General features: G+C 48.8%; 1 protein-coding gene and 1 long non-coding RNA gene across 2 annotated transcripts; both read right to left on the reverse strand.

Moving 5' to 3' along the window:
• Positions 1 to 1,650: 1,650 nt before the first annotated feature.
• LOC144151794 (uncharacterized) lies at positions 1,651 to 75,386 on the reverse strand. The gene is made up of 5 exons (XR_013318971.1): positions 75,181 to 75,386; positions 49,120 to 49,283; positions 30,882 to 30,971; positions 30,075 to 30,207; positions 1,651 to 1,716 (listed from the first exon to the last, which is right to left on the reverse strand). It is a non-coding gene; the product is annotated as an uncharacterized LOC144151794 (long non-coding RNA).
• A 6,691-nt stretch (positions 75,387 to 82,077) lies between these two features.
• Positions 82,078 to 82,925, reverse strand: LOC144153539 (uncharacterized). The gene has a single exon (XM_077685167.1). The coding sequence runs from the start codon at positions 82,918 to 82,920 to the stop codon at positions 82,078 to 82,080; it is 843 nt and encodes a 280-aa protein (XP_077541293.1). The 5' UTR covers positions 82,921 to 82,925.
• Between the last annotated feature and the right edge of the window lie 61,254 nt (positions 82,926 to 144,179).

Raw genomic sequence — 144,179 nt, forward strand, 5'->3', positions numbered from 1 at the left:
TCTTGTTGCTCGCCTACCTATCCCTGTATCACCCCCTTTCTCCTCTCTAATCTTTATATCCCCCTCCTCCCTCTCCCCACCGCACTGGGTTGTATGCAGGTGAGCCCCCAGTTGGGCTCCAAATATCCCCAGTGCACTTCCTTTTCCTATTCACCCGAACCACCTAAGAAGAAAGAAGAGCAACCCCGCCGGAAGGGCGCCGGAAATCTTTCCGGCGCGCGTCGGATGCCCTACAGAATACGGCCCCAGCTTTTTTCCTTGCCCGCTCGATCCTAGTTTCTTCCTTTCATGACGCTCTCTCCCCCTCTCTCTGTCTTTCGAAGCGGGGCTATGAATCAGCTTCTTTCTTTGCTAGGGTGCCTACATTCACGCGCGTCCGCCGCAACGTTCGAGACACGTATACGTTGGCATCGCCATTCTAGGTCACCCGCTGGCCGCTGCAGCAAGTCGCTGTAGCAAGGCCGCGCTGTAATTTTCGCCGCAATGTGGTTTACGCGCGAAGTTTAAATGATCGTATCTATTTGGAATTGCTGAATCTTGTCGGAAACGAAAAAACCTATATGTTGAGCACTTTGACTCAATAGCGACCGCACAGGTCCGTTCAAAAGGTGTCTCCACCCTGTACGGGAAGGTTCGTTTTTTTTTTCATCTCCGCCTAGTACTATCGCTCGTTTCGATTAGCCTTGGCAGTTTCACACACGCTTTTTCCCCTGTAAATTTGCTCGACCACGTGGACCTTATCTCAAGCGCGAGGCACTTGGCTGGCGGGCTAGCTAGGACGCCGTGGAGGAGAGGGGGCACACCATAGGCGTTTCTTTTTTTTGAACTTGGTATTTCAGATAAAGGTTCACAATCACACGAGAACTTGCTAAATAAATATAGTAGTTGAAATAAGTTCTTAGGCCACCTGCTACGTGAGACTGTCTACTAGGCCGGCATTTACCCGCACCCCGGTTGTACGACACCCCGGTCATACGACGCTTTCTCGCGGTCCCTTGAGAGTCCTATTATCGGGGTTCCACTGTACTTTGAATACGAACAATGGAGCGCGTGGCTTTCATCACATGTCGCACATCATGGCGACGGGCCGGGTATGCACAGTGGAACAAGGTACGGAAGTTCGTGACCAACCTTGATATGAAAATACCATCGTATTTTCATTGTTCGTTGGGCACTCAGCACGTAATAAAAAAAATGAAGGAATATAGCTGCGTGCGCCGTCCCCAACTCCGTGCAGCGACAAAGTTAGATAACAATCCCGTAAGCGGGCACCAAAAGCGGCAGGAAGTTGCAAAATGCTCACACACCAAACGATTGTCTTTTCATACCAAGGTTGGCTACGAACTCTCGTACCACGTTCCCACTGTCTATATGCGCCCCGTCGCCGGGATGCGCGGAATGTACGCGCTCCGTTGTTCGTATTTCAATTTATCACGATAGTACCGGCGGTACCACTTCTCAAAAATGTACCAATGTAAATCGTATTAGCAGATGTGTCTTTACGAGTAACAAAATGCTGACAGCTGCCGGTAAAATAATTTATTGTTACTCTGTGACATCGTTCGCTTACCGTTTGAGCGCAACAATAAAGAAAGCGCATGATTCACGTGCAATATATTTTTAAGGGCGTGATTTGATCCAAATACTTACGTTTGTACTTCAAGCTTCTTGACTCTAAAATAGGCTCAATCGTGGAGTTGTAGCCGGGAGGTGGACCTTTAATGAGCAAAAATAAATAACATATCTTGTTCGAGAAAAACCGCTTTAGAAGTAATTAAGACGACAGTTATGTAGGGCAAGTTGGCAAGCAGACACCCGTTCTAAGAACTGCAAAAGTAAGGCTGGAAACGTAAACTGAAGTGCCCAGAAACGTTCTGTAGCTTGCCCCAAATTGTTTTCAGCTTCATGAGTCACGTTCCTCGATACCAACACCGGTAAGCAGCCGTTAGAAGTCATTTAATCTAAGGACTAACCTAACAAGAACGATATACGTTTGTTGGTCAATAGCAACTGATCCTGATAAATGTAGCGGCCCATGTTCTAATGCACACGACGGTAAGCGTGTGTTTTTTAGGTGACATATTTGATAAGAAAGCTGTGCAGATTGATCTGGTGCCGGTTAGTATACCTATTCTTTATAACGTAACACGTACAACACCTTCACCCTTCCTTAATACACTTTTATTATTATACCACTTTGTAACAAATACATCACCACGCAAAACTTTGCACACGCATTTCTTGCCAGTATGGTGTTCTTAATCGGCATTTCGAATACGTCGAAAGGCAGCAAACACATCCCGAGGTTCTCGGCTAAGTTCTTATTTATAGTTATTCGGTAAAGATATTTAGTGTCTAAAACTAAATGGCGTGTAAATAGAAGCTAAAAACAGCCGAAGGAATAACTAAATCACTCATATCAAACAAAACATTCTTTCTGTACAAATAAATCTTGCTACTTGTTGTATGGCGAACACTTTACACAGGATGGGAATGAATTTAACATCTTGGCCCACAAACAGATTTTTTTGAAAAGCCCTTTTACTCCTTCCACGCTCCCCCAATGTGGCTTCCCTGTGCTTTAGACACATGACCGGTTATTTTCGGTGCGACGGGTGCTGTAAAGTGCAACGTTGGCAAAACGTGTTCCGCCACGGCGCTGAGTTTTCTATGACGGCCGCGAGCGCCGCATACTCCGGCGATATCTTGAGCGTCAGTAACCTTGCCACCCAGGCACAGACCACTCTCAAATTCAGTTGTGGTCGGGTGACCCCATTAAGCTTGGGGCTCCACCTTACTACATGTGTCCGAAATGGCCGCCCCACTCACTCCCATTGTACAACGGGCGATGCGTTTGGAACTGAAAAATAGAGGAGGCGATGGCTCCAATCAACTTTGTTCATTGAAGAATCCTGCGTCGTCCTTGCCTACGTGGCAATATATAGCCGACACAGGCAGAATCAAGGTTGTAGGCTATAGCTAGGGCTCCGGGTTACCGAACTAATTCGAAAAGATCCCAAAAACACTGGCTGGCGAAATTTTAAACAATTCGGATTTATACGATAAACACCGATTTTAGAGCACACGGAGGCAAAAAATGATCATCGAAGTTCCGGCTTCAGGATATCCGGTAAGTTATCGGCAGCACTGGTCATTCGCACTTTTTTGGCGATAACCACGAATGATCACCGTTCCCACAAGGACAGTCATTTGTCCTCTTTCAGTACCAGCGTACTTGTCCAAACGAGGCTTATCTATCCTGTTATAAGACAGCTCATGAAAAATCTTGCATAGTTCCAGAGCTATCAAAAAAATCGCGCCAATCCACCCCGTGAATGTGGTTGGAAAGCAAAGCTGTAAACGGCACCCATAACGATTACCCATGCGACGTCACTTAAATTCCCTCACATCGCTCTACAAATAGCAAAACCAGAGAGAAGTGAAATGCAATGAAAAACACCATTTATTACTTCAAAGAGATATTCTTGTTAAGGTTAAATCAATGCATGAAGCATGAAGGGTGTTTGGTTGAGGTAGAACAAGAGTGGAAACTTTTTTTATAAAATTAAAGCAAGCTCCAACCCGGTGTTGTACGATCTGTTTTCTCCGTCCCTGCGCCGCGGACGGCGTAGACGAGATGTGTGGCAGAGATGGAGGAGGAGGAAGAAATGCTTCTGTTCGGATTTCTGAACGGCCCAGAGTGCAGCCCTGGGGAGTAATTCCTTCTTCTGTGGGGCCCATATGCCGTCCACGTGGCCTGTGTTCTGTCCACCCGCCGAAGCTGTGTAGGTAGAGAGGGCCTGGGCAGCAGCATCTCCCATTGCTCTTGTTGGGTAGTTGACGGAAAGAGAGGAAGGTGCTCAGGGCTAAAGTCGCACCCCTGCGCATTTACCTCCCGTGCTATGGAGCTGCACGAGGACAGTCACCCGCTTGTCACGTTCAGGGAGATAACCCAGCATTATCGCCTTCTGAGACAGAGAGTACCTTCGCCTGATTACAGGGCGGAGTGTTCCTACTTCTGAGCAAAATCTACATTCAGCGTCGTAGCGATTCGGATGCATTAAGTGAAGACGCGTAGGCTGTGGGAAGGAGCCCCGATTGTATGAGCCGTAGGGTAGTTTGTTGTTCTCTGGAAAGTTCAGGGTAAGGCGAAGGTACTCTCTGTCTCAGAAGGCGATAATGCTGGGTTATCTCCCTGAACGTGACAAGCGGGTGACTGTCCTCGTGCAGCTCCATAGCACGGGAGGTAAATGCGCAGGCTTGTTGGGTTGGCGTATTTGTTGCCTCCATTGAAGCGGGAGGGGGTGTCCATATGAGCTGAATGAAACCGTTTGGGGTGTGGTTTTTTAGCACGCGCAGTCCAGGTCAGGACACCCAACTCTACTGGTAATTCCAGTAGGCTTGCTGGGAATCGATGACTACCCTCCGAACCCCTGGTTGAGCGAGAGCCCAGGTAATGGCTACCTCTTCTGCTGCCGTCATTTCTTGGGTCCTAAGCGAGGCACACGCAAGGAGGTTGGTTCTGGAGGTAGCCACGATGATGGCGTATTGCTGCCCTCGATTTTTGGAGGCGTCTTTGTAGACAACTGCATGATTCCCACCGAGAGGGGTGTTTAGCGCTTGAGCCCGTGCTTTTCGGTGACCCTCGTCATGTGAGGGGTTCATATTTCTAAGCAAAGGGAGCATCTTTAGTTTTAGACGCCAAGAGTCTGGGAGTACGTCAAGCGGAGTGACAATCTGGGCTGCCCAGGAAATCTGGTGAAGCATGCGGTTACCCATCGCAGTTCTGAGTCGGACGTTCTGGTTAGAAATATGGCCTTCTATCAGCTCTTCCACCGTGTTGTGGAGCCCCGTGCTAAGCAGCCTCTGTGTGGATGCACTCATGAGGAGACCAATGGCCTGCTCGACCGCCTTTCTAATCATTATATAAAGCATCTCTATGTCTTTCTTGTCGAGAAGAAGACAGGGGGTTGACGTAAGTAACTCTCGAGAGGACAAGAGCTTCAATTAATCGAAAGGCACCGGGTTCCTTTAGGCCTCGCTTCTTGGTGGCAGCTCGCCTGATCATGTGTATGATTTGCTTAATGCTGTTTTTGAGGCGCTGCAAAGAGACGTCAGTCTTGGTGTTAGCCTCGAGATGTAGGCCCAGGATCTTTATTCTGGGGCTTAGAGTGATGGCCTGGCCATCAAGGAGTATTTTAATGTTTTCCTTGGTTTGGCGTGAGGGCGGACGACAAAGAGCTGTGATTGTTTACGTGAACACTGGAGGCCACAGGCTTTAGCACACTGGCGTACTAGAAGTGAGATGCCATGCATTGGTGTGAGCTTCCTTTAATTTTTGTAGCTCTTAACACATGAGCAAGGTGCGCACAGGGTCGCTAGACGGGCGTGAGTGGTCGCGTGACGCTTTCACGTGGCCTTCAGCGAGAACGCAGGGGGTAAACACGTAGATGTGCGGTGAGTACACCACCTGTCCTCCCAGTCTTCGCGTGGGATCGTAGCTAAATCAGTAAGACAACGGGCTCTCGCTTTGTTAGTATATTAGTTCCAGGTTCGATTCCTGGCGGTACCAGTAAATTGTTTTATTGTTCGCTGGAGTTTTCTGGTGACACCAACGGTCGCAAAAGAACCCTTGGGGGGTAGAGGTGAAAAGCTTTGCTTTAAAAGCTTTGCTTTAAGATACGTAACAACGTTGAATTCCCCGTGTTTCGGAGAGTTCACACTGAGCAGTGGCCAGGGCTTTTTTGCGGCGCGCTGAGGCTTCTCGCTCTACCTATTTCTAGCGGAAACACTGAAAAGGAATTTTCTATGGGGATTATCATTAATCTAAAGCAGCGCCTCCATCAGTAACACAAATCTTGTAAGGTGTGCTAGCGTGTAATGCAGCAAGCCTTAAGGTTGTAATAGGAGAAACGTACATGGTTTGTTTTTAACTATTCGTGCTTGTTTACATATGCGTGTGTCTGCCTTTGAAGCTTATCAGAGAAACATTTTCTCTGACCGTTTTGAGGTATTCGTGTTAAAATATGATTTCGAGTAGTTAAAATAGAGCTGAATAGGATAAGGCTTTTGGAGAATTGGATATTTTCAAGATATAAACTCCAAAAAAAAACAAAATTTCACTAAAAAAATAAACTCCGAAAACATACTCCCAATTTTACCTAACAAACTCCGAAAACCCGTCGCCCTAGCTGTAGTCTGCAGCTTCGTACCCACGCTCAGTGCAGCTACTTTTTACTGACCCATGCTGGAACCCTGCCTCAGGAAAACCTGAAGGCCAATTAAAACTGCGGGTGATATTCCTGATCTACGCTAAGTTTTTAATCTTGTTCTTGTGCTATGACACACGCGCTGACCGCGTGTCATAGCACGAGCGCCGAATGTTTCTGTGCGCACCAATTGCGTCTTCGGGTTTGTTTTTTCTGACCGATGCCATGGAACCAAACGTGCTGCATATTTCTTGTATTGTGTTCTTTCTATTTTACGCGCCCCATGATGGGCGCGGAACCTATTTAACGCGTTAGCAAAGTGTTAGCAGCTGTAGGAGCTTTTTGCAGACAATATCCGGGAGGGTGCGTGTTCCATGGCCGCCAGCCGGGTTCGTGCTTTCGACAACTTAGCCAATTAACAATTTTCCTTGAAAAGCACCTCAATTTGGGCACGCTGTCGTACCTACAGAGGGTGTGCATTTCACTCAGCCTGAATGGGCAAAGGGTGAGCACTACAGACCGAGGAAAAACTGTGTTTGATTCCTCCGTCATAAGAATCGGTAAATGTGCAGCCAAATCTGCCGCGAAAGGAGGGGGATTTGCGGGTCAGCGGCTGTCTTGTGAGTGCGCTTGGCGGGCGACTTCCTGCTAGCTGGTCGCTTCGGCGAAGGTGCGACCACTTCGGTCCTGTTCCGTGGCATGTACGGCAGACAAATGCGTTGCGACGAGCTCAGCTTTAGGAACCCGAGAGGCGGAGTTCATAGATTGGACCGTGAACGCGGGAACGCGTTCCGCTTCCCGCTGGCGTTTCTCTTCGAACCAAATTAGTCACGTTCGCGGCATTCGCCTGTCGGCGTCGTTTGCTGTTTGCGGCCATACACACTAAACTTTTTTACACCCTTTTAGCCAAAAAAGGTGTAGTATAAGTGGAAAAAGGGTGGTGTTGGGAGGCCTTTACACCCTTTTTCTTGAATCTCAACACCGTTTTCCTGGTTCTACACTTTTTGCGCAAAAAAAAGGGTGTTGATCAACTTCAACACCCTTGGTTTCTCTTAGGGTGTTGAAAGGGTGTGGAAAAGGCGTTCAGCTGTGCATGGAATACGGCCACGCTTATATGCATAATAGCACTGTAATAAAGAATACATCCCATGATATACTCCCCTACTCGCATGAAATTTTCAAGCGCAAAAAAAATAATTGCTCGTATACAATGATCGCTTGTTTCCATATGCGGTGCACCTCATTCCCCAAGTTTAGCTGTGACACGTGAAACACTAATTTGAACCTTCAAAATTAAAAAGACTGCAGTCGTGTGGCGAAAGGGGTGTTTACCGACTGCAATACGCTTGGCTATCTGTAGGTTGTTGAAACGGTGTGAAATAGGTCTTCAGTTTCAAAAAAGAACAGCGGAGCTGGGGACGACCTAGTTTATTCAGGTGTTGCTAAGTTTTGTTATGTTTGCTAAGCTTTGCAGTGTTCTTGCTAAGCTAGGATGACCGTTGAGGGGTGAGGCCAAGTTTAAGCGGATTTTACAAGGCTGTTCCAGTGTGTCCCCCCCCCCACCAATGCCAGGGGATCGAAGGTGGAAACAAGGTAGGTCGGACCCCAGCTATGCTGTTTGCGCCCATGTTTTTGCCTTTTAATATTCATCAAAGATTAGCACCTTTGAAATGGTACAGTAAGAGATGCGCATAAGCATACGTCCCTTGTGCTCACACTCTAACAAGCTCGAAAGCCGACTTCACTGTTATAATACCCTATCTGCGGTGGTTCACCCTTTATATGTGGCGCAGTTCTTTTTCTTTGTGTTTTTTGCTAACGCCATCGAAACTAACTGAAGCTTAAAGAGCTTCACTTGCAATAAATTATGCCAATTCTTTCTGCTTTAAACATCGTGAGGTACAAAACACCCCCCGCTTGTAGAAAATGTTCAGTCCACCTGTATAAACAGGTAAAAATGCCTTCAAAGTTGGAGGTCTCTTCACCTTTTTTTTAGTTGGCGGTCTTTTCTTACACCCTTTTTCTTACTACCTTTTTTCTTTACGCCTTTTTTCGTAGTTTCGACCAACCTAATTTATAGCTTAACACTCCTCTGGGAAAAAGGGTGTTGAAATAATGAACACCCTTTTTGAAGGGTGTTGAGGTGGCGGGGAAGATTTGTTTGGTATTTAATATAATTCTATAACTTATGAAACACAAAAACTACCCCGTAATTAAAAAGGTTTTGCAAATCCGCGTGTTGATTTTTATATTCTCATAGTAAAGCCGACTTCGAAAATTAGCGCTAAAATGTGTTTTTTGCAACAAGCCCACCGACTCCATCGGGGGCTTTCCTCTGCTGGATATAAAAGCAAGAACAGCACATGTATTAATAAGTAAGTATGCACTCCCATTTACCGCTTGCGTCGCGTTGGTTTTCTTGCTCAATTCATTTGTGTTCCAACTGTAACTTGTGCGTATTGACTGTTTGTGTTGAATTAAGCGCGCTCCGCCGATTCACATTGCCACTGCGCATGTCATCACCTTAAAAAAAGGTGTGAGGCTCAACACCCTTTCTTAGGGTGTTGAGCATTCTCAACACCCTTTTATAAAGGTGTTGAGCTCAACACTCTTTTTTCTTCCGTACACCCTTTTTTGTCAAAACACCTTTCAAGGGTGTTAGCCATGGGACAAGATTTTAACACCCTTTTCGGCCAAAAAGGGTGTAAAAAAGTTTAGTCTGTAGAGTTTGATACTAAAATACGGTATAGGGGACACTGGCGCTGCAATCGTTCAACGACCATGGGGCTGATTGTGTGACGTGGACTCGTGATATTTGAACTCGGCTTAACTTGAGGCTTGGTGGTTGTATGTGATCTTGGCTTGGGATTTTACCGCGCCATCAGTTTCGGTTTCGGCGTCGAAAGCGTAGAGCGCTAGTTCCGGCGCAGAATTGCTGTTAGCGCCAGATTCCAGTGGCTGCAATTATCAAATACGGCTCGGCTGGTGTGAAGTGGATGTGGAAAGCAGTAGCGTCACCGTGCAGCCCCTACACTAGGACTAGTTATGTTCTACGGCATTTCTGAGAATGGGCGCGAACTCGCGATCCCGCATAAGGTAGACGCTGTTCCATCCTGGTCCCGTTCATGACACGATTGCGAGAACCATACGAGCATGGTAGCGGCTAAGCTAAATGAAAAAAATTCCCGCGCCTTCCCGCAAGGGGAACACGAGTAAATGCAGAGCATTAGGGGTCGTTAACGCCGCGTAAAGTCGCGTTAGGGTGGGTAGTTGGGTCGTAGTTGCGTTGGTGTTGTTTTGGAGTAGAGAGAGGAGAGCGAGACGAGAGTGTATATAGGGCTGAATGCGTCATTTATTATTATTATTGGTCGGTTGCGTCGTTATATTGTACGGAGAGAAGGACTGCTTTATGGTCGCTGAAGTGGACCGTCAAGTGGTCTTTGAGCAGCGTTTGTGCGTTGGTACAACTCGCGAAGACGAGGTCGATGCAACTGCCGTGGATGGCGGTGGGTTGCTTGCTGTTTTTGTTTGAGACGCAGTAGAGTCCGTGGTTGGTGGTCATGTGCTCGATCAACCAGTCGTCCTTGCGCAGGTCGACGTTAAAGTCTCCGACGAGCACGAGGGAAACGGACGACACGGACTTCTCTCTTCCCAAGCGCTCGTACACGCTGTCGACCGCACGATCTACACACTAGGTAACCGTCGTTCGGGGGAGGTTGGGCGCCAGGTAGATCGCGAGGACGGTAACCCCGTGGCCGACTTTGTAGGTCTTGGTGTAGAGAGTGGTGTCGACGCCGCTGTCGGCAATTGTCGCAGCGGCGTGGGAGGTACAATTGGCGTAGACGTTGCCGACGAGGTTGATTGCACAGTATTCGCCGTGACGGCAGCGCGCGCAGTAGAGGGAGAGCAGTACGGGGGGGGGGGGAGCACGCATGCGCAAGCAGCACGCGCCCTTCCACGCCCCACCGCGCTGCTATCACGCACCTGTTACGCCGAGACCGCGACGGAGCGAACGGGCTGACTACGACGCATGCGCGCGCCAGCTGCTGTTGACAGAGAGGAGGGAAGGAGGAGAGGCGCACCTGCTGCGGACGCGGAGCTGTGGACGCCGTCCGACGCAGGAAGAGGCGAGGCTAAGAAATGCTCTGGATTTCAAACCTTTACCAGCAGTAAGTATATGTGGGCAGCCATCGGATGTTTCTTCAAATTTTTCTTCACGAAACAATAACGCGGGAGCTTCGTCGGGCGGGTGGGTTCATCGTGGCCAGTACCTTATCACGGTGGAAAGCAGCGAAACAAGCGAGGGTAGGTCGCATGCATAGAAAGATTCCGCCGATGCAACCATCATATGCTACGTTGCCCTTTTCCGCCGGTAATCAGCTGCCCGTAATTGGCGTGAATAAGCCGCACGCACAATCGCTGTCACCGTCCGTGACCATGCACACTTGTGGAACAGAGTACAGCCGCCCGTCTTTAGCCGCTCGCCATCGCCGACTCGCACGCAAAAAGAAACGCTTCGCCGCCTAATCGGCCTAATGGGGATGTATAACGTGCGCCGAAATCTCGAACGCACGGGCATTCTCGCTTTTCGTCTGCATCAGAAAACCGGCTGCCGCGGCCGGGAATCGAACCCCGTCCTCGTGGTCAGGTGCCCAACGGCTCAGCACTGAGCACCAACGCGACGGGTTTGAGGCCCAAGCACATGCAGCGTGCATTCCCCGTTTTAACGCGTCGACATCGTCCCGCGTCGACGCGCGGCAGCGCGCGTTGCCGAAAACGCCTGGCGACGCGAGCTGACGCGCGCCAGCGCCGATGTCTACGCTCTCCAGATATCGGCGTCGACGCAGCGTGAGAAAGCATCGGAAAGCGAGCGGCAACGACAGGGTTTCCTGTCCTTCTCGTGGCTTGGGTTCATTACTTTCAGCAGAAGACAATTAATTTTTTAACTTGTGGTAATCGATTGCCGTGAGACAAATTGCAAGACATTTCTGTTCGAACTCGCTAATTCATTTGTCGCTTGTTAGGCTTTCATCGGGAGATTGGGGATTTGCGATAGCTTTTGTGAGTTAAATAAGCGAGCCCTGGCTACATCGCTTGTAGTATTAGCATGATGGGGCTTTTCTGCGAGATCGGTGCGTGACGAGCAAGCTTTATCAACGGCAGAATGCTAGCGGCAAATTCCATGCCATTCGTGGGTTCCGTGGCTTGCGTGTGGGGACCAAGGATGTGCGTTAGGTTTTCTTGACTCAAATAAGGAAGCTGTGGTTACATCGCTTGTAGCACAAGCATAATTACCCTCGGCTCCAAGATCAATTCGTAAGAAACAAGTGTTACAACTGCTGACATCTCTTCAATACGACCAAAAAGAGAACACATCCCACAATATTCGTTGGCAGCCCCCTTTAACGTACTAAACTCTTCATCGCCACCTCGTCTTCCGGCGTTGTCACAAGTCCGGCGTGCTTCTACCAAAACGAGGCGGAGTTTGACACCGGAACGACACAAAGGCAAGTCGTCACCCACTTAGTTCAGCACTACGAAAGGTGGACGGCGTGCGGGCGTGCACGACGCAAGCAGGGATGTATGTGGTGGTGCAAATGGACGGCTACGGACGGACGGCGGCGAACAGAGGCAGTGTGTGGGAGGTGGCAGAGGGAACCGGCAAAGACGAAAGGGACCACCGCCACGGAGCGCTTGGATTTGTATGCGAAGATGGAGGCGACTCCTGCAACACGGAAACGACCTAAGTGAGATGTCGCAAGACTCTTTCCTCTTCTGGCGTTTTGTTCTTCACTCAAATATTTTAAATCATAGTCCCAAAAACACATTGAGTATTGCAACCTTGAACGTGCAAGGTATTGGGGAAAGGCGCAAGCAATACGAACTTAGTAGGATAATAAATTAAAAAGAAATATACATCCTGGATGTACAGGAAACGAAAATAGAGAGTGAAGAGCGAACCGATTCGACCGTTCGCAAGCCGACACAGTGTCTGTGTAAGCCATGCGCTTGGGACCTCAGCTGGCTGCTGTTTGTTTGTTAAGAATACGGTAGGAATTGAAATAGGAAAAATTGATTCTTGCGAAAATGGACGCCAAGGGACCTGTGAAATGTGTTAGGGTGGGATCCAGTTCTTTGTAATTTGCATTTACGCCCCGAATAAACCAGAGGAAAGAAAAGTGTTTTTTGAAAATATAGCGCGCAAATTCCAGTGTGAAACAACGTTTTTCTGCTCGGCGATTTTTACTGCGTCTGCGCGCGAGAAGATAGAGCAGGCTTAAAACGGCATAGGGACTCGAGTGCGCAGCTACTTTAGAACATACTGGAGGAGCATGAGTCAACATATGTCGCTCACTGCGCCGTAAAGGCAGACGCCCTGCGGTACACGCATTTCCAGGGAGCCAGCCATGCCCGGCCGGACAGAATTTATGTTTCCCATGAACTAGCGGCGTCGTGTAAAAACTACGCGGTTGAGGATGGTACGTTCCGCGACCATTACCTGGTCTCCTTTTTATTGGGAGGGAGGAGACAATATTATAACAAGTTTCAGTGCAATTTATGGAATTTAAACGCGAAACTGTTAAAAGACGAGAAGTTTAACGAGGCGGTGAAAGAAACTTTTGACAGGAACACAACGCTGGAAAAACAAAGCGTGGGGAGCACATGGGAGTTGTTCGAACATGAACACAAAATGCGTGCGATAGAGGGGGGACAGTTTTGACGCATTTAGAAGGAGAAGAAGAAAATAAGCTTCGAAGTAATCTGAGGCAACTACTAATCCTTGAATGTGAAAGGCCGGGTGTGGTTATTGAAGACATAACACTAATAAAAAGCAAGCTCGAAGGTGTAGATAAAGAACGATTTCAAGGAGCAACGGTGATGGCGAAGGAAAAGAGGTTTATGGCGGGCGAAGCGCCTACTAAAAGGGCTTTAAGTGACGAAAAGAAATATGCAAAAGTGATGCAATTGCAGGAATTGTATGACAGGGAGAGCTGACCAGTGAGCGGGAGGATATAAAGCGGGCCTTCGTCGAGCATTATACCGAGCTTTTCAGCCGTTCCCGAGCATTCAGGATTTTAAAGACAATTTCCTTTCACTGATGCCTCGTTTAGAGGATGATGTGACACAACAATTAGAAGAGCCCCTGTCATTGAGAGAGATCGACGAGGCGATTCCAGATTTAAAAAAGGGTAAAACGCCAGGTATTGATGGACTGAGCGCGGAATTTCATAAGCATCTTACTGACAGTGTAGCATTTTCCTATTTCATGTATTTGGTGAGGCGTACGACGCTAAGGTTCTGCCTCCATCGTTGTCACGTATGCAGACTGTGCTAATTCCGAAATCTTAAGATTGCTCTAAAAGGCAGTCGATCACTGGCTATCGTCCAAAAACGCTAGCGAATATCGATTACACGATACTGATGAAGGTCATAGCACAGACTACAAAGAATTATTACAAGTGTTGTTTGACCGCACCAGACGTGCGGAGTCCGAGGTAGGAGCATAACGACGAATATTCATGTAGCCCGCACTGTACTGGAAAGTTGCGATCTGTATGGTCGCAAAGTTGCAATGCTCCAAATCGACTGCGAGAAAGCGTTCGACAGAGTGTGCCATGATATATTGTTTTGTATTTTGGAACATATAAATTTTAGTGGTGTGGTCATTGAAGGAGTGCGCATGGCCTATCGTGATTCCGTGACGCAGTTGGTAATTAATAAGGAGGTGACAAAAAGTATCCCAGTTCTGTCTTCTGTCCGGCAAGGGTGTCCGGCTTCACCCCTGATTTTTTTGTGTTTTCTTGGAGCCTTACTGTTTGAGCGGTATCAACGATGCTGACATAACTGGGTTTCATCTTCACTCAAGCGAAGTGAAGTTATCAAGATACGCAGATGATGCGGCGCCGTTGGACAGCTACGAGAATAGCAACGAGTACTGGGAAGCGGAAACAGAAAACGTGCCCGAGAAAGTTGCGAATTGGGGAGGGCGCGCATTATCGGTATTTGCGCGCGCCACAGTGTTTCTTCTCGCCATCTTCTCGTCATGTTTCTGCGCGCCATCTCTTTCTTCTTGCCAAACTGTGGAATGTGCTGCAAGCGATAAACTATTCCCGAACGCAAGTGCAAAAGATACAACGTGTTTTCGCTGTGTTTATTGGGGGTTCCACGTGGGAACGCAGGAGCTGGAGTAATCGTTTTCAGCCGGTAAGGCAAGGCGGTGTTGGATTGACCCATGGTTTTGTTAGGCAGATTGTGAGTCGTTTTTTGCTATTGCGGGACGTAAAAAATCCATTCCTGAGGATTTACGTACAAAGTACGCTATCAGCTGTAATTACAAGCTTTATTGTGTCAACAAGCAGTGAAATATGTGTCTTTTGGGAAGAAGTGGTGCAATCTTTTAAATTTCTGTCCATTAGATTTACCATTGAGTATTTGGAGAATGTATCGAGAAAAACCCTGACAAAAGCGTTGAACGAAATGCTGTTTCCAGTACCTCTGTATCGTTAATTGTATGGAGGAGACGGTGGACAAGATGTTCTGTCGCGGGTGAAAAATATGGTAGTCCCCGCATTAGCCAAAACATTTTCTTTTAAGTTGCACACCCGCACACTTTCTGTTGGCACATAGATGGAGGGAAAAAAATACTTTCCCTTGGCTGGTCTTCAACGTGTACTTTGTGCGAAAAACCCTAGAGCATTGAGCACAGTTTCATAGAGTGCTGGGACGCGATCTTTTTCTGGGATGTGTTGCAGAGAACGATAAAGAGAGAGGCCTTCCTGTAACGCCAATGGGATGCGCTTCTTGGCAGTGGAAAATGATAAAGTACCGTAGGACATTATAAGGATCCTAAGGTTGCACGTAATTTGGCGCTCCCGTATGGCCGTGCACCACTATTATTGGAATGCTATTAGTGTGAGCAAGTATTTGTCGCAAAGGGTAACAGCCTGCTTGAAGTGTCTAGTTTGCACGAACCTGAACTGGGATGGTTATGTGTACAGGAAGAGCTGTCAACATATAATGTTTATTTTAAATCTTTCAGCCAGCCAAAGTATGGGGAAGCGTTTCTAATCCGGCGTTGACACATGTTCATTTCTAACAAAAAGGTAATAAAAAAATTTTGCCGTTGTCACGCGGTTGGGCGTTTGGGTGCTGGGCTTTTGTTTTGAAAGTCCAAGGTTCGAATCTGGGAAAACGTAACTGTACGTTTTGTGTGTGGGGTGAGGGTTTGTTTGATCAGCCTTTTTCTACAAGGTGAACAAAGGGTGCGAAAGTATCTAGCCTCTTAACCTACAAATCACGTTCGGCGATAAACTCGGTTTTGCTTACACTTTCTTTGGTTACACTTTGAATTCATGACGCTGCCATCGGTACATAACGTGAAGGTTAAATAAAGCAGCAAGTAAAGTTGTGCGAAGTGCGTATTCGTTGATCATCCTATCTTATTTTGTTCACATGACATGAAATACATTTCGCAGCTGGTCAATATTTTCCCGCATTTTTTTTGTTAAAGCTGGGTCTTGACAACAGCAGTTCAACAATGGACGATAATTGCGCATAAACGACTTCAACAGGATGGCATGGTTAACACAAACGTGTCCAGCAATGCACGCCGACGCAGCGGCTGGCGCGTTACTTCGCCGGTCTCATGTGGTTACTCGCCCTCTCCTGCGTGTCCGCGCGTTGTCTCCGAACGACGCCAACGCTCGCGCGACGCGTGATTTCGCGTCCACGTGCTTAGGGCTTTAAATTAAAGCGTGAGAGAGGCGCCGTGCTGGTGCGTTCACCGCTTCAGTTTAATCGCTACGAAGATATCCCAGATCGGTGAGCCCGGCCTGCTGATTTCGGACGCGGCGACCCATAGAGAGAGAGGGAGAAACTTTTATTCTGTTGAGCCCCTTGCAGGATTCCCAGCAGTCAAGGCGTTCGAGTCTGAGCGGTGGGCCTCAGCCGGCGCGTAAGTTACCAAGGTCCCTCACCTCAGCGACCCGTGTGAGAACAGCCAAGTCCCCCCGGCCCCGCCCGCCCCGACCCCATGGCGCCCTCCTGAGAGCTCCGACAAGGTCACCAATAAGATCTTGCCACAACTTACCGACCATACGATAGAATTTCCCTTTTCAATCAGCCCTTTCAGACAACCCTTTTCAATCACCACTGGTCTCGAGGCACGCTCCCACCAACGTAATGGCATGCTGAGATCCCATTAATTCCTTAACCACACAAAGCTATTACATTGAGCACCTCCACCGATATCACTCACCTCTTGTCTTGGAAAACTGCTCGAGCTTATCATCAACAGGCAGATCACCACCTACCTCGAAATCCATCACCTGCTCCCACACACTCTCACTGCTTTTCACCAAGGGCTGTCCGTACAGGATACGCACCTCCGTCTCTATCATGACATTATAGCTAACCCTTCTAAGGCGGACACCTCGGCCATTGTGGCACTTGATCTCCACAAAGCACTCGACGTCTTTCAAGTAGCCATTCTTAACTCTATAAACTCGCTTGGACTTGGTGCGCGTACCTACTCTTACATCTCCTCCTTTCTGCGTGATCGCACAGCCACTCTACGACTCGGACCCCTCCAAACCTCGAACTTCCCATTACCCCTAATAGGCACACCTCAGGGTTTGGTAATATCTCCTCTCTATTCAATCTGGCGATGATCTCCATGGCCACTGCCTTGTCCTCCATCGCAAATCTCCACACATCTATCTATGCAAACGATATTACGTTATGGGTCAAATCAAGTAGCGATGCTCTAACAGAACACACTCCAGCAAGGCGCAGACATTGTCCAAGCAACTGCTTCTCAGTTAGGCCTCCAGTGCTCCTCGCACAAATCCGAGCTACTTCTTTTGCACCCCCCTGGCAAGAAACCCCCCACGGAACCCCCCACCACAGTTTACTTCGACAACCATATCGTCAATCATGTCTCCTCCCTCCGCGTGCTAGGTCTCACCATTCAGGCCAACCGGGGCAACGCGACCACCTTAACTAAACTCCGATCGCGCGTACTTCAAACCCTTAACCTCCTAACAAGAATCACCACACGGCGTCACGGCATTTCCGAACCCGAACGCTTGCAGCTGCTTCATTCCTTCGTACTCTCTCGCTTTACGTTTTACCTCCCTTACGGGAAACCCAATGCCTCTGACAAAACAAAACTACATTTCCTACTACGACGCATATACCGAGTTACGCTTCTAATACCTCCCAGCGCACCCACCAGCCGTCTATTAGCCCTGTGCATTCACAACACCGTCGATGAAATCATCGAAGCCCACCGCACAGCCCAGATAGCCAGACTATCGCGCACGCATCCCGGCCGCCCCCTTCTCGCAGCGGCCCACCTGACCTCCCTTTCCCCTCCCCTATGGCCTCCCTTATTCCCACTACGCTACGCCAACTCTTGCATGTACGCCCACTGCCTCGCAATATGCACCCCACTACCACGCCGACTGCCGACTGGCCAGGGCAAGACATCTGCAGCGCACATTGCCTCCCTCCCAGCATCATTTATACGTCGACGCAGCTAGCTACCACGATAAGGCGGCTTTCGCCACAGCCGTCATTTCATCGCTCGACAGCCTTCCCTTGGACGCACTCACGATACATACATCAGCTACCGCTGCGGAGGAGGCGGCTATCGCCGTCGCCCACGCACAGTCTCCCACACCCAGAGTTGTCCTTTCGGATTCTCAGTCGGCAATTCGAAAATTCTTTGCAGGGCTACTCTCCCCACATCGCCCTCAAAATCATCTCCCGCAAAACACCATCCCACCCCGTGGCTCTGCTGTGAACCCCGGCCCACACGGGAACAGAAGCCAATGAAGCGGCCCACCGTACAGCTCGAGCTCTTGTCACCGAACAGGCTCTTCTTTTGGCTCTACCCAGGGCACCCCCAGCTTCCGGCACGCTCTAGTCTTGTACCGGGACATTACCCAGCACTTCCGCCTCCTCCGCAGATCATATCCTCCCCCACACCCTTCCCTCACCCACGAAGCCGCTCGCCACAGGCGGCTACTTCAAACCCACACAACCCCCTGCCGAACTCTTCTTCACCGCATCAACCCCAATCTCTACCCTTCCCCTCTTTGCCCTCAATGTCTCCAGCCGGATACCCGCTACCATTCCCTTTGCGAGTGTCCCCATGACCCATTTCCCCCTTTTTCTTCCCCCGTACACTGGGAGCAGGCCCTGGAGAGCTCCGACCCGGAAGTGCAGTTGTCACTAAACAACCGGGCCGCCCAGGTCGCAGAGAAGATCGCATCCTCCGCAACCCCTCTCCCGTAGACCCAGTTTGCAAATAAAGTGTTTTTCCTCCTGCTCCTCCTCGTGAGAGCGGGCCGCCGCGGACGAGGTCACTCACTTTCCAGGCATTTCTGCGGAGCCAGAATGGCAGTAAGGAAGAAACAAAGAAGGATGGAGCATGAAGCCTGGCGGTCGATAGCGAAAGTACTGCCTTTGAGATCCGCACATGGAATCTAGATTTCGGCGTACTTCAAGGGTTCATTGTAAAAAATAAACATATTTTATTTTGCAGTCGTTTTTACAGTCGTTCGCCTGTAGGCTCGCGGCGGCAGGACGAGGGCCTAGTCGCGGGATAAAGTTTGAATCGTCGTCGTGAGCCTCAAGGCCGTCCAAACTCGCTCCCCGTGCTTAGAAAGCGTGCGAGGCTGCCCGGTGAAGACGCCGCGTCTTCGCATTGTTCTCTGACATTGACAAGGCTATCCAGGCTGAGCATTAGCATGCAAGCCATGCTTATAGCTTGTCGTTCGATCCGATAGTGGTCTTCAGTCTGCTCAGGCCGTGAGTAGGTTTAGTGCTTGCGGGAACGAGTTCATAAGTGTGGGCGTAAAACAGCGTTACAACCGCTGCCTGCACCTCCGAATCGCACAACTTAAACAAGATGTAGAGAAATACGCCCAGCACCTCTAGAATTCACGCTGGCAAACCGTCTGCGATTCATTACACCATGGAACCAGCCTGAAACGCACCTGGAACCTCCTTCGCCTCCTCCTTGACCCCACGACAACCAAAGCAGAAACTGCATCTCGGCTATTTACGCTAGCGCACAACCTATCGAACTCCCTCCCGAATCCCCTCAATACCCTGCGCGATATCTACATGCGCCAACCACAACCCCTTTCCGCCCCTCACCCGCAATACCACGCACCCCCTAACTCCGAACTAGACGCTCCTTTCACAAAAGCCGAGATTACGGCCCGCCCTCCACCATCTAAATCGTAACACCACGCCAGACCCAGACGGTATTACATATTCAGCTCTCCGAAACCTCGACACCGCGTCCATCGATACCTTGCTCGAACACTTTAACGACTACTGGGCTCATAGTACGCTCCCAGAAACCTACCGCACAGCCACCGTTACCCTCATCCCGAAACCCCATAAACCACTAAATTCTCAACACGTCGACCCATTTCCCTCACCTTCTGCATCGGGAAACTTCTAGAACAAGTGGTCCTCTCCAGATTAACTCAACATCTTGATGACATCGATGCTTACCCTCACAACAGTTTCGGCTTTCGACGCCACCGCAGCCCCAACGACATTCACCTCCAATTCCACCAGCACCTATTATCGAACTCACCCGAACGAAATACTTCAGCTATACTAGCCGAAGACCTCACTAAGGCTTTCGACAATGTTAGCCATTCTGCTATTCTGGACAACCTCAATTCGTTGCAAGTCGGCGAGCGCTGCTGTGGTTACGTACGAGCTTTCCTCACGGACCGCACAGCAACTCTCCGACTTGGTCCTTTGACGTCCTCTCTATTTCCGTTACCCGCCAAAGGCACCCCGCAGGGCTCAATACTCTGCCCCACTCTTTTTAATGTAGCTTTATTAGCCCTTGCTCGGGCTCTCCTACAAATACCCAAGATACACAGCGCTTTGTACGCCGACGATGTAACAGTATGAATGTCACAAGGCAGCGACGCGGATATATAACACACTCCAACTAGCGGCCACAACAATCACAGCGACTGCGGCGGCGGCAGGACTATCCTGCTCCCCCCACAAAGCACACACCTTTCTACTCCCACCCACCCACCGACCCAAACAATAGACACCCAACATCCAAGTCGCTTTGTCGGGCTCTGCCATACCTCTAGCAAACCAAATCAAAGTACTAGGGCTCACAATCCAACAAAATCGACTCAGCACACACACCATCAACCAACTCAAGAACCACGCAGATCAAATATCTGGACTTCTACGGCGCGTCACCGCTCGAGGACATGGCCCTAGGGAGTCCGACCGCCTCACGATTACCCACGCCCTTTTCACCCAACGATCACGTATACCCTACCATATCTCGCCATCACCCGCACTGAAATGACACGAACAGAGGCCACACAACGCGCACAATATCGCCGTACCCTACAGCTACCCCCAGCGCTGCTTTCGACGCTCTCCTCCACACGGGAACCTTAATTACACCATCCGAACTTATAGAAGCACACCGACAGGCCCAACTATCCCGCCTTGCCCTAACCCAAACCGGCAGCACCGTCCTATTCTCCCTCAAAATTAACCCACCCATCCACCATTCCCCACCCCTCCTCATCCCTCCAGAATATCGAGAGGTTCTCTATCCCCTCCCTATCCCCCGAAATGTGCACCCCACCTACCACACTAACCGTCGCCTGGCGCGGGCACGATACCATGCCCAACACTTCCCTCCATCCTCGGACACGGTATACGTTGATGCTACAGAACAGCAACCCCACCATACATACATTAGAGCAGCAGTGAACCACACCCCAACCCCCTCTACCTCAGCCACCATCCGCGCTACCCATCCCCACGAGGCGGAGGAAGCTGCAATTGCCCTGGCCATCACCCTCCACCCCACCCCTAGCCTCATATTAAAGGATTCACAAACAGGCCGTAAGAAATTTCTGCAAGGGCATCATTTCGCCCCTCGCCCACAAAATTCTCTGCTCTCACCCCCCTCCTGACCACACCATCTCCCTTTTGTGGACTCCTGGCCATGTGGGCTTTGGCGGCGGGGAGAAGGCACACGAGGCGGCCCGAACTTTGATACACCGGACCCCTCAGCAGAGCCCCCTCCTCGCTTCACATCCCCCTCCTCACCTAGAGCCACTGCTCGCCTTCCGCGAAATCAGCCTCCATCACAGGCGTTCACGCACCACCCTTCCACCCCCTCACCCCTCGTTATCCCCGCTTGAATCATCCCTCTGGAGACAGATCCAAACCCATTCCCTCCCCACTCGATCCATCCTCACCCACACATCGCCATCCCTCTTTCCCACCCCCGCTTTTCCACACTGCGGGGACTACGAAGACACCCGCCACGCCACCTGGCACTGCCCTGCCCTGCTTCCTCTTCTCCCCCCCCCCCCCTGACTCCTGGCTGTCTGCCCTCGCGCGCTCGGACGCCCACTCCCGGTGCGTCCTGGTCGACAGGGCTCGGGCCTATAGAGCTGCGCTTCCGCGGCTCCACCGTCCAAACTAACTTAGCCTTGCCAGGAATAAAACGTGTTTCTCTCTCTCTCACACCAGTTTTCTTTCTGTTAGCGTTACCTGCCCTTCTTTTGTCTTTTGTCTTGTGCTCGTGTATAAATTCTTTTACTTTAAAGGAACTTAAAGTACGTGTCCGGGTCGTTGAGCAAGTGGTATTCCGCTTCGAGGGCTTCGTCGTGTAGGCCCGAACACCCACACGCGACACAGCACGTCGGTACAGCGAGACACGAACCCGGACCTCGCTTTCTGCAACAAAGCCACCGCCGGAGTCCGCTGGCGGAACATGGGCGCGACGCTCGGCAGCGACCACTGCGTCCACGAGATTGTGGTGCCGCTACACGGCCGACCCCCGGCCCCCCGCAAGCAGGCAACCACAGATTGGAACAAGTACAGAGCGGAGCTGGACGCCCTGACTGGACGGGTGGAAGACGACATCGAAGATTGGACGCGAGCCCTGAACGCGGCCGCGCGGGCAGCCACCACGGAAATCGAGGCGGACGAAGGGATCCCGGAGATAGACAGCCGCCTAGCGTACCTGCTGGAGGCGAGAAACTTGCTGAAAGCCCGATGGCGGAGGCAATGCTGTTCTCCTTTTTGCTCTCTCTTTTGCTGTTCTTTTCTTTTCAATATACAAGTTGTATTTGATGTTGCCGTTACGCTGCCCAGTGCTTGGGGGCTTGCAGCTCTGTCAAGCTGTCGATTTTTGACAGCTTTTACTGCTCGCTCCCAGCGTCATGTACGTTGTGCAAGATGCGAATAAAGACAAACAAACAAACAAACAAACAAACAAACAATGTCACAAGAGAAGACTCTGCAAACGCATTGCACTATTAAACATCGAAATCGAGAAGCACAGCGCAGTGCTCTGCCGACAGCAGTGGCAGGCGGTCTGTCAAGAAGCGGACGGCCAAATCCACAAGAGCAGGACCTGCACTTGCTCCGGCACCTTCTGGACGAGAGTAAAACGAAAGGGACCCAACACCACATCCTCGCACGGGCGATGCACAAGGCGAATCAGGAGCCCCGCGAAGCCGAGGTCTGCCGGCGCATAGACGGCAAGTACCTCCCGTCCACCCCGCCGACCCCCCTTCCGAGTTACGCGGGCGAGGCTAACGCCAAGCTCGACGCCGACATCGAGGAGTGGGAGGTTCGGGCAGTCATCCAAACGATAAACAGCAAGTCCGCCCCGGGGCCGGACGGGGTTTCCAACAAGGCGCTGCGTAACCTGATGCGATGCGGCAATAAGGACGCTGACGGGGTACTACAACAAGTGCTGGCGGACCGGCAAGCTCCCAGCCAGCTGGAAAGAGGCCAACACGGTCCTGATCCCGAAGCCGGGTAAGGCACCGAGCATAGACAACTTGCGGCCCATATCCCTGACGTCCTGTGTGGGGAAGGTGCTGGAGCACGTCCTGCTAAACAGGTGGCAAGCATACCTCGAAGAGGAAGGCCTGTACCCGGACACCATGCTGGGCTTCCGGGCCAAGCTCAGCACTCAAGATGCGATGTTGCTGCTCAAACACGAGGTCCTCGACCGACTGGCCGGCTCCATGGACAACCCGGCGGTGCTCGACCTAGACCTTAAAGGCGCGTTTGACAACGTCCGCCACTCAGCCATCCTCGACCAGGTCTCGCGCCTCAACATGGGGAGAGGTCGTTCGCCTACATTCGCGACTTCCTCTCTGGCCGCACCGCAAAGATCGTGGCCGGAGACATGGAGCTGCCGAAGAAGAGTCTGGGAAGCGCGGGAACGCCGCAGGGCGCCGTGATTTCGCCGACGCTGTTCAACATCGTTATGATCGGGGTTGCCCAGCGTCTCCAGGGCATCCCGAAGGTCGAACACACCATATACGTAGATGACATCACGCTGTGGGTGTTCGGCGGCAGTGACGGCGAGATTGAGGCGTCCCTGCAGGAAGCCATAGACGCGGTCGAAGACCAACTACAAGACACGGGCCTGACGTGCTCCCCGACCAAGTCGGAGCTGCTGATATTAACACCAAAGGGAAGAAGAAGAAGCCACAAGAGAGGAGAAGAAGAAGAAGAGAAGCCGGGCATCAACCTAAAGACACGGGACGGGACGGCCATTCCGCGGGTGAAGACGCTTCGAGTCCTCGGACTGCACGTCGACGCTCACGGGCACAATGGCTTCACCGTTGCCAAGCTCGAATTGAAGGTCATGACGGCGATGCGATTAATCAAGAAAGTGGCGTCCAGACACGGAGGCATGAGAGAGGCCAACCTCCTTAAGCTGGTCCAGTCATTCGCCGTGAGCCACGTGGCGTACGTTGCTGCCTTTCACAACTGGACGGTGGCGGAGCGCGTGAAAGTGGACGCTCTGCTGCGCAAAGCATACAAGACGGCGTTAGGCCTGTATACACACACGAGGCTCCTAGAACTGGGGGTACATAACACCCTTAGCGAGATCGCGGAAGCGCAAAACACCGCACAGCTCACGCGGCTTACACTCACTAGAACCGGTAGGTCAATTCTCCGCAGAATGGGCTACCGATCGGGAACGCTGCGGGAAAACGAAGGCGGGAGCGGCGAGGGCGGCGGGGGCGGCGGCGGCGGCGATTGAGGCGGCGGAGAGGAGCCGCGGCGGCCGCTGCCGGTACCGGCGCGGTCGCTGCCGCGCGGGCTGCTCGGCCTCATGCAGATACCGCCGTTACCGAAGCACATGGACCCAGAAGAGAACCGGGAGCGCCGCGCGGCCAGAGCGAGAGCCCTAACGGCCGTGCACGCGACGGACACTAATGCATACTACGTGGACGCGGCGGAATATCCGAAACGCCGGGGCACGTACGCTGTGGCCGTGATTGCAGCGACCTCCGGGAAGCTGTGCTCGGCGGGCAGCGTCAGAGCCCGGGACTCAACGCAAGCGGCGGAGCTGGCGATCGCGCTGGCCCTAGTAGACCCACGGTGCGCCACAGTGCTGTGCGACTCGCGAAGTGCAGTGCTGAACTACGCCAGAAACTCGGTGTCACAGTGCGCGATCAGGGTGTGCGGGGCCGTGCCCCGACGGACGCTACCGGTGGTCCTCAAATGGTTCCCGGCACACGTGGGACCAGTGGGGACCGGGACCAACCGCAACGAGAAGGCGGACCGCGCGGCGCGCGTGCTCACAAGTCACGGCAATGCCGCCGGCGCAGCCGCTGCTACCGCTGCCGCACCCGCAATGGGGGCGGCGGCGCCGGTGGCGGCTGCGGCCGCAGCGAGTCCGCCCCCTCCATCGAACGCGTAAGGCAACCAAGAAACGGATGAAGACGGGGATGACGAAGAGGAGACAACCCCACTTAGCTCCTACAGAGACGTGCTGGCATGGTACAGGGAGGGCAGACGAGCCTACCCGCCGCCACACCGGAACCTTACCAGAAGGGAAGGGGTGCTCGTGCGACAGCTTCAAACGCGAGCGATATGGACGCCCGTGTTCGCCAAGAACGTGTGCCCCGAACTATTTCCAACGGACACGTGTGCGCTGTGCGGTAGCGCTCGGGCGACCATGCAGCACATGCTGTGGGGTTGCCACCAAACACCACTAGCAGACGAGGACGACCCGCTACCACCGCGTGTGAAGCGCGCGGCGACCAGCGGAACTTACGAACACCAGAAGATGGCTGCCGAGCTCGCGCTTGCGGCCATCGAGCGCCAGCGGCTGAAATCGCTGCTACCCACCCCCCCACAGGGGGCTGGAGAACGGCGTCAGTAGGTGCCCTAACTGTTCCACGCAGGCTCAATAAAGAAGTTGTATCTCTCTCTCTCTCTCTAAAGTACGTGTCAGCCTCTCTACGTTTGACGACATCGGCACATGGCGACACGCACGGGCCTACCTGCCTGTTCGAATAATACATAGCTGTGGTCCCGCCTCTTGTTTGCACGAGCGGGCAAGGGGTTGTGATAGTCGTCTTCGACGGCCCATGATTCCTTGCTCGCCCTGTGTGTCTTCCTCTCTTGTGCTGCGAAGCTTGGCAAAGCGCCCGTATGAGCGCGATTAGCTGAAGCCCGCTTTGCTACTTCTGTAACTAGAAGGTTGACCTAGTTCTGGGAGGAAGCAGTGCACGTCTTTTCACGCAGATGTTTAAGTTGGGGGCCGCAACCACTTCGCAATGTCCCCCTTTAGCAAGCTAGAATGATTCAGCTGTCATTTCTCGAAGGGGTTTCTTATCCGGCTCAAGTTTTCAGGCAGCGTTGTTAGAATGGCAAGGCGAAAAAAAATACTTTATTTTTGTAAAACTCATCTGTTGCCTTTACAGGAGCGTCAATGGCGAAGGTGGCGCAATTTCGATTATCCGTTCCCATTTTTTTTTAGTTTTTGAGCACTCACCCATTTTGTGTGCCATTTTTTGGACCTATATAGTTTTCTCGTGCCATAGGACCTATATTAGGACCTATATTAGGATTTATATATGATTAGGTCAGGACTTTTTCTAATTGGTACCGCTGAACGATAAAATACCGCAAATACCACAAACGGTTGGCCCCGCGTTAGTTAACCTTACACTTCAGCTTAAACTTCAGCCTACTTCATGTAACGCAACGTTGTACTCATAGTGCGTGGAGCTTACGGGGTCAGCCGACAACGTTACACATCAGGACTTAACGATTGGCCTAACGTCTGGCTCTAGCATAACCACGGCGTGCCACTCCTCCACTGCTCATGAATGTTTCTGCGAGGGAGTTTGAACTCCAACATACGGGATCAGTTAAAAAGGTAACGCGAATTCACAGGCGAGCCACTTAGGCTAGCGCACTAAACCTAGATATCTTTTGCGAAGGCGGCTCCCGAAATGTAATTTAGTGACGTGATCTATTGGCGTAGTTGGTATTCCGTGGTTCGTACAGCTGCGACAAAAAAGCAGTCAAGGAGTGAGGGAGCGCGCAGTCAGGGAGCATACTTGTGTCGTATCGTTTCACACCACTTTTTGCGCTCAACTGTACGAACACCCAAAATGTGTCACGTGTTGCTGCGAGAGAGGAATAGTTCGATATAATAGCTTCCGCCATAAATATCAATTTTACATTACCATTTCTTGTGATCGAAACAATTTCAGTTCGGCGTGAGTAAAAAAAACGACTATTTTCGCTTAGCGTTTTAAACTGGCAGGTTACGTTAAGCGCTGTGAGGTCAGATAGTTTGGCAATTCGTTTCACAATAGAAACTGAGTGCCGGTTAGCTATGGGTTGACTAGAATACAAATGTTTAGTCCAAAGTATACCACGTAAAGGAACTGCTAATATTACTTATTCTAAAAATAACAACGCGGAGACTAAAGTGTGTTTTCTTTTAGTATTGTGAAACTACAAGTGTTCCTTAACAGTTGTCTTTGCCCAACAGAATCGCAGACTATTTCGAATTGTAAATGTTCATGTAAAACGCACGGTAGAAAAAATAATAAAGCACATTACTAACAGCAAAGATGGTTGAAACGCGTAGCTTTCTTCGGCGGCAAACCGAGTTGAATCAAAGTCTAATATCGTGAGAATTCATTCGTTGTCGTCTGACTTTGATGATGACGATGCCTTTGAAGTGTTGCGAACGTACCCACGCGGGGAAGTCGGTGAAGGATAGTGTTGACTGTGCGCCTGAGCTTGATGTGCCTTTGCTGAAACCCATTGTGTATGTTCGCTTTCCGGACTGGATAATAACGTCTAATATTTTTTTAAAGCGCGATAATTATGTGCTGAATATCGCGATTTAATAATCTGATTTGGTGCCTAGTTGCATGTGACACGTTTATTGGTCTTACCATATGTACATAGTTTATTCGTCGATTTCACGGTCGTTTCGCATACCTTCCTCCCTTTCTCTTTTTGCCTCCCGGGACTTCTTCCCAGTGGGAAGTAGCAGGCCCAAGATCAGTTTCTCAGGCCAACCTCTTCTCCTTTTCAATAAACATTTACTCTCTCTCTCTCTCTCTCTCTCTCTCTCTCTCCTGAGGCAAGAAAAAATTCGCTTTTAACTCCAACTTCACGCGTTTTGTGCCGGAATTAGGTGTTCTTTTGGGAAGTTTTGGGACGAACTCTCAAAAACGACATGGGCATTACCCTTCACACTACGCGGTTCGTTCGTTTTCGAAATGCTACTGGAGTGCCCTATGATATATTTGTTGTGACGGGATTGTATAACTTGTGAAAGTGCCGCATGACTGACCGGCATTCGGAACCCGCTCGCCCAATGAAGTCCATTTATCGGGAGCAGGCTGCGTTGGCGAGGAGCATTTATGCGGCGCAAAGTGACCCACCCGTGTGGCTTCATCTGTTTGACGCGTGCGTCTGCTTGCCAGAGCTTTGGCGGACGGATTCTTTCAGCTGCAGTGATGGGAATCTTCTTGGATGACTGATAGCTTTTGTAGGCTGCAATGATTGCAGTTTTCTATGCAGCCAAAAAAAAAAAACAAAAGCTCGTCTTCATAGCGCGAGGGACCCAGGTTATATTCCGAACACGGGAAGCGTGTTTTTTTTTCTTGAGGTGCTTGTGCAACATTAGCTTTCCTGTAGCGCGTTTTGTCGTATGCTGGACACCATTAGTAAGGTACAGAATGCTTTGCTTTAAAAAACAGAAAACAGAATAAAATACACCCTACTTAACTTCGTCATTGCCAAAGCATGTTATTAATTATGATAAAAAAATCATCTTTGCCATAGATTTTGATGCCCCTCACGTGTTTTCGCGTTGGCTACAACATACAATTGAAACCGATTACAAAGAAATTTGCAATTATAACTCTTCCATTATGCGAATATGGATTCGACTATGCGCGGGTCACGGATCAGTTTCTATTGAACTATATTTTTTAAGAAACTGTATGGTCATAGGGTGCCCACGAGGCGAGAGTCCAGATGGCCTCGAACAGGTTATCCTTTCCGCATGCGTTAATCTAAGGCTCTGTGGGATACGGTTTCAGGCCGTCGAAGTGTGTTATAGGATGCCCTGTACAGTAGCCCTATGGTAATGCATTTTATTGTGAATACATTCTCGATAAGCAGCCAGCCTACATGCACATGTCATATTTGGTGTCTTGAAAATTGTTGCCGCACTACTGCCGAAATTTGGAGTTGGCCCTTGCCGATGGCCAAAGTCGGTGGTTCTATTTATTCTATTCCATGAATAGGGCCTCTCCCATAAATTCTTTCATAAGTAATGGGAGAGGCCTTTACTCTGGAGTGGGCGTGCATAGGCTGGTGATGATGATCATAATGATCATGATAATGATGGATGATGATAAATAGGACCCCGAGCTTGCGTATGTCAACTGCTCGCCTTAATGTAAATGGTTAGGCATTGCTTCACTTGCTTCATAGCGTGCCTAATACGGTGCTCTGGTGGTAAAACGTTTAGCCTCGTAGCTGATCTGGGTGTGGTGCACTTTTAAAAGCGATGCTGTATCAGCTGGCGTTTGGTCAGCGCGCGTGTGCCAGAAAACCTCGCCGAATGATGGCGTCATCACGCCCGTCGGCACCGCTCAACCTTCGACAACACTGTGCCCAGCGTTCATGTCATGATCGCTCGCGTGCTCTTCTCGCCGTTTCACGTGCGTTCGCGCCTTAAGAGGGAAGGCCTGAAAAGCTCGCGCTACTGACGGCACGTTAACTGAGATGGTTGCCACCCGTTCTAGCAGGTGCTAACCCGGTCCACTGTGGGAGAGATGTCAAAGCCCGCAGACCAGACGCTCCGGCAATACCGGTCACGGAAAAATTTCAGCGGCAAATTTCGAAACTATGTGAGGGTCTCCGACGAAGGGCGAGATGGGGCGACCGAAGAAGAGCGTCACTCCCGAAGATGAGTAAGGGCGGCGCGAAAGCCACCCCATGCCTACCCGAGGTCGGATGCGACGACTTCAGTCCCATCCTGATTATCACGCCGGTGAAGCGGCGGCGAAAAGTCAGCGAGTTGCAAAATACCCGAAGTTACAATCCCGCGCCATTGTACATGCTTTATTGAAGGAGTGTTGATTGCTCTCTGTGGTGTTAACGACGACAACACGCAGAAAACGTCACCGAGTCTCGAACCATTAGCACGACGAAAACTTGGCCGAGTCTCGGAGCTTAACCTCGCATAAACTTAGCCGAACGACAACACGCCAAAGACATTGACCATAAGCCAGGTGAGCCCGCCAGCTTCACTGTTTGCCCAGTGTTCGCGCCACTAGTGCGAAGCCGCCGCATTTTGTTTGGCTTAGCTTTCCAATGAACCCTTGTGGGGCGCAAACTTGGGTGCAACAAAGTTTTCGAAAATAGAACTTGTACTTCGCTGTCAGTGCTTGTCAGATTTTTTACACCATTGAATAGGAACCCTCGTTTTTACACCAATGTTCGAAACACGAGTTGAATTTGAGTTAACTGGCTTACCGTAGTCTTTTTCTTCGCCTGTTGCAGAAAGTGGATCATCGGTATGGTACAGCACATGTGCCATTTCTCCGTGCAAAGACCGTTGTTCTTCTGGAACCGGCTTTATCCGGAGAGTGTGGCCCAAGGTGCCCTCCTGAAAAACGTGGTTTATAAGGCGAAATTCGGGGTTCAGCAATAGTGCAAACTCCGTATTCTTAAAGCATAAGGATTAAAACCCCTTTCCTTCTCGATGATTTTGTAGCCACACTTAAAGTCAGCAAACTCTCACTAATTTGGCCTGCTACCACACTTTGATACCGTCGAGCTTTAATACGCGTACTATAAAGCGGAATAACATTTCCTATATAGACTAAACGTTTCTGTACTTTCCCGTCTGTTTCTTGTAGTTTCGTTGATATAATAAAAGAATTCAAGGCTGTGGATTCTTTCTCCTAACAATCACTAATTAACCTAACGAATTTTCCCCCCTGTTTGTCGTTTGATTATTGAACAAAACTATGGTCGCCTGCTTGGCGTTACTTATGAGTGTTTGCAGAAACAATTATTCACTGGCGTTTCTCTATGGGTAACGGGGCCCCAAACAATCAAACGTTCGAGAACACAGAGAAAAAGAACTCAAATACCCCGTAATATATCTCGCCTACATATCGGAAGTGAGTAATTACAGCCTTCTTTGTTTTCAGTTCCGCATGCATTCCTTATGTGCAACGGCTACGTCCACAGTAATATATAAAATTTCTCTTTTCGCCTGCATCATGTGTTCCGTAACAGGAATGAAAATGCCGTTTGCGAATCTATATTACTCACAATTCTTAAACCACCCTCTTCAGACACGTCAACGGATGCCATCTGGTGAGCGTCGTGATAAAGACTTTTTTCAACTTCACTTCCAAGCATCTGTAAATAGCGAAGAGTGTATCATGTTAGAAGTGTATTTCATGAGTCGCCTCGCAGACGTGGAAAGTCTGCGATTGGCAAAGGAGACAGCAGATTGTTGACAGCGGACATTGTTGCAAGAAACACACGTACTTTTAAATTCCGAAGTAACACCCTTTTGCCATATTCCAGGCATAGTGATTTAACACAAAGAAGGAGCAAGCCTTTTATCTCGTGAAACTGGCCACTACACACGGGAAAAAGTTACGAACAGCAATAGCTCATGTACGGTATCACTCCGCCAAGCGACGGAGCCGGATGTCAACGGGCACGCGCGTTTTGTTATGAATGCGTGATATCGTCTGGCTTTTTTCACGCACCTTGTTTGTCGTCGCTGGAGTCGTTTATAAGTATACTACACCCAAAAATAACGGAAACGGCTCACACCAGGGTCAAAATATTCTCAGTTATGCCCTACTTGCGCCGGGTGTGGTAAAATCCGGCTACAGTGATGAGAAACAGCGGCAACTTCCGTTGCCATTCTTAAAGGAGCCATGAAGAGAAAACACAAGTTTGGTTCATTCAAAATATTGCCGCGTTAGAATCATACTGACACCACTTTTAACGTAAACTTCGCTCAAATAAGCTACATAATTAAGAAAAAAGGGAACGGCCATGCGACCCACTAGCTCATTTCCCGCAACAGAACCTATGATGCCATACCAGAACGCTCTGCGATGGCCGTAGGGCGGAAAAAGCAAACGGAAATTAGGCAGAGCTGATCAGCTTGCCGAACGAGGTATTTTCGATTAAATTTGGGCACATTCTTTTTAAAGCCCTAAGACTGATGGGAAAAACAGTGGAAGTTACGAAAGCACACGTAAACATAGAAGTACGGATGCGTATACTGCTGTTGGTACTGCGAGCACTATGCTTGGTTTAGCTTAACAGGACTGCGGGGCTTCGAGGTTGTTTCATACGACACTGGCCGAATGAGGCAAGCGACAGTGTCTTACGTGACCGTATTTGTCGAGCGAGCACTATTTTTCGCTAAACGATTGTTTTCATGAACAAAACAAGCCAGGTACAAATACGTTCACAAACAAACCAAAGGCAGAAAACGGCTTGCGGTGGTGGGGTGGCCCCATCTAGGTCCACGAACATTAAACAAGGCCCTGTGATGTCATTGCAGACCACGAAAACGCCTTATTTAGCGGGGAAATCAAAACTTTACCATAAATTAATTAATTTCGTAGTGAATAAAGCATCGTTTGCATTCGGACAAGCGCTTGGGGCACTATAAAACCCAAAATCTTTCGAAGAACACAAACTTGTGTTTTGTCTTCATGGCTCCTTTAAGTTGTCACCGAGTATAGCATACCATATGGTATAGCACACCGATGGAGAAGGACGAAGGAGGTAAAAGGAAGGCAGGAATAATAACCTAAATGTAGCCTAGTTTTCTATCTTGCGCGTAGTTGACGGGAAAACGCGTGAAAACAAAAAAAAAACCCGACCAAGTACAGTAAAAGGTATCAAGAGAGATCTCACATGTGTGCGAAGCATTGGGGATTTAGACCTTCGAGGAACTAAAAACCATTATCACTAGCTTACCTCACAAGAGAAAGCGCAGACCAAGCATGATGACTGGCCGCCAGCATGACCCAGGCGATTTAGATTTCCTGAAGTTTACAGTACAGTTGGAGATACTAAGAATTTAAACCTTCTGATCGTTTATAACCGCTTAACAAACTACGGTTGTAGTCTTAGCCTGCGACACAAACATGCGGACTAGTCATCTGCTTAAGCACTACGGCATTGTAAGCGAGTTGAAGGGCCGGACCTGCTTTCTCTGAATACAGCTAAAAACTCACAAACCTATCTACCATCCTTTGGGAAAACGGTGAAATTAAACACTAGACGCGTCCGAAGGCAAAAATTGACGGGAACGCAGTCAGTGTACTGTCGCTTCCTTTGACCAACCGTCCGCTGTGTAATGCTAAGTCCGTGGTCGGCACTTCGCACACGCGTCCCTACTTAGAGTCAGTCCTCTTATACAAGTTTTACTTCGTTCTTGCGAACCTCAACCATAGCTAGTTTTCTCAAGCACCACGGCAGACTTTCTGACCATGTTCCATGGCTGCTCGCCGCCATGCTGTACTCCGCAGAAACACCCCATGTCGTCCTGCTGTGGGGTGTGCCAAAATCACTGCTGTCGAGCCGCGCTTGCAATTCACGTATCCTTCAATGCTGAGCCGTCGCTTCGAATTCCCCAGATCCGTGTTGGGGTACTAACCGCTGTTTTTGGAAGCATCTTCCCGTTTGTCTTATAAATCTATGTCAACAAAACTTTGTGTTGGATCTGCAGATTACACATAAACAAACGGCTCCTGTGGTTAATTCTGCAGCCTTATCTCTAGGTGCCATTCTTTTCGAATGGCTTTCACATTCGCTTAAACGTTTGCAGAGAAAAGAATACCAGCATTGCCTCAGACATTTCAGAATACTTAGTGGAATCCCTCAAACGTTTTTTTTTCATGAGTGCTTAGAGTATCTCTGCTTGGCAGACAGTAGTTCTTATTTATATAAAAAACATGCATTATTGTAAAGAATCCGCAGTGGTGGTTCGGCTTTTTGCCGCCGATTCTTTATTTTTGCTACTGGGCGCAGTACTGACGAATAATTTCGGTTTATTTCATTTCTGTCTGTGATCCTTTCTTAAGAAGTGCAGCTTGCTGGGCCAGTTGTTACATATTCATGGATGCGAAACCCGCGAACAAAAGGCGCAACACACAAGCACAGATGAGGGAACACAATGCTGGACTTGTGGACTGGTTGTTCGCATGGTGTATCGCTTTCTTCTATTAAATTTCAGTTGCTAGTCCATGGTTGTGTTTTCTCGTCTCTCCTTCCGTGTTGCGTCCTTTTTCGCTGGTTTCCCATCCATGGATCATTTCTTGGTGCGATAAATGGGGAATCAGAATTAAGGCATGCCTTAAAATTACACCTTAAATTACGCCTTAAAATTAAGTACACGCCTTAAAATAGCATGCAAAATGTCCCGTAGTTGATTGCCTTGCAGTCTTGCTAGAAATAATTTAAGTCGAATGGATACCGCCAAAGATCTTGACGTTACGCTTACAGCTGACTTATTGTCCGCCGCGGATATTGATAAACTCTGCTCGAAGGTATATAGGCAACTGGTTCTCTAACGCCGGCAACCTTTCAAAGCACTTTCCAATGTCAAAGTCAGTGCATTAGACGATTAATTATTTAGTACCTGAACATGGTCTGGAACCATTATTAATCAAAACTTTTTTACAGACTGGAAAGAATCCGAACAGGGACGCTCCGGTTTATTTATTCCAAGTACTCGAGCCACGAAACTGTGAGTGCTTTGCGTATCCAAGCGCGCGTTCCAACTTCGGAATGCAGGTGTAGAATCGCTGATTTGAGATTTGTTCCAGCTTCGCGACCACGGTTTGAAAGGGAGCATATGTATCATAAGCCGCCTGATCGTTATTCGAGTTGCACAAACCACAGTAACCCCACCAATCATTTCCAATCGTGCCACTTTAAACATTCATCCCTTTCGTGGGCTGTCAAAATATGGAATATCTTTGAAGAGGAACAGCGATGAGGTTGGAACGAGGGTTGTGCCAACAATTCCCCTGACACAACGATACACAAACATGCAATGTGCCTTTTTATTTATGTGTCTGCAATGTCTGTTGACTTCTGTTGTTTACAAACTCTGAATTTGGTGTGTTCTTGTCCTTTTTGTGTGCAGTTGTACAACATTGCACTTTCCCATTAAAGGAGTTGTGACACTAAATTTCGCGATTTCATTTTTTAGGCTGTATAGAATACCTATTGGTCCAGTAAATACAAAATTCGAACCAAAAGCGTTCGGCTGTCGGCATAGAAATAATTATAACTCATTTGCTCCAATCAGTTTCAAATTCGGTCATCACTCTCCAAATGGCCGGTCAAATACCGGACGGAGAGGTTTTGTGGCTGCAAGGCCTCCTGTGCAAACGTCAATCAAGAACCCGTGACGTCAGGGACGTTTGCCACATCGTCTGCTACGATTGCACAGTCCACATGTCGCCTGAATCTTGAGACCCGGATGCGTCGGTGCTACCCGACAGCCCCACATGCGAGAAAGTAGATGTTAGTGTGGTGAAAAATTGTGCTAGGGATTGTTATGAGCGCTGATTTTGAAAGCGGCGATCTGCCGCAATGGTAAGCCTACGCTCGCCAGCCGCGAAGGTTCCATGGTCCGTTCCGGGCGCCACGGCGCGCAGTGCGGCGAGTGGCCGAAAGATGGCGCTACCTACGCGGAAGAAGGAATGATTCGAGCAATCGAAAAAGTGATAAAAACTAAGCAACTACCGGACAATTGGCGTAAGAGCAGGATGAAGATGATATATAAAGGTAAAGGAGACAGGGCTGATGCCAATTCGTACAGGCCTATTACAGTTACCTCAGTGGCATACAGGCTGGCAATGCAAGCTATAAAAGCGGAACTACAGGCGTGGATAGAAGGGAACAGCATACTGGGAGAACTACAAAATGGTTTCAGTCGAGACAGACGCTTGCTTAGAGGACAATTTATTTGTCCTAACCCCATGCATAGAGGTGTCAATGGCTCAGGAGCGAGCACTATTGATAGCATTCCACGATATAAAGGGAGCCTACGACAACGTAGATAGAGAACTTCTATGGAGCATACTTGAGTGGGAGGGATTAGGCCAGGACTTTACACAGCTGTTGCAGGGAATTTACAATGAGAGCGAGATGCATTACCTGGAAGGACCAAAATTGTACGGAACCGGTAGTCACAAATAGAGATTTAAAGCAGGGTTGTCCTCTGTCGCCATTTCTCTTAATGGTGTACATGGCTAGACTAGAAAGAAAGCTTGAATGCAGTAAAATAGGCTTCAATCGATGTTATAGCCGCAAAGGACAGGAAGTGGAACAACATATCCCGGGACTGATATATGTAGATGACATAGTACTACTAGCACATAGCAAACAGTGTCTGGAACAGCTCACAGATATCTGCGGCGAAGAAGCCACTGAACTAGGGTTAGAGTTTAGCACAGCAAAGTCGGGAGTTCTAGTTTTTAATGACAACGCCCGTAACGAATCGGTATTCGTTCAAAAAGCAGCAATACCGTGGGTAACGGAATACAAATATCTAGGCATATGGTTAAACAAAGGTCAGGCGTATCTAAAAACTAATGAGAAGCATTTAAGAATGAAAGGCAGAAGAAACGCCTCTATCATGAAGCACAGAGCACTGTGGGGATATAACAGATATGAAGTAGTGAGAGGAATCTGGAAGGGAGTAATGGTACCAGCACTCACCTTTTCAAACGCAGTAGTGTGTGTCAAATCAGAGATTCAATTAGGCCTAGACGTAAATCAGAGGGCAGTAGGTCGATTGGCATTAGGACACACAGTAAAACAACAAATGAGGCAGTGCAGGGAGACATGGGATGGGCATCCTTCGAAGTGAGAGAAGCACAGAGTTTTGAAGAACAGAATATGTTTGAAGAACAGAATATGTTTTGAAGAACGACTTAGAAGTATGGATTATCAGAGATGGGCTGCCAAACTGTTACGGTATCTTTACATGAAAAGCGTGGACACACAATGGAGGAAAAGAACCAGAAGGCTGAGGACAAAGTATATGAAACCTGGAAGTGCAGGGGAAACGACCAAGGCAATAAAAAATGAAGTGAAAGAAACAAAAACAACGACCTGAAAAAAGAGGATGGATGCGAAGAAGTCCGTAGACATCTACAGGATCGGGAAGCAGGAGATCACAAGGGAAAAAGTATTCGATAATACCAAAGGGAGTGCATTGCTTTTTAAAGCCCGAGTGGGTTGCTTGCGGACAAAAATGCTTATCCGCGAGCCGGTACAGGAAGGACTATGCGCAGGCTGCGGAAATGAGCCAGAACCCATGCGACATATTGTAACGGAGTGCACACGTATCCGTCCAATCCTCAGTGATGGAGCCATCCAGCTTCCGGAAGCCCTTGGCTTTAAGGTTAGCGGAAGTTAGAATGCCGGCGGTAAAAGAGCAGAGAACAATCTGGGAAGACATGCGAAGAAAGAAGTCACACTAGCACAAACATTTCGTAAAAGTATTTGCTTTTTATTTTGACATTATTTTTATTTATTTTGTTTGTATTTTTTGGCGAGGGGATTGTGCAGTGGCGTTGCGACTAAGGCCGCTGTGTAACGCCACCCCGTTACAAAGGGGAAGCCACTAAGCATCACCATCATAATGAAAACAGGCAACGCCAGATGTCTTCGTAACCGATCGCTGAAATGGCGGTTATAGCGAAAATGCAGCTCCGCATGCGAGCAAGGGGATGACAGGGTGGTGAAAAGTTGTCTTAGGGATTGCCATTCGCACTTGCACAGATAGAGGCGAACAAATATCCGCCACGACGCTAAGCCTGAAGTTCCCATTACGCAAGCCGACTCGAGAGACGCCAGCCGGTTTCTGACTGTTGGGGACGCCCGACTTCAGAACTGTTCGAGAGGAAATTTAAAAGCTCCTTCCCAATTTGCGCGGTGTCCCGAGCGTCTGCGGACAACGATTCCTTCGCCCGCGGAAGGTGGTGTTTAAAGCTACCCGGGGAATTTTCCATTTCACTTTGATGCGGATCATGAGGGAGATTCTCCGTGGTTGCGAGGGAATGATCAGAATTATAACTGCCGAGTCGTTCTGCTGGTGTCTCGTTATTTTTCTCAGCGCGTGAGCAGAAGTTAGGGATGAGGCAAATCGAAGTGTTTCCTGGCACACAGTCCTTGTTGGTCAATTGAAGGGCTCCACAAATGAGCAACTGTATAAACGGTGAAGGGCTGCTAAGCCTAACCGGCGATTTCTGTCGTGAATAAGCTGACAGCCGTTAATTCGCACTAGCAGTAGCTCACCGGCGTGACTGCAGACGTTCATAGTCTTGATGCGATGGTGGGAACTGGTATATTATCCAGGAAAGGTCGCATCGGCACAGAGCACAAAATTCGTGAATCCGTCGTTTGCCTCGGGCCAAGCTAAACCGAGCTTGGGCTTTGCATATGCGGGGTCAGCTGAGCTAAGCCTAAGCCACGGACATTTCTCTATTGAATCGGGTGATGCTGGCCGAGCTAATTTAGCCGCGCTAAAGGTAGATGTTCTGCATATGAGGAAGGCATAGGGAAAAAATGCAGCTAGGCCCAGCTTAGCTTTCTTTCGCGCTCTTTGCTTCAAAGTGTGCGTTTTAAATGGACAGTGGGACCGTTTAGAGGAACAGCAGCGCATGCCGTGAAGTAACGGAAACAAATACCAAGCACAGGGTAGAAGCGGAAGAAGTCTTTACAGAGCTACATTCGGAAAACAACGAGAAAGCAGGACAGCTTTCAGTGTGCTGCGGATCATTGCAGGCCACATTCTGGCCGACCAAACACTGCGAAATCCACAAGAATACTCGTGGCGTCTTGATCCCTTACTTGGAATCTCTAAAAACAGCGCGAGAAGAAAAGAAATTAGCAGTGGCTTAGCTAGGCTATGCCAGGATATACGTAGCGTGAACTAAGGTTCAGCTGGTTATTCTTGGGTTTCCAGTTTGTCTAGGATTAGCGGATTATCGTGCTTACTGCTGTTAAAACGACTTCCAATTCAATCCAATTCAATTCAATTCAGACCAGTCCAGTCCAGTTCGGTCCAGTCCAGTCCAGTCCCGTCCCGTCCAGTCCGGTCCGGTCCAGTCCAGTCCAGTCCAGTCCAGTCCAGTCCAGTCCACTCACTGCTCCTCGAGCATGCGGAGCACGGCTCTCCAGGAGCCACGCGAAACGGCTATCAAGCGGCCCCGGCGCAGCGTCAGACTTGGCTACTTCGCAACGGAGGCGCAGAGCTAGGCACGCGCCGGCACCAGTGCGTCTGCCGCGGCTATGAAGTCACCCCTCTGGAATGCGCAGACCGGCGAATGTACAGACCCAATTCTCTACACACCCGCACTCCAATTGGATTGGATTTCAATCCAACACAGTCCAATTTTATCCGATGCGATTCAATCCAATCCAAACAAAATCCGACCAAACCAAACCCAATCCAACCCAATCCAACCCAATCCAATCCAATCCAATCCAAGCCAGTCAAATCCGATTCGATCCAAGCTAACCCAATGCTCCTCGTGCTTGCGCAGAACGGCCCTTCACGGCACACGCGAAACCGCTCAACCTCGGCCAGTGTAGCTTACGCTACAAAAATTGAACCCAACCTACGCTGTGAAGGTGCTGGGACTGCAAAGCTGTAAACGCCACACACAACGATTACCCATGCGGCTCCACTTGAATTCACACACCTGGCTCTACAAAGGGTCAAACCAGAGAATGATAGCCGTTACCTGGGATTCGCCGGGCGGCGTCCCGAACGCCGCCGCGTTGGTTACGGCCGGGTGATGGCGGCGGACGCCGTCGCTGTAACCGGGCCGGGCCGTGAGGCGTCAGAAACAAAACGGAGGGAAGCGTCTTTCGAATGGTGAGGAGGAGGGCGGCCCGCGCGACTGTGGTGTCACCTCGCGCGCTGCCTCCTCTCACCTTTGTTTCATGGGTTACTTTCAATCAGCGCCCTCCTCCTCCTCAGACGCTCAATACAAAACAACCTCCTGCGTCGCCCCCCCCCCCCGGTGACGGCGAAGTATTCGGACGTGTCTCCCGCGGCTCCTCTCTCTGTCCTGCTTTCGCGAAGCTTTATTCAACCTGCCCGAGTTGCGAACACAGCCGCAACCCTGCTGCGAGTGCGGCAAGCCTTTTGGGGGCTCCAGTCGCTGGATTCTACCCAGCATGGAGCCACCTGGCCGAATCGGACATCGGCGCTCTAGCAGCTACACCTGCTCACGCAGCCTCCAGCTACTCGTCCAGTCCTGTGACCGCATTCTCACGGAACAGGAACGTGCAGCGGGCTTGTTGCGGGCCTATCACCATGGAGGATCCCTACTGGTGGCTGGCTTCCAGACATCCGCCACCTGCAACGCACTTGCCTCGCCCCCCCCAACCGACGCCGGCCGTTCAACATACCCTCGGAGGTACGACTGCGTCCGTGGACCCCTCAACTACTCGTGCGACCATCTCGACCCCTCATCATACTCAGGAAGAGGATTCTGTAGAAGAAATAGATCTGTCTCAGCTACGCAAGCGCACGAGGGATAGCAGCGGCAAGGTTGGGGATGACATATCTGGAACCAGTGACGACATCAGCGACGTGGGCATCTCTAACTGGCCAGCACCACCTCCCTACCCTCCGCCCATCAAGACACGTCCCAAGCGCACGCGCAAGGTGGAGGCAGGCCAGGCCACGGCACCCGGGTCAACTGTGGTATCCCCGCACGATACTCTGGCCTCACAGGAAATGTTTCCTCCTCTCCTACCATTGAAACTGTTGCGGGCACGAGCCAGCGGAGCCAGCTCGCGAAGAGCGTGCATCTCCGAGGTACCACTGACAGCCACATCGCGGCTGAACAGCGAATCCCCTTCGAGTCGTCTGCTGCGGCACTATTCCACGCCCCTGCCTCGAGTGGCGCTGCATACAGAAGCGTTCAAAGCTCGTTGTCGGCAAGCGCCGTTCCCACTGCCACTGCTGCTTTGCCCAGCACTGCGGCCGCTATGGAAGTATCTAAAGCAGCTGGATCAGTGAACAATGGCAGAGAAAAACAGAACTATCCACGCAGCCGTCGGCAACGCGCCCGGGTTCCAATTTTAAATGCAGAGCATTTCAGTAACTCACGATGTCACCCGCATTGACGTCCGTAGTCCGCACCGTCGTTGTCCCTACTATATAAAAAAATACTATCCGGCGCCCGGTTTCGATCCCTCGACCCTGCGGGCGGAACGCAATGTACATGGTGCTCTACCCACTGCGCCACAAAGCCGACACAGAATGGGACGCTACGAACGCACCTTATATCGTTGACTCATTCAAATTACTGCTGACGAGCGCTCTCTCGTCACCAGTTGCCACAAGTGCAAAAACAGTAACGTAACGCAAACTACTTAACGTCGTGCGCCCCCGGAAATGCTCTGCATTTCATCGTGCCCCTCGCGAGGGGGATGTTTCACTGCATCTTCTCTCGGTCGCGGGACCCGTGGCGCCATCTGGCGGAGGCGGTGGCACAACTCGTAGAACTTTGAAAAGATGCGGCGCCAGCCAGCTTGTGTGTGTGCGTGCCGCACTTGTACAAATGGCGAGTGCATTGGCTGTCCACAGAGCAAAGCATTCGTGCAAGTAAGCCGTGGCAGTCAGTCAGTCAGTCAGTCAGTCAGTCAGTCAGTCAGTCAGACAGTTAGTTAGTTAGTTAAAAACTCCGCAAGCATTTTTGGGACTGACGGGGTATTATCAGCGCTACATTCCTCAGTACTCGGAAGTAGCCGCTCCGTTAACGGAAGCACTGCGCAAGAAGGCCCCAGTAAAGGTAGTTTGGAGCCCGGAAATGGAGGGTGCCTTCCAAGGCCTCAAAGCGGCTCTTTTTAGCTCACCCGTACTGCATGCACCGAACTATGATCGTCCCTTTATTCCAGCGGGCTCACAACATAGTAGGGACTGCACTCTTTCGACCAACAGACAGAGGTACGAGCTTTCTAGCTTTCTCAAGGACGGCCATCGCTCGGGAACTGTCAAGCATACCTGGTGTAGTAGAGGTCCGTGTTAACACCCGCCGAAACATTGTAGCGGCCGACGCTGCTACTGCCGATTGCTTGGCCATACGTTTAGCGACCGCACATATCTGTAGTATACCAGTGACAGCAAGGACCCCTGCAGACCCGAACGTGAGCCGCGGGTTCGTGTACGGTGTCGATCCAGAACTACAAGTGTCCCAGATCTTGGAAGGACTGGAGTCCTCCATACCTGTGGCTGCAGTAGAAAAGAGGGCAGAGTGCTCCATACTGCTGCACTTCCAGGGCCCGACCCTGCCTCCTACTATATACCTCTTCAGGCTCCGGCTAGAGATGAGACCGTGCCGGCCCCGCCCCGTGCAATGTCGCCGTTGTGGACGCCTGGACCACGTAACTTCGTGCGGCCGAGGTCCGTCGAGGTGCTCTCGGTGGGGTGGTGGTGGCCACGAGCACGCCTCCTGTTCAGGTGCTGCCCCCCCCCTGCACTAACTGTGGTGGGAAACACGCTGTGGACAACCCGCGTGGCCCTCGTTGGCAGCAGGAGCGTCAAGTGGCAACGGCACTACTGCAGTCAACAGAGGAGGAGTCTAGGCTGGCAGTGCGTGCAAACATTCGGGCAGAGGAAGCTGCAAAACAGCCCATGATTGCACAAGAAAGTAACAGGCAAAGAAGAAGCTATGCTGATGCCACCAAGCAACGCAGAATCCTTAAAGAGCAGTCAATGAATGCCGAAGAGCAGAGTACCCAGCCGTCAATGTGCACCACTAATGCAGGCCAACGCGTGGCTTCAACGGATCTGCGTGGAACCACTGAAGTGTACGACAGGCGCGATGCAGCGATACGATTCTTCTGACTGCTGTTCAGGCCATTGCGTCCACCCTACAGCCATACGCGCCGGATTATCATATTTCTATGGCAGCCTTAGCAGCCCAGCAAGCTCTTTTCAACATTCCAGCTCTACCTACTACACCACTGGTGCTCCAAGGTCCTTCTCAGTCAGTGCATCATGGCCAGCGACCGCAATAGACGATAGCGTCCCCGCATTCTCCAGTGGAATGTACGTTCCTTAAACCCCCGCCACGCCGACCTTGTGTTCCGTCTCATTCGGGAACAATTCGATGTGGTTGCATTGCAGGAGGCGTACACCCGCCCAGGGACCTATCGCCTTTCAGGGTATGTGGCCTATCACAGTGCCACCGCGTGCACGATCAGTGGATGTGTCAGTGAACACTGTAATAACCCAACTCATCCGGCTGGAAAGTCACGTGTAGTGCTATATGTACGGGCTGCGCTGGCCCACTGTGCTGTTGACATTCCAGATGTTATTTGTGCTAGCATGGAGTGTGCTGCAATTACAGTTCGGTAAGCGCATACGGACACTTCTATTGCTTGTGTTTATGTGAGACAAGGAAAGCCATGGGACGCTACATCACTCATTTCTTTGAGGTCCAAGTTGGGGCGGGACTGTGTCATCTTGGGAGACTTTAATGCGCGCCACCATGCCTGGGGCAGCCTATCCTCTACACGCCGCGGCAAGGACCTGCTGGAAGCCATCAACACAGCTGGGCTGCTACTTCTGAACACCCGGGCACCCACCTTTGTCCGTCAAGGTATGCGCCGCCAAACATGGCTCGACCTCTCTGTTGTATCGGAGTGTTGCAATTACTCGTGGTCTACCGCAGCTGACACATGGGGATCCGATCACTACCCCATCTTGCTCACTCCAAATGAGACCATGACCATGCAGTCTAATGCTCGCACTGTTGTCGTCGCCAAGTGGCCACTGTTCAGACAACTGACCAAAACATGGATCACAGTGAAGATTTCCTCGGACAACTCGCCGGATGTGACACCGCAGCTTCCGTCCCTTACCGGGTGAACTTTGCACAGCCCGTACCGGATATGGAGCTTCTTAACCTTCCGGCAGCCCGTCGGCGTGCGCAGCGACAAGCCATGCGCACAAACTCTGCTGCCCACTGGGCATTGTACAACAGACTGGATGCTGCCTGCCGTCGTCACTCCAAGCAACGCCGACGGTCTAGTTGGGAGTCCTTCTGCCAGTCGTTAGAAACCCAACGACAACCGAGACAGGCCTGCAGATTGCTGCATGGACTACTACAGCCGTTGACTCCACGACAGCCAGTGCATGCCATTGCCATTCGAGAGGGTATTACTCAGAGGAACTCGTGGAACTGCTTGCAGATAGGTTCGCTCCACCACCCCCAGCATCCTCGCAGCAGCATCTACCCCACGTGCTGAGAGAAAAGCTGCTATTAGGACCATATGGTTCCCAGATTTTAGCGCTGTGCCACGAAGACCTTTCACTGCACGAGCTTAGGAATGCCCTGCAGAGGACTAAGCGTCGTAGCACTCCTGGCGCTGATGGCATCACCTACCAAATGATGCGGAACTTGGACAGCCCGGAGCAAGAACGCCTTCTAAGCGCCTTCAATATCGTCTGGCACTCGGGGGTACTGCCAATTTTATGGCTCCTTGCCCTAATTGTCCCACTCCTGAAACGTGAAAAACCACCAACCGCAGCCAGCTCATATTGACCTGTGTCCTTAACTTCGGCTGCGGGTAAGCTCTTTGAGATGATCATTTTATCTCGCCTAGAGTGGATCGCCCGACACCTCAGAGCTATTGCCGAACAGCAGACCGGATTTCGTCAACTCCACTGCACTGCCGACAGCATCGCTGATGTTGTATACGCACTGGAAGGGGCCCAACATATGGACGAAGTGGCATTTCTGGTTTTGGTGGATATTGAGGGTGCCTTTGACCGCCTGCCACACTCAACCATTGAGGCTGCGCTGGACCACATTCATGTCATTGGAAGATTTCGGAACTACATACGGGCCTTCTTGTCTGGTCACCAGCTCAAAGTTCGTGTGGGCAACGTCCTCAGCAGTCCAAGAGGTGTCAGTGCCGGAGTGCCCCAAGGTGCAGTGCTTAGTCCGCTGCTCTTCAACCTCGCGCTGTCGGGCCTGCCTGACTGCATTACAACAGACCGTTTATGCTGACGATGTTGCACTGTGGACCCGGGGACCGAAGCGTCAGAGCAGCCAAATCAGGAAATCTCTGCAAAGAGCGCTGGATGCGATTTCGGAGTATATCACGGCAATCGGACTGCGGCTTTCTACTACCAAGTCAGAAGCTATGATATTCCACCCCAACCCCAGAGCACGGTATCGAATTCCCCCATTGGAAAGTACACGGCTCACACCTCCGGTGGAAGACCCAGGTCAGATATCTGGGACTTACTATTGACCATCGCCTGACCTGGGGCCCGGCAATCAAACAGCTGCTCGGCCAGTCCAGTCGTGTCGTAAAACCCATCCGTCAACTCTTGGCCAAGGGGCGTGGGTGCTCAGACACTTGGGCACTTCGAATTTACGATGCTATGGTGTGCTCCGCAGTCCTCTACGCTATGCCCCTTGTCACCGTCAAGCCAACGCGGTGGAGGAAACTCGAGATCGAGCACAGAAATGCACTTCGGACCGCTCTAGGCTTGCCCCGATCGTCGCAATGCGCGGGAACTCTTGCTGGAGCTGTTGCCTGGCCCCTCCCACTCCGTGCCCTACAGCGAGCTCTCAATCACGTCGAGCGGCTCCATAGGGCACCGGACGGAGGCGCCCTCCTCGCACGGCTACGAGAACGACCTCACTCTCGAATGGGTATGATTGTCCGTACCTTCGAAACGGTGATCGGCCAGCCCCCGACGGATCACATCATACCTCCTCCACCCCACGTAACGAGTAAGATCACCATAAGTGCAACTCTACCGCACGTGACCTCAAAAAGAATAACAACACTCTGTGAATTAAGGCATGAAGCAGCGGCCTGCCTGGCGAATATTGAGGGTCACGTGCTGATATTCACCGATGGGTCCGTGTTTCCAGACAAGGAGGCGGCGGCTGCAGCATCCATCGTGCCCGCCTTCGCTTCAGCCAGGCAATGCCGCCTGCCAGCGGCCAGCAGCTCCACAACGGCAGAAATCGCAGGCCTTCACTTGGCTGTGGACATCATTAAGGAGTGCGAGCACAACCTCACCAACTGGAAAGTAGCCATCCTCTCAGATTCGAAGGCTGCTCTCCTGAGGCTCGACCGGGCCCACCTCAGCTGTCTCGCTGTGCAAAGTCTTGCCAGCAAACTGCACAGCCTCACCACCAGAGGCCTTAGCATTCATCTTCAATGGCTACCTGCTCACGTAGGCATCAAGGGAAATGAGGAGGCTGATCGTCTGGGAAAAGAAGCGCATCATCCATCCACTTCGAGGAGTGAGGCAATCAGGCCCCTGGACGTCGCGCGGTACCTTATCCGAAGGGACCTCCAAGCCATGCATCCTGACTCCCGATTTGCATCCGGCAAGCCACCGCACGCGCTTCCTTCGAGGGGACTGACCCGAACTGACCACGCTATCCTTCTTCGTCTGCGAATCGGCTGTCACCACTGCGCGGAAAGAAGTAACAGGCTTGGCATCGCCAGTTCACCCGCCTGCCCACACTGTCCTGCAATAGAGACACTCGCGCATGCACTGTGCGAGTGTCCACAACATTCGCAGGCTTGATCAGCGCTCAGAGCGTCGTATGCAAAACTGCGACTGCCTTCATGCACCTAATCAAACCTGCTGTTCCCGGATTGTCATAAATCAAATCGCGAAAAAGCGTTCCGAGCCCTGGTGGACTTTTTAAAAGACACAGGACTCTCGGACCGGCTATGATGCCGCCAGTACTGTCCATGCTGCGCGGCTTGTGAACCTTTATCTTATTCTCCTTTTCTACCTTTTTCTGTCCACCCTCTTTCCTTTCTATCCCCGTGCTAGACTCAGTCTTGATTGAGGTGCCCTCAACCCGAGAGGCAGTTACCGGCTGAGCCAACTTTCGTTTTTCTTCTAATAAAGCAACTCTCTCTCTCTTTCTCTCTCTGCGTCCCCCCCCCCCCCATCTCCACGTGTGGAAGCACCTCAATCGGCAAGCCCACGGGCTCTTGCGCCTGTTCTCTTGGAGCCCTGGTTCGATCCCTGGCGGTGCCAATAGGTTGTTTGTGTAGCGTGAATGTAGCCAGTAGCCAGTAGTAGCCTAGGATGTATCTTTGTGTACTTAGTAGTACTCTCTGAGTTTTCTGCTGATGCGGAAAGAAACATATATTTGGCTGACTAGAGGTTTACTCCATTGCAGTAAACCTTGGAGACACCCTCGCATTTGCTCTACTGTTATTGTATCACGCAAAGGCGTCGAAGTAACGAGCAAGATTTCAAAACGAAGCTCTGAGAGCCAGTTATCAATTGTTTCCATTTCGAAACATTTACAGTGAAACTGAACTTCGACATCAATCGTAAAAGAGCTTCTCGATATCAGTCACGCTCTGAACACGGATATCATTTATTCACCACGAGGACGTGTTGTGCCGACCGAGCGTTCATTAAACGGGATTCGGCGTTTTAAAACGTAGCTTCATTCGACGATATCTGAATACCCCCTGTCTGGACACAGCATGCTTCCGTTTCATCATGACAAAAATTGAAAAGGAGAGACAAAAAGCTTTCACAAAGATAAGGACTCCGTGATGCGCGGCGCCCACTTGTAGATGCACGGTGTTTATATTTCGCGATGAGTGATTGTAAGAGTGGGTTTGCACGAACAGAAACGAATTTTTTGCTATCTTGCCTCACAACATCATTCAATTTTACATGGTTATCTTATCGGTAAAAGCAATTGTTTAAAAAGCCCGGGTCCTCCTTGGTTTTCTTTACTACAATACTGCCGTTATGTAATGCAGTGCTATCTTGTGGGGATGTATGAGCTCTAATAAAATTTGGAACTCAATTGCTTCCCTCAAGAATACAAACGGGCGTTCTTCGTTATATCCCTTGGATGCTCTCTACTTTTGCTGATAATATTTTTTCGCCCCCCCCCCTTCGGTGGTGCCAACGCATTTGTCCCCCTCAAGACAAAAGCCCGCCGACGCCCATGGCTGCAAACCAAGGGCTTCACAAGTTTCGCACGACTCATCTAGTAGAACACCCATTCATGCATTCGGCTCTCTCGTCTGTCTTTTGATTTCATTCAATGCCACTGGTCTGCTAAGCACACGTCAAGCCAAGCAAACGGTTCATCTTCAGCGCCTGGAGGGCCTCTACGGCCCACAGGTCCTTGCACCCCTGGAATCGGCGATGATGTCTCCTCTTATCCCGGGAGGGGATTATAAAAAGCAATGCCCAAGTGTAAACGCGCCAATCTCCCAATAGGAGTGTGTGCCTCGCGAAGATGAAGGCACTGACAAGATATCAGAATTCTCCAAATCAGTGTGTGTCAAACGCTAAGGTACTGCCGAGGCCTGCGCACGGACACCCAAGCTCACTTGGGCTTTCTCCCAAGCAGACCTTGCTTCATGTTCGGGACACCTTGTCAAGGAACTAATTATAGCGTGTGCGCGTGCGTGCGTGCGTGTGTGTGTGTGTGTGTGCGTGTATGTGTGTGTGTGTGTGCGTGCGTGTGTGCGTGTGTGTGAATGTGTGTGTGCATGTGGTACGTGCGCGCGCATAGAGGATTTCATGAGGCACACCCAGCACAATTAACTCATAACAAGCGATAAAAGAAGCATGATGTGGTCACAAGAACACCGTTCTTCACGACTTATAAACCAAATGAGATAAATAATTTCTAGCTACGAAAGCCTAAGGGAAGGCTACCTACACGTTTGCGTTTTTTTATCATTTGGATTTGATTTTCCGCTTGTTTATCTTGCGTGCTTTTATTTTCGTTTGTATTTTTATTCCCGTATCGCACGTAAAGGGGTTTGTACCCGTCGTCCCCTGGACGTATAAATGTTGCAGCCGATACTGTTATCCTACGTGGTTAAAATATTCTTCCAGTTATTAATTTCTCATCTGCCACAAAATAAAGGGGTCCTACTAATGGCTTTTGTACCATTTTTACTACAATACTGATTAAAAACTGAGCAAGGGAAAATGAGGAAGAAAAGAAACAATCTGAATACGTTTCTTTCATCACGTTTACAGCAAAAAATTAATTTCTTTAATAATTATTAAACACAGAGCGCATTGTTTTTATGACGGTATTACTGTCTTGTCACCAGTTGTTGAATTCTCATTTGCCTTGGCTTCTGCATTTATATCTTCCGTATATAAATGCCAGACGGCCTAGCCATAAACCGTAGTTGAGAGTCACTAATGGTGGGCCTCCACCTAACCTTCGTCCGTCTCTTTTGCGCTGGGAAATCCCAACCTCCATAAGGCCAACTTGTCGAAGTATCACTGTTCACAAGATACATTCACAATATTTATGCCCCTATCGGGAGTAGAAACAAAACGTTTTCTGCACACACTCACGATTGACGCCAAGTTGCAAGATGAAAGTTTAGCTGAAAGCTCGAAAAGAGTTGTTGATAGAAAAGCATTTTTGTAGGACCATCGGTTTTTCTTCGAAGACAAAGGTGAATATATACGAGCTTATAATAGCGAGGTACGTACAGGATATGTGATTGGAGTGTCATCAAGGGTTGAATGAACAAACAATTCATCCGCAAATACAGAACTCTTCTCCAGATTCAGCGTCAGGTCTGGTGTTATTTGTAAAAGTTTTCTTCCTGCTTCAGTCCTGCTCTCCAACATCCTCGGATACACAATTTGAGGAGCTAAAAGAACAAAAATTAAAATTTAAATCACCATTAAAAAACAGCTGCTTAAGGCAAACAGTTGGCTTTTTTCAAGAAGACCAGAAATGCTTTCAGCCACGCCCCTTCTTTTGCGCAGACATTTCAACATTGAGGGAATTACGGCAATAAATAAACATAAAGCACAACACAAAGTACAAACTTTCGCATCGCAAAAGTCGCGCGATTTCAGGTACAAGGCATCACGCGCTTCAACATAACCATGGATAGCTTATGGAAATAGAGAGAATGAGATTATTTCGCACTCTGATCTACGTAAGACAACTAAATTATACTCTTTCCCCAGCCGCTCATGAGAAGTCAGCGTGGCAACCATGCTGTTTCTCGCTCTTTTGGGTACAGTCCCGCCAACGCACCCTTTTTGCGGGACGCGTACACAAAGCTGTCGCTGGTGCACCGCCCCTATGGAGCAGCGCGAAAGCAGTGAATAAAAAAAAAACAAATTGGGCATAATGGTTACAATTTATAATTTATTCGCCATTGTTCCAGGTTCTTGCACAGAAGGTATTGAGTTTATGAGTCAAATTTGAAAAATTGGCTGCGTATCTGCTCCTTTCGTTGCAAATGACGTCAAAAGACGATAGTCTTTATCGACTTTTGCGAAGTAAATGCCTCCCTTCGCTTTACGGCTTACCTCTCATGCTGTTCCTCTTGCGTCGCGCTCCTCCCAAGGTAAAGACGCCAAATGTTTGCTTAAATCATTTTAAATTTTGCGCGTTCCACTGCTCCAAACCGGGTGTCTCGATGCGAACGCTGCCGTACGGCGAAGACGCGCGTTAATCGAGGCGCCCTACTTCAACGTTTATAGAACCGCGTTTCCCTACTCCACGTGCGTTGCAAGCAGAACGTGGAAACTATCTAGTGGAACCTTGCGTAACTGTTGTCGGTTGATTTCTTAAGATGGCGCCAGATGCTATAGTGGCGCGGGCGACAGCAGGCGACGGCGGAGTGAATTCTTTTTCTTCAGTTGATGAAGTATTTAATTTCGCAAAAGTCAAGCATGTTTGAATTTTTATAAAGGAACACTGCAAATATCACTTCTGTATTGATTTGTTGTCTCATATTTGCGTAATGTCCTGTTCTTCTTCAACAATGTTGACAGGTATGAACATTACACCGGACCAAGATGGGTAGATTTACCTATGACTATATAAGACTATTGCGCAGGCATTCTTTTGCTTTCGCCGGGTGGCTGAACCGAGTCGCAGACAGACAGACGGACAGACATACAGACAGACCAGAATTTCTGGGTTTGAGTAGCCCAGGAAAGACTATCGTCTGTAAAAGGTCCGGCGCAGGTCAACGCAGAAATTTACCGCTACGGGCAACAGCCTTTGTTTCATAACACGAGTGCTATTCCAGGAAGCCCGAGCTTCAGAGAATTCCCACCAAAGATGTTCGAAGTTCGACGCCCCGTGTCATCATGCTAATAATTGGAGGCGGCCATAAGTACTCTAAAAACGTGATGATATCGTACTTTAGGCTCCAGGTGGCGCCTTCCTTCTCAAGAACGACGGGGCTCACGCAGCCTCCCACGATAACTCATTCGGGAACTTCCCTACGGAGACCGACGACACGACTCTAACCCCTCATGACTAGGGGGCACGAAAAACGAGGGCTGAATAAAAAAGACACGAAGAGCAGCGCAGACTAACAACTGGACTTTTCTTCATCACTGACAACATACATACCCTCTTTGACAACACCCGCGCATAATCAAATGTGTACGTATCACGTCATACACGTCATAAAGTACGTCGGTCAAAGGAGCAGATGCGTACCGGATTTACTCGCGTAATGATCGCACTTTTTTTTTCGAAAAATTTGATGCGAATTTAGGGGTGCGCTCATTACGCGGGATAAGTTTCTTGCGAAAAATTTTTCGAGGAAAGAAAACGAAAGCATGTTGTGTGTAAAAATGTTTGCAATAGGACACATGAACATCATAATAATAGCAAATAAAAAAATATATAATAAAAAATCCGCAAACCGCAGCCAGCCACTTGGCAAAGTGACGCAAAATGATGGTTTTCATGAATTATGGGACGCGCCGGAACGAGTTCGCTGCGAGGTGACAACAGCTCGACTAAGAAGTGGCTGCCACTGTCACAGTGCGGCACAGAAAAGCAGGCATGGCTGCCGACACAGCAACCTGAGCGTGTTTTTTTTTCTTTGTCTTGTAAGCACATTATGTGCACTTAGTGAGTTTCTTCTCCCGAAACCCCTAGTGAACGCATGCTTGCTGATATCGCTAATATCGACAAGTCTGCTGCAGTAACGTAGCTATTTCCTCTTCGAAAGGGAAGCAAACCGAGATACGCACGACCATCATCAGCTAGACTTGGCACACGTACGACATATTGCTTGGGCTAGTTCGGGGAAGTCCATTGCGCGGGAAATAAAAAAAAATCGAACTTTGACCGCAAACTTCAGGGCTGCGATCATTACGCGGGGGCGATCACTGTGCGAGTAAGTGCGGTAAATGTAAGGCTCATGGACCACATGTCCAGCCTTAAAGGAGTACTGACACGAAATTTCAAAGCTGAGATAACTGTGTAAAACGCTTCCTTTTTATCACGAGATATCTCCCAGCAAGTTTCAACAGCAACCGTTCGGAGTAACATATTTTAAATCCATTTTAATCTTCACCCACATGCGAAAGCCCAGAGCGGGTACGGCATGACATCATTGCTACGTGCCCCATACTGCCGACGTCAGGGCTCCGGTGACGAAGCCGAAGCGCTGGTTGCGGTTGGCGCGCACTGCTCCAGCGTGAGTACACGTCATGATTTTGGGACTGACGTCACGCTGCCCGGGTGTGAGGACGTTGGGGATAAGCAGACGGGTGTGTGACTCGCGGAGGAAGATCACAAGAAAGTTGACGCCATGGTCTTGAACAGATAACTCAACACTGAATATATTGGAAACGGAACGCGCACACAAGCGAAATAAAAAAATACAAACAGGTCCGACCCTCTAGAGTTCGGGAGAGAAGCGGGAAAAAAAAAACAATGCCACGCTCACGGCTGTGTTCCACAGTGATGGCGCTCAGTCGCCACGGCGTTGACGCCCTCGCCGCAGGGTTTCGGAAGACGGCGGACCAGTCGCGGTTCCGCTGAGTCACGCGTCGCTGGCTCCGCTCGCTAGGCCTTGCCTCGGAACTGCGGCTCCCAGGGTCGTCGCGGCGATCTGACAGCTTCGCGAATGGCGACGTCGGTCTTCCGCGTCACAGGCCCGTGGACATCACCCCACTGGAGCGACCACGACCCTCAAACCTTGAAAGCCACGAAAGCCTCGGCCGCCTGCCTGTCGTTTTGGTCCAGCTGCCCTCCGGAACCTGCGCCGTTCGCTTCGCTTCCCAGCCCAGCCCTCCATGATGATGCTACTCCCCTCCTGGCACACACCCTCTAAGGAAAATCGGCCCGGTCACCATCTTCTTTTTCTTCTCGAGGTACTTGCTCTGCGCCGTCGTCCGGGTTTTTCCCCACTCGTGGGACGCCAGTCATCACATTCACCCCCCTGCTCGAGAGGTTTGTTTGGGGAAACAAAACTCGGCACACAAAAATGGTCGCTCATGGCCGCGACGAGACGTATGGTGCTGAAGCACGTTCTGTCGTGTCAGACGTTCAAGCACCACTAGCACCAGCACAAGAGTACAGTCCGAAACAGTACAAAACACTCTCTAACCCAATGGAAGAGAAACCACAAAAGAATCAGCATTTGCCACTCTTAAATCCACTCTATGGAATAAACTGCCTACTTAAAAAAAGTCGGAAAAAGGTGCCCTCTCCTGTGCCTACTCTGTCTGTGGCTTGGAAAGGTTAATCGGCACGAGCAGTCGGTAATAAAGCAGGGGTTAGAGGGAATGACACACCCGCAACTTCGTCGTTGGGTGCGTGTGGCATCTTGAACCCTGTGGAGTGGTTTCTCTTCTTGGCGCTGGGCGAGAGGTGGACGACCGGATCGATGGCAACACGCCGAAATCCCTCGATCTCCGCCATGATCTCCCGTGGCTACTCGGTGCTTAGGCGCAGCCATCTGACACATGCGACACAACTTTACGAAGCGTGCAGTGTCAGCTTGCATCCCCGGCCAGTAGAAGTCCTTGCAGACGCGCTCCATGGTTCGCCTGATACCCCTGTGATTGCCGAGGGTTCCTTGATGGGCCTTGTCGAAGACGATGCCTCGTAGCTCCTTGGGGACGACGAGTTGCCTTCTTCCTTTTCCGGAGGGCAACTGATGCCGTCGATAAAGAATACCAGCATTCTTCACGAACTCGATCGCCGCTGCGTTGAATGTCACCTTTCTGCCGACATCGCCGAAAAACTTTCGGAGAGAAGGGTCTTGCTGCTGAAGCGCACATAAGTCAGCAGAAGTGATATTGCAGAGGCTGTCAGCAACGGCAGGTACCTGCGGCATTGTTGTCGTAGCCTCGCTTTTTGCTGCGTTGGTGCGCATGTGGGTCTTCAACCCCGCTGCAGCTCGCGAAGACGATGGCAGGTTCCGACCGCGCAGGTCTTCTGGGACGCGGACGCTGCCTTGTCCAAGCACCCTGCTTGCAATGACTGGTTCCTTTTCATGAGGCTCCTCTCGTGTGATGTTCCGATTGTCTTTCGTATTGGCATCACCAGTCCCCTCAATGTTCCCTATAATGACGTCGCACAAGGGGTTGTCCACGCAGGACGCTTGTACGCGGCCTGAGAAGAACGGGGAATCGATTTCCACGTCTGCCTCCGGCAGGGACAGACACATTCGATTTAATAGTTTGACGGTGCTCATGCCTCCTGTAAGCTTGGTGGCAGCAACGAGAGAGCGGTGCACGATGACCGTATTACAGCCAGTGTCTCGCAGGACGACCACGGGTTGGCCTTCCAGAAGTCCTCCCGACGTTGGTATCCTCTCCAGCTCGGTTGTCGGCGTGCTGCTTGCTGGAGACACTCGCACAGCTTGGCGTCGTCGAGACTTGCTAAATGCTTGAAAAGGTAAAAAGCGCGACTTGGACAACGACAGTAGAGAAGGACGACGCGACTTGTCGTTGTCCAAGTCGCGCTTTTTACCTTTTCAAGCATAATGCACCAACTTGCCCAACAGATTTGTTTAATGAAGTTGCTAAATGCCTCTACTGGAGAGTTTTTGGGTCCGGTCATTGCGGAGGGAACATGTCTCACGTTCTCTGGCAGGTTGCAGCAAGCTTCAGCCTGGTATCGGTGTCCGTGCTTGCGGCCCCTCAGGCAGAAGGCGTTCTTCTTGTTGGGCTGGCTGGAAACCTGTGACTTCGCCCAACAGTCTGACGCGCGGTGCCCTAGCTTATTGCATAAGAAGCAATGTGGCTTGGTCGTCTTGTGATCATGATAATCAGGAGCGCGAGGGAGTGCAGGGAACTTGCCACTGTCTTTATTTTCTTCCCTTCCTCTGCCCAGGTTGACTAAGCCTTGAGCTTCGAGGTATTGATCAGCCGTCTCAGCAAGCTGGTCCAGGTTCTTGCAGCCCCTTTCTTTGAGGAAAATGGCGAGGTTCTCGTCGCACTGGCTCAGGAATTGCTCGGACACCATTTTGTCCCGGAGCGCGGAGTACGACTGCTCCGTTTTCGCCATTTCCTGCCAACTGTCGAAGTAACCGAGAAGACGACCAACAAACTGACGACCTGTTTCTGAGTTCAGCGGCCTGGATTCTCTAAACTTGCACCGGTACCCTTCTTCGGTGTACCTGAACCTCTGTAAAAGGGTCTTCTTCAGTTTCGTGTAGTTCAGTGCATCGTCGGACGACATGCGGCCAACGGCACTGAGCGCCTCACCTGTAAGGCACAAGTGTAATGAGAGCGCCCACTTGTCCGAAGGCCAACCTTGGCTTGTTGCCACACTATCGAACCGCTGTATATAAGCGTCGAGCTCGTCTCGTTCCTCATTGAAAGCAGGAATCAACTTGTGAGGGCTGTGGAAGCTTTGTGCCGCTTTAGTCGCGTTGTCACTTCCCACGGCGTCCGAACTCGCGTTGGAACCCTGCGACCCTTCCTGAAGTTGTAGCCTCAGTTCACGCATGGCGCGTTCAGCCTCAATTCGAGCTCTGGTCTCGGTCTCCGTCTGGTGTGCTAACCTTGCGGCTTCTTTAGCCGCCTCGCGTTCGGTCGCACGCTTCTCTCTTTCTTTCGCGCGTTCAGCGTCCATCCATTCTCTGAGATCCTTACCTGACAGCCCTAATTCTTTGCCGATGAGCATCAACTTCTCGAGATCCATCCTCGTTCGTCACACCCACTTGCCTGCTTAAGGTCTTCAGATGGAAGTAGAGCAATGTCCTGTCGCGGACGCCAAAAATTGTGAGGACGTTGGGGTTAAGCAGACGGGTGTGTGACTCGCGGAGGAAGATCACAAGAAAGTTGACGCCATGGTCTTGAACAGCTAACTCAACACTGAATATATTGGAAACGGAACGCGCACACAAGCGAAATAAAAAAAATACAAACAGGTCCGACCCTCTAAAGTTCGGGAGAGAAGCGGGAAAAAAACAATGCCACGCTCACGGCTCTGTCCCACAGTGATGGCGCTCAGTCGCCACGGCGTTGACGCCCTCGCCGCAGGGTTTCGGAAGACGGCGGACCAGTCGCGGTTCCGCTGAGTCACGCGTCGCTGGCTCCGCTCGCTAGGCCTTGCCTCGGAACTGCGGCTCCCAGGGTCGTCGCGGCGATCTGACAGCTTCGCGAATGGCGACGTCGGTCTTCCGCGTCACAGGCCCGTGGACATCACCCCGCTGGAGCGACCACGACCCTCAAACCTTGAAAGCCACGAAAGCCTCGGCCGCCTGCCTGTCGTTTTGGTCCAGCTGCCCTCCGGAACCTCCGCCGTTCGCTTCGCTTCCCAGCCCAGCCCTCCATGATGATGCTACTCCCCTCCTGCCACACACCCTCTAAGGAAAATCGGCCCGGTCACCATCTTCTTTTTCTTCTCGATAGTACTTGCTCTGCGCCGTCGTCCGGGTTTTTCCCCACTCGTGGGACGCCAGTCATCACACCGGGTGCGTGGGGACGGTGAAGACCTCGGCCGGCTGGGCCACGGAGAAAGAAGTATTTCCGTGGGCTGGGCCACGGCCGGACTGGAGGAGCGGCGAACGCGCACTTTGAGAGTGCGCGCCCGCTGCTCCTCCAGCCCGGCCGTGGCTGGGCACACGCGTGTGCTCGCTCGCGCGCGCGTCCAGAGCAGCGGTACGGAAAGAATAGTGATGTCACGTGATATCTCCTGTCATGGCGGCCGCTCGGCGTTCGTTGTGTCGAAACCGAAACTGACACGAACAAACGACGCAGTAAATAATGTTTACGCGGCGCTCGACCGCCAAATGTGTCATCCGATGATTAGTGGGCTGATAGTACGCATACCAGCGAAAAAACGTAACACGAAAATTTCGTGTCAGTACTCCTTTAAAGGTCAGCCATACATGCATCTGGCTGCGCATAGTGCGCAGTGCACAGCAAGAAAGTGCGAGCGGCTATTTGACCCTACGACACGGAGTTCCACCACCAAGATAGGACAACAAGAGAGATGGTGGAAGCGTCGCAGATGCCGAAAGTAAAGGGAACATGCTTAAGTCAACCATCAGTAGTCCTGTCCGATAAGGAAATTAATGTTAGACAACATAAGATAATGTAGAGTGTAAAGTGTTTTTTAAGACGAAAGTGGTTTGTTCCATTTCAATGACGTCACATCCGTCAAGGAAGTGACGCCACTTCAACAACGCAAACGGCCTGTAAAGGGTGCACCCCTGCACACAGGGTCATCTTGCTGGGAGCAACCTTTAGTAGTGAAGAGTACGTTATAATTAGTGTTGTTTGTTTTCAGGCTTTATATTTTAATATGAAAATGTTTAATGTCGGGATACACCAAGATTTCACTGATGTTATATCCGTCACAGAAATGACGCCAATACACCTTTGCCGAAGCGACCCGCCAGCAGGCCGTCGCTCAGTAAGTACACCCACAAGACAGCCGAGCGAGCGAAGCAACTTTATTGAAAATGCCTGCAGAACGATTAGCCCTCCTATGTAAGGAAGGCGTCACCGTGACGCGGCCATGACGTCTTCCCGGCTGTTGGCGCCTCTACTCCGGCCGCGGCCTCACTACTCCCTTTGGTCGACTGCGCCTGCCCCTGTTTTGGGGTGGCAGCCTCCCTCCGGTTTCGCTCGGTCGTTGCCTTTCGAGGGCCGCCGAGATCTGTTGGACGGCCTGGGCTTGGACTTCTTGATAGTAGCAACGCATTGCGGCCTCGAGCCGCGGCGGGATCGTTTTCATCGTTGTAGCTTGCTGCGGGTTCTTGGCACAATCCCAAAGGATGTGAGCCGCAGTGGCTCTCTCCTTTCGGCACACACAACAAAGGTCACTTACATAAACACTCGGACATATGTGCTTCAGCAGAACCTGGGTGAGTAACGACCCTGTCTGTAGTTGTCGATATATTACTGCTTCCTCACGGGTCAAGCCCGGATGAGGTGGTGGCATAGTCCTTCTATCTAGTCTGTACCACTTCACGATTTCATGACATCTTACAAGACAGCCGCCGACCCGCAAATCATGCTCAGCCGCACAATTCGCTAAACATTGCAATTTCGTGTTTTACCGATTCTTATAATGGAGGAATGAACCACACTTTTATCTTGTGTTTGTGTGTATTACGGGATACGTACACATTTGATCATGCGCGGGTGTTGCCAAATAGGGTACTTCTGTGGTGAGTAATAATCCAGTTGTTATTCTGCGCTGGTCTTCGTGTCTTTTTTGTTCTGGCCTCGTTTTTTGTGCGCTAAAGTAACAGTCATGAATTGTCGCCAACTAGCCTGCATTTCAGTGTCATTGCAGTCTAACCCCTATTTCCCTAACTCATCTTCCCGTCCACAGCCGACACACAGATATCCTGTACCATCAGCCCCAAAGCAGCCCCCATCCCCAGTCGTTCTTTAGGACTAGCGACGCCCACGTATGTTGCAGGCTTCAAACACATACCTACACAGTTAGACCATCCTGCATCACATATCCCCCACAAAAACCGCACGCCTAACCACCTACCACTTAGTGCGGGGATGCTCCGACCCGCCCTTTCCCCTCCGCGGAGTGCTGGGAGTGCGGGTTCGACTCGAGGATCAGATCAACCTGATCTCCCGGGCTACGACAGCGGCTATGGCCTGTGACTTTCTGTTTAATATATACCAGTTGCAAAAACTGCGCTTCAGAATCCTAGCGGCGTGGGCGTACCTGCTCCGTCGAAGCTGACGGATAAGTGTACTGGCGCGGCCCCTAGGAGACGAAACGTGACTTGAATAAACCACTACTTAATCATAATTTCTTTGTAAAATAAAGCTTGCTTTTTAAATTTGGAGACATAAATTAGATGTTATTGTCATATGTTTTTGCGGTTTATCTTTTTATGACTTACAGCAGACGCCGCAAGCACTTGCGCCGTCAGCTTTCTACTGACAGGCGACAGGCTCATCAACTTGACCCCTGCTCGCGACTGTTTGCCCAAGCGCAGGGAGGACAACCGCGGACCGGCTTTCAATTCATGGGGCCTATGGGGAGATTCTCGGCTGGTATATCTCCAGTAAATCCGGGAAGATGAAAATCACCTTTGCTTCATTTTATTTTTCGCTGTGCCTAAAGGTACGTCGGACGTACCCCGATCCCAGAATGTAAAGGTACGTTTGGCGTATCCCGACACCAGCGGCTACATATATGTCGGACGTATGCCGATAACAGATTCTAAAGGTACGTCGGACGGTAACGGTCGAATAAGTGTCGCATCATGGCGGCGATGGCAGCAGTACGTTTTTACCCAAGCGGCCGAACCGCTACCGCTCACTGACTAGCCGCAGTCACTGTTAATTATTAATAATGACTCTGACTAGCCAGTGAGCACAAGTGGTTCAGCCGGTTGGGTAAAATCAAATTAGATACTCCCATCGCCGCCATGATGCGACACTAATTAGACCATTGCGTGACGGACGTACCCCGATAGCGAGAGGCTGAAGATACGTCGGATGTACGCCGACCCCGAAAATATTCCGATCCGTCGGGCTAAAATCCGTACTCCGATGAAAGGACCTTACGTCGGACGTGCCCGATACCCAGAGGCTACAGAGAGGTACGCGGACTTAGCCGGTGGATGACAGTACAGGATAGTCGGACGCACCCGCAGGCCGCAGATATATTCTGAGGTTGTGCTATGAGGTTCCCTCTGGAAATGCAAATCCGGTGCCACACAGGAAGAGCCTCTCGTGTGGTCTCATGCTTTTCACACTGGACGAGATTGCCATAATGCAGGGGTGCCTAATGTAGGAAATTTACCACTGGGATATTTGTCGCACGATTGTTCATCTTGTTGGCCGTCTTTTACGCCGGGGGATCCTGCCTGGCTTCGTGGCGAGCTCGAATGTTGCTACGCAATGGGTTCGGGCGTGACGATTCTCCAGTTCGACCTGGAGAAAGCCTTTGACTGCGTGTCCCACAAGACCTTCTTTAATGTTTTAGAGCACATCAACCTTGTTTCTGTCATTGGAAGGGGTGTGGCGATGGCGTACCGGAACTGCACTACACGGCTGATAGTGAATAAGGAATTGGGAGCGGTCATCGAGGTCCAGCGATCAGTGCGCCATGGCTGCCCCCTTAGCCCTTTATTTTTTTTGTGTATACATTAAAGCACTATCACGAATACTATCGCGACAGTGAGTCCTACTGGCGGGGGCGGGTGCAAACACTGAAAGAGAAAGCAAAAAAAGTGAAAGCAACTGGGCTGTCAGTGTTCGCGAGAGCCAGGACTTGTAATATTTTCTTCGTGGCAAAGCTTTCGTTCGTCATTCAAGTGCTGCATTGTTCGCGTTTGAATGTCCAGAAGCTACATCGCGTATTTGCTGTTTTTGTGTGAGGTCCACGTGTGAGATGGGCAGTAGGAGGAATTTTTTGGGCGAATCCTTGACGGCGGATTAGGACTGACTCATCTGTTGTACGGCCACTAGTAATCTCATTTTTGCTTCTACGCGATGTAATGCCCTGGAATGCAAGTTCGGTTAATGCGTGTTTTATCAGGATTTGTGGTTTCTTCAAGTTGCATGCCAGGTGGTGTCCAGGGATACTTTGAAGAAATTGCTTTGTCATTCCGAGTTTTAGCAACGCGTTTTTGATGCAATATCTGGCCAATGTAACAAGGAAAAATTATATTGTTACGGTAAAAGGGAGGTTTATTTCCTGGACAGGACGGATAAGCTTCACAGGAACGAACGGGGCTCCAAACGCACACGCCTGAAGATCGTTCCTCTTCCTCTTCCAGCCCAGGGATTGCCCATCCGTCATGCACATGTCCAAGTATGTGAGGCGTTACAATTCCCCCCTTCACAGACGAAACCGGCAGGGTGAGTCACTGTTCACAGCGTGGAATGAATGCCTTCAAGCGGGCGATGTGAGCCAGTTGCGTCTTGTTGCTCCGGCGTCCAGTCGTAGTGAGCCGTGACAGAACGTACGTGACGTCGCTCAAGCGATCAACAATAACGAATGGGCCTGTGTAGCGTGACAGAAACTTAGTGCACAGGCCGCGCTTTCGTATTGGGGTCCATAGCAAGACCAAGTCACCTTTTGCATAAGAGACGAATTGGTGCCGACTGTCGTAGCGCTTCTTAAAACGCGTCTGCGACGCCACAGTTCGGAGTCTTGCAAGGCGGCGAGCCTCTTCGGCAAGGCACAGCGTCTTCGCAACCGAGGGCTCACAATGCAGCGAAAACGGCAAGATGGAGTCCAGAGTATTACGAGGAACACGAGCGTACAGCAAGAAGAACGGACTATAACCTGTGGTTTCATGCGTCGCAGTGTTGTATGCATATGTGACAAAAGGCAACAGCTCGTCCCAATTCTTTTGGTCCGAGTCGACGTACATGGCGAGCATGTTAGTAAGAGTTCTGTTTGTGCGTTCGGTCATGCCGTTTGTCTGAGGGTGGTATGGTGTGGAGTGGCGGAAACGAGAAGTACAAAGACGTAGAAGCTCTTCAATGACGTCTGCAACGAATTGGCGACCGCGGCCACTGATTATCACCCGAGGAGCACCGTGCCGAAGAATGAGAAAGTGCAACATGAATAGTGCCACTTGAGCAGCGGTGGCGGTCGGAACAGCCGCGGTTTCCGCGTATCGCGAAAGATGGTCGACGCAAACGATGACCCATCGATTACCAGTGGAAGAGCGCGGAAACGGACCTAGCAGGTCGATGCCAACTTGTTCGAACGGAGAATTTGGAGGTGCAACTGGATGAAGAAGTCCCGGTGGAACATGGGTAGGGCGCTTATATTTCTGGCACTCTTGACAACTGGCTACGTACTGCGCTACAGTGCGATGCATATTCGGCCAGAAGAAGCGTTCTTTTGTGCGATGCAAGGTTCGCGCCGTTCCCAAATGACCGGAAGTAGCGTCGTCGTGCATTGTGCGCAGAACTTGCGAGCGCAGGCGTGTTGGCACAACAAGAAGAAAACGGGCACCCCACGGGAGGTAGTTCGTCTTCCAAAGCAGCCGGTCCCGCATAACGAAGCGGCGAGACGAATTGGGACCATGAGCAACTGCAAACAGCGGTTGTAGGCTGGAGTCGTTTTGCTGCTCCACGATGAAAGTTTCAGCATCAGGAAAGTTGGAGCTAACCACTGCCAGATAATCGTCAAAGTTGTCAGCGTCTGCTTCGGGTTCAGAGGCCGGAAGCCGAGATAAGCAGTCGGCGTCCGCGTGTTGGCGGCCGCTCTTGTAGCGCACAACAAAGTCATATTCCTGTAGACGCAAGACCCATCGGGCTAGACGACCAACTGGATCGCGAAGTCCAGTGAGCCAACACAAAGCGTGGTGGTCAGTGACCACAGTAAATGGGCGTCCGTATATGTATGAGCGAAACTTCTGGAGGGCAAAAATAACTGCCAAACACTCTTGCTCCGTTACCGTATAATTTCGCTCGGCTTTGCTCAGGCATCAGCTAGCATAGGCGACAACATGCTCAACATGATTATGTTTTTGAACGAGCACCGCGCCAACACCGATTCCACTCGCGTCAGCGTGTATCTCAGAGGGCGCGGAAGGGTCGAAGTGACGCAGAATAGGGCCTGATGTCAGAAGAAATTTGAGCTGAGAAAACGAAGCCTCACATTCCGGTGTTCAATGAAATGGGACGTTGTCATGTAAAAGGTACGTAAGTGGCGATGCCAAGTCCGCGAACCGAGGAACGAAGCGACGAAAGTATGAGCACAACCCCAGGAAGCTGCGGAGCTCGCGCACTGAGCGTGGTTGCTTGAAGTTGCCGACAGCTTCAATCTTCCGAGGATCAGGCCGGACGCCATCCTTGTCAACCATGTGGCCAAGAACCAGCGCTTGACGCTCGCCAAAATGGCACTTCTTCGAATTCAGCACGAGGCCGGCACTCTGCAGGCAGTTCAGGACGGTATCCACGCGGCAGTTGTGCTCATCGAACGTTCGCCCGAAAATTTATACATCATCAAGGTAACACAAACACACAACCAAATTTCCCACTTCAAGCCACGCAGAATCGTGTCCATGAACCTTTCGAATGTTGCCGGAGCGTTGCATAATCCGAACGGCATCACGTTGAATTCAAAAAGACCGTCAGGAGTGACGAAGGCCGTTTTTTCCTTGTGTGCAGGTTCCATCGGGATTTGCCAATATCCGGATCGTAGGTCCACGGACGAGAAGTATGACGCTGAGTGCAGACAATCAATTACATCGTCTATTCGAGGAAGCGGGTATACGTCTTTCTTCGTAATGGAATTGAGGCGCCGATAGTCCACGCAAAATCGCCATGACCCATCTTTCTTCTTGACAAGGATGACAGGTGCAGCCCACGGACTAGATGACTCTTGTACAACACCCTTTTGCAGCATTTCTTTGACCTGATCCACTATAACCTTGCGTTCATATGGGGCGACTCGGTAGGGCTTTTGTCGAATTGGACGTGCCGAGCCAGTTTCAATTGTGTGACGCGCACGTGAAGACGGGATCCGGATGTTGGGGCCGTCTTGGGTGAAGTCAAACAAAGAATCATGTCGGGATAGAACGGTCACCAGCGTAGCACGCTCACTTGAGGAGAGGGATTTATCAATCATGCCCAGAAATTTAGAATCAGGCACGCCGCTAGTGGCAACCTGAGGCTCACTTTCACACACCACAGCAACAGACGCGCTCTCGTAAGCCTCAAAACGGGCAAGTTTCATGCCTCTAGGTAGAACTACGTTATGAGCGGAGCAGTTCAACGCCCACAATAAAGTGTGACCATTGTTGATGCGAATAAGGCACCACGGCAACAAAATGTCTTTTTTCGCACAGTTCCCGGCCAGTGGCTCCACAAAGGCGTCCAGGGAGCTGACAGGGATTTCAGAAGCGGTCACCGTGATGAGTGATGCTGTGTGTGCTGGCAGAACCACGTCGTCACAAACAAACAGAATTTCTTCAGCTGGAGAATCGTCGCCAGACAAGGGAAAGAGAAGACTGCTCACTGAAAGTTCACCGGCACCACAGTCAACGGTTGCCCCACAGTCCCGTAAAAAGTCCATCCCGAGAATGACGTCGTGTGTGGAACTGGGAAGCACCGCGAACTCCACTGTAAACGTTTTCCCGGCCACCGAGACGTTCACACTACAAACACCCATAGGTCGGAGCCATTCGCCACCAACTCCCCGGAAAGAAAGAGGCTGATCCCAGCTGAACATTACTTTGCGGCCAAGTCTTTCCTTGAACGCATAACTCATTACAGAAACGGTGGCTCCAGTGTCCACTAAAGCCATTGTTGAAACTCCATCGACCGAAACTTGAACTTTGTTTTTGTCCATAGAAACAGGCAGAGGTTTATCGATTACAGACGGTCCAGCGACCTCACCCCCATCGGCCGCACTGCTTAGTTTCCCGGGGGTGGTGACATCGGGCGGCGGCGAGGCGATGGCGACCTCCTCGGGCGCATTGTGGGTGGTGTCAGGCTGCGATCCGATGAAGGAGAACCACTTCGCTGCGCATTTTGCCCGGAGGGGGTCGGAAGTACTCCCGGATGCCACGACGAGTCAAGCCTGTAGGAAGAACGTTGAGGGTATGCGTCTGGGGCCCTGTATGTTGGCAGCTGGCGTCGACGACGGCAGAATCGCTGGATGTGCCCCATCATGCCACAGCGATAGCAAACAGGCGGCCGACGCCCCGTATCTGACCGTTCAAAAGACGCATATCGCATATCTGGTTGGTAGGCACGCTGGCCAACCTCGCAGTTTTCTGTGTTCGAGTGAGAGTGATCCAGTTGTAGATTCGGTTCGTAAGAGTCGGCATATAGATTACGAGAAAAGCGACCTGGCCGCCAAAAATCTGCGTCCCTGTGATAGGGACCATTAAGATTTCCCGCGGCTCGGTAGGGCTCAATGCTTGCAGCGTTGATGGACGGATTCATGCATTCACTGTGTACACAAGGGCACCGGCACGCAGCCTCTTTCGTCAGATAGCGTTCAGAGAAGCTTGCTGCCTTGCTTGGCACGTCTTCATGTAGTCGCAACTCTTCACGGACTATTTGCCGTATGGTAGCCGCGAGATCAGCGGGAGACGTGCTGTCAACGCTTGCGACAGTAGTCACGTTGGATAAGCGGCCAAACTTTGGAGTTATACGGCGTTTTTTTAGCGCTTCGAACTTGCGGCAATGCCGAATTACATCCGACACGGTGTCCAAATGCTATTGCTAATGAGGAATGTGTAGACGTCCTCAGCAATTCCCTTCAGTAGATGGCCCACCTTGTCGTCCTCAGGCATTTCGGCGTTCACTACTCTACACAGCTGCAGAATTTCTTCAATGTAGGTGGTGCAGCTTTCCCCTGGGACTTGAACTCGCTGCAGAAGAGTCTGCTCCGCTCGCTTCTTCTTGGATTCAGCGTCACCGAACCTTTCCTTCATTAACTCTACTAGCCGATCCCACGTCGTACATTTCGCTTCATTGTTGTCAAACCACACCAGGGCGGTCTTCTCCAAGGAAAATACGACGTTTGCAAGCTTGTCTGCCGCATTCCAACGGTTGTACTTGCTCACTCGTTCGTAATGGGTGAGCCAGTCATCGACGTCTTCTTCCGCTTTGCCTTCAAACTTCCGTGGTTCTCGTTGCAGCTGCCAGCCGCCGGGCGGTGTCGCCGAAGAGTTGCCTTGAGCCGGGGGCGCCATGACTTCTCGGACGGGGGAGAGGCCAGCTACGCGACGGCTTCGGCGAAGATCCAGTGACGCCGTTGTCCGCTGGGTTTACCCCGCACCTCCACCAAGTCTGTTACGGTAAAAGGGAGGTTTATTTCCGGGACAGGACGGAGAAGCTTCACAGGAACGAACGGGGCTCCAAACGCACACGCCTGAAGATCGTTCCTCTTCCTCCTTCTAGCCCAGGGATTGCCCATCCGTCATGCACATGTCCAAGTATGTGAGGCGTTACAATATAATTATGGATGTGACATAGCCTTCCCAGTGCCTCTGTATAGAGCTCTGTACAAATATGGTCCAGGACAAGATGTGTTAAAACGAGTGAAGGGAATGGAACTGTCACCTGGGTACAAAACGTTCTTTTTTAAATCGCACACGGGTACACTCTCAGTCGGAACTTGGATGAAAGAAAGGGGGCTCTCTGTGCCATGGGGATCCAACTGTTCTATTTGCAAACAACCTGAAACTGTGGAGCATGTTTTTCTTCACTGTTGGGTTGCAGTGTTCCTTTGGGAAGTCCTCAATGGTCACTCCAGAAAGATTTTCCACTTAGCCCACACGGCATACGCTTTTTGTGCATTGATATAGAGGATAGTGTGCCATTTGACAGTGTAATGTTGTTGGGTCTGCAGAGCATTTGGCGTTCGCGCATGGCTTGGCTGCATTGTGATGTAGACGCGCGACCAACGAGACATTTTTTAGGGAGAGTGTGTCACAGTTTGTTGAAGTTCAGAGAGCGAAGAGCTCTCCACCAAAGTGGTTGTCTAGAATTGAACCCTTAACTACGCTTAGGGATTTTTAAATGACAACACCGGCCCTGGGGAGGGGGGGGGGGGCTTGGTGGCATTACTGTGAGTTTTTATTTGTCATTGTACCTGGCACCTGGTCTTGCTGTCCGAGATTGGAGGAGGAGGAGGTGGAGAAGGAGAGAAACGTTTATTGAAGCGGAAAGTGCTGTAGTGGGTGGCCTTCCTAGTCCGGATAGCCGCGAGTCGTGGCAGCTGCTCTTGCACGAGACACGAGGTTAACCTGCGTCTCTAGCAGGCAGCTAGTCACCTCGCACTTCCAATAAAGAAAAAAAAAGGCTTCGTGGCGACGAGACACCGCCTCAAGTCGTCAAGTCCTACGTTCGAATCCTCCTGCCCCAGTTCTTTTTTTAACGAAGACAACCGACATTGCTACGCATTTTTGCGTCATCTTTAGATGATGGTGGACAGCAGTGGTGTTACGTTCCTTTCATTACACGAAACACTGCACCAATCACTCGATTATTGAAGGCTGATTGGTAACATGGTACACACAGCGCGAACAAAATGCGGTTTGAATTGCTCGAATTCAGCCAGCCAGTCATTCCTCTAAGGAGTAAACAGGACAGGCTCATCATAATCTAATAACGAAATAGCAAGAAAAAGTTGAATTAATTGCAGTGCGAACAGAGTAAATTTTTCACAGTTGTGGGTTGTGCCGCTGCAAAACACGGCTTTGGCTGGTCAAGGAAGCACAGACGTGATAAAAGCTACACAGTCATAGCTCACAAGCTGCACATCGGTCCTCTTTTAGGGGCGCGGCTCCTCTTGCTCGGGCCCTGTCCCGCCCCTCATTGCTGCTGCATAAGGCACGGCACATTAATGATGATTGTGGCAGGATCCCCCTAGGGATTGGCCAACCAAAGATTGGCCGAAGAGAACAAAACTTTCAACGCGTTCGTTGCTACCCAACAAGGAGAAGAGGAAGAAGAAGTTGCCGTTCGTCGCCTGCGAGCTCAGGACACGTACCGGGGGTACGCGACACAAGGCGCTGTGCAGAAGGCGACGGCCAAGCTGGCTAAAATGTACGTCGAGGCTCACGAAAAGGTTTCAATTTAAATTGAGGACGAATCAGCGAGCCATGTAACGGAAGATAATAGGTGTAGAGTGATACCCCAATAGACTGGACGAGAGCGGAGTGGGTCAGGGAAAAACGTGTGATAAAGACTTATTTGTAGAATTAAAGAAGAAGTGGAAGTGGGCAGGGCATGTAATGTGAAGGAAAGAAAACCGTTGGTCATTAAGGGTAACAGAGTGGATCCCTAGAGAAGGCAAGCGTGGCAGATTCCGGCAGTAAGTTAGGTGGGCAAATGAGATCAAGAAGTTTTCGGGGCTGTATTGGTCGCATTTAGCACGTAGCCGGGATAATTGGAGATCTATAAGTGAGGTCTTTGACCTGCAGCAGTCGTTTACAAGATGATGATGATGATGATGATGATATTGAAACGTTATTCAACAACAATATGCGATTCGATGATTTATAAGGTGACGTAACCGGTCCAGGGCAGATGTGGCTTGGCGGAATTGCTCAGTGTCCCAGCGACCTGGCAGCGGCGATCATTGACCCGCGTCGAGTAACGCCACCCCGGGGCCGACGTAGTCCTTTGTCGTGGCGCGAGAGCGTCCAACTGACGCACAGATCAAGTTTGTTTTAATATAATCCAATCAGTGTGTTCACTCGTTCCACTGTGTCACTGGTGGCTACGGGTGGCAAGGAAATCGAACATGGTTGCTTTATTGGGATCATAATGTAAAAATATGTAGTTTCTACAAAGTTCATTTTTTTACTGCAGGCGTCAATATGAGCCTTTGAGATGCGCCATCTTTAAATAATTCCCGCTCATGACTAGGTTACAAAACTTTCCGTCATCTTTCCCTTAAAAAACTTTACGTGCGTGGCAACATGTTTCATGACACTTTTAGAACCTCAGAATCATGTCACACTGATGTTGTTTAATTGATTGTAGGGTTTAACGCGCCGACACAATGCAGGCGATGGGGCTCGCAGTAGTTTGGATTATTTTAGACAACCCGGGCATCATTAACGTGCGCTGAAATCTCGTACACACGAGCGTTTTTGCTTTTCCCCTCCGCCAGAAAAGCGGCCGCCACGGCGTTGACGTTACGCGATTTTCAGATTCGTTCGCTTTCAAATATACCACTAGCGGGCGGTTATTTCACCTTCACTATGCCTTATCTTTGGTTTTTTGCGTTCTGGTTCAGATTTCGCCCTATTTGTTCACCGACAACTGTGTGGTATCTGTTCACTTCGGTAGCTCAAAGCCGCGTGGTGTGCTACTTCAGTGGGATGTGTGGAAGCTCAATGTCTCCTTACTGGCTGATGAAATCTTTTGCAGAAGTATTTCGGGGTGTTTACGCAGCACTTTTTCAATGCGAACATTTCATTATATTAACAATGGGTTATTTTTAAGCAAGTGGTGAGAAACTCGGCTATCGAATAGTCTGCTCGTCTTGCGTTTCTAAAACGCTTTCATGCCTGAACTTTCCCGTAGATTGGTGGACCTTCATGAACTTGAGGCAGTAATGCCTGAATCAAGTATAGATGAAAGTGGCGTAACTAAAGGACAATTTCAGCAATATGTTACTGAAAAATGCCAAGGTGCTTTAATTCGGAGCAGAGCACGAAGGTCTTTTTTGATGTTATCCCACTCGCTGTTCTCTGTGTCATGTTGCCCATCGGCTCTTGCAAAGGAGATAATTGAGATTACTTACAATGCTACTAGGTATACCGAATCAACAGATATTTCCGGTACATTCCATGCTCATTAGAGCAGGTTATTTGGTGGGTCCAATGTCGTGGGCCAAGAGCTTGGCTTTCATTCTCTCGTTGGCGCACTTCCAAAGGTTGCAGATGGTGAGTGTTCTGGGGGTTTCATTTCATTTGTCCACGGGTGCATATTGAATCTCTGAGCGTTTGATCCCCGTAAATTTTGAGTGCGCGCTCGGTTGAATAATGTACAGGCGGCCACAAATACGGAACAAACGAGTGGGGTTATCGGACCAACAGCTCCCTGTGGGGCGCCTGCTGTAGAGGTAGCCGACTGCGCATGCGAGTCCATGGCTAGTCAGTAACGGCCTGACAATTCATGTCAATTTTCGCCATTTCGAAGACCTCGCCTTGTTTCATCCCATGTGGGACCTGGCGGCGGCTTGCGTGGCCCGCCGAGCGAGCGGCACAGTTGCATCGGCCGGCAACCCGCGGCATGCGCCGAAGTCGTTCAATGAACCGTCTTTCGTTTCGTGAGAGATTTTTAGCTGACCGTTTCTAAGGGTTAGCTGCGCTCTGATATCAAGCGAGAGTGCCATTGCGCATGCGTGCTGCGTTCCGGGGCAAGCGGCGTTACCAGAAGGGACTCCGCTTCGACCGCCGGGCACGCTGAACGGACCCTCGCGGCCACTCATGCTACCGCTCTGAATGCTAAGATGGCTGGCCCCACTGACGCGAGCGCGCTACTGCCAACTCCATATCTTTAGTTGAAATGTGCGCGACGAAACAGAGAAAGCGCTTCCGAATACGCAAAGGTGTCGCACACCCCAACGACATTTAAGAACGAGAGCGAAAAATGTAGACCGAAGCGCGACCGTACTTCTATGCAGCTCCCAGAAAGACAGCCTTGTGCACCAGCCACAATATATTAATTCTTATATTTATTTTTAATTGCATTTTGACACTAGTGACGCGAATAATTCATCGCGCAGGTAGATACGTTTATCGGTTAGCTAAAAGTACAGTGAACTAAAATATTGTAGTAGTTGCAATAGCAAGGCCATTTTCAAAGGGAGGCACTGAAGCAAGAAAATTGAAATCTTCAAGGGGCGCTTTTGTGGGGTACAAGAAGAAGACGCCGCTGGGAACGGCTGTGTCTTTTTATGCTCTCAGCTGGAAACAGCGCATCGGTCACTGGACGAGGTACTACTTTGTCTGAAACTAATATAGATAATTACAAGATCATTCTTCCTCGTCTCCCAACTGGTTACGTTGTCTTGAATAACGTTTTCCTGCATGCGGACTTGAAAGGCCATCCTTACCGGGCTCCTGACTTTAGGGATACGTTGGCTCGCGTTGTCAACCTCCGTGATGTGTGTGCATCTGATAGTATCAAATGAGTCACGTTTGGATGCTTACCTGCGGCTCTAACAGTGTCAAGCAAAAGCTATTCCAGCTCGAGCACACCACCCGGACACAAGGAACATGAAAATGAAGCTACTTTGGGTGTCACGCCATAGAAACAACCGGAAAATTACTGAAGCGCTGGAACCATTCGGCACTACCCAGTCTGTTGCTAGAGAGGTGTGGTGTCCAGGAATGGACCACATGGAGACCGGAGCTCGGGAGGTGTCCTTCATATTAAAGGATGGCGTCTCAGTCACTGACATATCGCACATGATGGACATTTATGGGAACCAGTGACTTGTACTGGTCCCTGGAAGACCACCTCTTTGTCTGCGTTGCAGCAAGACTGGGCACGTACGGCGACAGTGGCAAACACCGCGGTGCAGCTAGTGTCGTCGGTATGGCCCCACCGCAGAAAGGTGTGTCATTACATATGCTGACAAGCTCCGTCAACGCCAGGAATTAAGAACTGATGAAGATGTGTCCGCACATGTTACGGATGTCACGGAGGAAGTGGACGCATCGGGGGAAGTTAGCCAGTCAGTGTTGGTGGGACATCCCGAGGCTGTGCCAAGAAATCCTGCAGCGGGCGAGAGTGAGCAAATGCAGCCCCATACAGTGCCAACTGGTCATGTGCGGAGTGGTGATCCTAATCATGGATCGTGAAGTAATAAGCACGAGCAACCTATTGGCATGGATACCACGACTCGCAAAGGTGCCTTGGAGGAAGACCATGCTTCAGTACCACTGCCTGCCAGCGCTGATGAGAGGAGCGACTTGTGTCCCGGGGATGTTGGAGGCGACCCTCCGTTACTTGCCGCATGGTGGTTGCTTCATCATCTTGGGCGGATGCTGTGGCTCTGCCTGATGATGTTCCGGGTGGTATCAGCGGACCGATGAAGAGGCCTGCTCCTGTGGATGGCCAGAAGTCATCCATCACCGGCACAAAGTGAGGCGTCCATCGTACTGGACTCCTCCGACGCTGCTGTTCTGGCTAGTGGTCTTGTGCCGCTGGCTGCTTCCAAGAAGCCAGAAAAGATACTGTCATCTAAGACCATCCTTAAGTTCTTTATCTGGAGGGGGCAAGGCCACGTAAGATGCTCCCACAGAATGGCAAGTGTCACAGCACTGCACGTTGCCACACTTAATGTGAAAGGCCTAAAGAACAGGAGACGACAGTACCAGCTTTTGCGCCTCTTTAAACGGATGGACGTGAGAATTGCAGCCATTCAAGAGACAAAACTATCAGGAGATGAGGACATATCGGCAGCATTAGACACTTTTTTAGAACAGTATAGTGTTTGTGTTAGCTACTGTGCAGGCTTGTCCGGGGGATGCTTCGTCTTCATCAGCAAGGGCATAGGCTTTTCCTGTCTCTCGTGTAGCACCGATACTTCAGAGCGTTTTTTTTTGCTGTGACCTTGTCATTGCGGGTGTTGAGGGGCCTGCTATTTGCCTCAACGCACCCGTGAACTGTCGCGAGTGTACGCCATTTTTTCATTCGCTTAGGTATTTTCTACGCACGCAAAGAAAAGTCCTCCTCATGGGGGACTTCAATTGTGCATGTAATGTGCAGGATCGTTCTAGGCCTAGCGTGCAATGTGACCGCAACGCAGCCACTCTGCTGATCTAGTGCACGAGCACGGTCTTCTTGATTTTGGAGAGAGAAAAGGGAGTTCCGTGCACTTCACAGACTTTCAGTGTACCTCTGAAGCACGCCTGGATCGCATTTACATTTTTCCAGAAGTTTATGGGATTTCCGTCTATAATGTGCGCCTTTTTTTCACCGACCACTGTATGGTATCTGTTTACTTCGGTAGCTCAAAGCCGCGTGGTGTGCTACCCCAGTGGGATCTATACGCAAGCTCAATATCTCCTTACTGGCTGATGAAATCTTTTGCAGAAGTATTTCGGAGTGTCTACACAGAACTTTAGCAATTGGTGAACTTTCATTATAATAACAATGGGATTTTTTAAGCAAGAGGTGAGAAACTCGGCTATAGAAGAGTGTGCTGGTCTTGCGTTTCTGAAACGCTTTCATGTACCTGATCTTTCCCGTACATTGGTGGACGCTCATGAGTTTGAGGACGTAATTCCCGGATCAAGTATAGATGAAATTGGCGTAACTAAAGGACAATTGCAGAAATATGTTACTGAAAAATTTGTACTGAAAAAATATGTTACCACAGCCATTTGTAAACATCTAGTTCTGTTGGCAATTCTCATGCTTGTCAACATTGGTCAGGCATTCAGAACATTACGCATATCCAAGGCAGCAGATCAATACATAAAAACAATTTGCAGTGTTTTTTTTATTAGGAAACGCGTGGATGCTTCATTTTTTCAATCAAATGAAGCAGTACAGCCACAGTACAAAAAATGGTCGCAGAAAAAGGCGCAATCTGTAAGCGGCCCTGGGTGCGCGCGTTTGTTTGTTTCTTAGGGCCAATGCCACGTATTGTCACCAGTTTCTACAGATTTAACAGAAATATCTTCGCAAGTGCGTTGCGCAGTTCGTGTTTCTTGTCTCTATTAGTGTACGCACCGTCGCGATTATTCGTGTGCGGAGTGGCAGATACGCCGTTTCCCATCCTCCAGCGACCATGTCAGTACTGATGAAGTCCAAGATGTGCGAAGATGTGCCAGATGCGAAGATGCGAAGATGTGCCAGAAAACTCAAGGCAAATACTGAGCAGGACGTTGTGGTGGGCAACTGCCAATATGCCGACGCCTGTCGTGTCAAGCGTTCCCAGGAAACATGTGATGAACGTGCCGAGCGGGTAGCGAAAGTCCGTAAATCGAGGCACACACTGAGGCAGCACGACACACACACGGCGCGCGACGCACGAATTGTCGACTGTCGAACCTTCCCCGACAACGCGGTAAAAATGAAATCTCCTTAAACAAACCTCCTTTTCACTTATCATGCCACGATGGTAATGGTAGGGAAGAACATCAAGGGTCGGTGAGGGAGATACGAGGGCTGATGCAGCAGGTACGGCAGAAAATTATCGTCTTTTGACGGCATTTGCAGCGAAGCAAGCAGACACATGCCCAATTATGTTTATTGTTGCTCAATACACATCAGGGAAACCCCCGAGAACCACACGGAGACTACCATCGTGATGGGCACCTTGCGTTACGCGCCAACGAGGACAAAAATGCACCACATGCTGTTAGAGTTCTTGGCGCTGGCGGCAGAGAAACGAGTTCATTTTCGGCCGAACACCAAGCCCCCCAGGCGTGGGCATCACCTCCCCTACTTCGGGTGCGCTGAAAGCGACTGTAATGTCCCTGTGGACTCCCGCAATATACCAATGGAACACACGAGAGAATGCCGATGCCCTCACCTTTTTACCGCGTTCCTGAGCCCTGACTAGACATTCAGTGCGTCCTTCTAAAAAAGAATTACAATTACTATAATAATTGTTGTGCTTTCCTTCGTAGAATCGGGTATTGGCCAGGAATCGGACACTTTGAGGGGCTAATATGCCAGCTTCACAAAATTGCCCAAACTGGGACTTGGAACCGTCAAAGTCGTAGAGTTCTCACGGGAGCACACCTTCCACGCAGAGCCCTTATTCTAGTTAAGTGGTGGTGCGCGCTAAGTAGACCTGCTGACGTTGACGAAGAAACAAAACTGACGAAGACTACACCGCGTGCACCTTGCCTTCTGCTGCCCGCGCTCTGCATCACGACCCACATCAAGGCTCCCTTCTTCGCTTTATTCAAAACTCCGGAGTCTATGTGTATATAGAGTTTTTATGGTGATTTGAAAACTTCGGCAATAAAAAAAAACAAGCCCGTTAAAGCAATTCGCACAAGGAAACGAAGATATGAAAGCGAAGAAAGAGGCGCAAGTTCGATGAAGCAGTAAGGAAGTTGGTAATAGTCGCTTTTGAAGCGCGTAAGTGCAACGGCACACCCCGAGACAGGTTTTATTGGAAAACATATACATAATTGCTTTCCCTGTTTTGTAAATGCCAAAACATCACACATTATTGCACTTAAAGAAGTTACCGTAAGCCTGGTTTTGTCCACATGTATCAAACGCGTTGGCCACATTGTGATAGAGAAAAGGCACATAAGAATAACTGCGAAAACTATTTCTCAGTATCCAAGCTCTACCATAAGCAACGTTGTTAATGTATTTTGTCTACACGTTATCGGCGTCGAAACGAAGCGAACATTGTGCTCGTGACAGGAAACAGCGAATTTAGGTTGTATTCACTGTATATTTTAAAATGTACCACAAAAAACATTTTCCCGCGTGAAGTATTCAGCACGCACTAACCTTCGCTTGATGTCTCAGTGTGCTACACTCAAGAACAACGAACTGCTCTCTACCCTTGCATAATCACCAAGCAATAAATCTAAAGAAAGAAAAAAATAACTAACGATTTTTTTCATCGTAAGAGTAGCGCGTTATTTGTACATCTTAGCGTAAAAGTATTTTAAAAATGGTGATTGAAAGATTTTGTCCCAAACAGGGCTCTATCTCAACACAGTAGGTGAATATTACTCAGGATTCACTGGGCCTTCTCCTGCATTGCTTGGATGTGTGGTTAATTTGAAAATGTGCGATTGTAACTTTTATGCTAAGGTAATCGTTGTTCTGTAATTTAACTAACATTGGTGTGCAGAACCACGGAAGACATCACTACAAAAATCGGGTTTTTATGTGGTCAGAAAGACTTACTTTCTTTTCCATGGCATGTACTCACTAAAAACAGAGCAAAGATTAAGCAAAAGCATGTCATTTTGCCAAATAATAATGAATGAACCTAAAAACAGAGCGGCCGTTTTATGTAAAACTGACCAGGTGCCTCTTTGCATGCTTTAAGATATGGGAGTTCTTTGCACCGTTGGTGATCTTTTCCTTGTAATGCGGTAAAATACAATGCCGCCCTTCAAAGAAGACCTCAGGACACACGAAAGTTTACCAGAAGACCTTCCGTAGTTCCAAAAGAAGGTGCGGAACAATCTTTTTAGCCAAAAGTTTCAGCGAAGTTTGAAGCTTAATGTGAAAACGAAATTATCATGCGTTAATATCACTGAAAAACCACGGGGCGTTATACCAAATTTTTTCTATATTCGGGCAGTACGCTTCACAGCGCTATTAGGTCATCCATCAAATAGACTCCTGCTAGGAGTAGTTTGGGTCGAGTACAGACAAATTGGTACCCACAACCCGCTGTAACAATGATTGGACGGCAATAGCGTCATGTGTTTTGAAACAACAGAAATTTCAAACAGCCAATCATGGCTCCTGTCACGTGGTAACCCCGAAGATTAGATGCAACATGAAGCTTCGGGTCCTGCATGTCTAATGATAGGTTCGCCCTGAATAAATATACATCTTCCGTTGACACCGCCTTCACGTCAGCTATATATACCGAAGGTAATTTTGAAGTCCTTAGAGCTTCGGTGGCTTGGGATGGTCGAGGTTTTGGCAACAAAGAGAGCCTGCCTCTGATCACTGTGTAGCCATGTGATTGCTGTGAAGGTGCACCTTATGCAGAAGCCGTGGTGGCAGATGTCTTAGAGTCAACCGCAACAGAGGCAACCTCTGAACAATTAATGGTGCGCATTTAGTGCGTATTTAGTGCGATTTGGTCATCATGTTATAATCGGCATCATCCTTTTCCCGAAACGTCGTTGTCTTATCTCTGCTACTTTCTCCGCAAATATTGGCCAGTCTCCACTTATAACCTCACGCGTACTCCGTTAGCTTAAAAGTGTTTGCTTTGTGCTGAAATTATTGTGCTGAAGCATGCTGAAATTCCTGCTGAAGGCATCTTGTGGTGCGCTTGTGTCCTCTCATTATCATTGTGATCATTAGTCCCTTTGCGTCTATTTCTCGGCTACCGTTTTCTTCTCTTAGTCGTTTAGCTTTCAATACACGCTATTTGCGTAAACGTGCTTTGATTTTTCGCTAAAAACCTCTTGAAGCCGGAGTACGTGTCTCTAACAGACGTGTCTACGTCGCAAGCGACCCCGAACACGACACCTCTTGTACTCAAGGTGACGGAATTGGCGACACCGCAGACCCTGATCCCCCACACTACCGCTGTATCCGACCATGGTAATGTGTTTTGAAGTGAAGGCTACAACACTTCAATGGTGGCTGTCAGAGCCCTGCTCAAGCTGCGGCCAATGGGCTCCCTTGGGAGCTGTGGCACTTCACGGGTCATAAGAGTAATATCAGTGAAGAAAGTAGCCTAGTTCCCTGCTTTATACTGTCACGAAGCCAGAGACGACGCCGTTGTCTTGAAGTAAAACCCGTTTATTGGAGCGAACTTGTGCTCCCCTAACAACTCAGAGAATACACAGGCGGCGAAGCAGCAGTCAACAAAGTGACGTGTGCGAGCGAGCGTCGACGATCGGAATACCCCGGCGTCTGCTCTGCAGGCTTTTAAATGCGGAGCATTTCTTAGGCTCGCCAACTCCTCCGCCCATAGGCGTCCGCAGCTCATGACGTCACGTCGAGGCGAAGGTGCGCGCCTCTCCCCCGTACCCTCCTCAATCTCAACAACAGCTGCAGCGGTGCGGCAGGAACGCGTCTGCGCGCGCATGCGCCGTAGCTGCCCCGTGCGCCTCGTCGCTCTCAACAACAGCTTCGGCGGTGCGGGGGGAAAGCGTCTGCGCGCGCATGCGCAGTGGTTACCCCGTGCGCTAAGTCGCGCTCAGCAGCAACAGCGGCAGGTGTACACGTGATAGCGGCGTGACAGCTGCGTGGTGGGGGGCCTGGAAAGGTCGCGCGCTTGCGCATGGAAGTGCGCGCATGCGCGTCTCTCCCCCATACTCTTTTCCCTCGACAGCGCGCGCAGTGTATATAAGCGGCGGAGCGGGTGTTTCAGTGTTTCAGTCAAGTGCGTTTTTGCTTGCCTTTCGTTTGGCTCCAGTTGAAGTATAAGCGATGGAAGCAACAGTACCGTCCACAAGTTAAGCATTCCAAACCCTCCCCACATCCAAACGGTAACCACAAACTACCCAATTACGCAACTTTCACGCAATACAACCACCCCTATGCGATGCATTTACTCGAGTTAGCCCCGTGGAAAGATGCGGGCGGGCGGCTTTATTATCTTTCGGCGCGCGTGGTTTTCGAACCGTCGATTCACATCTAGAACATAGTAGATGCAAGAAGATTATTCCAGGCTGTTCACGTTAGTTCGGAAAGCTCTCCCTATCAGAAGAGATAACACATGCGGCAGAGAAAGAACGGAACACGCGCTTACCCTCGGCACACAGACAACACCGATAACACAGGCCGGCGCAGGCGGGCGGTAGAAGCAAAACACAAATAAACAAGCCAATGCTCGCGGCATTACCCCCTCTAACAGTGCATCGACCCGATGCTAACATAGGCGACAGTCCGAACAAAATAAAAAATAAAAGTCCGTCATCGTGCGTAGAAAGGTTTTAAGCGAACCACGTGGATGAATTCAGGCCGCATGCGTCGTCGTGATGTTCCTGAATCCCCATCGGGGATCACCTCGTAGGTAAGGTGTACAACACGTTGTAGGATCCGATAGGGTCCGAAATACCATCGTAGAAGCTTCTCACTGAGTCCACGTCGTCGGATGGGAGTCCAAACCCACACACGATCTCCAAGGTGGTACTCGGCGTCTCGGCGTCGGAGGTTGTAGCGTCTCGCATCCACCAGCTGCTGGTCCGTTGTGCGAACTCGAGCGAGCTGGCGGGCCTCTTCCGCACGCTGAAGGTATCCTTGGACGTCGGCGTTGAGGTCGTCGTCTTCCACGTGGGGAAGCATGGCGTCCAGCATCGTAGGCGGCCGTCTACCATAGACAAGCTCGAACGGTGTCATCTGCGTAGTTTCCTGGATAGCCGTGTTGTACGCAAACGTGACATACGGTAGGACTTCGTCCCAAGTCTTATGTTCAACGTCGACGTACATAGACAGCATATCCGCGATTGTCTTGTTCAGGCGCTCCGTTAGTCCGTTCGTTTGCGGGTGGTACGCCTTCGTTCTCCGGTGATCCGTGTTGCTGTAGCGCAAGATTTCTTGCATGACCTCCACAGTGAAGGCCGTTCCGCGGTCCATGATTAGGACTTCAGGGGCTCCATGTCGCAGCACAACTTGCTTTATGAAGAACTTGGCGACTTCTTGTGGAGTCCCCCTCGGAAGAGCGGCGGTCTCTGCGTAGCGCGTCATGTAGTCTGTCGCCACGACAATCCACTGGTTCTGTGATTGTGACGTAGGGAACGGGCCTAGAAGGTCCAATCCAATCTGTTGAAAGGGCCTCGACAAGACAATGATCGGTTGCAGAACTCCGGCAGGTCTTGTAGGCGGTGTTTTTCGTTGCTGGCAGTCACGGCAGCTCCGGACGTAGTGGGTGACTTAGGATGTAAGGCGGGGCCAGAAGTACTTCGCCTTGATTTTTGCAATAGTGCGAGCTGTGCCGAGATGTCCGGAAGGCGGGTCGTCGTGGCAGGCTTCCAAAAATTCGTCACGAAGGTCTGCGGGGATGGCAAGTAGATAATTCGTTCTTGTTCCGGGGCTGAAATTCTTCTTCACGAGGACGGAGTTTTTCAGGCTGAATGCTGGTAAGTTCCGCTTGAATGCCCTAGGCACGGCGACGTTGGGCCCTTCGAAGTAGTTGATCATGACGCGCAATTCAGGGTCGGCGCGCTGCGGGGCGGCTAGGTCGCTCTCTGTCACGACTCCGAAGAACGCGCTGTCTTCATCAGAGTTCTGTGGTGGTGGGTCGACGGGGGTGCAGGACAGGCAGTCGGCGTTGGAGTGTTCCCTGCCGTATTTGTAGACGATTGTAAGGTCGAACTCTTGCAGGTGCAAGCTCCACCGCCAAAGACGGCCAGAGGGGTCCTTAAAATTGGCGAGCCAACACAGCGCATGGTGGTCTCTCACAACCTTGAACGGTCTTCCATACACGTATGGGCGAAATTTCGAAATGGCACATATAATCGCGAGGCACTATTTCTCAAAGGCTGAGTAGTTTTTTTCTTCCTTGGATAGACCACGGCTGGCATAGGGGATTACGCTTTCGCAACCGCTTTGCTTTTCGACGAGGACAGCACCCAAGCCTATATAACTGGCGTCCGTGTGCATTTCCGTTTCGGCGTTTTCGTCGAAATGCGCGAGCACGGGCGGGCCTTTCAGGCATTGTTGCAGCTCGCAGAATGCTTTTTATTGGGCGTCTTCCCAGCTGAAAGGGGTGCTATCTTTCGTCAAGCGCGTGAGTGGCTCTGCAATGCGAGCGAAGTTTGCGACGAAGCGTTTGTAGTATGCGCATAGTCCGAGAAATCTGCGCACGCCTTTCTTATCTTTCGGTCTTGGAAAATTCGCTATGGCTGAAGTTTTTGCCGCGTCAGGCAGGACTCCCGCGGCGTTGACGACATGGCCCAAAAACTTGAGTTCCTCTTACGCGAAATGACACTTTTCAGGCTTCAGCGTTAACCCCGACGTACGAATGGCCTCGGGGTCAGACTGCAACCTTGCAAGGCGTTCGTCGAAAGTCCGGGAGAATACTACAACGTCATCGAGGTATACAAGGCAGGTGTGCCACTTCAGGCCAGCTAGCACAGTGTCCATGACTCTTTGAAACGTTGCTGGCGCCGTGCATAGCCCAAACGGCATCACCTTGAATTCGTATAGGCCGTCCGGGGTTATGAATGCACTCTTCTCTCGATCTCTCTCGTCCACTTCAATTTGCCAGTCGCCTGTCTTCAGATCCATCTTTGAGAAGTACTTCGCGTGGCAGATGTGGTCTAGGGCGTCGTCGATTCGTGGCAGGGGGTACACACACACTCCTTTTTGGTGATTTTCTTCAATCGCCGGTAGTCAACGCAGAACCTCAGCGTGCCGTCTTTCTTCTTCACGAGTACGACCGGCGCAGCCCACGGACTTTTCGATGGCTGTATAATGTCGTCGCTGAGCATGTCGTCGATTGGAGTCCGGATGGCTTCGCGCTCGTGTGTAGAGACGCGGCATGGTGATTGTCGGGTAGGTCGGGCTCCATCCTCGGTTATTATCCGGTGCTTCGCCAGAGGTGTCTGACGTAACTTTGAGTTCGACGAAAAACACTCTCTGTAGCGACGCAGCAAAGCCAATAGCTTGTTCCTCTCTTCTTGTGGTAGCGCCGGATTCATGTCGAAGGGATTCGGAAGCTTGAAGGTATCTTCAGGTGCGCGTTCGAAGTCGGCCGCCGCAATCACGTCACTTGGTTCTTGCGTTTCTTGTAGGAACGCAATTGCAGCGCCCCTGTTCAAATGCTGGTATTCCTCGCTGAAATTTGTGACCAAAACTCGGGATTGGCGTTGCGTAAAGCGCGCAATGCCGCTTGCGACGAAGACACCGCGGTCGAAGAGCAACCTCTGGTCACTCTCTACGATAGCGTCGACGTCAGGAACAGCATCTTCGCAGTAGACGGTGATCATAAAGCTTGCACGGGGGGCACTGTAACATGATCATCGGCGATCCTTAAAGCAGCATAGTGTTCGGGGTTCGGATCCGGCATCATGAAGTGATCGGAGGAAAAAGTTATGGACTTGGTCTGCAGATCAATTATTGCGCCGTTGTCCGTCAAAAAGTCCATTCCGATAATTACGTCGCGGGAGCAGTTAGGCAAAACGACGAACGCCGCAGGGTACGTTGTGCCGTCTATGGTGACGCGCGACGTGCTCGTTCCACTTGGCGTCACGAGATGGCCTCCTGCTGGGCGTATGTGCGGACCGTCCCATCTGGTCATAACTTTCTTCAGCTTAGACGCAAATGGTCCGCTCATTACCGAGTAGTCGGCTCCTGTGTCTATGAGGGCGACTACATCAAAGCCGTCGATGGACACCTTGACGTCGGATGCCGCCTTCCTCGAGTTCCGCGTGCGTGGGGGCGTCGCATCTAGGCTTGTGCGTGTTGACGGTTGGGCACTGTGCATCGTCGTCGTCTTCTGAGCGGCAGTCTCGGTCATGTCTGGTAGGCGTCGCGCTGTCGTGTAGCTGTCGTCGTGTTCGCGAGTCTCGTCAGGGTTAGGTCGGGTCCTCGGGATGAGGGCATGACGAGAATCACGGTATTCGGTGCGTCCTCGCGTCGTTGGAGGGTTTTCGTTTTCCCGCTGTTGTGCAACTTCACCTCCAGAAGGTGCTGCCTTTAGTTTCCCCCGCGTGGGCTCGGGGACCTTCCACGGGCTAAGTCTGCATTGCTGCGGCGGTTCGGCGATTGGTACGGGTAGGGCGACGGCGAGCGGTTGAAACGAGCTGGACCTCGGTTGGCGTTGGACAGGTGATCTTCGATTTCAGTAGGGCGCAGGCCGGGCCGGGGGCGTGGTGTGTCGACGGAGAACCCTCGCAAACAGAGCCTCTTGTAGGGGCAGCGACGGTAGATGTGGTCGGCCTCTCCGCAGTGGTAGCACAGCGGCCGATTATATGGCGTTCGCCACACATCGGTCTTCCTTGAGGCGGGGGTTTTAACCGAAGGTTATCGGGCCGGCGACAGGGGACGACGGTAGGGAGCCTCGGGACGATAGGGGGCAGGCACGCGAGGTCGACAGACGGCATCCGCGTAGGCCATGGCTTGCGTCTCGCGTGGTGCTTCTGGCGTTGTTGAACTTCCTCCTTAATCCCATTCGTAAGGGAAGCGACTTGGGGTTTCGGCGGAGTTGGGAGAAGTTTCCGCAGCTCCTCTCACTATTGCGTGGATAGTCTCGCGTAGACTGTCGGCCGGAATCCGCGTGCTGTCGAAATAGTTCGCATTTGCCGCGCTAACAATGTTGCGATCATACTGCTTAGCACGCATTTCGAGGGCCTTCTCAATTGTGCTGGCTTCGGTCACAAATTCGGCGACGGTTTTGGGTTGACTGCGGACAAGTCCAGCAAACAGTTCCTCCTTCACACCGCGCATCAAGAAGCGTAACTTCTTTTCTTCCGCCATGCAAGGGTCAGAACGCCTGAAGATCCTCTTCTTCTCCTCGACGTACACAGCAATGTTTTCGTTAGGTTGCGGTGTCCGCGTCTGCACTAATACTTCGGCCCACTCTTTCCGCACAACCGTGGTGAACGTCGTTAAAACCTTTGTTCTGAAATCGTTCCAAGACTCTAGGAAACTCTCGTGATTTTCGAACCAGATCCGTGCTGAGTCCTCAAGATAGAAGAACACTTGCCTCAGTGTCTCCGCGTCGTCCCATCGGTTAAACATCCTGACCCGTTCGACTTGTTCCAACCAGTCTTCGGGGTCCTCCGCAGGCGACCCATGGAATGATGGGGGCTCCCTGGGTTGCTGAAGAACTAGGGCAGGATTGGAATCGCTGGTCATGGTGCCTGCGTTGATCCTGGTGGTTTTCACGACGTCTTCTTTCTTCACTTTATCCGGAAGCAGTCCAAACTCTGGCTGTAGACCTTGCTGTCGGCGGCTGACACGAGTGGTGCTTGCTCGTCGGCTTGACGAGGGCTTAGGGTTCATGTACCCCGCACCATACTAGATGTCACGAAGCCAGAGACGACGCAGTTGTCTTCAAGTAAAACCCGTTTATTGGGGCGAACTTGTGCTCCCCTAACAACTCAGAGAATACACAGGCGGCGAAGCAGCAGTCAACAAAGTGACGTGTGCGAGCCAGCGTCGACGATCGGAATACCCCGGCGTCTGCTCTGCAGGCTTTTAAGTGAGAATGCACTTTATAAGCGACCCCAAACCATCCACCGCCGGCGGCGGCGGCGGCGGCGTCCGCAGTGCTCCTCTATATTTAAAAAAGAAACAGCATCCGGCGCCAGGTTTCGATCCGAGGACTTTGCGGCCGCAGCGCGACGCTCTACCGGCCAAGTCACGGACGCGACGGTGATATCAGTGTTAGTTACGCGCCTTATATCTTTAACGCATTCAAACTACGTCGTCAGCGGCGTGCGTTGGCGACTCAGCGGCGTTATAGCGGCTTGATAACTGCGTGGTGTACACGTGATACTACAAACCCGATGGAAGAGATGGAAGAGAAGGCGGCGAGGCGGTGGGCTGCGGGGGCCGAGCGCAAGCGCCGCAAGCGGGCCGACAACCGTGCATTCGCACTTTCACATTCTCCCCCTTGGGGAAATGCGGGGGAATTTTTTATGTTTCGGCGCGCATGGTTCTGGAACCGTCGATTCACATCTAGAACATTGCAGATCCAAGAAGATCATTCCAGGCTGTTCACGTTAGTTCGGAAAGCTCTCCCTATCAGAAGAGATAACACATGCGGCAGAGAAAGAACGGAACACGCGCTTCCCTTGGCACACAGACAACACCGATAACACAGGCCGGCGCCGCCGGGCGGTAGAAGCAAAACACAACTAAACCAGCCAATGCTCGCGGCAATACTGTGCCGCATGGTATCTTCAAACGTTCCCCCCCCCAAACATAATCTCTCAGAATAGCATTGAAGTTTCATTACCACCTCGGTCAACTTGGCGTAGTCCAAAACTGAACAACTACTCTCATTTTAGATGCAGAGCATCTTATTCACTCGCCTTGTCCCTCCGGCGTCGTCGTCGGCATTGTCCGCCGCCCCCCCATTCTCCTCGCCGCGCCAGCTGCGCTCTCCGCCGCTCACCCCCTCTCCTCTCCGATAGCGAACACTCTCTCGCGAGGGGCATTGGGGCCCTATTCTCGACTGCACAAATTGCCGGCAATTCAGGCAATTTTCCGGAAGTCTCTTCTGATTGGCTTTCAAATTAGGTCACGTGCTTCCGGTTGACAAAGCGGTTGTGTGTGCTGTCGTCATTTTGACGTTTCATGTCGTCTACGGACACCAGTTCTAAAGTATGCCTTATTTCTCGTTACTAAAGGCGCATAATTCTTGGCCGGCAATGAAAAACCAGACAAAATGCGGCGGACATGACAACGTAAGCCTGTCTTTGCTATTCAACAAGAATACTGCTTGTAATACACACCCCCTCTGTGATTGGCTGAGAAGGCGTGACGTAATTTAAACAGTTGGCGGGAACGATTACGTCATGTATTGGCAACTTCAGCCTGCGTAAAAGTGACGTAATGTTACGTAACAGCTTGAAAATGGCGGCTGTTTTTGTCGCAAAATACAAGCAAAATAGGGCACAATATTGCCCCGGCTTACGGCGCCGCGAAATGTGCGGCAATTTGCAGCACGCGCAGTTTGGTATGCGCGCAGTTTAAAGCATGTTTCCTACCGAAACAAATTATAGCTTCAACTGCTTCCAAGTCAGCGATCATGGAACATACAAAAACATGCAGTATTTTGCTTTTATGTCTGGCAATGAGATAAAAATGATTTGTTTGGCGTAACCGCAACATAAGAGGGCAGTACAAGCCTCTCCATGCCAAAGAGAACCCAATGCATGGCATTTGTCCATACTTGTCCTAGTAAGCTGTTGGGTCACATGATCGAACTCAAGAGAAAAATAACAATGAAAAGTGACTATTTAGTTCATTACAGCGCTGATTGCAGTCGAGCGTGACGAATGAGTGAATCGGCGACATCGGTGCGCTCCGCGGTTATCAGGCGTAGCGCTTCGCTGCTCTTATGTGTCATACAAGCGATGGTCGCGGCCGTCTTTTTCTGTGATCACGCCATAAACTTGTAACATAGCAGCAGACGATGGCGTGGCGGCGGTGGCGGCAGGGAAGGTGATAACGCAACAAAGCTTGCATTGAAGCAGAGAGCCGAGCTGTGTTACTAAAAGCGATTGAAAGTGATAAATAGATACGGTAAAAAAACTTGTGTTATGTTCTTTAGCTCGACATCCGCCTTTCGCTCGCTTTTGGATCAACGTTACTCGATCGCCTTGTGGTGTTGACGCCAAATTTGACCTACAGAAATGTGTTTTTCTTGTCAGCCTCAGCTACCGTGTTAATTTTTATAGTACATGCCAAGTGTTTTTATATCTTTCTTGCACAATGTTTGATACCTTGGTAGCGATCTTTATGAGTGACTCGTCAAATTACACTGCATGTCGTCATAGCTATAGGTGCAGTACGTCACTGATTGCTTACGTCGTGCTTACGCAAAACAGCATGGGCGAAATGCCGGCAATTTGTGCAGTCGAGAATAGGGCCGTTGGATTGAATTCGATTGGATCGGCTTGGATTGGCATGGCTTGGCTTGGATTGGATTGGATTTGGATTGGATTGGATTAAAGTGGATTGTGTTGCGTCAAAGCCGCGGCACGTTGCGTCATAGCCGCGGCAGACGCGCTGAGGCCGGCGCATGTGCAGTACTCTCTCTTCCGCGGTTTCCTCTCCTTCGGCCGCGCTGCGCATATAACCGGTGTGCCGTTCTCCGGCGAAGCAACATCCACGCTTGGCTCAAACACCTAGAGTCCACGCCGCTTTACAAGTACGCCAACGTCGTCATCGACTGGGACCGGCTTACGCAGTCCCCTCAACGTTATGCGCGCTATAAAACGCGGTCCCTTCGCCGCTCCGCCTGTGCGTCGCATCTGCACAGGGGTTCCCGCGAGAGGAGGTGCGAGTTTTTAAGTGCGAATGCACTTTATAAGCGACCCTGAATTCCGTTGACCGCCGTCCGTCCACATAGCAACAGCTGCGGGTGCGCGCGCTCCTCGTCTTCCTTGGCAACGGGGGGAGATGGCACATACCCACCTGGGGGATGGGCCAGGAATCTCCTCATCTTCCTTGGCAAGGGGGGGAGATGGGCGCGCGCTGCCTGGCCGCTGACATGGCACATACCCACGGGGGGGATTGGCCAAGAATCGGGCGTGAGAAGGGCTAATGCACCCGCTTAAAGGAGTACTGACACGAAATTTCAAAGCTGAGATCCGCTCTAGCAATCAAGTACAACGACAACACAAATAGGGGTCTGTGAATAAATGCATCTTTCTTTCTTTGTAGTTGTGTGTGTGTGTCTGATCTCTCTTTCGCAAACATTACCGAACCGCGCAAATTCAACTCCTGCATTCGCACTTTCACATTCTTCCCCTCGGGGAAATGCGGGGAAATTTTTTCGTAATAGACTCAGTTGACCAGTCAAACCCTATCGCTTCACAGTCAGGATCTTTTATTTCGAAGTTCCCTAAGATGTCATCGGTGAATCATATAAAGCCAAAAAAAAAACGAACGGATGATCTCCTAGTCGAAGTAAGTAGCCAGAAAAAAGCCCCTAAACTACTTGCCCAAACCCGCATTGTAGATAGCCCAATGAGGGTCAGAGCACACGGGCGGCTTAACTGCTCGCAAGGTGTCATGTCTGAGCCACAGCTTATAAAAAAAAGGATACCGATTTGCGGGAACATCTTAAAAATCAGGGCGGGACAGCTGTTATGCGAATCAACATGCGGAGAGACCAAGCGGAGAGGCCCAGGCCAAACACATTATCTTTAATTTCGACCGGACCGTAGTTCCAGCTTTTTTCCCGCTGCAATGTGCGACTCAACATACCAAGCACACGCCGCTGTTTTAAGTGACAGTGGTTAGGGCACACCACTAACTATATCGTGCATAGCGCTGCGTGACAAACAGTCTACGTTCTTGTCCAGCGCCTGCCGCCAAACATAATTGTGGCATTGAACCTGCTGTTCAAGCTTCACGAGTTCCAAGTGACCCGCCGCGGTGGCTCAGTGGCTAAGGCGTTGCGCTGCTGAGCACGAGGTCGCGGGTTCGATTCCCGGCCGCGGCGGCCGCTTTTCTGATGGAGGCGAAAAGCAAAAACGCCCGTGTGTACGAGATTTCGGCGCACGATAAAGATCCCCAGGTGGTCAAAATTAATCCGGAGCCCTCCACTACGGCGCGCCTCATCGCCTGCGTTGCGTCGGCGCGTTAAACGTACCCCACAATCACACAAAGTTCCAAGTGAGGGTACACTATCTGGGGAAGGGGGACGCGGGAGTGTGTTCAAGTGGAATTCTTTGTTCTATCTTCATTCTTCTGTTGATGCCAACGTTTATATTCCATGTGCATTCTTCGTATAAACTATTTGCAAGTCAGCGCTCGTCTTGTCCAGTTCTTTCGTCCTCGTCTTTTTTGCGCTCTTGTTAAGATTGCACCAAACCACCTCGCCAAGCTCACGACTGCGTTGCTGTGTATTGTCATCTATATTTTTTCAATATCGATAAAAGCCGCCCAGAGAACTACGACTTGGCAGCACTTCTGGTGACTGCGGGATACATATCAACTAGCGAAATTTCACAGTGATACTTCAGAAAATCCCAATTTAGTGGCTTGTGCTGCTCATAGACTAAACTTTATTTGTGTAGAACCATGAGCGTACACACCACTATTTTCTCAGCAGAAGCGTCTTGAATTTTACTGAATTTTCAACGTCACATTCCTACGTCCATCATCTATACCACTTCGTTGAGGGCCGTGCGCGCATTGTCAACTTAGAAGCCCCGCAAAAAGCTTGTAGTCTACCTTGGTTAAAATATCATCATATCTGCCTATGCTCAAAACTTTGAAGTGGTCCTCTGCTGGGTTGTAGGTCACGCTGTAATCGCTGGCAAGGAAGTGGCGGATGAAAGGGCTGCTGCTGCTGAACTTATGAACACATTGGACATAAGAACCGTGCCCCACACAGACCCCAACCCCAACATCAGACATCTTCGTAAGGATTTGCAAGCTTAGTGGAGTAAACAAGCAGACAACCGCCCACACGTAAAAAAACCACACTTGCGGCGAAATAAAACTGACTCACCCAGCACGTTCACTGCAGTTCGCCTGTGCAGATTGCGGATAGGTCACACACATGCTGGACACACACACACATACCTGTTTACAAGACAACCAAGACCACTTCGTAGTAGGTGCTAAAAACATCTATTCGTAACCCACATTTTATTTCAATGTAACGCACGCGATAAGGCACGACGTAAACACCTTCCAGAACTCTAGAGACTACATGGCCCAATCCACCTATTATTTTTATATGTAATACTCCCATGATTCAGCGTAAAGGCGTGTTTAACCATTCGCTGAAACTTACATTTTTGCAGCTCATTTTGTATTACGCATAATCATTACCTAGCCATATACAGTAGCCTATTTAGTTGTTCTTAAGCAGCCTGTGTTATAGTGCGACTGCGACGATTTAGTTTCCCGTTACTCAATTTTCGCTTCTATATGTAATTTTGTTGGTGCACTTCACCCTGGTTAGCCTTTCGCCTAAAATACCAATCATCATCAGCATCATCATACGTCGCAAGCGACAACGCATTGACCATGCTCAACAAAGTTAACGTGAAGGATCAGCCATGGTGCCGCGGACGCGTTCTGGGCTTGCGTTCTGAAAGTTTTGCAGACTATAGTCTTTCTTGGGCTACTTGAGCGCAAACATTTTGGCCGGTGAGGGTGTCTGTCTGTAGAAAAGAGAATTTATTAACACTATTCGATAGGGCACAGCATCGCAATGTTCTTCAGAGGAAACGAAGTGTACATCCCACATGTTCACAAAAAGCAAGGTCCACCGCACCAAAAGCTCTTGACAATAATGTCCACAGCACAAGGTCCAGACACCAGACCTCACGTGTGGGACTCAACATAAAAGCCGCAACAGTTCGCACACATCAGTTCTACTCTGTACTCGTGTCTATGTCCGTACATAGACATGAGGCATGCTCAGCCAGACTGCCTAAACGGCACCTTTGCTTCTGAGCGTACGACTCCCCTTTCCTAGACAACGCGCAAGTGTTACACCTTAATAATAAGGCAAGATACACCATCGCACGGTGTTATTGGCGACCTCGATAAGTTGAAGTTGAAGTTTATTTTCTGAGTACAGAAAAACGGCGAGTCGACCAACGCGGGTCGACCAAAAAAGCGAGTCGACCAACGCAGGAAGAAAGATTCTTCCCCCAGCGCCACCAGCTCCTGCTTCAGGTGCTCTATGGCCATTTTACGAACGTGCCACAACAGAGGTTACATAGCACGCTGTGGTCGTGCCTGCAAGGCGGCTACACCTCGATGGCGCCAAACAACAAAAGCGCCCACACACAAGAAAGCTGAAGAACGGATATCTTGTTTTCGTGTGGGCTCTCAGCCTAAGCTCAAACATTCTGCTGAGTGACACCCAGAATGTGGCGGCCACACGACACTCAAAAAGAACATGTTCTAGAGTACCAGTGTGTTCCCATTGCGGGCACCGGGTAGAGCGAACCATACCAACTGCTGCAAGGCTGTCACACGTCGGCAGGGCTCTCCAGCCACGCAGCCACCCGAAATCACGAACGTCTGCAGGAAGTACCGCTGTCGTTAACTGTTGCCAGTGGGCCCTTCAAGAGTTCGCTTTTTGCCGGTCATTCAACCGCTCAATAGCCGATTTCTCGCATATCTCAGTTACTGATTGAGGTTTTAAGATCAACATGAGGGTTGCTCGACTGAAAACTTCTAAGTGTTTTAGTAACGTACCTATAGAAACCCAGTGCCTGCATGGCTGTAGGTCCGGTAAGGAGCTCATCATGGAACAACAAGCGAGCAGTACCCAACAAGTAGCGAGGCAGAGTCTGCCCGGGTACTCATCATCATCTACCAGTTTCCACACACCGCGCAACGCTAGAACACTTGGTACCGTGTTAAGGCATGGCAAGCTAACTTCCTCCACCCCCATGCTGTGGTGCTGATGCAGCAGAGCGCGCGAACTGACTCGGTCTTGCCAGCCAGATAAAGCACCCGAATTTTCTGTATAGTGGACTGGTTATGTCACGAGGTGGCCGAGCTACCCTCGCTGCGTAAAAGAGCGCCGCTGAAACGCACGACTGATTATAGCTCCTGTCCGTCGGTTAAGAAGTTATTTTGCCCAACGAAGCAGATACATACAATCCTTGATGAAACTATGTGTCACATAACAAACACACATTAAAGAGGGAAACACACAAAACAACCATCCAGAAATGGCTGTCGCTGGCGTACATACAAGCTTTAACATTTGTACCACGAAGGGCACAATATTGACAGTAGAATGGTGCCGACAAGCGCGAACCGTACCTTTCAGGGTCGAACACCACCTACGTTGGTAGTAGTATTACAGCCTTAAATCATTACAGATACACACAAGGTAAAGTGAACACTGCTGATAGCTATGTATCGTATTTAGTCTATCTGTAACCCGATTGAGACACCCGGACAAAGTGAAACAAAAGCTGCGAAATACTCTTATATAACCACACCCAAATCTAAACGTCGAAGTCCGGTGGCAATGTTCATAATTGTCAACATAGTTGAACAAGAACAAGACATTACGGAAATATAAAACAGAAAATCAATACATAAATGATATTTGCAGTTTTTCTTTGGTAAAAAATTCATGAATGCTTGGGTTTAGCGAAAGCAAATGAAATGAACTATCGCAATAGCTATAGCAATGATCTATCTAAAATAAAATAGCAAATAAACTCCGCAGGGGCGCCAGTCGAATATCGTCTTTCGTGGACAATTGCTAAAAAATTAATTCGCCCTAAAACAGGGACGAAGAACAAACACGTAACACACAACACAGTGCCGACATTCAACTAGATTTTATTGAAAAATGACGCTACTTATATACAGAAAATTAAAATACTAAAAGCCTTGTGACGTTAAAATGCATCACATTTCTAAAAGGGCCACTTCTTTACCTGACAGCGATATGGACGGAGTACTAACGCAGTTATTCCCTGCCTGTCTGATAAAATCAGCTTCAAGAATTTCGCGCTCAAGCTTTCCTCTTGCTCTCCTCAAATATTTTGTGTTACCTAGCGGGGGGCTACACTTGCATCTTTTGCAGTGCTCAGAAAGGTGGCCACCAGCATTATTTGCAACTGTCCAGTTGTTCCTTCTCGCCCTCTTATTAGAACACCTTCCAGTTTGCCCTACGTACACTTTTTTGCAGCTCAGAGTAATTTCGTAAATTACACCCATGCTGCAGTCTGCGGAGCGAACAGCGTGGTTTTTGCACAGGGTTCGGGTTTTTCCTTCTGATTTTTACTTATCAAAGGGCACACTTATGACAGCTTTTCCGGTGCACTGAAAACTATATTTACACCGCACCTGTGCGCCACTTTCTTTACATTATGCGACACTTTGTGTAGATATGGTATGGCGTGCACCTTTTTTTCTAGTCGACCTGTCTGTTCATCAGGGCTATCTTTTCGCCTCATCTTTTGGAGAGGAGCTTCCCACACGCTCGAAATCAGAAAAAAAGGGCACCGGGCCCGGTTTAGCCTCAAAATCTGGTCGTGGAAACTCGCCTCCACTTTGTAAAAGCACGATTTCTTCAAGGGTCTCTGAATACGCGTCCTCGCCACAGCTCTTTTTAGTAATTAAACCCGCACTATTGAAAGGAATAAGGTGTTTTTGCGCCCTCGGACTCTACTGCCAGCAAACGTGCGTGCCTCCTCGGAACGAAAGCTACAAATCAAGCAAACGGATTTCATTATCACTTGGCAACTCACGTAAATTTCTTTTAGCGCCGAGTAATGTTTTTATAATAATGTATCAACTCGCCCACATCACGCTTTTGGACAATTGCAGTGAAAGGAGCACATACGCGGCCTTTTTTTTCGAAGGCCATTTCAAAATTTAATTATTTTATTTTTTGGTTGGTTTTACTTTACTTGCAACCTAAGACGTGGTTCTAAGGCGTAGGCCAGAAAGAATTTACGAAGTCACCATTTGTTGCTTGCAGTGAAATGATCGCCTGTGGTATGGGGGTTGCGTGCTGCACTTTCGCACGTGTTTCCTGTTCGGGCAATAACCAGAAAATAAAGTGGGGCACAATACCCGCTCCAGCAGAGCTACGACAGGAGTACACCCAAAATAACTGCGAAGGGGATTGGGTCTCAGGTTGTAGGGTTCGATTGTAGGGTTTAATGCACCGACGCAACACGGCTGATGAAACGCGCGTAGTGGAGGGCTCTGGACCTATTTTGACCACCTGGGGATCTTTAACGTACACACGGGCGTTTTTTGCTTTTCGCTTCCATGAGAAAAGCGGCCGCCGTGGCCGGGATTCGAACCCGCGTACTCATGCTCAGCAGCTAAACGCCTTAGCCACTGAGCCCCCGTGGCGGGTGGGAATTGGCGGTGAGCGCGACCACGGGCGGCGCTGCGAAGCGCGCCTCCGTGACGTTGGCTTAAGGGTGGTTTCTTCTTCGTCCGGCAAGTCGGACCCGGCATGTCTGTTCCGACTTGTCGGTCCGATACGCGAGTTTGTGTCGGGCGGCCATTTTCTTTTGCGTTCGGGAGCATGACCCCGACAGCAGTGTCGGGTCAAACACGTCACTTGAATCGAATATTGTGATTGGTTCGTCCGACCTTATAGTACTTTTTGTTTACGCTCAAACAGCTATTGTGGTAATTTGAGAAAATGTGACTTTATTTCCCTCACCATGGCGCGAATGTTGATCTCGCTAGACTTAATCAACCAGCAGCCGTAACGTTCATGTAGACGCAAGTGCATTGGAGAGCTTCCCATAAACCGGTGCATGCCCGGCGATGCTGCAGCTTGGCTCGGGCAGGGTCACTCTGGCTCGGGTTATGAAGCAGCGACGGGGCAAAATACATTCTTCCCGTTTTTCCGAATCTCATGTGGCAAGACTGTTCTTTGAAGCATAACCGCTCTCCCAGCGATGTAACATGCGTCCACGTACGTAGCAGCGCTCTATGATTACGCAGAAACAAGCTCTCGATCGTTCAGCGCATCGCATTCTGATACGGTGCGCAGAGGCTGTCCATTTGCGTCGTTGCGGCAAATGTTAGCGCTTCTTTCGTCGACTGCAATGAACGCTGGTATTTTAAATTCTGCGACGCAGGGTACAAAATTTCGGTATGGGAATATCGGCAGCAAAGTTGTTACCTTAACATCGAGTCCGCATCTCTTAAACACATATTTACGTGCTCATTTTGCGATTACGCGCCTGTGGAACTACGGCAGCCAGCGATCGTATTTAGTAACTGGCAAAAACCGGAATAGCTCCACCTACCGGCGCCGCGGTGTTCTTTTTTTTTTAATGGTAATGCCGGCTTTGATTTTTGTGTTCTACAACGAGATTACCTTTTCTGGATGACTGTACGAAGGCTCCCATCCAGGTCAACAATTTTACTTAGTAAATAACTTCCACAGAAAACACAGCTAGGCACATTTAACGCTTTGCTGCATGTTTCCAGTACATTTGTTTAGAGTTAATTATGCTGAATCCGACACTACACATTTTGTTTGCAAATTACCTTAGGCTTCGAACCTGGTCCGGGGTTTGTAAAAACAGGCGTCCGTACTCGTCTGCATTTGGTGGCCATATACCAGAACGCATGAGCGACTCATACAGCAGAATGGAAGTTTTTTTTTATCCCTCACAGGAGCAGGCCAGTCCCACCACCTGCACTTACTGGGGGTACCAGCCATCTGGCCAAATTAATTTCAAAAAATTAATTCACATACTGCCTCCCACCCTCCCCGCTACTTTCTTTTAGCCTGGGTTACTGCTTGTTCGTCGGATTGGAGTGAATAGCTGACACTCCTCCTACTTCTAATGGTCCCCATGGTAGTGTCCTTGGTCTTTCCTTTAAATTTTCTGTAATGAATTATTTCCATTGCAAATGAGCCTAAACAGATTTCGCTATATACTGGCAATTTCACTATTTGTTATAATATCCCCTTCTGGAATCATGAGTGGGCTACGGGGTTAAAACCGGATGACTGCAGTCTCCCTTCATATCGTCAGCAAAAAGAATCCACGCACACTTTTTTACCCTTTTTCAGGAAAACTTGTGTGAACCTCAGAAATGTACTCGTCGAGCTATTGTATCAACTAGCAACTTAAGCTGAAGTCACATATAAAAACCAATGCTTCCTCATCTTGTCGTGAAGTCGGTTTTATAAAGCATAAACTCACCGATACTCCAGCAAAAGTTAGATTACTTTTGTACACTACTTTAATTTGATAGAAACTTCAGTATGTCTGCACAGTCTCAGACCCCTATAGAGGAAATAATATCAAATTGGTTGAAAAGGCTCTAAGAAAGGTTGTTGACTTTATTCTAAATATAATTGCACAAATTGTCTTCTGTGAGGTCGTGTAAGCTTATGGAATTGAAATATTAGTCAAGGAGAAAGTTTTTGCATCTTACATTTCTTCACTGTTCAGAATTCTAACTATGGTCGCACGGATTCTGTTAATGAGCTCATGCAAACTTTTGCAACTGAAGCACTAGGGAAAAAAGTAGTCTTAATGCCTTACATTTTTGCTGTTGTTATGCTACAAACTTGGCCTGGATAGAAGACCACGACATACTTCAAAATAATATTCATCATTACCATTTTAATTCTTTCACCCGTTTACACACCGGTTGAAAATTTTTTTCCCACATGTATTATCGACCGGAAAAATACACCTGAACATATGTCTCGAATATTTTGAATAAATAGAAGCAAATATTTAGTTTATTTTAACCTTTTGTTCTTTCGCATTGCTGCCACATGTAGTATCCTGAACTGCTGGTATCTATGATCTTGTTCACACCTTTATGCCCCTCCTTCTTGGGCCTCTGGTTCGCAGTATGCACTTCAATAAAAATTTAAAAAATTTGTGACAAGGGCAGCTCGAGGTGCTGAAGAAAAATTGGCCTCACACTAATTGCAGAAGACTCACGGCAGAACACGACGTGTATACCCCACACAAAATAAAACTTGTCGATCAAATTTTATTTCAAAACAAGACAGCTATGTACAAAAACAGATAGGATACAGAGATTTATAGATACATGAATTAATAAGCCTTAGTTATAAACAAAACTGGCTATGTTTTGTTAAGAGCAGTGATGCCTCAATGAGTTAGCAAGATCTAGTTCATTTCCGTAATTTCCACTTATAACGTGGTTTTCTGTTTTGAAATGAACCCTCTTTCGGCCAAAGTTAGGCAAGTAAAGGCACAACAAAAAGAGTTCCTTTGTTTAATGCTACCAAATGTACTAAGTATTACAGACTTGAAACACACAAGGTTAAGTGAACAACACTACATACAACAATAAGTTAAGTTTATGCCGACTTGAAAAAAAAAAGATCAGCACTAGATGACGCTCAACTGCAGCACGGTTTATTGACATTTCATCGATAGGCACACAAATCGTAATGATCAAGTAGTCCCATGCATGTTGAACCCTTTCATTTTGCACCATTCATATTTTTCTTCTCCTGGGTTCCTTAAATATAATTGATACTTGAGCATCATCACATACACTATGTTCTTGCAAACAGTAAAAATTCTATGCACTCAACACCAATACAATGGCTTAGCAAATTGGGCAGTCAGATTCAAATTGAAATTCCAATTCAAATTCATTTTATTTTGTACGGAAACATACAAGCAAATTATTATACAGGCGAGGGTCCCAGAGTCTGACGACTGTAACGGGATTCTCGATGAGAAATGCACAACGCAAATATATAAGGCAGCAATCAAGTTGAACGCTGCACTTCCTCTTTTTTGTGGTGTGCAGAAACTTTGACACCTACTAAAAATAGCATATACCTGCACCTGTTTAACCGTTGGACAGGCGCTGATAACGTAGTCTGCTTTGCACTATCTCTGTGTGATCCCCATGCATTGATTTTCTTATTTTTGGGTTAATTCAAAGGAGCGTGTCTCGAGTTAGGAAAATTTTTTCCACCCAAAGCTGCAACGATATTTGATATGGTGGCGGCGTGCGGGACGAGGCACTGGCTTTACCGAGCCACCCAGGCATTCTGCGCGCTTCTTGGGGAATGCGAGAGACGGTGAGGTGCTCTGGCAACAGTGTTCAGGTGTGTTGAACGTATGACGGTCGTCTACCTAAGCTCCCAATGACGGTGAGCAATTACGCAGAGGTTCTGGGTGGAAGCAATCGCGACATATATAAATTTAGGTGCAGCCACGTCGACAAAGATTCGACCGATAATTTTCAAGTGCGTTTTTTTTTCGATGTAGACGAGGTGAAAATTATAAGCAAAACAAGATTATGGAACACACTTTAAATACTGCAAAAACAGCGCAGAGACAAGCGATAAACCATACTGCTCTAGTTTGTCACTCCATAAGTCTTCATCTCTGCGCTGTTTTTGAAGTAGTCAAATTGTATAGCCAACGTCAAGCTTTAGTGCACACTCACAGAACGCGCTTGAGTCGAAGACGACAAAAGAGTTGGATGCCCACAATTACCTGAAAAAAGGTTGCATTTCATGTACACGTATTCACCTAAAAACACTGAAAGTAGACAAGGCTGCGGCTGGACGCCCAGGCGGGTTAGCCTGATTGATAAAGTATGCCGGCTACCTTAACACATCGTGTTAGAAGCATGTGCAATGTATGAGGTGAAAGCTTTGACAGCCGTCGTCTCCACCTGAAATAACATGGGCACGCCTGATTCGGTACTTATTAGACCCATCATCGATAGCTTCTTTGCGAATTCGTTGCATGAAGTCAGATCGTCTTCAAGCACTGCTCTAGCTACCGCTTCAAAACAGAAAAAAAAGCGACACGCTTGTTTTTGTTGTGCGGCCTGCTTTCGGATCTGCAGTTGTGGAAGTGGGAACAGCACAGTCCGAAATTTCGAAACAAAAACAATGCTGACTACTCCTTGTGACAAGGCATTCGCAAACCCACGAATCACGTAGAAAAAAACACTGCTCACGCGAACGTTCTTACAAACACCACTCCGCAAACCACGTTTTGCATCGGGAAACATTCTGCCTGCACGGCAGAATGCAACCTTGGATATGCTGTCGGTGCCGTCGCGTAGGTAGCATCGCTGCTTGGTCAAAAGCCCAGTGCATACACCCTATTGCTGAACTCCCGAAGACACCAAGTGGCGCAAGTGTCGGATATCAAACAAACATTTTTAAAGGTTGGCATAAAACCGGTGGACAGAGATGCATTGCGTTTCATGTGGTTTCAAGCAATACCAAAACCGGGTGTACCACTTTCACCAGTTTTGACTTGCTGTATGACCCGCATCCCTTTCAGAGTGATGGCTAACCCATTTCTACTTTCCGAAATGCTTCACACCACTTAAACAAAGAGCAGTACCCTCAAACTGTGAGACATACACGGATGACGTGATCACAGGAGCTGGAAGCGAGAAAGCTGCCGTGAAGCTGTACAAAAGTGCAACTGAAATGTTTGAAGCAGTAAAATGCTACGCCAGTGATTTCAACGTGACTCCCGGGCTACCATGCATCTCGGTTATTTGTCGGGTGTGGTGAAGGTTTTGCGACGTACGTGGGACCTGTGTGCCGACCACTTAACATTCTCTCCATGTATGGATTGTATTCATGGCATAGAACCATTCACAAATTGGCCCATGACACAAACAACGGCGTGGATATGTGACCCACTAGGGCGCAACGTGAAAACTTGGAAGTGTTGGTGAAGCATGTTGAACCCTAGCGTAAACGACAGGACAAGCAGCGCTTCGTGTGTCCTGTTGCTATCGTACTGCGTCTTGCCGTTTGCACTGAGGTTCAACATGAGCCAGTAGGAAGGGGGGGGGGAGGGGGCTTTCTTCCTTCATTGTCCAAGCGAAGGTCCTGTTCCACGAACTGTGGCGTAAAAACATCGACTTCAACACGCTACCTAACAACATCACGAGGGCCTGGAAGGTGTAGCTAGACGGACTCCCTATCTCCCTGAGGTTCAAGTACCGCGGTACTACAGGTCGCAAACAAATGGAGGGAGGACGGACTGCTTTCACATTTCTGCTGATACCCGTCCAATGGCATATGAGGCAGTTGCCTACCTCACCCTGGAGGGTGAAAATGGTACAAGATCGACAACTCTGGTAAGCAAACAAAGGGTTGCACCAGGCAAGGAAACTACACTGGCGAGACTGGAACTGATGGCATGCCTGCTCGCTGGTCGATTGTGTGGCTATATTTTGGAGGCCCTCAAGCAACAGCCATCAAACATCTATCTACGGACAGATTCAACAACAGCACTCTATTGGATTCATGAAGATGTTGGCCGCTGGAAGCAGTTCGCACGCAACTGAGTCACTAAAATTCAACGCCTCGCGGACAAGTGCGTATGTAGACATTATCGGGGAAGAGAAAATCCAGCACGCGAGATCCCAGCCACGCAGCTGGCCAAAACGCACTGTAGCGGAGAAAAGCACTGTGGATTCGTCCCGCATGCATATTGGGAATGAGTGGTTCCGAAAGCGATATACGATGAAATCGAACTAGGGGAAAGGAAGAAAACAAGATCATTGCCAGCGGCAACATCACCACCTACTGAGTCGGGCGTGATCGATCTGCAACACTACGGCAAAATCTTATAGCTAATCAGAGTCACAGCTCGGGTTTTTCAGTTCATCGCTAGAATCAAACAACAAGGGAGCAAATTGGGACCCCCTCATATCCGACGAGCTTAATCAAGCTGAACGATACTGGATATGTTGGGAGCACAAAGGGATTCTCAAAAGAAGTCACGCGTGCCGCCCACGGAACACGAATTACCCCCGACTCAGCTTTAAGAATGTTCACTGGTGATTGACAGTGCTGGCATATTAGGAGTTCAGGGAAGACCACAACATAGCCAACTTTGGTGTGGCTTAAAGCAAACAACTATAACAAAAGCGTAAATGGGCATTTCAAAAGGTTTATGATAGAAACCATTTTGTGAACATGGTGTGTAAACACTACTCACAGGAATATGTCATGACTGCATGATTACATTACAATAACTATGTGCTTCATTAGTAAAGGTACTTTTTCGGATAGTGGTGCATGGAAGGTTTACCTAGCGCCTATACGCGGCATGCGTAAACAAGCAACAGCTGCAATTGAAATGACCACAAAAACTAGTCCCTAACGGAAACAGCATCTCGCATGAAGCACACGTCGCGTAACCAGGCAGTGCTGAACGCGAAAAAAAAAAGCACAGCCTGGACACACACTGCAGTTGGTGCACAAAGCACACTTGTCACCACATCACGCGGCCACTAGAATAGGCGAACTAGCGGAGCACTCACGACGCTGGTTTGGGAACGCTGCAGTCCACCAGCGGCACCAAAGCACTGGGAACACCCTCACATTTCAAAACGCAGAAACACCGCAACACATCGCTACCAACTGCGCAGATATACACAGGGAAAGTTATGTAAAAGGTGCACCCCTCGGATGCGATGCGTTTCTTGCAGTATTGGAGCTATAGCGGCGCCGTAGCTTCACAGACACACATTAAACTCCGGGAGAACTGCGACGTACCACACACGGCTGATCGCGAGAGCCCAACTTCGACCCGTCAAACGTAGGTAACAGCACGGCGTACACACTTGATATGAAAACTTGCAATGTACACAAGCGCTGGCCGCCACTGCGCGTTGCTTTCACTCACAGTGACCGTATTTTGAACGTTATCGATGATCCAAGCGCAGAGACCGACTTTGACAGCTCCGAGCGCGCGAGAGCCGGGCCACGATGAATTGGACTTATCGGTCGTCTCGCGCTAGCGATGAGCACGACGAGCGTATCTCTACACACTTGATAGAGAACGAAAACACGGCGCACCACTCTGCAGACGCTGGTACTGGTGCCTTTTCTGCCTCGGATCCACACAAAGCGCGAATATTTGAAATAGACCAACGATAAACGCGTATCGCAGTACCGACTCAGGACCGCGGTGGTCTGTCGTAACTTCTGCAAGTGCTTGTCGTTTCGATATCACAATCAAGTTGTGCGACGCACACCGTCCCCGCAGCTCGCCGCCGCCATGTTGGCGAAGGCCGATGGGTGAAGCCAACTCGAGTCGGATGGCCGAGCCGGACGGCTGAGCCGGATGAATTCGCTCGCCGAGCGAATTCGTCCTCGGCGTCCAGCTTGGCCCGACAGGCCCTCCCAGACAGGGCACGACAGGCCCAATCGGACCATGTCGGGCTCAGTCGGACTAAGAAGAAAGCACCCTTTAGGGACTCGCATTTGTCGTCTGCTTCACTCGGGCTCGCTCTACCTGCTGCTTCCCTGCGTTCGGTTGACGTCTGATGCTTACTCAACCAGATTTTGCATGTGAGGAACTTTTTATCAAAATAAATTCCTTAAAATCGCATACACAAGCTCAAGGCGTTATTTAAAGTATAGTTTTTGATAGCGCCCCGGAAGAAACATTGCGGGGTCACCCCCTTCCTTGTGAAGCCGGTCCTATGCGGAGCCCCTAGAGCCGGAGCTACGGCTCAGCTCCTACATCCAGCAATATTTCGAACAATGGGAACAGTCGGCTACTAATAACCGACAACAGCGAAAATGCAAGATCAACAGAAATACCAGGCCTTCGGGGCTGTCGGCTTTGGCAGGAAGCATTACGATTCCCGGTAATCATATGTGAGGTAAAACAGTTTTTGCTACCCTTGCCGAACGATCGAAGGTATTGTATCACACCACTGTACGTTCGCATGAAATTATGCTGGCATGCACTATGGCCTGCAAAAACTGTAGGTTAAATTTCAAATAACCCTCTATAGGCGCGTAATGGTTTTATATCAGGCATCTAACCAGTCTGGAGGCTTATTGAGCAAAACGAGTCACGTCTACAGTGAAGATAAAGTAACAATGTCTGTTCATACCTGGAGGTATATTTCGGTGCACTTCCCACATCCATATATTCCAAATATTCAGATACGCGTTATGGGAAATCTTCGCCCTCAATAGGAGGAGAAAAATTGCCGGAAGGAGAAAACTTTATTTAATAGTAAAATCGAGCTGATTAGTAAGCTGGGTCTCAGTCAGGGACACAAGACTAACAGTAATCTTCTTCAATTCATTGAACGCCATCCTGAGTAGACCAGGATTTGTTATTTACGTCTGGAAGGGTTGGAAAACAATAAACAGCTGCTGGAAGTATTCATTGGTTTGGATTCTTGTAATATATGTGCTCGTATACTACTTATTGCGTTCGTTAGCCAATGTATCATACTTTCAACATCGTAATCATGTCATAATTGTTTGGTTTGAGAGTCATTGCGTTATAATAACGGTGGTTACAATAGAAATTCGCAGCGCAATAGCCGCCTTCGAGAACTCTGGACAACGTTGACACGTGCGCGATCGCAGTGGCGTAGCACAAACCTTCAGGTTGTATTTGCATGTGAATACACAACGTAAGCTGCGGATATGCACCTTCTCGCACGCAGCCATAACTAAAGTCAATTAGTTATGGCTGCGTTGTGAAGGAGGGAAAGTAGTTGTGAAGGAGGGAATGTACGCCATTACGCATGAAGAAAATATCCACACGATCTTTGTGAGCCTCTTAAATATGCCCAAACACACTAATAAGACGTTTGTGACGGTGCAGAAAAATAATGCATTGGCCACAGAAAAACAACATGCATCTGATAAAAGTCAACAACAACGCAAGAAATAGAATCCAGCTGCTTTGTTTCCTGCTGTGCAATGCGCGTGTAGGGGCGCACTGTTTGGAACGTATCATTAGACTGTGGAGTCTTCGTAAGGGCGCCTCAAAAATACTGCAGGGTACCCTACGCATTTTGAATACTACTTATCGACGACATCTGGGCGCTGAACCTCGCAAGTAAGCTGGGAAGGACGAGTTGCACCCGATCTCCTGACCGATACTATGAAGAAAGTTGTTCTCTCTCTCTCTCCTCGTATGTTGCAAACTTGTGGGCGTACAGCTTGAAATTACTAGATTGGGCGCATCTCTTGCTCTGAGGCATGTCCCTCCTGCGTCGTCGGCGTCCGTCCGCACGCCCCCTGCGCATGCGCGACTCTCCTCCGTTCGTCTCTCCCACAGCTGTGCGCAACACTCTCACTCCGGTGCATTACAATAACGACAGCTGGCGCACTTGGTTGGCGCGCGCTTCGCTGCGTTAACGCTGCGTTAACAGCTGCTCCGGTGCGCATGTGCGCCCATACGCGACTCTCTCCCGCGGTGTCCTCTCCTCCAAGCGCTGTGAAAATAAAGCGGGTATCGCTCCGCGGCGGTTCAGTCAGCGCTCGCTCTCGTTCTTCTCGAACATCGACGATGAAACCAAGATTCGACCACTGCTGCGGAAACCGCTCACTGTGCACTTTACTGACCATAAAGTCATCATTCTTAAATGTAATAAAGAGCTGGGTGGTGATCGCTAAAACACGTGTACTCTCTCATTTCGCGTATGCATGCGCCGCATCACACCAGGGTTCCCTCGCGGGGAGATGGGGGCAATTTTGAGATGTGTCAGAAGCTGGCAATAATGACTCAATTACTAGAAGTAAGATTTCTAATGCACTAAAGCATCAAAGCGGGCGATTTCTAGCACAGGCACTGCTGCCCTTCCCAAGCGAAGTGTAGCAGACGACAGCGGCGTGAGTCCCTAAGCCGACGTCAGACATCTCACCGCCAATAGCCTTACGAGCGGTTTCAAAGGTGGGCAGTTTAGACAAAGAGAACCGACGTATCTAACGTCGCCTCACTTTTGCCCTCACTTTGACGCAATTTCTTTAGCAAGCCCGTATTCGAGGTGTAACAACAGGTTCCGGTTACGACTCGTAAGCAACTAACAGGCTTTTTAAAGTGGGCATAGGCACAAAATAGAAGTTTGTTTAATTCGACAGATTTGGTACTTTGTAGTGCCCCCAACACTTGTGCTGCAGAAGGCATGCTTTATTCACCGAGATAGTAGACACTTTAAGCGAAAGGTTTATTCGTCCCACCAAGGGCATTGGATCGCAGCAGTGATGCCGGCGGCTGACAACTCGCTTTGTCTTTGTGTTAAAGGGACACTGAAGTGATATGTAAACATTGCGGGATTACTAGCGCAAATTGTAGTCCGGAGTCCCCAGGCCATGTTTCGACCACTCTAGGCGCGTTTACGCGATTTTATTTAGTAGAAAAACTAATTCGAAAATGCTGTCCTCCTCTCTTTACGCTCGCCCATTTTCTGTGGCGTTTTCGTGTGACGTCAGGAGGGGATGAGCTGGCAATTGGCTGCGCTACTGCACGGCTCCCCGGCCGACAGAGTCAGTCGGCCCAGCGTTTCGTCCGCCGGCCGCCGGCGGGTCGTCGCAATCAAGGAGGTTAAAAAAAATTGCTTGGTCGCAATTCGTTCGCTTAGTTGAAACGAAGCCAGGACACGTTTGTGAATGGAAGAATGTGCCTTTCTTTACTTGGTTGGTTTGTACACTGTATAAGCTCCAATTCAAGGTCGCTTCACACAAGCGCTGCACAAGCGCACATGCGACGCTCCGCTGACTGGTACGCCAGTAGGAAAATATAAGGCCTCTTGAAGGCGGGAGAAGAGTCAGCGAAGTCAATATAGGTACTAAGGAAATAAAATCAACTGATATTTTTACCGTACAGCGTAAAACTAGGGCGCGGGAAGCACTTTTTTGCGCTGGGCGAACAAGCACAGCGGTCAGCAGCACGACTACGCATCTTCGAACGCTTTTCCGTCTACGAAATGCAATTGCTAGACGTGAGCTACTGTGTAAACTCGGGCGACGCTTACTGCACGAGCGCAGTACAACAAATAGTCACCTAAGCTGCTTGAAATGCCAAAACTAAATAAAAGTGTAAACCGGTTGTACAATATATATCCTATATTAGCAAAGCCTTCGCGTCCCGCTCCATCCTTTTTTGCGAACAGTTTGCCAGGTGCGGCTGTCTCAAGCACTGCCGGAATTTGTAGTATCCAGTTTCCACATACAGGGAAGGATTTCAGGATATTTTAAAGAAGTTGTCATGTCACTCAGGTTTCTGTCAACTAGTTTTTCGATAGAATATTTGAGTACACTGTCACGTAGAAAATTATATAAAGATGTTTGCGACAGTCTGTTCCCGATACCACGATATAGAGAACTGTACAAAGAAGGCCCAGGGCAAAATGTACTGGAAAGGGTTAAGCGTATGGCAGTAAAACCGGGGGTGAAGTCCTTTTTTTTCAAACTTCATTCGGGGACACTTACTGTGCAAACATGGTTAAAAGAGAAGGGGTTAGATACACCGTGGGGTACTGACTGTACAATTTTTAAACAACCGGATAACATAGATCACGTTTTTATACACTGCTGGATGGCGGTTCACTTTTGGGATGTTATGCAGCGAACTTTACACAAAGACTTCCCACTTACCCCGCATGGTATACGGTATTTACCCACAGAGAATAACGAAGGAGTCCCCTACGATTTAATAATGCTCCTGGGTCTTCACAGCATATGGAGGGCGCGCATGGCGTGGCTCCATGGCGACGTAGATGCCCGACCGGCCCGGCAGTTTCTGCGGGAGAGTGTCACGCAGTTCGTTGAGGGGCTGAGAGTCCAGCAGCCAGTACCAGATTGGTTGGATTTTTTAGAGCCGTTAATTTCCCTAAAGTGATGATTAAGTGACAAAGCCTAGCCGGAAGCACGGCTGGTATGTTAATATCGGTGTTTGTTGTACCAAATGCAGTGTGGTTATTTTTGTGTTGTAAGTGTGTGTTGATGACTGGTAATAAAAAAAAAAGTGGCTCAGTGGTCTGGGGCACTAGGTATGTCACCGCAAGTGTTTTGCAAGTCATGAGTTCGAATCCCCGCGGGTACGTGCTTTTTTTTTTTGTAAGTTAACTTTTTTGTTTTCCGCGATGTTTTCTATATTGAGTTCACCTTTTTTTGGGCCGGAACGTTCATAGCTACACGAACTAGTTCACAAAACGCGCGCAGGCTGGCACTGGCGCGCTAGCGAGTTCTCGTTGGCGTGCTGTTGCCATAAGCACCGACTGCTTGCAGGCAGTGGGCACAGGCTAGAATGAACAGACCCTTGGCCTTGTGCGAACACGCTTTTTACGATACAGGCATGAGGGAGGCAAGCTCGAAATATGGGGGAAAAGCGCATGACATTTGGGCGTCTGCGGGTACGCGGAGGGCGTTCATGCACTGCGTAGGTCTCGGCTAGTGAATGCTACGACTACAAGCCGTCCTGGGAGGCTTATCTTGTGCATTTTACAGCCGACAATATGGCAGAAGCGCGGTGCCATGAATACTGAGATATTGAGAATGCCCATCCAACAACGCCATTGGTTATGTTTTACAGAAGCGAAACCGAAACCGAAACTTGTTTGATTGCTAACCTTGGGCATAGTCCAAACACGGCGCCCCTCCTCCCAACGTCACAGCCTTAGTTGGTGCGGCCGCCGCAAACCGCGCATGGTAGTTTTTCTTCTTTCGCGCTTTGTAAAATAATTACCGATTTGTCAACTGGATAAACGATGAAGGGTGTGCTAATTTGAGCCAGTCTACGCAGTGCAAGCAAAAACGGGAGCTTGACAAATTCACTTCAGTGTCCCTTTAAGCTGGCTGCAATCCTTGGAACGTGCCCTGCTGCCTGCGCGGATCGACTGCGACTGGCTCCTGAGATCGACGCATGTGCTTTGTTTGACTCGTCACCTTGCGTCGATCATGGTTGGCCACCGTGCGCAACATTGGAACCCTACTACGCAGAAGCCAGTGTGACATCGTCATCAAGGCAGACGGACCATATAACCGGTTGGCGGAACCCTTCGCCCTTCCGTGGGCATTGGATCGCAGCAGTGAGGCTGGCGGCTGAAAACCCCCTTTGTCTTTTTGTTCAGGTTGGTCCCGCCCCACCCCTTTTTTCAAGACACCCAAACAACCTTTTTCTGCTACTGTTCCCATGCCCGAGTGTTCTCGCCTGCACCATTGTGGAGTGTGTTTTTGTTGTTAAAATGTTGGCCAGCGGAGACGTTGAGCTCAACCCTGGTTCCCCGAAACGAGACCCTAGCAAACCGAACAGTCACGTTCTCCTGGCTATTCAAGATTTAACAAAACAACTTGACCTACGGCATGACGAGCTCATTAAATCCATAGACGAAGTGAAAGAAAACCAAAAGTTACTTGAGTCCCAAGTGTTAGATTTGACAACTCGGTTAACTGATGTAGAAAGACGAGTCGAATCGTTTGAGGAATTTCAAGACGGTCCTCGTGTGCAGGAATTGGTAGCCACCGCCGTTCGAAGTGAACAGGCTTCACTCCAAGCGGGCCTGGATGAGTACAAGGATAGGTCTCGCCGTGAAAGTTGATTTTCTATGGAATTGAAGATTCAGCGTCAGAAGTCAGAAACATGGACGGGTCCTGAAGAAAAAAAAATCCGGCCGATTCTCACTTCTACATTAAACTTGCAGCTTCCTGACGAGGCCATTGCGCGTGCTCACAGGCTAAGAACGTTTTCGCCGGAAAATACTCAGCCCGTGATAGCACGTTTCACTTATTTAAAACTAAAGATAGTGTTTGTTTTGTACCAGAAGTTTAAGTTTCGTGACAGAGATATATCAATCAGTGAAAATTTCTGCAAGGCTACACGCGCCACTCGGAAAAAACTAATCGACTTCGTCAATGCGACTGGTCACAACTTTTCTCTGAAATACAATAAAGTGGTTATTGGCAATAAAAAAATACACCTACTGTGCATCTTTAGATCGTGTGTGCGAAATAGAAACGGACGCAGTTGACCCCTCAAATCGTCCTAATCGCAATGATCCTGTAATCAGCGGCCGATCTTTTCCACTGTAGCTAGATGCCAACACAAGTTGTAATACCTCTAATCCCGACTGTTGGTTTTTGCTTTGTAATATCCGAAGTCTTATTAACAAGCGTGATGCCTTCTCTTTGTTAGTAAACACGTGCCTCTCTGATGTGGTAGTTTTGACCGAAACCTGGCTGTCGTCAAAAGTTGAAAACCGTGAGATCCTTCAGTGCGACAAAAAATGTTCCTTTTTTAGGTGTAACCATGGCTCGCGTTCTGGTGGCGGTGTCTTGATCGCTGTTTCAGAGGAATTCCTGTTTTTTAAAATTCCCATTGTATGTTCCGCTGAATTGGTGTGCGTTCGAATCCCCGTAAACCACCAAAGATGTCATTGTTTCTGCATGTTATCGCCCTCCGAATGCGCCATCTGGTTTTTCCAATGATTTTTATGACGTGTTAAGCAACTTGCACGTGAGGTTCCCCGATACACCAATTCTGATCCTAGGTGATTTTAACTTTCCTGCTATTTCGCGGAACAGCTCCCGTTTATCTCCTGGCTCTGGGTCCTCCTTTGAAAAGCGCCTGTTTCCTTAACACATCTGCGCAATTCAATTTAACGCAGGTTGGTGTGTGCCCCACTCACATTGCACATTGAAGTGCTTCAACATTAGACTTAGTTATAACTTCTCACCCCGATCTCGTGCAATCGCTTTCTGTTTTGCCAGGCCTCAGTGTCACGAAGCATTCGTTTTAAACCTCCCCTGCGCATCCCCCCATAAACAAAAAAGTAAAAAACGATTCAGGGACTACAACAGAGCTGATTACGGAGCCATTAACACCGAACTTGAACATTTCACTTCTGCTTTTCTAGAAGACTTTTCCCAAATATCTGTCAACGATAACTGGATGCTGTTTAAAAATAAAGTTGCTGAACTTGTTAGCAAGTATATACCACTGCGCGAAATTGCAAGTAACAGTCAATCACCGTGGTTTACGACAACATTGATACGCTTGTCCAACAAAAAAAAGCGTGTTTACCGCCAAGCCAAGCGTTCTAATTCATCTTAAAGATGGGACGTTTACAAAAATGTAGCCGATGAATACGGGCGTGCTTTATCCACGGCAAAGGAGTCCTTTTTTTTCAGCAAACGCTACCGTCAATTCTGCAAAAGAATCACCACAAATTTTGGCAGGTTGTAAACGCGGGCGATAAGAAACAGATCGAACTTACCACCGACACGGACGAAGTAATTTCCAGTGAGCACATTTGTATCGCCCTTAACCATGCATTTTCTTCATTCTTTATGAGCACTACTCCGACCATCCTTCCAGGCGTTCAAGCTTGCGACTTCATTGTGATGAATTCTGTACACGTTGAGTGGGCCGGCATACGCAAGTTGATACAAAATTTAAAATTTCGTCGTCACAAGGCGTCGATGGTATTTCTTCTAAGTTTTTTTAAAAACACTGACGTTTATTCCTCAATTATACTGTCGAGACTTTTCGAGAAGTCATTAGAAGAGGGTGTTCTCGCAGAGGACTCGAAGGTGGGAAAGGGGGTTTCCTTGTTTAAATCAGGAAACGCTCATAGTCCCAGGAATTATCGCCCCATCTCATTAACCAGTGTACCATGCAAACTTCTCGAACATGTAATTTACACTCACGTCGTAAGTTTTCTTGAAAATAACGCTTTCTTTAGCATTAACCAACGCGGGTTTAGGAAATCTTATTCATGTGAGACACAGCTTCTGGCCTTCACTAACGATTTATTCTCTGCCGCTGATCGTTCATCTGCTGTTCATTGTATCTTCATAGATTTTAAGTGCGAATGCACTTCTTAAGCGAGCCTGAATCGTCCGCCGCCGTAGTCCGCATAGCAACAGCTGCGGGTGCGCGCGCTCCTCGTCTTCCCTAGCAACGGGGGGAGATGGGCGCGCGCTGCCAGGCCGCTGACATGGCACATACCCACGTGGGGGATTGGCCAGGATTCGGGCGTGAGAAGGGATAATGCACCCGCTTAAAGGAGTACTGACACGAAATTTCAAAGCTGAGATCCGCTCTAGCAACAAGTACAACGACAACACAAATAGGTGTCTGTGAATAAATGCATTTTTTCTTTCTTTGTAGTTGTGTGTGTGTCTGTGATCTCTCTTTCGCGAACATTACCGAACCGCGCAAATTCAACTCGTGCATTCGCACTTTCACATTCTTCCCCTCGGGGAAATGCGGGGAATTTTTTCAAAAGCCTTTGATACCGTCTGCCACAAGTTACTTCTTCTAAAAAAAAACATGCTAAATATCGATGCTAACGTCTTAAAGTGGATTGAATATTTTTTATCTAACCGCACCCAGTTTGTAACTGCGAACAACCACTGCTCCCCGACTAGCCCTGTAACGTCCGACGTTCCGCAAGGTTCAGTTCTTGGTCCCTTACTGCTTCTTATTTACATCAACGACTTACCTAATGACCTTTCATCGTCTATCAAACTGTTTGCCGATGACTGTGTAATTTACCGTGAAATCCGGACCAACGCAGGTAATCTTGCCGTTCAGACAGACTTGGATCACAATTCATCATGGTGCGACGCATAGTTAATGAAGCTAAACGTTACTAAATGCAAGGCTATTCGAATTTCCCATTGTATTTCTCTCAACATACCGTGTGGCTACGCACTTAACCAAAGCAATCTTGATCTGGTTTCGTCCTACAAGTACCTTGGCGTGTATATTTCTAACAGTCTCTCTTAATTGGAACACACATGTCGACTACATTACAAATAACGCGAATCGCAATTTAGGTTATCTGCGCACAAACGTTTCCTTGGCTCCGACTAAACTTAAGCTTTTGCTTTATCAAACATTAGTCAGACCCAAACTCGAGTACGCGTCATCAGTCTGGGATCCACATACTAATTACCTAGCTGACAGCATCGAGGCGAATGAAAATCGCTCTGCCCGTTTGATCATGCCAAACTTCCATCGTACGTCCAGTGTTACCTCGATAAAAGCCAATCTTCACTTACCCACTCTCTCACTACGGCGTAAAATCTCTCGCCTTTGCCTGCATAAGATTTTTTTATTGTATCCCGTCTCTTAGCAACATTCTTTCCAGCCCCCATCGTACGTTTCCTCACGCAACGACCATCAGTTTAAAGTGGGCGTTCCCAGCGCCCGTATGAATTTTTACTTTGAATAAATCATCCAGAAAACTGCAAATGAGTGGAACCACCTTCCAGCCCATATCGCTGCTATCACTGACGTCACTTTGTTTAAACACTCCCTCTGTAACCATTTCGCGTTAATTCGCCATTTCAGTTACGCTGTCTTTTCGCTAGTTAGCTTTTGTTGTGTGTGTGCGTGTGCGTGTGCGTGTGTGTGTGTGCGTACGTGTGTGTGCGTGTGTGTGCGTGTGCGCGTGCGTGTGTGTGTGTGTGTGTCATTCAAAGACGCAACCACGTTGAACATTGTTATTACAACCATCCTTCCTCTTTTTCACATTACGCAGTCTCACTTTTTATGGTTTTCAGACTGCCATTGTGTGCATATAATTTTGATCTGCTGTATATTTCTTGTTTTTTTGTACGATGTATACCCGCTCCTCTCTGTAATGCTTCGGCCTTGAGAGTAAATAAATAAATAAATCGTTTCATGACATCAGTAATAACGTGTTCACAGAAAGTTTCTAAAACAGAAGTTGCTGTGTGAAAAAAAAATGCACTGACCATTACTATACTCCCTAAAGCAAAATTTGTGCGCAGCGGGAACTTCTGTCTTCTCGATTAGGGTGCATATCTGCTGCATCTCAGGAAGTAATCTCGTGATCAGCCAACCCACGGCGGCGCGTGATTCTCTGCTGTTACCTCGCAGTGCGTCACCGCCGTCGGCGACCATTTTGTGTGGCGCATGCGCAAAATTTAAAGACTAAAACGGCGTATATCTCCTCAGGCATTGCAAATCCTGCAGGAAGCGTGAGGAGATTTGTCAAATCTGAGGTACTTGGCAGAAGCGAAAATCAGAATGCCAGAGAACTCTTGGAAGCCCATCGCATACGATGGGAAGGAAGCGGTTGTGTTTGAAAACGTCGGTGATTTTTTTTCAACCCTGAGATTCGGTTTCTGGATAAATCCTTTCGGCGACTAATGTTAGCCCCTTTATGCTGCTGTTTCGGTTGCGCATGTCTAGGTGTTGGTATAACTGACTGATATATGTTTTTGCTAATAAACACTTGGAAGTGTAGCACCTGTCAGTGTCTTCTTTTTCGTCTGTCGTTCGTTTAGCGCTACTAATCATGTTCTGGGAGCAAAATCATTAGTGTTGAAGGTTCGATGGGGTCTGCCCGTGTGTGCGGCGCCTCTTTTCACGGGCGGTTCAGATTGCATTACCACACACACCGATGAAATGCACGGTACTGGCGTGGTGCTTAAAAATTCAGTACATTCAGCACAAGTTCAGATTTAAGCTTCGATCCTCTCGTTATCTAGAGGATAATTTGCTGTTGTGACGTTTCATTGCATCTTTGAATACTGTGACTGGTAGGTTCGGCCAATCGCCATTGTTTGCCCAACCTTTATGCTCTTATCGAGAATTTCTGTACCATTCAGTTACTCGCGATTTGTACAATTATGGTGCTGAAGTTTCTTCAGCAGTACATTTTTAACACTCGTTCCTAAGTCGAAGGGCACAACCTTTTCGCTCGGTACAGCTTCGGAAAGGTGGTATCATGGATGTAGGTCTAGGGGATAGGTCCCTGTCTCAAATTCTGGTCGGCCTTATTTTCCTACTCCACCCGGCGTTGAATTTATCTAATTTCGATCGCAGTTAGTTGCAATGTTTTGAGGATAATCCGAAGGAACTGTGGAGTATTGCGAGCTTTATTCAGATGTTGTTTTTTCCATTGACAAGTCGACTAATTTGGGGGCCGTCTTTTAGCCATATTGTGCACCTGAGCTGTTTTTTGCAACGTCAGGTATTTTGTGTGCCATCGGATCCAGATCTTTACCGACATATTTTTTATGCTTTCGCAGTAAAAGATTGTATTGATTCACCTTAAAAAGTCTGAAGCATCATTTGTTGTGTTTTAAAATGGTCATAGAGGTGTCTACACTGTGTTGACACCGAATCCAAACCTGGCTAATTTTCTGCTTTCATGTACACTTCTAGGTAAAACGTAGCTCTTCGGACAAAGTCTTGTGCAAGAGATATGCAGAAGTATCGAATCTGTTACTATCGGTCGCTTTGGTCCTTTTAAATGTATATATTATGTATAAAGTCTATACAATCACAGTGTATACACAGAAAAACGTGCTGTGATGAGGTGGAAGAACTAACATTTGTTTTGGTGGAGGTTTCCTAGCATAATAGGGTCATGAGTAGAAAAGACACGCAGATGGACCGGGTTTTCTGGCATTAGGAACATGAATGGCGATTATAAAAATTAGAGGGCAAGTAACGCAGCAACAAAAAAAGGGGAACGGCGGGACAAACTGGAGGACGGTATAAGAGCGCATCTCTTGTGGTCCTACTCCACACAGTACACACCAGTTCGAACCGACATATTTTACTTATCTACGACTACTGCATCCTTCCGAAACCCCACAATCAACCGTGATGTACATCTAGCTGTGTAAAAATGTCGACAAAGTTTCTATGCGGTCAGGACCATCTGAACGAGGAGTGAACTGAACTGAACTGAAAATCACACGTTACAAACAGTGCTTCAATTGCTTGCTGCAAAACAGGAAAAAACGCTTGCTCACGCCCTGCTGCCTGATTCATAATAAAAAAACAGCTGCACTGAAACACCGACCTGCTGTAACGGGGGTCCTTGTTTTGACGCTTTGATGCCGACATCTTGGGCCGATAATTATAAGTACTGAGTGGCTCAGCGAAGTGTCGACTATATTGTTTAACATTATTGAACGTGTATAAAAAATCCTTTATAATTATCCGATACCACACCATTGAAGCGAGTGCCTGTCAGACATTGAAATTTTAGGCCCCATGCTGACAAATTTGGAGTTTTCAAATAACGCAATGTCGGTAGCCGAACCGAAGTCTGGCAGTGAGCCTGTGCTCAGGCATCAAAACAGTTGCCAGCTCGTGACCTCTGAATTACGGCGGTACTTGGCACATCAAGGGCACACGTTTCTGGGAAGAATTATAACAAGTGTGTGCCATTACTCTGTGGGTCGATCCCGCGGCTCACTCATGTCTCGCCATTTATAGAATATAATGCATCATTTTTACACGCTCTTTAAAAAGACTCTAGAGAAAAGGTCGCCCAGCAGTAACTGCGCACACGGAATGCAGTCCCAGTTCAATATATTCTTCAAATGTTTCAGTCTAATACCACGGTTTGTGCCCCTGTAAAGATTACGAGTACCTTTAAAGCTCCATTACTCTATTCTATGCGTGGACTCAACAGTCGCCGAATGCCGAACAAGTAACGCACATTTTAGGTCCTTAGAAAACACTCGTATGTTAAGCATCTGCGAAGGCCACTTCGCGCACTAAATATTTTGAGATCTACGCACACGATGACATTCTTCAGAGATTTATTTAAATAATACGATCGTACACTTCAGAAGAAGAAAGGTTTGGGCGTGTTTGTTCGTAGACACACAGAAAACAAGCGCTATTTAAAAGAACACAAGACGAGGCGTTGACGGGACAAGCGCTAAACTTTCAACAATAAGTTTACTGCAAAACAAGCGCTTATAAATACGTCTGGCTAGCATGAAGAGAGGAAGAAGGAAAGGGAAACATCAAGACGGTGGCCGAAACAAGAAAAACACTGACGTACCGCCTACAACAAGAAATCCAATTCAAGTTTCAATAAGGCTACAGACGGCCTGCTGACGCATTGATCCCCAGACCTTGCTCTCTATGCCGCTTCCACAATTTATCTTGTACGGCCCGAGCGGTGAAAATACAAGACGGTTGTTTGGTCGTACAGAGGATGACACGGGTTTCCCGAGAGACATTTTTTACAATGAGCAGCCAGCTGGCCGTCGGGTGTTGGGTGTACAGTCATGAACAATTCAAATACGAACCGCGGAGCGCACGACCGAAGGTACCGCTGCCTCCGGTGCCGTCACCTGGCAGCGGCCGTCGAAAACGCACGGACATGCGCAGTTGAGGTGGCGGGAACGAGGCTGCGTGTACCTCCACGATATGTTGCCCTCTGCTCACTCGCATGCTTGCTTCGTCGCCATGCCGCAAGAGCGCTGCAAGCGCTGAAAGTACTACCGCCGCTGCAGCTGAAGGTGTTGGTCGCATTGAGAGCAATGCGGCGCGTAACTGCCTGCATCTGTGGCAAGTGCTTGCGCAGGAACCGCGAGCACGCTCTCGTAAGGCATACTGCTTAGCTCATCATTCTTTCTTGAAGAAAACCAGAGCACCCAATTAGAGACAAAAATAAACGCATGCCGCCTAAATTTTGATGGCCCTGCAATATTTTGCGTTCGTGATGCAGTGGCTTGGGAATTGAACAATGAGCTGGCCGCCAAGAATGCGCCTTTGTTTAACGGAGTCATGGCTGAGTCATTTATCGAGTTCGGGGCTTGTAGCAAACGATAGATACATTTACATTAACAATATACATTTTTGTTATACATTACATATACATTACATTACATACATCAACAATATACATTAGCTGCAAGCATTGTGAGGGCTGGGAAAATTACTGCCAGAATTATAATATTAACAAAAATTAAGAATGTTGGCAGGTCCAACTGATCTAAGTCCAGTTGCCCCTGCACAACAATTTTGCGGCCGATTTTTTCGTGTTTTTTTTTTTGGCAGGCACTCCAGTGCTTGTAGAAAGCTGTAAGCGGGCAGCACTGAGCATGGTTTGGGCGTGACCCAGGTGTACAGTGCTCACGGATTAAAACGCGACACTGCGAGCGCGTGGCCGCCGATACATGCAGCGCCGCCCGTGAACACCGGTAGAAGCTAGATGTTGCATTGTGGTTTACCGCGAGGATGAGAGAGTGTTGACCGTAGGCTTACTGCTTCCGGTTGCCAATGAGCTTGACTCAGGTTCCCCGCAGCGACAGCGGGGCGCTGCGAGCCTGGAGCGCTGGAACGCGTTTGTGCGCTTACGGCAATGGACCGGCTGTGCGCGCAAGCGATTTCGCGAGATCGAGTACGCCCGCTCTTGTTATGCCTGCCCTTCCAATGCAGCAGAGAAATGTTCATGTAATACACAGTCACGCTCATCTGAATAAAAGAAACTTCTGTACGAAGGGACAGCAAACTTTCTTCCAGGATGTAAACTAAAAAAAATACACCATCTTCCCACGTGGGAACCCTGAGGGGATGCAAAGCCGTGGAGTAGTAGCGTGTTAATTGGTTGTTAGAGTAAAGACACGTTTAGTAGCGTATTAAATGTCTTCTGTTGCGACCGGGAGGGCCGAGCCGAGCCGAGCTCTGTCGCGTCCGACATACGCGCGGTAGCGTGGTGTAAAGCGAGCGGCTAGCCGCTGTTGCAGCCGTGAAGAAGTCCAGAAGCCGTAGGCTGACGTAACTGTTTACTTCATAGCGAGAGGTGAGCCGAAGCCAAAAAAGCAATGCCCCGACGTGCGAGGTAACAGTACAGGACTCGAGCAGAGTGACAGCATGGATTCGCTGCTCAAACAGGAATCGGTTATGGGCCTTGTACGCTGGTATGGTGGCGCCACTGATGTGCTGGGTTCAGCGCCATCTTGCGGACAACGAAGGCATAACTTCTGAAGTCCGTGAGCAGACGGCGTCCGGAGCATAGTATTCCGCACAGTACGATTATTAGCGAGGGAAAGAAGAAATGGCCGCTATTTTGTTGCCATGCGATGCGAACAGCCAAACGGTACTTTATTAAACAGAATATGGTTCGCAAAGGTGACAGGAAAGCGATTCATAACACAAAAACCAGTTTTATACAAGCGCCGGATTGTCTCCACGCAGCGCGCAGTCACACGGTTACTTCGCAACGGCTTCTACTGAACACCAGCAGCGCCGCCCAAAAAAGAGAGACAAATAAAAAGACGAAAACCCGCGATCTTACGAAGAGAACGAGAGAAGTGCAGGGGTGTGCGTCTGTGTGTGCGTAGCCTCCCGGAAGCGATAATGTATGTTTCAGAGAAGGCGCAATCATTCCACCAATGAAAAACGTTTGTGGGGACGCCGGCCCCTGAGGAGCAAGAAATAACGGCGTACCCTACCAACGCCGCCGGCATCACCTTGGGCGCTTTGGTCGCTTTGGTGGATTTGATTTATTCAGCTTTAGACCAGAGCTGCTGGTTTATAACTGCTGGCATAACCAAGCAGTTGACGGACAGCTTATTGTGAGAAGACCGACGACACTTCATAGTGGTTGCAGAAGCGAATTTCTCCCTGTGCCTTGTACGTGTCAGGAAGTGATGTGATGTGTTGTGTGTGTGAAATTTCTGCGAAAGGTTCGTGTTTACATTGCTACACCAAGGATATGCGGCTTCAAGAGCCCGAAGATTCAGGTTTGTAGAGGCAGGTATTTGAAAATGCATCTGCTTGGGTAAACTCTACCTCAAACTGCTAAAACTACGATGAGTTAGTTGGATGGGCTGAGAAAAATATTGCAATGCCTTTTAAAGTGCTTTCATAGGTTTATAAGCGCGTACTTAATATGCGAATACTTCTGAACGTATATGCGCGAGACGAAGCTTTCATGAAAGCCTCTGAACGTTTATTTCCCTTGTTGTTTATCGCTCGACATAGACACGGGCACAGATATGGTAGATTGCACAACAGGAGCTTTAATTGTGCACAAATGGTTCCTTTGCCGATGAAAATGTAAGACCATTTGGAATAATGGAGATTATTTCAAGCTGACAGAGTTGTACGTTATGTTTGTATAACTACATGTCAGCGTGGATTGTTGTGCTGTTGCAAGTTATCTCTGTCAGCAAAAATATGTTGCTCAAGAAGCCCCACTTTAACTCGTTTTTCACCGACTGCCACAGAAACGCAAACTACAAGTTGTACAGGAACATATGTTTCACATATTTGAGAGACATTTCAATAAAAGTGTAGATGCGAGTCTCCGAATTGTGGCTGGTGTATGTAAATCGGTTTACTGTTGTGTCGCTGTGTAGCGTAAACATTTACGTTTCTGTTTTCATTTTAAAGCTTTATACTTTGCTGGTATAACTACGTACAATTGAAGCATGTGTATCCGTTGGATGTTCCATGTATTTCCTGAGGCGTGCACAGGTTATACTGACACCACAGGCTATTTGAGGAGCTACAGAAATAAGTACTCGTTCCGTTTTGTTGGATACACGGCATTTTTTCGCAGCAGTCTTACGCCAAGTAGCGTGCACATACGCAAATGCACCTATAGATCTGTTCTTTTTATTTCTTTTCGGGTACTATGTGCTTTGTGCACGTCGGCGTCGCAGGCAGCTGATCCGTGTACTGTCGTCTGCTTTTATTGGAGTAGGGGTGGTTCCTAAACTATTTCAGCTGGTATTCCCGCACTACTCGCCAGCGGAGTATTTCTGTTAATATAATAATTGTGAATCGAAGAAAACGTAGTAATTGTGTACTAATTTTCCGGTTGTTCAAATTGAGTCCCGTAGCGAACTGCTCTTTATGTTTATTTTGTTCTTCGGAAAAATTTCGCCGCCGATCCCAGGTGGCGCCACATGTTTTCTTGAAGCTGCAGTGCACGAGGCCCATAACGCTTGCGGGACCTCTATTTATACCCAAAAGCGCAATGGTCAAAACAGCGTTCCCTCTATATTTGCGCACGCTACGAACGTCACAGACACACACAACGCTCTTTTCAGAGTTCGTGAGCTGTCGGTAGCATCGGCGCTAGTTGAGTCCGAGAGAGAGGGGAGAGAGGAGGACTACGCTGCGATCGCGGGGCCTCTGTGTCCTTGGGCGCGTCTCGACGTGAAAGTATGATTCACCGACAAGAGGGGACCTGTTTCAAAGGCGCACGCAGTGGCTTCGCCGCACAGTCGACGAGTGATGCGAGAAAGTACGGCGGTGGGCCGATTCGTAACACTTGTTTATTTATCGAGTAGTGGGGAACGTTTTGCGGCTTCTCGTTCTCGAAGCGAGGAATCCGCTGTTTGACGCTGGCGTTTCGAAGCGTTGTCACGTTGCCGAACGCAATCTGGATCACCTACTCGCCGCTGGCGTTTCAAAGCGGCTTCTCGTTCTCGAAGCGAGGAATCTGCTGCTCGACGCTGCCGTTTACGTTCGGTCTCGCGAGCTCTCCTCTGTGCAGCCTTGTCTTCGGAGGTGCTCGCGGTTCTGACAGGCTGGCGCTAGTTGAAGGTTTGCCAGCCAGTTCGCTGACGGAATCGTTGGCGTCGATTTGCAGTCACCGGACGGCGCAGTACCGAAGAAGCAACTGAGCGGAGCGCGGACGGGTTTATATGCAGAGCAGAGGGAGTGCAGAGCAGAAGCAGCGCGCATGCGCGTGATTGGGCAGCTGGTGTGCAGAGGGGAGAGGAGGAGCAGCGAGCGCTAGCGCACAGTGGTGTGGAGAGAAGGAGGGGAGAGAGAGCGGCGTTATCACAGCTGTTGTGGAGAGGAGGAGAGGTGCGGACGCCGGACGACGGAGGGTCGACTAAGAGATGTTTTGCATCTAAAAAAGGAAAGACGGCTTTGCATGTACGTTCGCGTGTGGTGCGGTGCATTAGTACTTCGTGGGCTCTCCTCTTTCTTTATTTTATCAATTGAATAAAGTTGGCTGTTCCTTGGTGCAGACGCTCATTTTATTCAGATAAGCGTGACCGTGCCTTACATGCACATTATCTGTGTCGCATTGGAAGGGCACGCGTAAAAGTGCGCGCGAGCAGATGCCGCGAAATTGGCTGCGCGGACATCCCGGCGGCTACCACCGGCGCACAAACACGCTCCAGGTTCGTAGCGCACCGCTGTCACTGCGGGGAACCACAGCCCCGCTTATTGGCAACCAGAAGCAGCAAGCCTACTGTAAAAACGCTCTCATCCTCGTGGTATACCACAATGCAACACCTAGCTTCTACGGGCGTCCACGGGCGGCGCTGCATGTACCGCAGGCCACGCGCTCGCAGAGTTGCGTTTCAATCCGTGAGCACTGTACATCGTTTTTTGCGCAAGTTACTGCATCCAATATGCAAAACTATGTCGGCAATGTGACGCCGGCACACACGGGGAGCAGGCGATCGTGCCATCCGAGCACACAGTGACCGCAGATACTATCTCGCGCCGCATCGCTAACAATTGTTTTCAGCGCTCTTGCGGCATGGCGACAAGGCAAGCATGCGAGTGAGCAGAGGGCAACATATCGCAGTGGGACACGCAGCCTTGTTCCAGCCATCTCAACTGCGCATGTCCGTGCGTTTTCGACGGCCGCTGCCAGGTGACGGCAGCGGTGACGACGGATTTTTATTGAAAAGACGTCATGCATATATACATTCGGCGAAATTTACACTCGTGTGCTCAAAAATCTAACAGGCATCCGGTGAGGGAACACATCAACAATCATCACGAAAGTTATCAAGGAATGCATTCTTTTGCGTAGATTAGAAGCGATGGCACGCTCACGCAGTTATCTACCTTTCTTGATGTATAAGGCTTCCGCTATTTCACGTGCCATGACGTCCCGACTTCTTTTCAGAGTTTTTGTTTTGTGCAATTCGGGTACACAGTGACATTCTTTGCAGTGGGACGGCAATTGTGATCCCGTCCCATTTTTCATGGACAGGGCGTGCTCTCGTAGTCGCTCATGCACACCTCGACCAGTTTGGTCGATGTGTACTTTGCCACAATCCAACGGTATCTCGCACATAACACCTTCAATGAAGTTTACAAAACGTTTAGCATGCTTTTTATCGCAAGTTTTTGGACGTTTCCTTGTAGGGCCGGTTTGCCCGCATAGTTTGCCAAGTTTTAGCGTTGCTGAAAACACCATGGCGACATTCTTGAGGTTATGTGTGACTCGGTGCGCGTAAGGTACTTCAGGGCGTGTGTTTTGTTGTGCAAAGGCTCTGCGTGAGATTTTTTCAGGACAGTTCTTCTTTTGCGAAGCAAAGCCTCCGCCTCGCCAGTGAGCATTAAGCGCGCGAAGCCTGCGGCTTGTAGTCTGGTCATCTGATGGCGATAACGTTTTTCTATGGCATGCTCACAAGATTTGGAGCGCGTAGATTGGAGGCACAAAGCCGCTATAGCTCGTCACCGTTTTGGAGTGTGCAGAATCGTAAGGCAGCTGGTCCTTGGCGGTTCGGGGTGAATATTCCCAACAAACGTGGTCGTCTGAAAGGTTAAGGATAACATTTAAATACTGGAGGCTACTGTAAAGGGGCAGCTTGTGAGTAAAAGTTAAACCCTTCCCATCCGATTAAAAAGGTCTAAAATTTCAGTCACAGTGTTGGGGTAGGTGGCTTTGTATTTTTTCTTCAAGAGGACAAGAAAATCGTCAACGTACCTAAAAATCTTAAAAACCTTGTCAGAGTTAATTGAGTTACTTAGGTCACCGTCAAACCAGTGGCAACCCCGCGAAGACAACAGTGGCTGTTAGCAATTTTGTTATAATCAAGAAACTCGGAATCAATCAATCAGTCAATCAATCAATCAATCAATCAAACAAACAATCGATTGATCAGTAAATGAATGAATGAATCAATCAATCAATCTTTACTTTTCCAGAAGAGTCTGGACAATTCTTCAGGGGTAAAAGTGGCTCTAGGCAGCTGACTGGTCCCTGAAGACCGTTACATTTTCAGCATGTGACGTTCGCAGCACACTTGCACTCGAGGTGTATATAAACACTGTTGCAGAATGGGTGACAAATAAATGTTTAACATGGCACACCTACCCTTCACTAGAAGGACAACGTAATATAGTGCAATTTACCAACACAGCACACAGTATTGTTGACTTCCCCTAATCATATAAACTACAGACAGTCATCTTTGAGTTCATCCAGCTGCTAGCGCCCCCTTTCTCGAGAATGGCATGCAAATCAGCACTAGACGATGCCGGACATTTGCAGAGACGCGAGAATGCTGGTGATGTCGGCCAGGCTTTTCCCAACCATTGCGGACGCCTCGGTCTCGGTTACAGACGACAGCTTCATGATTTCCTTCAGGAGGACTTGCAGGCTGGAGACGAGTTCCCAGGCTTACGCGGAGACACGTTCCAGGCTTGAGGAGACAGAGACTCAGAGAAAATCCCGGGCCATCTTTACTACTGCGAAACATGCGGAGGAGGAGGCATGCAGTGTATAAGTGTATTTTGGGCGACTTGGTGTTTTTGCCCAAGGCGATGAAACCGTTGGGTTGTAGATGTAGACAGCTTTGCTGTAGGTCTCGTAGCTTTGTAGACCGAAGTGTTCTAGGGCGAGGAATTGGCTAACGAGTGTCCAGGGGTGCTATTCCAGAAGGCCCGAGATTGAGCCAAACTCGGGAAACAACGAGCCCTAGCAACGCCCACGTAACGTAATGATTTTATGTCGAGGCGGAGTTCAAGCGGTTTAAAAATGCAATTCATGCTATTTGCTTATTATTGGGGAGACGTAATCGGTCCAGAGCAGCGCGTTCCAAGGAGGCGCGACTACGGCGTGGCGCGTTTTTCACAGCTATCTCTCGTTCCACTGCTGCACCGGTGGCTACTGGGGGCAAGCAAAACCAACTTGGATATTTTATCACGCTTTTATTTTAATAATCTATATTTCACTACAAAGTTCATTTATTTGTTATTTTAGGCGTTCTTATGAGCTTTTTGTGTGAAATTTGCCGTCCTAAGCAGCAGTTTCTGCCCATTTCTGCCGTCGGTGGCAGACAATGCAATCACGTGAGTAAGGCCGACTGGCAAAAAAAAAGAAAACAAAGCGAGTGATGGAAACGCGCCACATTCAAAGTACTTGCTGCTTGGTGCTATCGAAACCCTCCGTCCGCTTTCAGATACGAAATTTCCTAGAACCATTTCAGCCTGCTTACGTCATTTGAAGGCGAAAGCTTGGCGATTCTTATTAACAACTCACACATCGTACTTGCGATACTTATTAGCAACTGATAATTGTACTTGCGGTGATTCTTAATTGATATATTGCACTTGCGTATTTTTCCTCGCTTTTATTTTTTTGTATTTGGGCATAAGTTTTGGCATTCGACGGGATTCTTTTCTGCTATACCGCGTTTGCATCAATTTATTCTCTTTTATTTCGTGGTGAACTCGCCAGCAAGAAGACTGGCACACAGCACAGCCTCCCTATAATCGTGGTTCTGCGCAGCTGGTGTGCACCTGTCATTCTCATGTGCAATCACGTTCGCGTGTCACGAATTATTCAACAACTTTTATTTTCCAATTACAGTCTTGTGAATTTTCAAAACGGAGCCTATTCGCTCCTCAAAGCTCTCAGTTGCGGGTAAGTCAACCAATTTGCCATGTGTTACGAAGAAAGGAATAGCTACAACCACAGCTTTTCAAATTTGTTTCCTTTATTTCACTTTGCTCTCCACAGCTCTTGTTCGACGAAGCTCTCCACAGTGGTTGGTTTTTTTATGGACTCTATACCTTCACTTTTCTTCTGGCGTCACGCTATTTCTTTCGGTGTTATTCTTCCCTTCACATGGTTTTCATGATCCGCTTCCAGCCAAACGACAAAGAAGCTGGACAAAACCCGTTGCAATGCGTAAAGATGGCCTCCGACAATAGACACACGCCGTTGATTATATACTATCCTGGGAGTAAAGTTTTCGCAAGAATGGTGGAACACGAAATGCTTCTAGAAAACCGTCTGCCGCGCTGACGATAAATGAAGCGCATTGTCATGCAACCCCACATTGGAACGTTTTGCTAGCAGACGATAACGAAAGTACGTACGGCCACTCAATGGAAACCTTCTTTCGGTCGAGTGGTCGAGACCATGGTCGCGACTGAAGCGCACTCTGTGGCTGCAGACGGATAAACGCATGGTAGAAATTGCGGACGCCATGTTCGGCTAACCACCTAGAAAAAGGCGAAAAACTTGTCTGCAGTAATCTTATAGCGCACGCACCCGCTGACCCGCTGGGGGCACAGCACCGCCACATCTACGATGCTCACAGTGCTTCTACAATTCCAGGCGCTGACGTGCCTGGTGCCTGGAGCCGTTTGCCCTTACGTCACCGCCAAAGGTCCCTCCGGAACCACCTACCTGCACGAAGAAAGTTCTCCGCCCGCCGCACATCCCCCTTCCAAGTTAAATGTCACCCGCCACCCGCTTTTAGCACGAGCCTGGCACACCGCCTGGCAACCTTGGCCCTCTCCGACGTCTGCAACCACGGGACCGGATCGAGCGCTACATAAACAGCCAGGAATCGCCGACTGCTCGGGGCACAGCACCGCCACATCTACGATGCTCACAGTGCTTCTACAATTCCAGGTTTGTTACCTCACCTGCTCAAAAGAATTCACAAGTGATGACAGATGTATAGTGGCGGTGTCGTGCCCCTACGACTTGAAGTGTCGCGGAGTGATGCCATTGTGTCGCGATGCGTTTGTTCTTCATTTGCTGTGCGAAATTTTGTTAATACTATCCGGTGATGTTGAGGTTAACCCCGGACCCTCTCCTAGTGCTGAACTTTTGCCTATCCTTGACGCTATCAAACGAATAGAGAGTGTTCAAGCAGCAATTCGCATAGATCTTGAACAAATTAAATCAGCACAGACTGCCCAAGAAAACCTTATAGCTGAGATTCTGAGCCGCTCCAACACATTAGATACAAGTCAACATAACCAAGGCATCTCGACTGCTGTAAATACTATCGACCGACTGGAGCATGCCATCACTACCCTAAAAGCCGCGAACATTGACACCAACAACCGTATGCGCAGAGACAACCTTATTTTCTTTGGCATTGATGATTCCGATAAAGAACCTTGGAGCGATTCAGAGAACAAAATTCTAGACCTGTGCAAAAATACTCTTGAACTAACCCTAAGTGCTAGCGATATAGAGCGTGCACACCGCCTTGGAAAATTTTCTGCAACAAAAAAAACGCCCTATAATAGTAAAACTGGCTCACTTCAAGACGAAAGAAAACATATTGGCTTGCAGACGTAAGCTGCAAGTTACAGGTTTTGCAATAAGAGAAGACTTTGCCCCGAGTACGCGCTTTGCACGCTCTAAATTGTTAAAATTTATCAAGCCTTAAAAATGCGCGTTTAAGCTTAGCCTGGACAAACTACACGTAGGTAGCAGGTGTTACTCTTACGACGCTGCATCCGATAGCGTTATTGAGCACCACACAGCATCAAACAGCAATACACTAACAGCCCCTAGAGATATCTTATCTGAGCCACTCCTGTGACGAACAAGAAATGCTACCCTCTCTTCCTCCAAAAACCGACCTGACTCATTCCTTAACATTAGTGTGCTTTTCACCAACATCCGCAGCATAATCCCAAAACGTGACGAACTCGAAAGCTTCATAGACGATACCGCAGCCGATATCGTCTTGTTAACCGAAACGTGGCTTAACAAGGACGTCAGGGACTGTGAAGGTTTTCCATCCAACCCCAGTTTAACAATACATCGACGTGACAGACATGACAGATGAGGGGGAGGAGTGCTGATTGCCTTTAGAGACAGCTTACTATCGTCACTAATCACTCATGACGACATAATTGAACTAACATGGGTATGCGTGCACAGGACAATTGGCACAATAGTGTTTGGAATCTGTTACCGTCCACCAGATAGTAGCCCCTCCTTTTGCGATAACTTACGTATTTCCCTAGAACAAATAAAAAAAGATATACCCGAGGCACCAATCTTCCTTTTCGGAGATTTTAATCATCCCAGCATAAATTGGCCGCTACTTTCAGTACCCAACAAATCACCAGGGTTCTACACGTTCCTCCAAAATAGGAACGAAAGCTCGTTCCTCGTTCCTTGCCAATTTTGAAACGAGTTCCCGTTACAAGTTCCTTTATTGCGAAAGGAACGCGTTCCAGTTCCCTTTCAAAAATTGGAACGCGTCGTTACATTAACGTTACAATTAGGTTTTTAAATGTAAACATAGTGTCGGATAATCCTGGGTCGAAATTAAGTGAGACATTTAAAACTCGCATCAAACTAGGTATATTATACGAATATTAACACCACCGGCAGCAGATTATCTGGAGATAAAGATAAAAGAAACGTTCCTAGGCGAATTTTTTCAGGGAGCGCCGGAAAAACTCCGGATGGCTCGAGGACATTTCGGTGCAGGATATTTCAGTGCGGAAATTACGGTGTACGGACACATCGTTGTACGGACATATCGGTGTACGAGCGTTTCGGTGTACGGACATTTCGGTGTACGGACATTTCGACGACCAAATTATCCGGTGCTTCCCTCTTTGCGAACGCCGTTATATTTTTATTTCCGGTTAACTTGGGTTATGAACAACAATCTGGAGCAGCGAATTTATTTTTTTGATTGATGCCATGTTCGATCTTTGCCAGGTAGTTTTAGAAATTCTACATTTATATATTTTTGTTTAACACCTCTTCCTGGGGACACCTGTTATGCAGCCGATTGAATTCTTTAGCACACGTTTTTTTTCATTTATGACAGGTTGTTAATTTATATTCGCTCTTTTTTAGCTAAGACAATTACCTGGTGCTTACGATGGTCTACCGCCTCTTTTGTATTTTTTTAAAAAACACACGCTCAAATTACAGACATTACATGCACACTCTCAATATCCAAAAAGTAAGAAACATTAGCTAGCCCCCCAGAATGAAGAAAACCTTATGAAGAGTATTACGTAGGCTGGGCTGCCTTGCTAAAATGAATTTGCAGCAGTGGCAGCACAGCGGACCCTTGCCTGAAAATCTTCCTTTCAACCTTGCAGACGGTGCTTCTGGCCTATCGCCGACGCGTGGCACGCTCGGAACGGTGGGAAAGGACTTGCTGCCTGCTCTTCAAAACGCACTCGTGGGACCATCTGTGTGGCTTCTGCGCATCTTCGGCGGCGCCCCTACCGGCTGAAGTCCCTTCAAAAAGACTGGACTGGCGCGCAGTGGCCGTATTTGCAGCAGTGGCAGCACAGCGGACCCTTGCCTGAAAATCTTCCTTTCAACCTTGCAGGTTGGTTCGCAGTCTTGAGCCTCTGTAGTATTCATATGTTTCTATTGCTGCCGCTCCTGCCTTAGTGTGTGATAAAAATTGAGCGATTTTGCTCTTGTTCTGTACTTAGCTCTTTGTCTGTAGCTGCAGCCAAAATGGCTCCAACGATAAGCGATCTGAGGGATGAGTTGCGCCAGGAAATTAGGGCTGCTCGTGAGACGGTGGAGCGAGATTTGCGTGCTGAGATTAGGACATTGAAAACTGAGCATCGCGAAGAGAAGGAAAGTATTGAATTCATGAGTGGCATCTTCGAGAAACTGCGACAGGATTGCAGTGACGTGAAGGCTGAAAATGCAAGCCTTACTGCTGAAAATGCTACTTTACGCGCGGAGCTAGACTCCATGCGTAAACGACTTGCAGACGTAGAATCCCGCCTGCTTCTTTCCGAGCAGTACTCGCGCAACAAGAGCATTGAGATTAAGGGAATGGAAGAAGCTGCTTCTGAAAACCTAACTGACACGGTTTGCAAGCTGGGAGCCCTTTCAGGGGTAACCATTGAGCCTGAAGACATTGAAGTCGTTCACCGAGTACCCTCCAAAGCAAAGCCTAGCGGAATCGTGGTGCAGTTTGCTAGGCGACAAAAGAGGGACGCTCTGATCGAGAAAGCTAGGAAACTGCGCCTGACAAATACAGATTTTGGCAACTCTTCAGCTGCACCTGTTTTTGTAAATGATCACCTGTGTCCCATCCTGAAGCGTCTTCTGGGCATGGTCGTTGCTAAGAAAAAGGCGAGTGGGTGGAAGTATGTTTGGTCACGAGGCGGAAAGATATACGCAAAGAAATCTGATGACTCTGCAACAGTTATCATCAAACATGAACTCGACCTTGACAACATCCAGTAAAGAATCGCACGCTTGCACTATCGTGACGTTACCTACCCCTCGACACCTAATCACGCCAATAAAAGGCAACCAGAAGCAGTCCTCTTATAAGGCAAGCAAATACGCCCCTTTTTTTTTCGAGCCTATCGCCTTCATCTTTCCTTATTCTGCAGCACAAACAGAGCACAATATCCGAGGTCACACAAACCATTCTTCATACCGACTGTAGCGAACTGAATCGTCCTTATATCTTCGCACCAGTGTTCCGGCACGTCAAAACGAATGCAGCTTACTACGAGACAAAAACACGTATTAAATTTCGCCCTGAAACTGCCTCTACGTGGTTGTTGGCCGCACTACCATTGTTCCTCTGCATTACATGCTTTATTCCCACTTGCTTTCACCTTGTTTTAGGTACGCCATGATGCGTTCGCGTGACGAAAAATTATTCGTGTCAGAATTGAAAAAATACATAACAAGTTCCATTAGACCTCGGTTTAATTGTATTCATTTCAATTTGCAGTCAGGTAAAAACAAGTACAACCACTTGGAGTGTTTTTTTAATGAAGTTAACATGTTTTTCCATATCATAATGTTTTCTGAAACGTGGTTCACCTCGGAAAAAGATGTATTTGTGATCCCTGGATATAAGCCATTTGTTGCGAATCGAACGGGAAAACGAGGGGGTGGTGTATCTATGCTGGTTTCGAACAGATTGAGTTGTGAACTACTATCTCAGTTTTCATCAATAACCCCCAATTATGAAACGTTAGCGATCAAGACTGGCTCTTGCATTTTTTGCGTTTGTTACCGTCCACCGGACTCATCTGCTCCAATTTTTTTTGAATTCTTAGAATCTTTCTTAGACTTTGTCAATCACCATAAGTACGAATTAATTATGGATGGTGATTTTAATATTAATATGCTTGATGAAAATAACACCAAGCGTGAATTTGAAACTATACTGAATATGAATACCTGTCAAAATATAATAACATCTCCTACTAGAATAACTCCAAGCTCTGAAACACTACTTGATCTTTTCATCACTAACTTCGATACTGGTAGCTTAGTCGGTGGTGTTATTACGTATGCCATAAGTGACCATTTGCCCATTTTTGTATCTGTCGACCGGAACGTCAAGGCCACTAGGTATACACAACGAGACTCAACTTATCGATTGATTAATTCAAGCACATTGGATATATTCAGACAGCAGCTTGGTAATGTAAACTGGGACAACGTTCTGGAAGATGACAGCCCCGAATCGGCCTATGACAATTTCATGACGAAATTCACCGCCATTTATAATCTTTCGTTTCCTCTTAAAACATTCAGACAGTCAAAAAAGGCGCGGAAGCCATGGGTAACTGGAGAAACGCTAAGGCTCATAAGGAAGAGAGACAAACTATACCGAAAATTTATGCATGCGAAGGACCCTGATGCATTCAGGAGATTTAAAGAGTTTAGAAACCATGTTACAAAAGAACTGCGCGATTCTAAACGACAATATTACATCAATATATTTAACGCTGCAGCAAAAAGTTCAAAAGACACCTGGAAAATAATGAACTCTTTACTTGGACGCTCCACGCAGCCTGTAACTAAAATTGTTAGGGGTAATTGCGAGCTAACTGAAACTGACCTTGCAAATGCCTTTAATAATTATTTTCTGTCCTTAGCTCCAGTGTCTGAAAATACAGATTACGACTTTTCTTACATGAAACCCCATCAACAAAAAACAATGTTTATAGAGCCCGTGTCCCCAGGTGAAGTCATATCGGCATTCACGTCACTCAAAAATAGTAAAGCTGAAGACAATCTTGGCCTTCAAGTTAAACCGATTAAACATGTCATCGACATAATCTCACCAATCCTAGTGCACATATTTAACATCTGTTTATCGGAGGGAATATTTCCTCGTAATATGCAATGCGCAAAAGTGACCGTAGTTTTTAAAAAAGGTGACAGTAACGACTTTGGTAACTACCGTCCAATATCTATCCTTCCAATTTTTTCAAAAGGACTCGAAAAAGTAATTCTTAAACGACTATTATCTTTTTCCAACGTGCATAGCATTTTAAGCTCGGCCCAATTCGGTTTCCGCCAGAATAAATCCACTGAACTAGCATTGCTGGCCCAAAAGGAGTATATTTTACAAAACTTTGAAAATCGGAACGTGGTCCTTGGTATTTTTTTAGATTTTACAAAAGCTTTCGACCTGATTGATCATAAAATTCTTCTGCTTAAACTTGAATACTATGGTTTCCGGGGTAAAATACACTCCTTGATTGCTTCCTATCTTCAACACCGTTCTCAGTTTGTAGACATTAACCACCATTGCTCCATGATAAAACCAGTAACCACTGGCGTCCCCCAAGGCAGTATACTTGGACCCTTTCTTTTTATACTGTATATCAACGAAATTGTAAACATTGATCAATCTGCAAAATACATTCTGTATGCCGACGACGCTAGTTTATTTTTTCACGGCCAAACAGGTGTTGATCTTGCCAACCAGGCGAACAAAACGCTTAAACTTATTCACATCTGGGCGACAAAAAACAATTTAAAAATAAACGTAGATAAAACTAAGGCAATACTATTTCGACCACGCAATAAAGTTCTCGATCTTCCAGCAATCATGATCAGCAATACACAGCTTGAAATGGTACCCTGGTTTAAAACGCTGGGTGTCTATTTCTCGGAAAATTTATCATGGGATCGGCACGTTAATTACCTGGCAGGAAAACTGTCACAAGTGATAGGTTGTATGCGTCGTCACTGTCTGTATTTTCCTATTTCCGTAAATAGAACTTTGTACAACTGTTTATTTTCCTCATCTATTAATTATGGAGCACTGGTGTGGGCGACTACCACGGCAGAAAATATCAACAAGTTACTTCGACTACAGAAACGAGCCGTTCGTATAGTTGCTAAGGTTTGCTACCTAGCCCACACTGCTCAGTTCTTTCAGCAATTGAAGATTGTTAGTGTTAAATCTTTATATTCTTTCCGATTGTGTCGATGCTACAAAACTGAACTTAACAAAAAAGAACACACTTTGACTGAATTAGCTAACCTAAGAATAAATGATCCAAGTTACTGCACTCGCCATCCTGAACCTTACGAAGTTGATACATGCCGAACAGATTATGGCACACAGATGCTGAAACATCGTCTGCCGTCCATTCTTAATAAGTTATCACGTGAAAGCAACTCAGATATCGCTTTCATGTCATTCAAACGCTTGCGGGAAAATTTCTTGTAGTTTCTTTGCACTTGCGCAAAAACGTACTTTTTTACTTGTTTCTATTTTGCGACGTATGACTGTACTGAATTTGCGTATGTGCGTACTTTTTCTTGTGTCTGAGCTGTTCTCTCTCTTTTTTTTTCCTCCCACTTTTTTGTTGTATGTTTTTTTTCGTTTTTTTCTCTTTCTTTATTTTTTTTTTCTTTTTCTTTTCGCTTGATATGCTTCCTTCCTTTCGGTCTTTGAGTTTTTGTTCATGGCAATTTGCTGAGTCAGTTATTATGTATATTGCTGAAAATCGTACAGATTAAGTTGCGCATTTTTCCCTGTATGTGTTCACCCTATTTCAGTAATCGGACTGTATAGATTTTTTTTCTTCTGTTTCGGAATCCGAATCTGTATTCCTTTATGCACTGTACCGCAGACGTGCTAATAATGTATCGCGTGTAACTTTGCACTGTTTGCAAAGCAGGGGGTACGGGCCCAGTCAAGCCTCGTTATGGCTTTTTGCCCGTACCTCCCAACATCGTGTGATGTTAAATAAAATTGAATTGAATTGAATTGAATTGAATTGAAAAAAATTCGCGAACACTGGTCTAGGATATTGTCGGGGAGGAAAAACGGGCCTTTTGGAAAACAGCCGCATGTTCTAATGTGCTAAATGCTGATTAAGCGCGTACCGGTTGTACATACAAATTCCACCCATTGTGTTCCGGACAACCAACCTTCCTTTAATGTTTACAAGCCTACATTTACCACATATTAATTCTTTGTCCTAGCAGCACCTACCCCCGACTTTACACTTGAATCTCGACCAGATTTCTTTTTCAGCCATATTATTTTCGGTTTCCCCTGATAATCCTACTGGCGTGGTGGAGTTCATGGTCTCGGAAGCGTCAGCGCAGTGATTTTTTATTTTTTATTTAGAACATACCGCTAGCCTCTTAGTGGAGGCTTTTGCAGGAATTGGGTGATACATTGAGAACAATGACATAGCAAACTTCGCGTTTAAAACAGAGAAGAAGCTTTACATTCACCATGGGCGCACGTAACCTCTATAATGTGGCACAAAAAGCCACCCAAAAAGCCGCTCAGAACACCATGGCCACTATCGTTTGCTGGCTACGTCCTTCCGCGCATCGCGGTCATACCGAAGGCGCCCCCACTCCAGGAATCGCTCTTTCTGCGCCTTCAGTCGCCCCCTTAGGAATTAACTCCTGAAGTCGCGCATATCATGGACACCCCAGGTATACATCACTTCCTCCCATTATAAGGACCAAAACAAATGAATAGGCTAGTGTGACGAGAGCGGCAACAGTCGTCTTCAAGTTTTCGAAGTCCAGTCGACGCAATGGTAAAGCACAAGTGACACCCCTCTCTCTCTACTTAGGGGGATGATTGCCGGCGGGGCTCAGCTTTCCCCTCCCCTAAATAACGCCACCGTAAGTGCGATCGTTGATTTGTTAGTTTTAAGTAGAACTGACACCGAATGCAACGAAGGCGAGATTGATTGAGAGAATAATTAAAACGAAATGCACACGCGCTAATCGACTTCGTTTTTCTGTTGCTTTTTCGCGGAAGTTTAGCTGGGGAGGGGGGGGGGTGGAATAGACTAAAAGCAGCAGCGTCTTGCACTGTTGGGTGAAGTGAAAGGAAAGCGGTTTGGTAACACTTAAAGAATTAGGGTTGTTCACATGAATGTTAAAATAACAAAAAAAAATGTTTGAACGGATCCAAATTAACAACGTTAATTTTTACCATCTACTACAGAAATTGGGTTTCACGTGGCAATGCTCCGCCAGGGTTTAGCGTTTGTTTCCATGAACGGCGGCGCAAGCACAAGTCTCGAATGTAAAATCATATCACGTCACGCAATTACAATATTAAAGATAAAATGTTCAAAGAATGCCTGGGACATCCCCTCATTCAAAATGTCTGGGCCAAGACGTCGTGCACCAAAATGTCCGTGCACAGAAATGTCCACACCGAAATGTCCTGGACCGAAATGTCCGACACCGAAATGTCCGGATCCCGTTTAGCAGTCCGTCCGTTTCGTTGGCTACGTTGTTACCGGGCTGACCGGGACCGGTCTGCTCCTGAGCGCGCGGAAGGGCGAGTAAAAAGGGTGCGGAGGTGCGGACGTGGCGAAGGCAGGCCCGCGGGACTAATCCCCCTACCGCGACGAATACCCAAGTACCCAGCCAGGTCCGGGTCAACCCAGTAACAACGCATACGACAGAACGGACGGACTGCTAAAACTCTCTATTCTTTCCCCGCCAGGGAACAATAGGTGACGGGTAAAAAGCGCAAAGGCTCATGGGTGCATTGTTTTCTCCCGCGGAGAGCCGCCACTTCCGGTTCGGGAGCTCTCCTGGCCTCCCGTACGCCGTCGGCTTTCACGCGCGTGTGTGCGTGTTGTTTATCTGTTTCCAACGGGGAAAAAAACTCTCATGCATCGGGAATTTCATAAATAACAACGATTGACCCTACTGGGAGTTTATCTAACAGGTAAGCACCCTGTGACAGATAAACAACACGAACGCACGCGCCTGACAGCCGCCGGCGCACACAGACGTACGGGAGGGCAGGAGAGATCTCGAACCGGAAGTGGCGGTAGCAGACGACGTACCCATGAGCCTTTGCGCTTTTTACCCGTCACCTATTCTATCGGCCAGACGCACATTCTGGCCTCCCCAGACAAAATATGAAGGGTGAAAAGCATTCTCGCTGCTACGCTATTCACCCGTCGAACACCGCATAAGCAACCAGCACGAAAGCAAGCACAAGCTGCGGCCTGCTGCGTGGTTATTCTTCTGCCTTTGACCTTCGAGGAAGCACGTACGGCTGAAGGGCGAGCACACTGACCATCTTATAGGAAGATAAACGAAGTAGCGCTTTGTGCATTTTTGTACTCGAGCCTTGGCATAAAAACCAGCCAAATCCTAGCGATGTAACGGCAGGAACGCCGTTCCTGCCGTTCTTTCAAAAACGTAACGAGTTACCGTTACAGTTCCACCGACCCTTAATGAAACGGTGGCGTTCCTCCGTTCCTCCAAAAAGAAACTAGTTCCAGGAACGCCGTTCCTTGTAACGCCGTTCCATGCAACACTGCAAATCACCATGTAGCGAATCGAAGCAGTTTCTTGAATTTACTCTGGACTTTAATCTGCCCTGATAACATAAAAAATGTGACTTTGCTCCCTGACATCAGCGACCACAGTCGACTTCATATCAGCATTTCATTGCCTAGAAAAAAGAACGCCCGGACGCAAAAATCAATCACAGATTACAAGAAAGCTAACTTCGACGCATTTAACCGTGAACTTGCACTCCTCTACGACGATTTTTGACGCTTATACTCTGCTCGCTCGGTCAACACCAATTGGGAATTATATAAAACACAATGCTAAACTTAAAAAACAGACATATTCCTACTATCCTTGTAAATACAGACAAAAATAACCAGTGGTTTACGCAGCGTCTTAAACGCCTACTTAACAAGAAAAAACGCCTTTATCGGAAAGCAAAGCTTCTTAATAACCCCATGGTTTGGGATCAGTACAAATTGATTGCTAATGAATATATTAAAGAACTGAATGCTTCAAAAGACAAATTCTTCTCAACTCACCTCTTATCAATCCTACACTCTAACCCTCGTAAATTCTTTCAAATTATCTCCCCGCCAGATCGTCAAACGCAGCTTCAGCTATCAAACGCAGACAACGAATTAATCGAAACTGGAAAATGTGCTACAGCCCTTAACGACTTCTTTACGTCAGTGTTTTCACCTGCTCAAAGCTTTAATTTTACCCAATTACCACACCACTCGCCTACCACAATGCCTGATATCCAGATTAACGTTGATGGAATAGCTAAGTTATAAACTCTCTCAAATTATCGTCCTCGGCCGGTTGCGGTAAAATCAGCAGCAAACTACTCAAAAACACAATTTCCATGTCAAGCGCAATACTAACCCTGCTCTTCCAACAATCGCTAAGCACTGGTAAGGTTCCCCACGATTGGAAAAAAGCACTAATCATTCCCATCCATAAGTCTGGAGACTGATCAAAAGCAACTAATTACCGTCCGATTTCACTAACCAGCATCCCATCCAAACTGCTAGAACACATTATAGCAACCAATTTAATGAACTATCTCGAATCAATTAACTTCTTTTATGCGCACCAGCATGGTTTTAGAAAACTATTATCATGCGAAACTCAGCTCTCAGAATTCACTGACGATATCTTGCAACATATGGACTATCATCTACAAATTGACGCCATCTTCCTCGACTTCTCGAAGGCCTTCGACCGTGTCCCACACAATCACTTGCTTGCAAAATTATCTACTCTTGGAATCCCCCCGACACTGATTACTTGGATAGAAGATTTCTTAAAAGGACGCGTACAATACACAACTGCTAACTCCCATGATTCGCAAATTTCTAGTGTTACATCCGGTGCCCCCAGGGAGCAGGCTTATCCCCCCTATTATTTTTAATCTACGTCAACGACCTGCCATCTAACACAAAAACCAGACTCCGTCTTTTTGCGGATGACTGTGTCATCTACAATGCCATTCGTAACCCTAGCGATTCCACTGATCTTCAGGAAGACATTGACACTATCGTTTATGGTGTGCAAAATGGCTCATGCCTCTTAATCTTAATAAGTGCCATACCATGTCCTTTTCTCGTAAACGGAGCATCACAAATCACGCATACCATATCAGTTCAAATGAAATAACTCGAACAGACTGCTATAAGTATCTAGGCGTTCACTTGACATCGTCATTATCGTGGGTCACTCACATTGAAACAATATGCGCGCACGCCTCACGCACACTTGGCTTTTGCGCCGCAATCTCAGATCTGCATCACCAGATATTAAAAAACTTGCATATCAGACATACGTTCGGCCTAAATTGGAATACGCTTCATCTATCTGGCACTCCTCACAAGCATATCTCACCTACGAACTAGAATCCATCCAGAATCGCGCAGCTCGCTTCATCATGTCAAACTACTCGCGTAAATCTAGTATCACTGAACTCAAACGCACACTTGACCTTCCATGTCTCCAATCACGTCGAATCATCTCGCGTCTCTGCTTGCTTCACTCGTTCTACTATCACCCACTAGCCAGGCACCCTGGACTTCAACCCCCGCCCAGAGTCTCACCGCGCCTCAACCATAGCAAACCAATCGCACACATTCAGTGCCACACATCATCGATGAAAGATTCTTTTTTCCCTCATGCAATAACCCTGTCGAATACCCTGCCCGACAGTATTGTTTCGTCCGCTGACCGCACGACTTTTCGCGAGAAACTAGCAGTGCATTTCACCTAAATGGTTTTTGTTAAAATGACTTGCTAGTTTAACCATGTTTGTAACAAACTTTTAGTGACCCATGCATTCTGATGCCTATTACTTATGTATATTGCTCTTTTATTTGTAGTCTATGATTTTGAATATTTTTCTGCTTGCTTGTTTCCTTTCTGAGCGATGTTTTTTTTTGTTTTGTTCCCTTTCTTCGTCTTTTCTTCCTTTTTTCGACCATTTGCGTGATGAAGAGTCCCTCACATATTGTTTGCCCCCGCCTTATGTAATGCCTCCGGGCCCTTAAGGCTTCAATAAATGAGATGAAATGAAATGACTGTCTACTGAAGGCGGTCGCTGGTGCGGTCGCTACCAATGCTCCCGTGGAAGGCGTCCGTCGCGTAAAACCGGAGCGCACGAACGCTTGCTCTTCGGCAGTTATGAAGCGAAAGCCGCGTCAAAGTCGTCGCAAAGGAGGTCGGGCGTCACATGGCTGCACAGCCAATGACAGTACTTTGGAGAGACAGAAAAAGGCTTGAAATTGCTCCTCCGCTAAAGGAAAAAGCATAGATATATGCCTATGCATATATCACAGATCATAGATATATGATCTGTGCCGCAGCAGCCGCCAAAACGAGCGTCACGAGTTCAACTCGGCCGCGCAATATCTCTCCGGAGTTTCTTCCGAGTTCTCGGGTCAATCACACACACCCAGCCCATTCGTCTGCACGGCGAAGCGACCGAAGCCCCACCCAACTATGGCTGCCATGGCGTCCCCATCGCCGATGCGTCGCCGCCACGAAGTCACTTGCATTAGGTGCTCCCGTAGCAAAGCTTCGCAGAAAACAATGAACGAATGAGGTCCCCAGGCCACCGTCAGTGAAATGCTGCCACAGTCACAGGGAAAGGGGGGGGGGGGTAGGGGGTTAGGTCCGAACGAAGTGCTCGCTCTAGTCCGGACGATAAGAGCGGATAATACTACGAGATTTTCCCATGGCAGCCGTATTCATACGCATCACAAACACAATCGACGACAGATGAAACACCTTCAACGTCTAAAACGCACTCATAAAATGTTGAAACACGCTCATGACACGCTAAATATGGGTGATGTCCGATACTACACCCGCCGTCCGCACGTAAACAAAGCCGGTCAGTCTGACAGTCCGCAGAAGGGTGCGTTCCTTTCGCTACAGTGAACTTCCTCGCTTACTTGTATTGGGCTTGCGCTGAGCTGCACTGGAGCCGCCCTCAAACCACGTATAAGGTAAATACAACTGGTAGCGAAGCTTCAATAGAAGCCCATACTATGGTCCCTAGAAATTGTGCTAGTCTGCGCGCTTTCTCTATGGGAAGGCGTGTCCGCGCCACTGATGCACGCACAGCGCTGCGCAGAGGGCGCTGCGAGCAATCGGAGCCCCCGAGCGGCCGGAGCGAGAGCGGCCGGCCTGTGCCGCGCGCTACTGCCGCGTAGCGCGAGCGCGCATCGGGGTTTGTCGGTCACTTAGAGCGGTAAAATCGAATGGTACGAGGTACATCAGCTCACAATTGAAGGTACGATAGTACTATAAGTCCTTTTAGTTTCACGCCCCAAGTTTTTCGCGAATTGGAGCCTCTTTGCGGCCGCTGAATTTCGCGAGTGAGACCGAAGGATGAAACCGCAGCAACCATCGTAGCCGTTTCACTACCACCGCTTGAACCATTATTAAAGTGAAGCTTTCTATGTCTCACTGATGGCCTATGTCGCCTCGAAAAAGCACTGCAGCAAAGCCAACTGTCTCTGACGACGGTGATGTTTGTGAGTAAAGTGAGAGGGAAAAAAACGCTTCCCGTGGTCAGAATCGAAGCTGGCTCCAGCGCGTTTTGAAGCCGACGTCTATCTCAATGCGCATTTCCAACATGGTCAAAGCAGTTTGGATTTGGAGATGAGTGCAGCCAGAAAAATTATCCACTCTTCCACTCCGCAACGATGGTTGAACACGAAGCTTCTTCGCGTGAAATCAAACGGCAAAGGGTCGATTTCATATCCGGCGCGATCATAAGTCCAAAATGCGTGTGAGTCAAAGTGAAAGCTCAATGAGTCAAAGTCAAAACTCAGACGACAAGGAAGCGCTCACAAGAAAGCTTCGCGTTCAACCACCAATGTTCAGACAGTGAATCCCGTTCAAAAAGAGCTCCCTGCGACACCAGAAGCTGCGTTTGTTCCACCTTGTTTGTTCGAAACTACCGGGTCATTCCCAAACGAACTTCATTGACGGTGACAAGCACGCAGACGGCTGGTAGGCTGACAAAAAGAAAAGCGAAAGCTTGAGTAAAATATTTTGCCAGCAAAAACTTGTTCCTATATTCTTTGGGCAGAGTGCGGGGGGAGGGGCGATAACGCAAGGTATATATGGTCATGACAGTATAAATAAACCTCAATATTTTTACCCCTTGGTTTCAAACAGCCACGATTATAATGATTGGCCATAACACAAATATTCTCCCGGTTTGCTTTCCCCGCGTGCGTCTCGCAATTCCCTCCGAGTGTGTGGGTGACCAAAAAGAACCTGTGCAATGAGGAATGCAAGCGAAGTTACTGATTTGCAGCCGGGTGTTATTAAAAATCAGTTTCACGTACCCAATGCTGGCGAATGTTTCAAATCGTGGTATTCACCAAAATTACAGGCACGCAAAAGAGGTTTGATAGTACCCAAATTTTTGAAAATTTCGAGGTAAGCGGAGTGTTGGGTTAAGCGAAATGCGAAAAATGTATGGCCAGATCACTGGACTAAGAGCTAGTGCTGGTAACAAACGCTCCAATGCACAGGGACGCTTCCGGAATACAGGCAAAATAATTTGCAGAAAAAAAATTTTTTTTAGGTATTGCGGAAAAAGAACTGCGTGATGCACGCCTGTTTCGCCTTCGCATCTGGTCCCAAAAAAGTGTTTTCGAGCTTCTCAATGCCGCATCAACTGTTGGTCGCCAACGCTATATTCTATCTTGCTGTGAAGCAGGCAAAGCTAATGTTTTTCTTGTTCCTGCCGTTTTTGGCACTTCTTGAGACCTGTCGTCGTCCACATGATCAGAAGCGTCTTCCCCAGCTATATCAACAATGTAGGCGTCGGACAGCACTCCGCTAACGGGACATCGGCCGCGCACAGTGCGTACCCCGCGCAAATTGGCCGTTCGCGACGGTGTTCAGCGGGTAATGGGAGCTAAGCTTTAACCGAGAGCTTATCAGCTGCCTGCAGCGGATGTTGCATTGCGTCCTCTTTGTCAACATTTCGAGATATCCGTGATCCCCGAATGGACGTTTCGAGACAAAGGGTGGAAAATGTCGCCCTATGGCAGGTATATGTACGGCAAAAAAAGGTTTCGACTTAACCGGTATTTCGAGATATCCGAATTCGAGTTATGGAGAAATCAGTGTATCTGATGACTGAAGGTGATTAAACTTGGTGTGCATGTGCACACGTCTTGTTTTTTTTATTCGGAATTTACATTTAACAGATTCCCAGTTGACTGGACGTAACCGAGGGGGCCGCGAAGACGCGCGCTTAAGGGCCTCCAGATCAACGATGCGAAAGGTCAAAAGGCACCGGTTCGATCTGCTTTATTTACATACACGTACAGGGGAAAACAACTTGGGAAACTTCCAAAGAAAGACGGTTCCAAAGAGCCATACCAAAAAAAATCGCTCAAATTCACCCCGTGAATGTGGTTGGAAAGCAAAGCTGTAAACGGCACCCATAACGATTACCCATGTGACGTCACTTAAATTCACTCACATCGCTCTACAAATAGTACAACGAGAGAGAAGGGAAATGCACTTAACCACACCATTGATAACTTCAAAGAGATATTCTGGGTCCGGTTAAATTATTGCATGATGCATGAACGTTGTTTGGTTGAGTTGTATTGTTGTAGCACATGAGTGGAAACTTTTTTTTATAAAATTAAAGTAAGCTCCAACCCGGTGTTAGACGATCTGACTTCTCCGTCTCTGCGCCGCGGACGGAGGCGACGAGATTTGTGGCAGAGAAGGAGAAGGAGGAAGAAATACTTCTCTTCAGATTTCTGAACGGCCCAGAGTGCAGCCCCGGGGAGTGACTCCTCCTTCTGTGGGCCCATATGCAGTTCGCGCGGCCTGTGTTCTGTCCACCCGCTGAAGCAGGGTAGGTAGAGAGGGTTTGGACAGCAGCAGCTCCCATTGCTCTTGTTGGGTAGTTGACGGAAAGAGAGGAGGGTGCTCAGGGCTAAAGTCGCACACCCCGATTACGGGGCGGAGTGCTCCTACTTCTGAGCAAAATTTACATTCAGCGTCGTAGCGATTCGGATACATTTGGGGAAGACGCGTAGGCTGTGGGCAGGAGCCCGGATTATATGAGCCGTAGGGTAGTTTGTTGAGTTCTGGAAAGGTCAGGGTAAGGCGAAGGTACGGTCTTTCTCAGAAGGCGATAATGCTGGGTTATCTCTCTGAAAGTGACAAGCGGGTGACTGTCCTCGTGCAGCTCCATAGCACGGGAGGTAAAAGCGCAGGCTTGTTGGGTGGGCGTATTTGTTGCCCTCCATTGAAGCGTGAGGGGGTGTCCGGATGAGCTGAATGGAACCGTTTGGGGGAGTGGTTTCTAGCACGCGCAGTGCAGGTCAGGACACCCAACCCGACTGGTAATTCCAGTAGGCTTGCTGGGAATCGGTGACTACCCTCCGAACCCCTGGTTGAGTCAGAGCCAAGGTGATGGCTGCCTCTTCTGATGCCGTCATTTCTTCGTTCCTAAGTGAGGTACACGCAAGGAGGTTCGTTCTGGAGGTAGCCACGATGATGGCGTATTGCTGCCCTCGATGTTTGGAGGCGTCTGTGTAGATAACTGCATGATCCCCATCGAGGGCGGTGATTAGCGCTTGAGCCCGTGCTTTTCGGTGACCCTCGTCATGTGAGGGGTTCATATTTCAAAGCGAAGGGAGCATCTATAGTTTTAGTCGCCAAGAGTCTGGGAGTACGTCAAGCGGAGTGACATTCTGGGCCGCTCAGCCAATCTGGTGAACATGCGGTTACCCACCTCAGTTCTGAGTCGGACCTTCTGGTTAGAAAGATGGCCTTCTATCAGCTAGTCCACCGTGTTGTGGAGCCTCGTACTAAGCAGCATCTGTGTGATCGAACTCATGAGAAGACCAGTGGCCTGCTCGACCGCCTTTCTAATCATTATATAAAGAATCTCTATGTCTTCCTTGTCAAGAAGAAGACAGGGGGTTCACGTAGGCGACTCTCGAGAGGACAAAAGCTTCAATTAATCAAAAGGTACCGGATTCCTTTAGGTCTCGCTTCTTGGTGGCAACTCGCCTGATCATGTGTATGATTTGATTAATGTGGGTTTTGAGGTGCTGCAAGGAGACGTCACTCTTGGTGTTAGCCTCGAGATGTAGGCCCAGGATCTTGATGCTGGGTCTTGGAGTGATGGCCTGGCCATCAAGAAGTATTTGAATGTATTCCTTGGTTTGGCGTGAGGGCGGACGACAAGGAGCTGTTACTTTTTTACGTGAACACTGGAGGCCACAGGCTTTAGCACATTGGCGTACTAGAAGTGAGAGGCCATGCTTTGGTGTGAGCTTCCTTTAATTTTTGTAACTCTTAGCACATGAGCAAGGTGCGCCCAGGGCCGCTAGACGTGCGTGAGTGGTCGCGGGACGCTTTCACGTGGCATGCAGCGAGAACGCAGGGGTAAACCCGTAGATGTGCTTGGTGAGTACGCCACCCGTCTTCCCGGTCCTCGCGTGGGCTCGTAGCTAAATCGGTAAGACAACGGACTCTCGCTTTGTTAGTCTGTTAGTTCCAGGTTCGATTCCCGGCGGTGCCAGTAAATTCTTTTATTTGTTCGCTGGAGTTTTCTGGTGACACCAACGGTCGCGAAAGAACCCTTGGGGGGGTAGAGGTAAAAAGCTTTGCTTTAAAAAGCGGAGCGACGACACACCACACACACATTTTCAGGCGCTGACTAATCCATCAGTTAACGGCGGGGATATTCACAAAGAACGGTTGTTTGCTTGGTAATGTAGCTGAAGTCCCGCATGATGTTTCCAAGCTGGAAAACGATGCCGTGCCGGCAGTGTTCCCGAAGCTCCCGAGTGTGTCGAAATCGAAATAGCGTAGCGACACGATTCCGCGGTTTTTAGGAAACTCGATCCTTCATAATACGCGAAAACGTACTCCTGTCACTTAACGCTTCGGTTAAAACTCTTCGTACTGGTAAGAACCAACTTATTTGGCTAATCTGGTTTGTCGACAGAAGCGGATAGGGTTCGAAAAGGGGCAATTAAAATGGGCTGAACCCGCCCAGAAACAGTGCAGAAATACGAAGGCAGCAGCGGCACGGCAGAGCGCCGTCCGCCGCTGCCCATCGCGCCGGCCGGCCACCGCGCTCCGATTGACTGCAGCGCCGCCGCTGCATGCATCACGGAGGAGCCCCCTTCGCGGCCGGCGGACTGCAGACTAGCACATATTTCTAGGGACCATACCCGTACGTTCAGAAAATGGCGGCTCTTAAGCTGCTCATGGGGCTTAGCGTCATCTGTGTGAGGAGGGAACACTTCCGGCGGAACAAAAAATAAACAGGATGTGACGCAAGATCTGGTCAGAAAGTGACGTCATTTTGGTGGCATTAGCGGGAAAATTTGACTTCAAAACAGCCTCAGCAGGCCTCTGATCGCTGAGGGCTCATGTCATTGCCATCTGACGCAAGTTGGCGAGCCCTTGGCGTGTGTGCTTCAACTCAACGCCAGCTTATACTTGTGACTAGAGAAACGTACTTTAGCATATTGTCGTATGATTCGCCTCGGTGTTTATAAAAATATCTTGCATCTTCTCTAAACCTTTATTCTGTATTCATGCCTTCCACTGCTGTATAAAAGCAATCAGTTGTTTGTTTTGATTGCAGTGGGTGGCAAACATACCCCCCCTCCATCCCCTCCCCAACCGAAATTTTTTTTCTGCCTTTGGATACAGAGCACAAAATGATACTTGACCACTTTCCCCGGCACCCTTTCATAAAAAACGTGCCCACTCCTTACCCCGATACCAATTTATACCAACGCCACTGCTGGGTTTAATTGCGTCGCACATACGCAGGTTGCGTGCGTGTCTTAAGTATAGATCAAGGTTATATAATGCTTGCTGAGTTTGCGTAAGTCTGTTCAAAGATAATAAATAACGCATAGTCATGCTGTAATCAAGACATTTGAATTTTATTCAAGGATAAACATAAAACAAATTTACCACACTGCAAAAAATCAGCACGTATAAAATAATTATAAATTGTTCGTGGGCGCTACACGCATTATGATTTTCCTTACGCGCCGAAAAATTGACTTTACCCGTAACACATAGCATTATGAGCAATGAAAGCGTCAAAAGCAGAACTACTTGGAAACAAAAAAAAATAACTAGGCACTGCATCTTGACGCAGAAAACCGGGTCGCAGGAATGCCGATTCACGAAAGTGCAGCGAGCACACCGCAACTGTCCCGGCGTCTTATCAAGTAGACATGGGTTTCTACAGAAGTTCACTCAGCATTCACGCCTGCAATTTCCTGGTTGCATTATTAGGCAAGTGTCGCAACAGATAAGTAAAAAGAGGAAAAATGGATCAATGCAACCGAAAGCGACGGCAGTATGTAAAAGCACATAGCAGGATAGATCTGGCAGCAGCGCAGCACGGGGCAGCACAACACAGTACTGCGATGGAAATAATGCTTGCGCATACAAGTGCGGGAAGCAACGAGCACTACAAGCGTTGTAATGCAATAGAGAAGACACTGAGATAGACAATTAAAGCGACTCGTTTAAATTCGAGTGGTACTACGCTGAGAAGTCCTAGAGTAACTGACACCACTTGTTCCCAGCCAGCCTGAGGTGAAATCAAGAGATAAGTGTGAAAGCTTTAGACCCATTTTTTTTTTCGAAGCACCACCACGTCCCCTTACACAACCCCCGTGCACGTATTAACAGTACTATAGTTTCGCGTTACCTGTGGAAATGAGAAGAAAATGGTGCAGTAAAACGCCAGGCGTACGGGAGTTGCTGTTGCAACCTTGTACAGCATATCGTTTCCGTAGGTACCGAGGAAAGCGCTCCGCTCCAACCGTTGGCAGCATCGTCCCGTAGTTCACCGTGCCCGCCGTACACAGTACTAAACGTGTTCACCGACGATACAACGCACCTCGCAACTCCACGAACAGCAAAAATTAAGTGCACACCAAACTAACAAGGAAAAACGAATGCAAATGCGCACCACCAAAACACGCGAGGGGCGTTTCCTAGCAGACGAACTTCAGGAGCGCCTTTCCGAACACTACAAGGACTGCATGACAGAGCAATGACATGTGCCATTCTTCAGAGGGCGCTACAAAAAAGGTTTTTGATAATGAACAGCATTTTCATAAATTATTTACACACTGTGTCTAAATAAATGTGATTCAGAAAAAAATATCGTTCGTAAAATATAAATGTTGTTTTACTGTTGAACAAAACTTGGTTTTTTGTTACTAGTGTTTTTTTCCCTCCTCACCTAGTCGCGCTTCAATCGCCTCTCCCATAAGCCCCCATGTTGATGTCGCTGGCAATAGGCTCTGAACCGCTTTTCGCCCGAAGCTTCGCTACCATTGATATTTACCTTGCCACGTAGCCAACAGATTTCAGTGGAAGAACAGAACACCAAGAAAATCGGAGCCGCCCCGCGCTGCTTTACAGGGCAGAGCTTTAAAAAGGGCCCATCTCCCCGCGAGGGGGACCCGAGTAAATGCGTGGCATAGGGGGTGGGT

This window comes from Haemaphysalis longicornis, unplaced genomic scaffold, assembly GCF_048455015.1.
Source record: "Haemaphysalis longicornis isolate Haplotype H1 unplaced genomic scaffold, Haemaphysalis longicornis Haplotype H1 scaffold_9, whole genome shotgun sequence".
NCBI lineage: Eukaryota > Metazoa > Arthropoda > Arachnida > Ixodida > Ixodidae > Haemaphysalis > Haemaphysalis longicornis.

Bases quoted from the DNA above. Each gene is read 5' to 3' on its own strand.
- LOC144153539 (XM_077685167.1), bottom strand. From the start codon at position 82,920: ATGAACCCTAAGCCCTCGTCAAGCCGACGAGCAAGCACCACTCGTGTC.